Source organism: Pseudophryne corroboree, unplaced genomic scaffold, assembly GCF_028390025.1.
Source record: "Pseudophryne corroboree isolate aPseCor3 unplaced genomic scaffold, aPseCor3.hap2 scaffold_1189, whole genome shotgun sequence".
Lineage (NCBI taxonomy): Eukaryota > Metazoa > Chordata > Amphibia > Anura > Myobatrachidae > Pseudophryne > Pseudophryne corroboree.
In genome coordinates this window covers 37,509-175,807 of record NW_026967814.1, presented here as the reverse complement: position 1 = coordinate 175,807, position 138,299 = coordinate 37,509, and the positions used below count along the sequence as shown (strand labels likewise).

The 138,299-nt window shown below is 50.6% G+C and overlaps 1 protein-coding gene across 3 annotated transcripts; it reads right to left on the bottom strand.

Annotated features, from left to right (window-relative positions):
• Nucleotides 1-16,923: 16,923 nt before the first annotated feature.
• Nucleotides 16,924-91,533, bottom strand: LOC134990740 (transmembrane and ubiquitin-like domain-containing protein 1). 3 transcript variants are annotated; one of them, XR_010195416.1, is made up of 4 exons: nucleotides 91,423-91,533; nucleotides 70,279-70,776; nucleotides 40,005-40,495; nucleotides 16,924-17,294 (listed from the first exon to the last, which is right to left on the bottom strand). XR_010195416.1 is itself a non-coding variant. In XM_063950713.1 (3 exons), the coding sequence occupies exons 2-3, from the start codon at nucleotides 70,764-70,766 to the stop codon at nucleotides 40,153-40,155; spliced, it is 831 nt and encodes a 276-aa protein (XP_063806783.1). In that variant the 5' UTR covers nucleotides 70,767-70,776; nucleotides 91,423-91,533; the 3' UTR covers nucleotides 39,992-40,152. The 3 variants fall into 3 exon arrangements, 2 of the variants coding, with proteins under 2 accessions (XP_063806783.1, XP_063806784.1); XM_063950713.1 differs by lacking the exon at nucleotides 16,924-17,294 and having other exon boundaries at nucleotides 39,992-40,495; XM_063950714.1 differs by lacking the exons at nucleotides 16,924-17,294; nucleotides 91,423-91,533 and adding an exon at nucleotides 91,334-91,416 and having other exon boundaries at nucleotides 39,992-40,495.
• Nucleotides 91,534-138,299: the final 46,766 nt, after the last annotated feature.

The following is a 138,299-nucleotide window of genomic DNA, read 5'->3' as shown; positions in this document are numbered from 1 at the left end:
GCCATATACTACAGAAAGCATCAGTGACTGCCATATACTACAGGCAGCATCAGTGACCGCCATCTACTACAGGCATCAGTGACTGCCATATACTACAGAAAACATCAGTGACCGCCATATACTACAGACAGCATCAGTGCCCATGTACTACAGACAGCATTAGTGACTCTCAAATACTACAGACAGCATCAGTGACCGCCATGTACTAGATGCATCAGTGACCACTGTACAATACAGACTACATTAGCGACTGCCATGTACTACAGGCAGCATCAGTGACCGCCATGTACTACAGGCAGCATCAGTGACCGCCATATACTACAGGCAGCATCAGTGACCGCCGTGTACTACAGGCAGCATCAGTGACCGTCATGTACTACAGGCAGCATCAGTAACCGCCATGTACTACAGGCAGCATCAGTGACCGTCATGTACTACAGGCAGCATCAGTGACCGTCATGTACTACAGAAAGCATCAGTGACCGCCATATACTACAGGCAGCATCAGTGACCGCCATGTACTACAGGCAGCATCAGTGACCACCGTGTACTACAGGCAGCATCAGTGACCGTCATGTACTACAGAAAGCATCAGTGACCGCCATATACTACAGGCAGCACCAGTGACCACCATGTACTACAGGCAGCATCAGTGACCGTCGTGTACTACAGGCAGCATCAGTGACCGTCATGAACTACAGGCAGCATCAGTGACCGCCATATACTACAGGCAGCATCAGTGACCGTCATGTACTACAGAAAGCATCAGTGACCGGCATATACTACAGGCAGCATCAGTGACCGCCATGTACTACAGGCAGCATCAGTGACCATCATGTACTACAGGCAGCATCAGTGACCATCATGTACTACAGATGCATCCGTTACCCCCATATATTACACAGTATTAGTGAGTGCCATGAATCTGTGATCATCATGTACTACATACAGCATTAAACTTCCAATTTACACAATCTCATAAAAAAATCTTAATCCTAAGTAACTCCATTACATTAACACCTTGCCCCCTTATTTTACTAAACCCTATGTTACCTGTTGGAGATTGCTGAGTTTTCCTCTGCTGTTACACAGCAGTACCCACTAAGCAAATGAGGTAAGTCACGAGGGTCACATTGAGAATTATATGACACCACTGTATAATGAGATCCCTGCATTGAGTATCTGACACTGCTGTGTAATGAGAGCACTGCATTGAGTATCTGACACTGCTGTGTAATAAGAACACTGCATTGAGTATCTGACACTGCTGTATAATGAGACTGAGAGCACTCTACTGTATATGATACAACACTGCTGTATACTTAGAGCACTGTATTGAGTATGATATGACACTGCTGTATAATGAAAGCACTGCATTGAGTATCTGACACTGCTGTGTAATGAGAACTGCATTGAGTATCTGACACTGCTGTGTAATAAGAACACTGCATTGAGTATCTGACACTGCTGTATAATGAGACTGAGAGCACTCTACTGTATATGATACAACACTGCTGTATACTTAGAGCACTGTATTGAGTATGATATGACACTGCTGTATAATGAAAGCACTGCATTGAGTATCTGACACTGCTGTGTAATGAGAGAACTGCATTGAGTATCTGACACTGCTGTATAATGAAAGCACTGCATTGTATATGAAACAACACTGCTGCATACTTAGAGCACTGTATTGAGTATGATATGGCACTGCTGTATAATGAGAGCACTGCATTGAGTATCTGACACTGCTGTATAATGAGAGCACTGCATTGAGTATCTGACACTGCTGTATAGAGAACTGTATTGAGTATAAGACTGCTATATAATGAGAGCACTGCATTGAGTATCTGACACTGCTGTATAACGAGAGCACTGCATTGAGTATATGACACTGCTGTATAATGAGAGCACTGCATTGAGTATCTGACACTGCTGTATAATGAGAGCACTGCATTGAGTATATGACACTGCTGTATAATGAGAGCACTGCATTGAGTATCTGACACTGCTGTATAGAGAACTGTATTGAGTATAAGACTGCTATATAATGAGAGCACTGCATTGAGTATCTGACACTGCTGTATAACGAGAGCACTGCATTGAGTATATGACACTGCTGTATAATGAGAGCACTGCATTGAGTATCTGACACTGCTGTATAATGAGAGCACTGCATTGAGTATCTGACACTGCTGTATAATGAGAGCACTGCATTGAGTATATGACACTGCTGTATAATGAGAGCACTGTATTGTGTATATAACTGCTGTATAATGAGAGCACTGCATTGATTATAATATGACACTGCTGAGTGTATAATTAGAGCACTGCATTGAGTATTACATCTGACTGTTATCTGAGCACTGTTCTACCTTTTAAGTAAAGGGCACAGTATAATAAGTATTGTATCACAAGTGACTGTATGAGATGTTCCTCCTACTAGCTATTACACTGCGCCGCCTCTTGATGATTTCCCAGCCACACTGCAAGCAATACAAAACATGCTTTTATTTTATTTAAATGGATTATTTAATAGTAGAATAAATGAAAATACAAGTTTGATAAACATGGCTACTGTGAGGTCTACGTGTGTTCTGCTGTAATGGGGTAAATGACATACTGTAGGTCTTCCGATGTGTAACTGTTACCAGTAAATCAGTGACATGGTCAAACGCTGGTGAATTGCGCTGGTCACCACAAACGCTACAAGTATCCCTTTCAGTAAATGCTGCAACCCTTGTGGCACACACAGTCAATTGTGCACATGGATGCAGGTTCACGCCTAAAGCGGATGACGGATGACCTTACACCGCACATTCCTGCAGTCCCTACCCCCCCATCCCTCCACCAGAAAATACCCCGTACACCGCACATTCCTGCAGTCCCTTCCCCCCCATCCCTCCACCAGAAAATACCCCGTACACCGCACATTCCTGCAGTCCCTTCCCCCCCATCCCTCCACCAGAAAATACCCCGTACACCGCACATTCCTGCAGTCCCTTCCCCCCATCCCTCCACCAGAAAATACCCCGTACACCGCACATTCCTGCAGTCCCTTCCCCCCCATCCCTCCACCAGAAAATACCCCGTACACCGCACATTCCTGCAGTCCCTTCCCCCCCATCCCTCCACCAGAAAATACCCCGTACACCGCACATTCCTGCAGTCCCTTCCCCCATCCCTCCACCAGAAAATACCCCGTACACTGCACATTCCTGCAGTCCCTTCCCCCCCATCCCTCCACCAGAAAATACCCCGTACACCGCACATTCCTGCAGTCCCTTCCCCCCCATCCCTCCACCAGAAAATACCCCGTACACCGCACATTCCTGCAGTCCCTTCCCCCCCATCCCTCCACCAGAAAATACCCCGTACACCGCACATTCCTGCAGTCCCTTCCCCCCATCCCTCCACCAGAAAATACCCCGTACACCGCACATTCCTGCAGTCCCTTCCCCCCCATCCCTCCACCAGAAAATACCCCGTACACCGCACATTCCTGCAGTCCCTTCCCCCCATCCCTCCACCAGAAAATACCCCGTACACCGCACATTCCTGCAGTCCCTTCCCCCCATCCCTCCACCAGAAAATACCCCGTACACCGCACATTCCTGCAGTCCCTTCCCCCCCATCCCTCCACCAGAAAATACCCCGTACACCGCACATTCCTGCAGTCCCTTCCCCCCATCCCTCCACCAGAAAATACCCCGTACACCGCACATTCCTGCAGTCCCTTCCCCCCATCCCTCCACCAGAAAATACCCCGTACACCGCACATTCCTGCAGTCCCTGCCCCCCATCCCTCCACCAGAAAACACCCCATACAACGCACATTCCTGCAGTCCCTTCCCCCCCATTCCTCCACCAGAAAATACCCTGTACACCGCACATTCCTGCAGTCCCTTCCGCCCATACCTCCACCAGAAACCACCCCGTACACCGCACATTCCTGCAGTCCCTTCCCCCCCATCCCTCCACCAGAAAATACCCTGTACACCGCACATTCCTGCAGTCCCATCCCTCCACCAGAAAACACCCCGTACACCGCACATTCCTGCAGTTCCTTCCCCCCATCCCTCCACCAGAAAACACCCCATACACCGCACATTCCTGCAGTCCCATCCCTCCACCAGAAAATACCCCATACACCGCACATTCCTGCAGTCCCTTCCCCCCCATCCCTCCACCAGAAAATACCCCGTACACCGCACATTCCTGCAGTCCCTTCCCCCCCATCCCTCCACCAGAAAATACCCCGTACACCGCACATTCCTGCAGTCCCTTCCCCCCCATCCCTCCACCAGAAAACACCCCGTACAACGCACATTCCTGCAGTCCCTTCCCCCCCATCCCTCCACCAGAAAATACCCCGTACAACGCACATTCCTGCAGTCCCTTCCCCCCCATCCCTCCACCAGAAAACACCCCGTACAACGCACATTCCTGCAGTCCCTTCCCCCCATTCCTCCACCAGAAAACACCCCGTACACCGCACATTCCTGCAGTCCCTCCCCCCCATTCCTCCACCAGAAAACACCCCGTACACCGCACATTCCTGCAGTCCCTTCCCCCCCATCCCTCCACCAGAAAATACCCTGTACACCGCACATTCCTGCAGTCCCTTCCCCCCATCCCTCCACCAGAAAACACCCCGTACAACGCACATTCCTGCAGTCCCTTCCCCCCATTCCTCCACCAGAAAACACCCCGTACACCGCACATTCCTGCAGTCCCTCCCCCCCATTCCTCCACCAGAAAACACCCCGTACAACGCACATTCCTGCAGTCCCTTCCCCCCATTCCTCCACCAGAAAACATCCCATACACCGCACATTCCTGCAGTCCCATCCCTCCACCAGAAAACACCCCATACACCGCACATTCCTACAGTCCCTCCCCCCCCATTCCTCCACCAGAAAACACCCCGTACACCGCACATTCCTGCAGTCCCTTCCCCCCATTCCTCCACCAGAAAACACCCCACATTCCGGCAGTCCCTTCCCCCCATCCCTCCACCAGAAAACACACCGTACCACGCACATTCCTGCAGTCCCCCCCATCCCTCCACCAGAAAACACCGCGTACACAGCACATTCCTGCAGTCCCTTCCCATCCCTCCACCAGAAAACACCCCGTACACCGCACATTCCTGCAGTCCCTTCCCCCCCATTCCTCCACCAGAAAACACCCCATACACCGCACATTCCTGCAGTCCCTTCCCCCCCATCCCTCCACCAGAAAACACCCCGTACACCGCACATTCCTGCAGTCCCTTCCCCCCATCCCTCCACCAGAAAACACCCCATACACCGCACATTCCTGCAGTCTCTTCCCCCCCATTCCTCCACCAGAAAACACCCCGTACAACGCACATTCCTGCAGTCCCTTCCCCCCCATTCCTCCACCAGAAAACACCCCGTACACCGCACATTCCTGCAGTCCCTTCCCCTTATCCCTTCACCAGAAAATACCCCATACACCGCACATTCCTGCAGTCCCTTTCCCCCATTCCTCCACCAGAAAACACCCCGTACACCGCACATTCCTGCAGTCCCTTCCCCCCATTCCTCCACCAGAAAACACCCCGTACAACGCACATTCCTGCAGTCCCTTCCCCCATCCCTCCACCAGAAAACACCCCGTACAACGCACATTCCTGCAGTCCCTCCCCCCATCCCTCCACCAGAAAACACCCCGTACAACGCACATTCCTGCTGTCCCTTCCCCCCCATCCCTCCACCAGAAAACACCCCGTACAACACACATTCCTGCTGTCCCTTCCCTCCACCAGAAAACACCCCGTACAATGCACATTCCTGCAGTCCCTTCCCCCCATCCCTCCACCAGAAAACACCCCGTACAACGCACATTCCTGCAGTCCCTTCCTTCCCATCCCTCCACCAGAAAACACCCCGTACAACGCACATTCCTGCAGTACCTTCCCCCCCATTCCTCCACCAGAAAACACCCCGTACAACGCACATTCCTGCTGTCCCTTCCCTCCACCAGAAAACACCCCGTACAATGCACATTCCTGCAGTCCCTCCCCCCCCCATCCCTCCACCAGAAAACACCCCGTACAACGCACATTCCTGCAGTCCCTTCCTTCCCATCCCTCCACCAGAAAACACCCCGTACAACGCACATTCCTGCAGTCCCTTCCCCCCATCCCTCCACCAGAAAACACCCCGTACAACGCACATTCCTGCTGTCCCTTCCCTCCACCAGAAAACACCCCGTACAATGCACATTCCTGCAGTCCCTTCCCCCCCATCCCTCCACCAGAAGACACCCCGTACAAACGCACATTCCTGCAGTCCCTTCCTTCCCATCCCTCCACCAGAAAACACCCCGTACAACGCACATTCCTGCAGTACCTTCCCCCCCATCCCTCCACCAGAAAACACCCCGTACAATGCACATTCCTGTAGTCGCTTCCCCCCCATCCCTCCACCAGAAAACACCCCGTACACCGCACATTCCTGCAGTACCTTCCCACCATCCCTCCACCAGAGAACACCCCGTACAACGCACATTCCTGCAGTCCCTTCCTTCCCATCCCTCCACCAGAAAACACCCCGTACACCGCACATTCCTGCAGTCCCTTCCCCCATCCCTCCACCAGAAAACACCCCGTACACCGCACATTCCTGCAGTCCCTTCCCCCCATCCCTCCACCAGAAAACACCCCGTACAACGCACATTCCTGCAGTCCCTTCCCCCCACCAGAAAACACCCCGTACAACGCACATACCTGCAGTCCCTTCCCCCCACCAGAAAACACCCCGTACAACGCACATACCTGCAGTCCCTCCCCCCCCATCCCTCCACCAGAAAACACCCCGTACAACGCACATTCCTGCAGTCCCTCCCCCCATCCCTCCACCAGAAAACACCCCGTACAACGCACATTCCTGCAGTCCCTCCACCAGAAAACACTGCGTACACAGCACATTCCTGCAGTCCCTCCCCCCATCCCTCCACCAGAAAACACCCCGTTCAACGCACATTCCTGCAGTCCCTCCCCCCCATCCCTCCACCAGAAAACACCCCGTACAACGCACATTCCTGCAGTCCCTTCCCCCCTCCAGAAAACACCCCGTACAACGCACATTCCTGCAGTCCCTCCCCCCATCCCTCCACCAGAAAACACCCCGTACACCGCACATTCCTGCAGTCCCTCCCCCCATCCCTCCACCAGAAAACACCGCGTACACAGCACATTCCTGCAGTCCCTCCCCCCCATCCCTCCACCAGAAATGACCCCGTACAACGCACATTCCTGCAGTCCCTTCCCCCCATCCCTCCACCAGAAAGCACCCCGTACAACGCATATTCCTGCTGTCCCTTCCCTCCACCAGAAAACACCCCGTACAATGCGCATTCCTGCAGTCCCTTCCCCCCCCCCCCCCCCTCCCCATCCCTCCACCAGAAAACACCCGATACTCCGCTCTGCACTGCAAGACTACTCACCTCAGGGCTGAAAGGGTGACACCACTGTAACACATAAAATGGGTTGGGGTTACATTGCCGGCGCAGCATAGTCAGCATACCGATGCCGGGATCCCGGCCGCCAGAATGTCGGCAGGGGGGCGAATGCAATAAAACCCCTTGTGGGCTTGCTGCGTTCACCACGCCGTGGGCTCGGTGGTTCACTGCGCTATCCACAGGTTCTATTCCCACTCTATGGGGGTCGTGGATACCCACTAGTGGGAATAGCCCCTGTTAGCCGGTATTGTGGCTGGCGGCATTGTGAGTCTTGGGGATCCCAGCGTTGGTATGCTGATCGCCGGCCACGTAACTTCATCCCGTTAAAACTGACACTGGTGCCACGTGTAACATCATGTCACATGAACTCCCCCAAAACAGCCAGTGACTGCCCTCGCACCGTACATCTAAATGCTTACAGTAGCCGGTAATAAGGACCATGGGTGAGGCCACACTACAATCCAGAGTTTCCCCGCAGCAGTGTTTATCATGTAATGTCATACCGCTCATACTGTAGCTTTCATATTACTTCACCACGTAAGGGGTTTTCTAGGGTGGACAGCATAAAACTGGGCCGTCCAACATAACTGCTGCCACCAGACACGTGCCTATATAACAGAACTGAATCACAGGGCATCGCTCCTGTAGAAACCACTCCAGGGGTGTCCGCTATGGTTGCTGCAGTAAATAAGGACGGTTCAGAATGTATCTGCATTTATCCTGCACATCGGAACAAAGCTTTGGTGATACTGATCACCCACCCAGGACAATAAAGTCACTCTGGCTGCCGACTGTGGATTCTGCCAGCTCTGGACAAGGACTCCTACATCTTCACCACGCTCATGACACCTGTGAGCTGGTACACCTTCACTGACTGGACTATGTCACATTGCATGGAATCTCTCATTGAGGGATCAATGTGGATGACATCCTCATCTGTGGTCGCACTACGGCAGAATATAACACGCACCTCCGTAAAGTCACAAGAGAGAGGAACGTGACCTACACGTGGCTTGGTGTACAGTACTGCACTGTGGGAGAGGAATATGTGAGCTACACGTGGCTTGGTGTACAGTACTGCACTCGGGGAGAGGAATATGTGAGCTATGCGTGGCTTGGTGTATAGTACTGCACTGTGGGAGAGGAATATGTGAGCTATGCGTGGCTTGGTGTATAGTACTGCACTGTGGGAGAGGAATATGTGAGCTACACGTGGCTTGGTGTACAGTACTGCACTCGGGGAGAGGAATATGTGAGCTACACGCAGCTTGGTGTACAGTACTGCACTCGGGGAGAGGAATATGTGAGCTATGCGTGGCTTGGTGTATAGTACTGCACTGTGGGAGAGGAATATGTGAGCTATGCGTGGCTTGGTGTATAGTACTGCACTGTGGGAGAGGAATATGTGAGCTACACGCGGCTTGGTGTATAGTACTGCACTCGGGGAGAGGAATATGTGAGCTACACGTGGCTTGGTGTATAGTACTGCACTCGGGGAGAGGAATATGTGAGCTACACGTGGCTTGGTGTATAGTACTGCACTCGGGGAGAGGAATATGTGAGCTACACGTGGCTTGGTGTACAGTACTGCACTCGGGGAGAGGAATATGTGAGCTACACGCGGCTTGGTGTACAGTACTGCACTCTGGGAGAGGAATATGTGAGCTACACGTGGCTTGGTGTATAGTACTGCACTGTGGGAGAGGAATATGTGAGCTACACGCGGCTTGGTGTATAGTACTGCACTCGGGGAGAGGAATTTGTGAGCTACACGTGGCTTGGTGTACAGTACTGCACTCTGGGAGAGGAATATGTGAGCTACACGTGGCTTGGTGTATAGTACTGCACTCTGGGAGAGGAATATGTGAGCTATGCGTGGCTTGGTGTACAGTACTGCACTCGGGGAGAGGAATATGTGAGCTACACGTGGCTTGGTGTATAGTACTGCACTCGGGGAGAGGAATATGTGAGTTACACGCGGCTTGGTGTATAGTACTGCACTCGGGGAGAGGAATATGTGAGCTACACGCGGCTTGGTGTATAGTACTGCACTGTGGGAGAGGAATATGTGAGCTACACGCGGCTTGGTGTACAGTACTGCACTGTGGGAGAGGAATATGTGAGCTACACGTGGCTTGGTGTACAGTACTGCACTGTGGGAGAGGAATATGTGAGCTACACGCGGCTTGGTGTATAGTACTGCACTGTGGGAGAGGAATATGTGAGCTACACGTGGCTTGGTGTACAGTACTGCACTCGGGGAGAGGAATATGTGAGCTACACGCGGCTTGGTGTATAGTACTGCACTGTGGGAGAGGAATATGTGAGCTACACGCGGCTTGGTGTATAGTACTGCACTCGGGGAGAGGAATATGTGAGCTACACGCGGCTTGGTGTACAGTACTGCACTCGGGGAGAGGAATATGTGAGCTACACGCGGCTTGGTGTATAGTACTGCACTGTGGGAGAGGAAAATGTGAGCTACACGTGGCTTGGTGTGTAGTACTGCACTCGGGGAGAGGAATATGTGAGCTACACGCGGCTTGGTGTATAGTACTGCACTGTGGGAGAGGAATATGTGAGCTACACGCGGCTTGGTGTACAGTACTGCACTCGGGGAGAGGAATATGTGAGCTACACGTGGCTTGGTGTACAGTACTGCACTCGGGGAGAGGAATATGTGAGCTACACGCGGCTTGGTGTATAGTACTACACTCGGGGAGAGGAATATGTGAGCTACACGCGGCTTGGTGTATAGTACTGCACTCTGGGAGAGGAATATGTGAGCTACACGTGGCTTGGTGTACAGTACTGCACTCGGGGAGAGGAATATGTGAGATACACGCGGCTTGGTGTATAGTACTGCACTCGGGGAGAGGAATATGTGAGCTACACGCAGCTTGGTGTATAGTACTGCACTCTGGGAGAGGAATATGTGAGCTACACGCGGCTTGGTGTATAGTACTGCACTCGGGGAGAGAAATATGTGAGCTACACGCGGCTTGGTGTATAGTACTGCACTCGGGGAGAGAAATATGTGAGCTACACGTGGCTTGGTGTACAGTACTGCACTCTGGGAGAGGAATATGTGAGCTATGCGTGGCTTGGTGTATAGTACTGCACTGTGGGGAAGGAATATGTGAGCTACACGCGGCTTGGTGTACAGTACTGCACTCGGGTAGAGGAATATGTGAGCTACACGTGGCTTGGTGTACAGTACTGCACTCGGGTAGAGGAATATGTGAGCTACACGTGGCTTGGTGTATAGTCCTGCACTCGGGTAGAGGAATATGTGAGCTACACGCGGCTTGGTGTATAGTACTGCACTCGGGGAGAGAAATATGTGAGCTACACGTGGCTTGGTGTACAGTACTGCACTCTGGGAGAGGAATATGTGAGCTACACGCGGCTTGGTGTACAGTACTGCACTCGGGTAGATGAATATGTGAGCTACACGTGGCTTGGTGTATAGTACTGCACTCGGGGAGAGAAATATGTGAGCTACACGTGGCTTGGTGTATAGTACTGCACTCGAGGAGAGGAATATGTGAGCTACACGCGGCTTGGTGTATAGTACTGCACTCGGGGAGAGGAATATGTGAGCTACACGTGGCTTGGTGTATAGTACTGCACTCGGGGAGAGGAATATGTGAGCTACACGCGGCTTGGTGTATAGTACTGCACTCGGGGAGAGAAATATGTGAGCTACACGCGGCTTGGTGTATAGTACTGCACTCGGGGAGAGAAATATGTGAGCTACACGCGGCTTGGTGTACAGTACTGCACTCTGGGAGAGGAATATGTGAGCTACACGCGGCTTGGTGTATAGTACTGCACTCGGGTAGAGGAATATGTGAGCTACACGCGGCTTGGTGTATAGTACTGCACTCGGGGAGAGGAATATGTGAGCTACATGCGGCTTGGTGTATAGTACTGCACTCGGGGAGAGAAATATGTGAGCTACACGCGGCTTGGTGTATAGTACTGCACTCGGGGAGAGGAATGTGTGAGCTACACGCGGCTTGGTGTATAGTACTGCACTCGGGGAGAGGAATATGTGAGCTACACGTGGCTTGGTGTACAGTACTGCACTCTGGGAGAGGAATATGTGAGCTACACGCGGCTTGGTGTACAGTACTGCACTCGGGTAGAGGAATATGTGAGCTACACGCGGCTTGGTGTACAGTACTGCACTCGGGTAGAGGAATATGTGAGCTACACGTGGCTTGGTGTATAGTACTGCACTCGGGGAGAGAAATATGTGAGCTACACGCGGCTTGGTGTATAGTACTGCACTCGGGGAGAGGAATGTGTGAGCTACACGTGGCTTGGTGTACAGTACTGCACTCTGGGAGAGGAATATGTGAGCTACACGCGGCTTGGTGTACAGTACTGCACTCGGGTAGAGGAATATGTGAGCTACACGTGGCTTGGTGTATAGTACTGCACTCGGGTAGAGGAATATGTGAGCTACACGCGGCTTGGTGTATAGTACTGCACTGTGGGAGAGGAATATGTGAGCTACACGCGGCTTGGTGTACAGTACTGCACTCGGGGAGAGGAATATGTGAGCTACACACAGCTTGGTGTATAGTACTGCACTGTGGGAGAGGAATATGTGAGCTACACGCGGCTTGGTGTACAGTACTGCACTCGGGGAGAGGAATATGTGAGCTACACGCGGCTTGGTGTACAGTACTGCACTCGGGGAGAGGAATATGTGAGCTACACACAGCTTGGTGTACAGTACTGCACTCGGGGAGAGAAATATGTGAGCTACACGTGGCTTGGTGTACAGTACTGCACTCGGGGAGAGGAATATGTGAGCTACACGCGGCTTGGTGTACGGTACTGCACTCGGGTAGAGGAATATGTGAGCTACACGCGGCTTGGTGTATAGTACTGCACTCGGGGAGAGGAATATGTGAGCTACACGCGGCTTGGTGTATAGTACTGCACTCGGGGAGAGGAATATGTGAGCTACACGCGGCTTGGTGTATAGTACTGCACTCGGGGAGAGGAATATGTGAGCTACACGTGGCTTGGTGTATAGTACTGCACTCGGGGAGAGGAATATGTGAGCTACACGTGGCTTGGTGTATAGTACTGCACTCGGGGAGAGGAATATGTGAGCTACACGCGGCTTGGTGTACAGTACTGCACTCGGGGAGAGGAATATGTGAGCTACACGCGGCTTGGTGTATAGTACTGCACTCGGGGAGAGGAATATGTGAGCTACACGTGGCTTGGTGTATAGTACTGCACTCGGGGAGAGGAATATGTGAGCTACACGCGGCTTGGTGTACAGTACTGCACTCGGGGAGAGGAATATGTGAGCTACACACAGCTTGGTGTATAGTACTGCACTGTGGGAGAGGAATATGTGAGCTACACGTGGCTTGGTGTACAGTACTGCACTCGGGGAGAGGAATATGTGAGCTACACGCGGCTTGGTGTACAGTACTGCACTCGGGGAGAGGAATATGGGAGCTACACGTGGCTTGGTGTACAGTACTGCACTTGGGGAGAGGAATATGTGAGCTACACGCGGCTTGGTGTATAGTACTGCACTCGGGGAGAGGAATATGTGAGCTACACGCGGCTTGGTGTATAGTACTGCACTCGGGGAGAGGAATGTGTGAGCTACACACGGCTTGGTGTATAGTACTGCACTCGGGGAGAGGAATATGTGAGCTACACGCGGCTTGGTGTATAGTACTGCACTCGGGGAGAGGAATATGTGAGCTACACGCGGCTTGGTGTATAGTACTGCACTCGGGGAGAGGAATATGTGAGCTACACGCGGCTTGGTGTACAGTACTGCACTCGGGGAGAGGAATATGTGAGCTACACGCAGCTTGGTGTATAGTACTGCACTCGGGGAGAGGAATATGTGAGCTACACGCGGCTTGGTGTATAGTACTGCACTCGGGGAGAGGAACATGTGACCTACACGTGGCTTGGTGTACAGTACTGCACTCGGGGAGAGGAATATGTGACCTACACGCGGCTTGGTGTATAGTACTGCACTCGGGGAGAGGAATATGTGAGCTACACGCGGCTTGGTGTATAGTACTGCACTCGGGGAGAGGAATATGTGAGCTACACGCGGCTTGGTGTATAGTACTGCACTCGGGGAGAGGAATATGTGAGCTACACGCGGCTTGGTGTACAGTACTGCACTCGGGGAGAGGAATATGTGAGCTACACGTGGCTTGGTGTACAGTACTGCACTCGGGGAGAGGAATATGTGAGCTACACGTGGCTTGGTGTACAGTACTGCACTCGGGGAGAGGAATATGTGACCTACACGCGGCTTGGTGTATAGTACTGCACTCGGGGAGAGGAATATGTGACCTACACGTGGCTTGGTGTACAGTACTGCACTCGGGGAGAGGAATATGTGACCTACACGTGGCTTGGTGTACAGTACTGCACTGTGGGAGAGGAATATGTGAGCTACACGCGGCTTGGTGTACAGTACTGCACTCGGGGAGAGGAATATGTGAGCTACACGTGGCTTGGTGTATAGTACTGCACTGTGGGAGAGGAATATGTGAGCTACACGTGGCTTGGTGTGTAGTACTGCACTCGGGGAGAGGAATATGAAAGCTACACGTGGCTTGGTGTATAGTACTGCACTCGGGGAGAGGAATATGTGAGCTACACGTGGCTTGGTGTATAGTACTGCACTCGGGGAGAGGAATATGTGAGCTACACGTGGCTTGGTGTATAGTACTGCACTGTGGGAGAGGAATATGTGAGCTACACGCGGCTTGGTGTACAGTAATTTATTTATTTATTAGCAGTGTCTTATATAGCAGCATATTCCGTTGCGCTTTACAATTAGAACAACAGTTATAGAACAAAACAGGGCAAAGACAGACAGAGGTAGGAAGGCCCTGCTCGCAAGCTTACAATCTATCGGGAAATAGGTATTGATACACAAGGATAGATGCTACCTGTTACATAATGGTTCCCCAGATTGCTAGGTTCTTAGTGGGTTGTATGATATGATCACCCAGCAATGTTGGAAGACAAAATGTGAGGTTATGGGGACTGTGCAGAGGGAATGTAACTGGATAGGGAAGCATTGAAGGTTATGTGTGTGGGTCAGGAATTTGGTAGGCTTGTCTGAAGAGATGAGTTTTCAGGGAACGTTTAAAGGTTTGGAGACTAGTGGAGAGTCTTATTGTGCGTGGGAGGGCATTCCACAGAGTGGGTGAAGCCCGGGTAAAGTCCTGTAATTTTGAGTGGGAACAGGTAATACATCTGGATGAGAGACGCAGATCTTGTGCAGAGCGGAGGGGTCTGGTAGGGAGATATTATGAGATGAGTGAGGAGATGTATGATGGTGCAGTTTGGGTAATAGCCTTGTATGTAAGTAAAAGTATTTTATATTTGACACAGTAGAATACCGGTAACCAATGGAGGGACTGACAGAGCGGATCAGCAGACGAAGAACGTCTGGCGAAGAAGATTAGCCTCGCAGCTGCATTTAAAATGGATTGAAGTGGTGAGAGCCTATGTTTGGGAAGACCAGTAAGGAGACTATTACAATAATCAATGCGGGAGATGATGAGTGCATGGATTAGAGTTTTTGCAGTGTCTTGTGTAAGATAAGGGTGTATTTTGGATATGTTTTTAAGGTGCATGTAACATGATTTAGAGACAGATTGAATGTGTGGAACAAACGACAGTTCAGAGTCAAGGATGACACCTAGGCAACGAGCTTGTGGGGTGGGGTGGATAGTTGCATTGTCAACAGTTATGGCAATATCAGGTTGGTAACTACCCTTAGCTGGTGGGAAAATAATTAATTCTGTTTTGGAAATGTTGAGTTTGAGGTGGCGAGATGACATCCAAGATGAAATGGCAGACAGGCATCCAGTGACACGAGCCAATACAGATGGTGATAAATCTGGGGAGGATAGGTAGATTTGAGTATCATCAGCGTACAAATGATACTGAAATCCGAAGGAGCTGATTAGTTTACCAAGAGAGGAGGTATAGATAGAGAAAAGCAGAGGACCCAAGACTGAGCCTTGCGGTACTCCAACTGATAGAGGTAGAGAAGAGGAGGTAGAATCAGAGAAGTGAACACTGAAAGATCGATTAGATAGGTAGGATGAGAACCAAGTAAGGGCTGTGTCCTGAAGACCTAGGGATTGTAGTGTTTGTATGAGAAGAGAGTGGTCAACAGTGTCAAAAGCAGCAGAGAGATCTAGAAGAATAAGTAGTGAGTAATGGCCTTTTGATCTAGCAGTGACCAGATCATTCACTACTTTGGTCAGTGCCATCTCCGTGGAGTGTTGGGCACGAAAGCCTGACTGAAGTGGGTCCAGTAAGTTGTGGGAGTTAAGAAAGTGTGTAAGGCGAGTGTAGGCAAGCCTCTCAAGTAGCTTGGAGGGACTGGGTAGCTGAGAAATGGGACGGTAGTTAGAGAGTGTGTTTGGGTCAGAGTTGTGTTTTTATAGAATGGGAGTAATGACTGCATGCTTAAACAGAGATGGAAAGATGCCAGTAGAGAGAGAGAGATTACAGATTTTAGTTAAGGTTGGGATAAGCACAGGAGACAAACTTTTGCTGACCTGTGAGGGTATAGGATCAAGAGGAGAGGTAGTGGAGGTAGTGGAGTAGGAGGATGAAAAGAGTGTTGATACTTCATCTTCACTTGTGGGATCAAATTAGGAGAAAGTGCCAGAGGGTTCAGATAGGGATTTGGGCAGGTCACTGGCTGAGTTAGAGCATACCATTTCATCTCGGATTTTATCAATCTTATCCTTGAAGTAGGAAGCAAGTTCTTGTGCACGGATAGTAGCTAGTGGGGGAGGTGAGGGAGGGTAAAGAAGTGATTTAAATGTATTAAAAAGTCGCTTGGGGTTGGTGGCATGATAAGAGATGAGAGATTGGAAATATGTTTGTTTGGCAGTGTCCAGTGTCACAACTGAGGGCCTGAGCTGACGGGAGGCAGCCTCAGTTGTAGGGGCTGAGATGTAACGGAACCTGGGAGGTTGTATCAGACCCCTAGACATGTAAGTAACATGTAGAATAACTGCCCGAAGGCGTGACCACGACAACCAGGATAAAAGTCAATGATGTTTATTATGACAAATTCCGTAACACAGCAGCAGTAAAGGAAACATAAAAGTCAACAGAGGATAAATACAATTCCTGGGTACTACAGGGTGGCAAGGGCCACAGGCACTGGTAGAGTGAGACAGTTCTTATAATCTTCTAGTTGGAAAGTCCTTACCAGGCCTGACTGTAGCAATGGAGAGAACCCAGGATCGTACCAGCTGGTGTTCCAGGAAAGGCTGGGTTGCTGAAGATAAAACGGCTGCTGTGGATACTGGCTGGAACCAGACTGTTGTTGGTACGGAGTGGATACTGGCTGGAACCAGTTAAATAATAAACGAACTTGAGAGCGATGAAATAATAATGAAGTTTGGAGTTTGAGAGCGGTGAAATAATAATACCGGTGGAGAGTGGTAAACTGCAGAAAGGACACCGGCCCTTTAAGAGAAGCTGTACACTGCTGGAAGCCTAGCTGGAAGCAGGTGATTGATGAAGTTTGGAGTTTGAGAGCGGTGAAATAATAATACCGGTGGAGAGTGGTAAACTGCAGAAAGGACACCGGCCCTTTAAGAGAAGCTGTACACTGCTGGAAGCTGAGCTGGAAGCAGGTGATTGATGTAACTGGAAACAGGTGAGTCCAGAATGGATCGGAGAGTCAGGCTACACCGCAGATGGAATGCTGGTGCGGGTCTCTATAGCAGAAGTCTGGAGACAGGAGCTGGAACCTGGAAGACAACCACAGGAGAGAGACAAACTGGAACTAGGTTAGACAACCAAAGCACTGACGCCTTCCTTGCTCAGGCACAGCATACTTATACCTGCAGCAAGGAAGGGGTTGGCTAGGCAATTATGCAAATCAACAATACAGACAGCAGATTGGTGGAAATAATCAGATGACAAAATCCAAGATGGCTGCGCCCATGCAGACACTTGGAGGGAAGTTTGGTTTGTAATCCATGTGAGAATTGAAACAGTAATGGCGACGCCGGCCACAGGGGACAGGAGACGCCAGACTGACAAGCGCACATTTCACCACGCGGGCACAGCGGAGGCCGCGGCTGATGAAATCACCACTCTGACATTCTGCATGTGGAAACTCAGGAACAGCGGGATCCGGTCCTGGAACGCTGAGCCAGCCTTAGGAGGCATCTGAAGGGTAAGTAATGGCGTCCAGATACCCGGATCGTGACAGTCCAGGGCCTGACGATAGGAGTGGTAGGTAGCCTTATATGTGAGAAAGTCACTTGGATTCTGAGATTTCCGCCACTGACGTTCTACTTTACGTGACAGTTTTTGTAGGTGTCTTGTTGATTTAGAGTGCCATGGTTGGCATCCAAGCCTACGTGGAGTGTGATGGGTAGCTGGAGCAACTTCATCAAGGGCACTCTCTAGGGTCTGGTGCAGGTGGGATACAGCGGTGTCAGGTGAGGTGAATGTAGAGATTGGTGAGAAACGGCAGTAATGCACTCGGGGAGAGGAATATGTGAGCTACACGCGGCTTGGTGTATAGTACTGCACTCGGGGATAGGACTATGTGAGCTACACGTGGCTTGGTGTATAGCACTGCACTCGGGGAGAGGACTATGTGAGCTACACGCAGATTGGTGTATAGTACTGCACTCGGGGAGAGGAATATGTGAGCTACACGCGGCGTGGGGTACAGTACTGCACTCGGGGAGAGGAATATGTGAGCTACACGCGGCTTGGGGTACAGTACTACACTAGGGGAGAGGAATATGTGAATTACACGTAGCTTGGTGTATAGTACTGCACTCGGGGAGAGGAATATGTGAGCTACACACGGCTTGGTGTATAGTAATGCACTCGGGGAGAGGAATATGTGAGCTACACACGGCTTGGTGTATAGTACTGCACTCCGGGAGAGGAATGTGTGAGCTACACGCGGCTTGGTGTATAGTACTGCACTCGGGGAGAGGAATATGTGAGCTACACGCGGCTTGGTGTACAGTACTGCACTCGGGGAGAGGAATATGTGAGCTACACGCGGCTTGGTGTATAGTACTGCACTGTGGGAGAGGAATATGTGAGCTACACGTGGCTTGGTGTATAGTACTGCACTCGGGGAGAGGAATATGTGAGCTACACGCGGCTTGGTGTATAGTACTGCACTCGGGGAGAGGAATATGTGAGCTACACGCGGCTTGGTGTACAGTACTGCACTCGGGGAGAGGAATATGTGAGCTACACGCGGCTTGGTGTACAGTACTGCACTCGGGGAGAGGAATATGTGAGTTACACGTGGCTTGGTGTATAGTACTGCACTCGGGGAGAGGAATATGTGAGCTACACGCGGCTTGGTGTACAGTACTGCACTCGGGGAGAGGAATATGTGAGCTACACGCGGCTTGGTGTACAGTACTGCACTCGGGGAGGGGAATATGTGAGCTACACGTGGCTTGGTGTATAGTACTGCACTCGGGGAGAGGAATATGTGAGCTACACGCGGCTTGGTGTATAGTACTGCACTCGGGGAGAGGAATATGTGAGCTACACGCGGCTTGGTGTATAGTACTGCACTCGGGGAGAGGAATATGTGACCTACACGCGGCTTGGTGTACAGTACTGCACTCGGGGAGAGGAATATGTGAGCTACATGCGGCTTGGTGTACAGTACTGCACTCGGGGAGAGGAATATGTGAGCTACACGCGGCTTGGTGTACAGTACTGCACTCGGGAAGAGGAATATGTGAGCTACATGCGGCTTGGTGTACAGTACTGCACTCAGGGAGAGGAATGTGTGTGTTACACGCGGCTTGGTGTATAGTACTGCACTCGGGGAGAGGAATATGTGAGCTACACGCGGCTTGGTGTATAGTACTGCACTCGGGGAGAGGAATATGTGAGCTACACGCGGCTTGGTGTATAGTACTGCACTCGGGGAGAGGAATATGTGAGCTACACGTGGCTTGGTGTACAGTACTGCACTCGGGGAGAGGAATGTGTGAGCTACACGTGGCTTGGTGTACAGTACTGCACTCGGGGAGAGGAATATGTGGGCTACACGCGGCTTGGTGTACAGTACTGCACTCGGGGAGAGGAATATGTGAGCTACACGTGGCTTGGTGTATAGTACTGCACTCGGGGAGAGGAATATGTGAGCTACATGTGGCTTGGTGCATAGTACTACACTCGGGGAGAGGAATATGTGAGCTACACGTGGCTTGGTGTATAGTACTGCACTCGGGGAGAGGAATATGTGAGCTACACACGGCTTGGTGTATAGTACTGCACTCTGGGAGAGGAATATGTGAGCTACGCGTGGCTTGGTGTACAGTACTGCACTCGGGGAGAGGAATATGTGAGCTACACGCGGCTTGGTGTATAGTACTGCACTCGGGGAGAGGAATATGTGAGCTACTCGCGGCTTGGTGTATAGTACTGCACTCGGGGAGAGGATTATGTGAGCTACACGTAGCTTGGTGTACAGTACTGCACTCGGAGAGAGGAATATGTGAATTACACGTGGCTTGGTGTACAGTACTGCACTCGGGGAGAGGAATATGTGACCTACACGCGGCTTGGTGTATGGTACTGCACTCGGGGAGAGGAATATGTGAGCTACACGTGGCTTGGTGTACAGTACTGCACTCGAGGAGAGGAATATGTGACCTACACGCGGCTTGGTGTATAGTACTGCACTCGGGGAGAGGAATATGTGAGCTACACGTGGCTTGGTGTACAGTACTGCACTCGGGGAGAGGAATATGTGAGCTACACGCGGCTTGGTGTATAGTACTGCACTCGGCGAGAGGAATATGTGAGCTACACGTGGCTTGGTGTACAGTACTGCACTCGGGGAGAGGAATATGTGAGCTACACGCGGCTTGGTGTACAGTACTGCACTCGGGGAGAGGAATATGTGAGCTACACGTGGCTTGGTGTATAGTACTGCACTCGGGGAGAGGAATATGTGAGCTACACGCGGCTTGGTGTACAGTACTGCACTCGGGGAGAGGAATGTGTGAGCTACACGCGGCTTAGTGTATAGTACTGCACTCGGGGAGAGGAATATGTGAGCTACACGCAGCTTGGTGTATAGTACTGCACTCGGGGAGAGGAATATGTGAGCTATGCGTGGCTTGGTGTATAGTACTGCACTCGGGGAGAGGAATATGTGAGCTACACGCGGCTTGGTGTATAGTACTGCACTCGGGGAGAGGAATATGTGAGCTACACGCAGCTTGGTGTATAGTACTGCACTCGGGGAGAGGAATATGTGAGCTACACGCAGCTTGGTGTATAGTACTGCACTCGGGGAGAGGAATATGTGAGCTACACGCAGCTTGGTGTATAGTACTGCACTCGGGGAGAGGAATATGTGAGCTACACGTGGCTTGGTGTATAGTACTGCACTCAGGGAGAGGAATATGTGAGCTACACGCGGCTTGGTGTATAGTACTGCACTCGGGGAGAGGAATATGTGAGCTACATGCGGCTTGGTGTGTAGTACTGCACTCGGGGAGAGGAATATGTGAGCTACACGCGGCTTGGTGTATAGTACTGCACTCGGGGAGAGGAATATGTGAGCTACACGCGGCTTGGTGTATAGTACTGCACTCGGGGAGAGGAATATGTGAGCTACATGTGGCTTGGTGTACAGTACTGCACTCGGGGAGAGGAATATGTGAGCTACACGCAGCTTGGTGTATAGTACTGCACTCTGGGAGAGGAATATGTGAGCTACACGCAGCTTGGTGTATAGTACTGCACTCTGGGAGAGGAATATGTGAGCTACACGCGGCTTAGTGTATAGTACTGCACTCTGGGAGAGGAATATGTGAGCTACACGCAGCTTGGTGTATAGTACTGCACTCTGGGAGAGGAATATGTGAGCTACACGCGGCTTAGTGTATAGTACTGCACTCGGGGAGAGGAATATGTGAGCTACACGTGGCTTGGTGTATAGTACTGCAGTCGGGGAGAGGAATATGTGAGTTACACGTGGCTTGGTGTACAGTACTGCACTCGGGGAGAGGAATATGTGAGCTACACGCGGCTTGGTGTACAGTACTGCACTCGGGGAGAGAAATATGTGAGCTACACGTGGCTTGGTGTACAGTACTGCACTCGGGGAGAGGAATATGTGAGTTACACGTGGCTTGGTGTACAGTACTGCACTCGGGGAGAGAAATATGTGAGCTACACGTGGCTTGGTGTACAGTACTGCACTCGGGGAGAGGAATATGTGAGCTACACGCGGCTTGGTGTATAGTACTGCACTCGGGGAGAGGAATATGTGAGCTACACGCGGCTTGGTGTATAGTACTGCACTCGGGGAGAGGAATATGTGAGCTACACGCGGCTTGGTGTATAGTAATGCACTCGGGGAGAGGAATAGGTGAGTTACACGCGGCTTGGTGTATAGTACTGCACTCGGGGAGAGGAATATGTGAGCTACACGCGGCTTGGTGTATAGTACTGCACTCGGGGAGAGGAATATGGGTGTTACACGCGGCTTGGTGTATAGTACTGCACTCCGGGAGAGGAATGTGTGAGCTACACGTGGCTTGGTGTATAGTACTGCACTCGGGGAGAGGAATATGTGAGCTACACGTGGCTTGGTGTATAGTACTGCACTCCGGGAGAGGAATGTGTGAGCTACACGTGGCTTGGTGTATAGTACTGCACTCTGGGAGAGGAATATGTGAGCTACACGCGGCTTGGTGTACAGTACTGCACTCGGGGAGAGGAATATGTGAGCTACACGTGGCTTGGTGTACAGTACTGCACTCGGGGAGAGGAATATGTGAGCTACACGTGGCTTGGTGTATAGTACTGCACTCGGGGAGAGGAATATGTGAGCTACACGCGGCTTGGTGTACAGTACTGCACTCGGGGAGAGGAATATGTGTGTTACACGCGGCTTGGTGTATAGTACTGCACTGTGGGAGAGGAATATGTGAGCTACATGCGGCTTGGTGTATAGTACTGCACTCGGGGAGAGGAATATGTGAGCTACACGCGGCTTGGTGTACAGTACTGCACTCGGGGAGAGGAATATGTGAGCTACACGCGGCTTGGTGTATAGTACTGCACTCGGGGAGAGGAATATGTGAGCTACACGTGGCTTGGTGTATAGTACTGCACTCGAGGAGAGTAATATGTGAGCTACACGCGGCTTGGTGTATAGTACTGCACTCGGGGAGAGGAATATGTGAGCTACACGTGGCTTGGTGTATAGTACTGCACTCGGGGAGAGGAATATGTGGGCTACACGCGGCTTGGTGTACAGTACTGCACTCGGGGAGAGGAATATGTGAGCTACACGTGGCTTGGTGTATAGTACTGCACTCGGGGAGAGGAATATGTGAGCTACATGCGGCTTGGTGTATAGTACTGCACTCTGGGAGAGGAATATGTGAGCTACACGCGGCTTGGTGTATAGTACTGCACTCGGGGAGAGGAATATGTGAATTACACGTGGCTTGGTGTATAGTACTGCACTGTGGGAGAGGAATATGGGAGCTACACGTGGCTTGGTGTATAGTACTGCACTCGGGGAGAGGAATATGTGAATTACACGTGGCTTGGTGTATAGTACTGCACTGTGGGAGAGGAATATGGGAGCTACACGTGGCTTGGTGTATAGTACTGCACTCGGGGAGAGGAATATGTGAGCTACACGCGGCTTGGTGTATAGTACTGCACTCGGGGAGAGGAATATGTGAGCTACACGCAGCTTGGTGTATAGTACTGCACTCTGGGAGAGGAATATGTGAGCTACACGTGGCTTGGTGTATAGTACTGCACTCGGGGAGAGGAATATGTGAATTACACGTGGCTTGGTGTATAGTACTGCACTGTGGGAGAGGAATATGGGAGCTACACGTGGCTTGGTGTATAGTACTGCACTCGGGGAGAGGAATATGTGAATTACACGTGGCTTGGTGTATAGTACTGCACTGTGGGAGAGGAATATGGGAGCTACACGTGGCTTGGTGTATAGTACTGCACTCGGGGAGAGGAATATGTGAGCTACACGCGGCTTGGTGTATAGTACTGCACTCGGGGAGAGGAATATGTGAGCTACACGCAGCTTGGTGTATAGTACTGCACTCTGGGAGAGGAATATGTGAGCTACACGCGGCTTGGTGTACAGTACTGCACTCGGGGAGAGGAATATGTGAGTTACACGTGGCTTGGTGTATAGTACTGCACTCGGGGAGAGGAATATGTGAGCTACATGCGGCTTGGTGTATAGTACTGCACTCGGGGAGAGGAATATGTGAGCTACATGCGGCTTGGTGTGTAGTACTGCACTCGGGGAGAGGAATATGTGAGCTACACGCGGCTTGGTGTATAGTACTGCACTCGGGGAGAGGAATATGTGAGCTACATGCGGCTTGGTGTGTAGTACTGCACTCGGGGAGAGGAATATGTGAGCTACACGCAGCTTGGTGTATAGTACTGCACTCTGGGAGAGGAATATGTGAGCTACACGCGGCTTGGTGTATAGTACTGCACTCGGGGAGAGGAATATGTGAGCTACACGTGGCTTGGTGTATAGTACTGCACTCGGGGAGAGGAATATGTGAGCTACACGCGGCTTGGTGTATAGTACTGCACTCGGGGAGAGGAATACGTGAGCTACACGCGGCTTGGTGTACAGTACTGCACTCGGGGAGAGGAATATGTGACCTACACGCGGCTTGGTGTATAGTACTGCACTGTGGGAGAGGAATATGTGAGCTACACGCGGCTTGGTGTATAGTACTGCACTCGGGGAGAGGAATATGTGGGCTACACGCGGCTTGGTGTGTAGTACTGCACTCGGGGAGAGGAATATGTGAACTACACGCAGCTTGGTGTACAGTACTGCACTCGGGGAGAGGAATATGTGGGCTACACGCTGCTTGGTGTGTAGTACTGCACTCGGGGAGAGGAATATGTGAGCTACACGCGGCTTGGTGTATAGTACTGCACTCGGGGAGAGGAATATGTGAGCTACACGCAGCTTGGTGTATAGTACTGCACTCGGGGAGAGGAATATGTGAGCTCAACGCGGCTTGGTGTACAGTACTGCACTCGGGGAGAGGAATATGTGAGCTACACACAGCTTGGTGTACAGTACTGCACTGTGGGAGAGGAATATGTGAGCTACACGTGGCTTGGTGTATAGTACTGCACTCGGGGAGAGGAATATGTGAGCTACACGCGGCTTGGTGTATAGTACTGCACTCGGGGAGAGGAATATGTGAGCTACACGTAGCTTGGTGTACAGTACTGCACTCGGGGAGAGGAATATGTGAGCTCAACGCGGCTTGGTGTACAGTACTGCACTCGGGGAGAGGAATATGTGAGCTACACGTGGCTTGGTGTATAGTACTGCACTCGGGGAGAGGAATGTGTGAGTTACACGCGGCTTGGTGTACAGTACTGCACTGTGGGAGAGGAATATGTGAGCTACACGTGGCTTGGTGTATAGTACTGCACTCGGGGAGAGGAATATGTGAGCTACACGCGGCTTGGTGTATAGTACTGCACTCAGGGAGAGGAATATGTGAGCTACACGTGGCTTGGTGTACAGTACTGCACTCGGGGAGAGGAATATGTGAGCTACACGCGGCTTGGTGTACAGTACTGCACTCGGGGAGAGGAATATGTGAGCTACACGCAGCTTGGTGTATAGTACTGCACTAGGGGAGAGGAATATGTGAGCTCAACGCGGCTTGGTGTACAGTACTGCACTCGGGGAGAGGAATATGTGAGCTACACGTGGCTTGGTGTACAGTACTGCACTCGGGGAGAGGAATATGTGAGCTACACGCAGCTTGGTGTACAGTACTGCACTGTGGGAGAGGAATATGTGAGCTACACGTGGCTTGGTGTATAGTACTGCACTCGGGGAGAGGAATATGTGAGCTACACGCGGCTTGGTGTATAGTACTGCACTCGGGGAGAGGAATATGTGACCTACTCGCGGCTTGGTGTATAGTACTGCACTCGGGGAGAGGAATATGTGAGCTACACGTGGCTTGGTGTATAGTACTGCACTGTGGGAGAGGAATACGTGAGCTACACGCGGCTTGGTGTATAGTACTGCACTCGGGGAGAGGAATATGTGGGCTACACGCGGCTTGGTGTGTAGTACTGCACTCGGGGAGAGGAATATGTGAACTACACGCAGCTTGGTGTATAGTACTGCACACAGGGAGAGGAATATGTGAGCTACACGCGGCTTGGTGTATAGTACTGCACTCGGGGAGAGGAATATGTGAGCTACACGCAGCTTGGTGTATAGTACTGCACTAGGGGAGAGGAATATGTGAGCTACACGCGGCTTGGTGTACAGTACTGCACTCGGGGAGAGGAATATGTGAGCTCAACGCGGCTTGGTGTATAGTACTGCACTCGGGGAGAGGAATATGTGAGCTACACGTGGCTTGGTGTATAGTACTGCACTCGGGGAGAGGAATATGTGAGCTACACGCGGCTTGGTGTATAGTACTGCACTCGGGGAGAGGAATATGTGAGCTCAACGCGGCTTGGTGTACAGTACTGCACTCGGGGAGAGGAATATGTGAGCTACACACAGCTTGGTGTACAGTACTGCACTGTGGGAGAGGAATATGTGAGCTACACGTGGCTTGGTGTATAGTACTGCACTCTGGGAGAGGAATATGTGAGCTACACACAGCTTGGTGTATAGTACTGCACTGTGGGAGAGGAATATGTGAGCTACACACAGCTTGGTGTATACTACTGCACTCGGGGAGAGGAATATGTGAGCTACACGCGGCTTGGTGTATAGTACTGCACTCGGGGAGAGGAATATGTGTGTTACACGCGGCTTGGTGTATAGTACTGCACTCGGGGAGAGGAATATGTGAGCTACACACGGCTTGGTGTATAGTACTGCACTCGGGGAGAGGAATATGTGAGCTACACACGGCTTGGTGTACAGTACTGCACTCGGGGAGAGGAATATGTGAGCTACACGCGGCTTGGTGTATAGTACTGCACTCGGGGAGAGGAATATGTGAGCTACACGTGGCTTGGTGTACAGTACTGCACTCGGGGAGAGGAATATGTGAGCTACACGCGGCTTGGTGTATAGTACTGCACTCGGGGAGAGGAATATGTGAGCTACACGCAGCTTGGTGTATAGTACTGCACTCGGGGAGAGGAATATGTGAGCTACACGCAGCTTGGTGTATAGTACTGCACTAGGGGAGAGGAATATGTGAGCTCAACGTGGCTTGGTGTACAGTACTGCACTCGGGGAGAGGAATATGTGAGCTACACACAGCTTGGTGTACAGTACTGCACTGTGGGAGAGGAATATGTGAGCTACACGTGGCTTGGTGTATAGTACTGCACTCGGGGAGAGGAATATGTGAGCTACACGCGGCTTGGTGTATAGTACTGCACTCGGGGAGAGGAATATGTGAGCTCAACGCGGCTTGGTGTACAGTACTGCACTCGGGGAGAGGAATATGTGAGCTACACGTGGCTTGGTGTATAGTACTGCACTCGGGGAGAGGAATATGTGAGCTACACGTGGCTTGGTGTATAGTACTGCACTCGGGGAGAGGAATATGTGAGCTACACGCGGCTTGGTGTATAGTACTGCACTCTGGGAGAGGAATATGTGAGCTACACACAGCTTGGTGTATAGTACTGCACTCTGGGAGAGGAATATGTGAGCTACACACAGCTTGGTGTATACTACTGCACTCGGGGAGAGGAATATGTGAGCTACACGCGGCTTGGTGTATAGTACTGCACTCGGGGAGAGGAATATGTGTGTTACACGCGGCTTGGTGTATAGTACTGCACTCGGGGAGAGGAATATGTGAGCTACACATGGCTTGGTGTATAGTACTGCACTCGGGGAGAGGAATATGTGAGCTACACACGGCTTGGTGTACAGTACTGCACTCGGGGAGAGGAATGTGTGAGCTACACGCGGCTTGGTGTATAGTACTGCACTCGGGGAGAGGAATGTGTGAGCTACACGTGGCTTGGTGTACAGTACTGCACTCGGGGAGAGGAATATGTGAGCTACACGCGGCTTGGTGTACAGTACTGCACTCGGGGAGAGGAATATGTGAGCTACACGCGGCTTGGTGTGTAGTACTGCACTCGGGGAGAGGAATATGTGAGCTACACGCGGCTTGGTGTATAGTACTACACTCGGGGAGAGGAATATGTGAGCTACACGTGGCTTGGTGTATAGTACTGCACTGTGGGAGAGGAATATGTGAGCTACACGTGGCTTGGTGTATAGTACTGCACTGTGGGAGAGGAATATGTGAGCTACACGTGGCTTGGTGTACAGTACTGCACTCGGGGAGAGGAATATGTGACCTACATGCTGCTTGGTGTATAGTACTGCACTCGGGGAGAGGAATATGTGAGCTACACGTGGCTTGGTGTATAGTACTGCACTCGGGGAGAGGAATATGTGAGCTACACGCGGCTTGGTGTACAGTACTGCACTCTGGGAGAGGAATATGTGAGCTACACGCGGCTTGGTGTATAGTACTGCACTCGGGGAGAGGAATATGTGAGCTACACGCGGCTTGGTGTATAGTACTGCACTCGGGGAGAGGAATATGTGAGCTACACGCGGCTTGGTGTATAGTACTGCACTCGGGGAGAGGAATATGTGAGCTACACGCGGCTTGGTGTATAGTACTGCACTCGGGGAGAGGAATATGTGAGCTACACGCGGCTTGGTGTATAGTACTGCACTCGGGGAGAGGAATATGTTACCTACACGCGGCTTGGTGTACAGTACTGCACTCGGGGAGAGGAATATGTGAGCTACACGCGGCTTGGTGTATAGTACTGCACTCGGGGAGAGGAATATGTGAGCTACACGCGGCTTGGTGTACAGTACTGCACTCGGGGAGAGGAATATGTGAGCTACACGCGGCTTGGTGTATAGTACTGCACTCGGGGAGAGGAATATGTGAGCTACACGCGGCTTGGTGTACAGTACTGCACTCGGGGAGAGGAATATGTGAGCTACACGTGGCTTGGTGTATAGTACTGCACTCGGGGAGAGGAATGTGTGAGCTACACGCGGCTTGGTGTATAGTACTGCACTCGGGGAGAGGAATATGTGAGCTACACGTGGCTTGGTGTATAGTACTGCACTCGGGGAGAGGAATATGTGAGCTACACGTGGCTTGGTGTATAGTACTGCACTCGGGGAGAGGAATATGTGAGCTACACGCGGCTTGGTGTATAGTACTGCACTGTGGGAGAGGAATATGTGAGCTACACGTGGCTTGGTGTATAGTACTGCACTCGGGGAGAGGAATATGTGAGCTACACGCGGCTTGGTGTATAGTACTGCACTGTGGGAGAGGAATATGTGAGCTACACGTGGCTTGGTGTATAGTACTGCACTCGGGGAGAGGAATGTGTGAGCTACACGCGGCTTGGTGTATAGTACTGCACTCGGGGAGAGGAATATGTGAGCTACACGCGGCTTGGTGTATAGTACTGCACTGTGGGAGAGGAATATGTGAGCTACACGTGGCTTGGTGTATAGTACTGCACTCGGGGAGAGGAATGTGTGAGCTACACGCGGCTTGGTGTATAGTACTGCACTCGGGGAGAGGAATATGTGAGCTACACGTGGCTTGGTGTATAGTACTGCACTCGGGGAGAGGAATATGTGAGCTACACGTGGCTTGGTGTATAGTACTGCACTCGGGTAGAGGAATATGTGAGCTACACGCGGCTTGGTGTATAGTACTGCACTCGGGTAGAGGAATATGTGAGCTACACGCGGCTTGGTGTTTAGTACTGCACTCGGGGAGAGGATTATGTGAGCTACACGCGGCTTGGTGTACAGTACTGCACTCGGGGAGAGGAATATGTGAGCTACACGTGGCTTGGTGTACAGTACTGCACTCGGGGAGAGGAATATGTGAGCTACACACGGCTTGGTGTACAGTACTGCACTCGGGGAGAGGAATGTGTGAGCTACACGTGGCTTGGTGTACAGTACTGCACTCGGGGAGAGGAATGTGTGAGCTACACGCGGCTTGGTGTATAGTACTGCACTCGGGGAGAGGAATATGTGAGCTACACGCGGCTTGGTGTATAGTACTGCACTCGGGGAGAGGAATATGTGAGCTACATGTGGCTTGGTGTATAGTACTGCACTCGGGGAGAGGAATATGTGACCTACACGTGGCTTGGTGTATAGTACTGCACTGTGGGAGAGGAATGTGTGAGCTACACGCGGCTTGGTGTATAGTACTGCACTCGGGGAGAGGAATATGTGAGCTACACGCGGCTTGGTGTATAGTACTGCACTCGGGGAGAGGAATATGTGAGCTATGCGTGGCTTGGTGTATAGTACTGCACTCGGGGAGAGGAATAATAAGAATTTACTCACCGGTAATTCTATTTCTCGTAGTCCGTAGTGGATGCTGGGAACTCCGTAAGGACCATGGGGAATAGACGGCTCCGCAGGAGACTGGGCACATCTAAAGAAAGAATTAGGACTATCTGGTGTGCACTGGCTCCTCCCCCTATGACCCTCCTCCAAGCCTCAGTTAGGACACTGTGCCCGGAAGAGCTGACACAATAAGGAAGGATTTTGAATCCCGGGTAAGACTCATACCAGCCACACCAATCACACCGTATAACTCGTGATAGGAACCCCGGTTAACAGTATGATAACAAAAGGAGCCTCTGAACAGATGGCTCGCAATAATAACCCAATTAGTTAACAATAACTATGTACAAGTATTGCAGACAATCCGCACTTGGGATGGGCGCCCAGCATCCACTACGGACTACGAGAAATAGAATTACCGGTGAGTAAATTCTTATTTTCTCTGACGTCCTAGTGGATGCTGGGAACTCTGTAAGGACCATGGGGTCATACCAAAGCTCCCAAACGGGCGGGAGAGTGCGGATGACTCTGCAGCACCGAATGAGAGAACTCAAGGTACTCCTCAGCCAGGATATCAAATTTGTAGAATTTTGCAAACGTGTTTGCCGCTGACCAAGTAGCAGCTCGGCAAAGTTGTAAAGCCGAGACCCCTCGGGCAGCCGCCCAAGAAGAGCCCACCTTCCTTGTGGAATGGGCTTTTACAGATTTAGGCTGCGGTAGTCCTACCGCAAAATGCGCCAGCTGAATAGTGCTACAAATCCAGCGCGCAATAGTCTGCTTAGAAGCAGGGGCACCCAGTTTGTTGGGTGCATACAGGATAAACAGCGAGTCAGTTTTCCCGACTCCAGCCGTCCTGGAAACATAAATTTTCAGGGCCCTGACTACGTCCAGTAACTTGGAATCCTCCAAGTTCCCAGTAGCCGCAGGCACCACAATAGGTTGGTTCAAGTGAAAAGCTGATACCACCTTCGGGAGAAATTGAGGACGAGTCCTCAATTCTGCCCTATCCATATGGAAAATCAGATAAGGGCTTTTATAGGACAAAGCCGCCAATTCTGACACACGCCTGGCCGAAGCCAGGGCCAACAGCATGACCACTTTCCACGTGAGATATTTCAAATCCACAGTCTTAAGTGGTTCAAACCAATGTGATTTCAGGAACTCCAAAACCACATTGAGATCCCAAGGTGCCACTGGGGGCACAAAAGGAGGCTGAATATGCAGAACTCCCTTGACAAAAGTCTGAACTTCAGGCAGGGAAGCCAGTTCTTTCTGGAACAAAATCGACAGGGCCGAAATCTGGACCTTAATGGACCCCAATTTGAGGCCCAACGTCACCCCTGTTTGCAGGAAATGCAGGAATCGACCCAGTTGAAATTCCTCCGTTGGGGCCTTCCTGGCCTCACACCACGCAACATATTTTCGCCAAATGCGGTGATAATGGTTCGCGGTGACATCCTTCCTGGCTTTGATCAGGGTAGGAATGACTTCCTCCGGAATACCCTTTTCCTTCAGGATCCGGTGTTCAACCGCCATGCCGTCAAACGCAGCCGCGGTAAGTCTTGGAACAGACAGGGCCCCTACTGCAGCAGGTCCTGTCTGAGCGGCAGAGGCCAAGGGTCCTCTGAAAGCATCTCTTGAAGTTCCGGGTACCAAGCTCTTCTTGGCCAATCCGGAACCACGAGTATAGTTTTCACTCCTCGCCTTCGTATTATTCTCAGTACCTTGGGAATGAGAGGCAGAGGAGGAAACACATAAACCGACTGGTACACCCACGGCGTTACTAGAGCGTCCACAGCGATCGCCTGAGGGTCCCTTGACCTGGCGCAATATCTTTTTAGCTTTTTGTTGAGGCGGGACGCCATCATGTCCACCTGTGGTCTTTCCCACCGGTGTACAATCATTTGGAAGACTTCTGGATGAAGTCCCCATTCTCCCGGGTGGAGGTCGTGCCTGCTGAGGAAGTCTGCTTCCCAGTTGTCCACTCCCGGAATGAACACTGCTGTCAGTGCTAACACATGATTTTCCGCCCATCGGAGAATCCTTGTGGCTTCTGCCATTGCCCTCCTGCTTCTTGTGCCGCCCTGTCTGTTTACATGGGCGACCGCCGTGATGTTGTCTGATTGAATCAGTACCGACTGGTTCTGAAGCAGGGGCCTTGCTTGGCTTAGGGCATTGTAGATGGCCCTTAGCTCCAGAATATTTATGTGAAGCGAAATCTCCTGATCTGACCACAGTCCTTGGAAATTTCTTCCCTGTGTGACTGCCCCCCAGCCCCGAAGGCTGGCATCCGTGGTCACCAGGACCCAGTCCTGTATTCCGAATCTGCGGCCCTCTAGTAGATGAGCCCTCTGCAGCCACCACAGCAGCGACATCCTGGTCCTTGCCGACAGGGTTATCCGCTGTTGCATCTGGAGATGGGACCCGGACCATTTGTCCAACAGGTCCCACTGGAAAGTCCTTGCGTGGAACCTTCCGAATGGAATTGCTTCGTACGAAGCGACCATTTTTCCCAGGACTCGTGTGCATTGATGTACCGACACCTGTCCTGGTTTTAGGAGGTGTCTGACTAGAGATGACAACTCCTCGGCTTTTTCCACTGGAAGAAACACTTTTTTCTGGTCTGTGTCCAGAATCATTCCCAGGAACAGAAGACGTGTCGTCGGGACCAGCTGTGACTTTGGAATATTGAGAATCCAGCCGTGCTGTTGTAGCACTTCCCGAGAAAGTGCTAAGCCCACTACCAACTGTTCTTTGGACCTCGCCTTTATCAGGAGATCGTCCAAGTACGGGATAATTAAAACTCCCTTCTTGCGAAGGAGTATCATCATTTCGGCCATTACCTTGGTAAAGACCCTCGGTGCCTTGGATAACCCAAACGGCAGCGTCTGGAACTGATAGTGACAGTCCTGTACCACAAATCTGAGGTACTCCTGGTGAGGAGGGTAAATGGGGACATGTAAGTACGCATCCTTGATGTCCAGGGAGACCATGTAATCCCCCTCTTCCAGGCTCGCAATAACCGCCCTGAGCGATTCCATCTTGAACTTGAACTTTTTGATATGTGTTCAAGGCTTTTAAATTTAAGATGGGTCTCACCGAACCGTCCGGTTTCGGTACCACAAACATTGTGGAATAGTAACCCTTTCCTTGCTGAAGGAGGGGTACCTTGACAATCACTTGCTGTGAATACAGTTTTTGGATAGCCACCAACACTGCCTCCCTGGCAGAGGGAGTTGCGGGTAAGGCAGATTTTAGAAAACGGCGGGGGGGGGGGGGGATGTCTCGAATTCCAGCCTGTACCCCTGAGATACTACTTGAAGGGTCCAGGGATCCACCTGTGAGAGAGCCCACTGTGTGCTGATATTTCTGAGACGAGCCCCCACCGTACCCGGGTCCGCCTGTGAAGCCCCAGCGTCATGCTGTGGACTTACCGGACGCGGGGGAGGACTTTTGCTCTTGGGAACTGGCTGTATGCTGCAGCTTTTTCCCTCTACCTTTGCCTCTCGGTAGAAAGGACGCGCCTCGAGCCCTCTTGTGTTTTTGGGGCCGAAAGGACTGTACTTGATAATACGGTGCTTACTTTTGCTGTGGGGTAGCTTGTGGCAAAAATGTCGATTTCCCAGCCGTAGCTGTGGAAACGAGGTCTGAGAGACCATCCCCAAACAGTTCTACCCCCTTATAAGGCAAAACTTCCATGTGCCTTTTGAATCGGCATCACCGGACCACTGCCGAGTCCATAACCCCCTTCTGGCGGCAATGGACATTGAACTTATTTTTGATGCCAGCCGGCAAATATCCCTCTGTGCATCACGCATGTATAAGACAGCGTCTTTTATATGCTCTACTGTCAGCAAAATATTGTCCCTATCTAGGGTATCAATATTATCCAACAGGGAATCTGACCACGCAGCAGCAGCACTGCACATCCATGCTGATGCAATCGCTGGTCGCAATATAATGCCCGTGTGTGTATATATAGCTTTTAGGGTAGCTTCCTGCTTTCTATCGGCAGGATCCTTTAGGGCGGCCGTATCCGGAGACGGTAGTGCCACCTGTTTTGATAAACGTGTAAGCGCTTTAAATTATACTTTCTTTCTAGGAGCTCAGGAGAGCCCCTAGTGTGCATCCAGCTCAGCCGGGCACAGAAATCTAACTGAGGCTTGGAGGAGGGTCATAGGGGGAGGAGCCAGTGCACACCAGATAGTCCTAATTCTTTCTTTAGATGTGCCCAGTCTCCTGCGGAGCCGTCTATTCCCCATGGTCCTTACGGAGTTCCCAGCATCCACTAGGACGTCAGAGAAATGTGAGCTACACGCGGCTTGGTGTACAGTACTGCACTCGGGGAGAGGAATATGTGAGCTACACGTGGCTTGGTGTATAGTACTGCACTCGGGGAGAGGAATATGTGAGCTACACGTGGCTTGGTGTATAGTACTGCACTGTGGGAGAGGAATATGTGAGCTACACGTGGCTTGGTGTATAGTACTGCACTGTGGGAGAGGAATATGTGAGCTACACGCGGCTTGGTGTACAGTACTGCACTCGGGGAGAGGAATATGTGAGCTACACGTGGCTTGGTGTATAGTACTGCACTGTGGGAGAGGAATATGTGAGCTACACGCGGCTTGGTGTATAGTACTGCACTGTGGGAGAGGAATATGTGAGCTACACGCGGCTTGGTGTATAGTACTGCACTGTGGGAGAGGAATATGTGAGCTACACGTGGCTTGGTCTACAGTACTGCACTCGGGGAGAGGAATATGTGAGCTACACGCGGCTTGGTGTACAGTACTGCACTGTGGGAGAGGAATATGTGAGCTACACGTGGCTTGGTGTATAGTACTGCACTGTGGGAGAGGAATATGTGAGCTACACGCGGCTTGGTGTATAGTACTGCACTGTGGGAGAGGAATATGTGAGCTACACGCGGCTTGGTGTATAGTACTGCACTGTGGGAGAGGAATATGTGAGCTACACGTGGCTTGGTGTACAGTACTGCACTCGGGGAGAGGAATATGTGAGCTACATGCGGCTTGGTGTATAGTACTGCACTCGGGGAGAGGAATATGGGAGCTACACGTGGCTTGGTGTATAGTACTGCACTGTGGGAGAGGAATGTGTGAGCTACACGCGGCTTGGTGTACAGTACTGCACTCGGGGAGAGGAATATGTGAGCTACACGTGGCTTGGTGTACAGTACTGCACTCGGGGAGAGGAATATGTGAGCTACACGCGGCTTGGTGTATAGTACTGCACTCGAGGAGAGGAACATGTGAGCTACACGCGGCTTGGTGTATAGTACTGCACTCGGGGAGAGGAATATGTGAGCTACACACAGCTTGGTGTATAGTACTGCACTCTGGGAGAGGAATATGTGAGCTACACGCGGCTTGGTGTATAGTACTGCACTGTGGGAGAGGAATATGTGAGCTACACGCGGCTTGGTGTATAGTACTGCACTCGGGGAGAGGAATATGTGAGCTACACGTGGCTTGGTGTATAGTACTGCACTGTGGGAGAGGAATATGTGAGCTACACGCGGCTTGGTGTGTAGTACTGCACTCGGGGAGAGGAATATGTGAGCTACATGCGGCTTGGTGTATAGTACTGCACTCGGGGAGAGGAATATGTGAGCTACACGTGGCTTGGTGTACAGTACTGCACTCGAGGAGAGGAATATGTGAGCTACACGCGGCTTGGTGTATAGTACTGCACTCGGGGAGAGGAATATGTGAGCTACACGCGGCTTGGTGTGTAGTACTGCACTCGAGGAGAGGAATATGTGAGCTACACGTGGCTTGGTGTATAGTACTGCACTCGGGGAGAGGAATATGTGAGCTACACGCGGCTTGGTGTACAGTACTGCACTGTGGGAGAGGAATATGTGAGCTACACACAGCTTGGTGTACAGTACTGCACTCGAGGAGAGGAATATGTGAGCTACACGTGGCTTGGTGTATAGTACTGCACTCGGGGAGAGGAATATGTGAGCTACACGTGGCTTGGTGTATAGTACTGCACTCGGGGAGAGGAATGTGTGAGCTACACGCGGCTTGGTGTATAGTACTGCACTGTGGGAGAGGAATATGTGAGCTACACGCGGCTTGGTGTGTAGTACTGCACTCGGGGAGAGGAATATGTGAGCTACACGTGGCTTGGTGTACAGTACTGCACTCGGGGAGAGGAATATGTGAGTTATGCGTGGCTTGGTGTATAGTACTGCACTCGGGGAGAGGAATATGTGAGCTACACGCGGCTTGGTGTACAGTACTGCACTCGGGGAGAGGAATATGTGAGCTACACGTGGCTTGGTGTACAGTACTGCACTGTGGGAGAGGAATATGTGACCTACACGCGGCTTGGTGTACAGTACTGCACTCGGGGAGAGGAATATGTGAGCTACACGCGGCTTGGTGTACAGTACTGCACTGTGGGAGAGGAATATGTGACCTACACGCGGCTTGGTGTACAGTACTGCACTCGGGGAGAGGAATATGTGAGCTACACGTGGCTTGGTGTATAGTACTGCACTCGGGGAGAGGAATATGTGAGCTACACGTGGCTTGGTGTATAGTACTGCACTCGGGGAGAGGAATATGTGAGCTACACGCGGCTTGGTGTATAGTACTGCACTCGGGGAGAGGAATATGTGAGCTACACGCGGCTTGGTGTATAGTACTGCACTCGGGGAGAGGAATGCGTGAGCTACACGCGGCTTTGTGTATAGTACTGCACTCAGGGAGAGGAATATGTGAGCTACACGTGGCTTGGTGTATAGTACTGCACTCAAGGAGAGGAATGTGTGAGCTACACGTGGCTTGGTGTATAGTACTGCACTCGGAGAGGAATATGTGAGCTACACGTGGCTTGGTGTATAGTACTGCACTCGGGGAGAGGAATATGTGAGCTACACGCGGCTTGGTGTATAGTACTGCACTCGGGGAGAGGAATGCGTGAGCTACACGCGGCTTGGTGTATAGTACTGCACTCAAGGAGAGGAATGTGTGAGCTACACACGGCTTGGTGTATAGTACTGCACTCAGGGAGAGGAATATGTGAGCTACACGTGGCTTGGTGTATAGTACTGTACTCGGGGAGAGGAATATGAAAGCTACACGTGGCTTGGTGTATAGTACTGCACTCGGGGAGAGGAATATGTGAGCTACACGCGGCTTGGTGTACAGTACTGCACTCGGGGAGAGGAATATGAAAGCTACACGTGGCTTGGTGTATAGTACTGCACTCGGGGAGAGGAATATGTGAGCTACACGTGGCTTGGTGTATAGTACTGCACTCGGGGAGAGGAATATGTGAGCTACACGCGGCTTGGTGTATAGTACTGCACTCGGGGAGAGGAATACGTGAGCTACACGCGGCTTGGTGTATAGTACTGCACTCGGGGAGAGGAATATGTGAGCTACATGCGGCTTGGTGTATAGTACTGCACTCGGGGAGAGGAATGTGTGAGCTACATGCGGCTTGGTGTATAGTACTGCACTCGGGGAGAGGAATGTGTGAGCTACATGCGGCTTGGTGTACAGTACTGCACTCGGGGAGAGGAATATGTGAGCTACACGCGGCTTGGTGTACAGTACTGCACTCGGGGAGAGGAATATGTGAGCTACATGCGGCTTGGTGTATAGTACTGCACTCGGGGAGAGGAATGTGTGAGCTACATGCGGCTTGGTGTACAGTACTGCACTCGGGGAGAGGAATATGTGAGCTACACGCGGCTTGGTGTACAGTACTGCACTCGGGGAGAGGAATATGGGAGCTACACGTGGCTTGGTGTACAGTACTGCACTCTGGGAGAGGAATATGTGAGCTACATGCGGCTTGGTGTACAGTACTGCACTCGGGGAGAGGAATATGGGAGCTACATGCGGCTTGGTGTACAGTACTGCACTCGGGGAGAGGAATATGGGAGCTACACACGGCTTGGTGTACAGTACTGCACTCGGGGAGAGGAATATGTGAGCTACACGCGGCTTGGTGTACAGTACTGCACTCGGTGAGAGGAATGTGTGAGCTACACGCGGCTTGGTGTACAGTACTGCACTCGGTGAGAGGAATGTGTGAGCTACACGCGGCTTGGTGTACAGTACTGCACTCGGGGAGAGGAATATGTGAGCTACACGCGGCTTGGTGTACAGTACTGCACTCGGGGAGAGGAATATGTGAGTTACACGCGGCTTGGTGTACAGTACTGCACTCGGGGAGAGGAATATGTGAGCTACACGCGGCTTGGTGTACAGTACTGCACTCGGGGAGAGGAATATGTGAGTTACACGCGGCTTGGTGTACAGTACTGCACTCGGGGAGAGGAATATGTGAGCTACACGCGGCTTGGTGTATAGTACTGCACTCGGGGAGAGGAATATGTGAGCTACACGCGGCTTGGTGTATAGTACTGCACTCGGGGAGAGGAATGTGTGAATTACACGCGGCTTGGTGTACAGTACTGCACTCGGGGAGAGGAATGTGTGAGTTACACGCGGCTTGGTGTATAGTACTGCACTCGGGGAGAGGAATGTGTGAGCTACACGCGGCTTGGTGTATAGTACTGCACTGTGGGAGAGGAATATGTGAGCTACACGCGGCTTGGTGTATAGTACTGCACTCGGGGAGAGGAATATGTGAGCTACATGCGGCTTGGTGTATAGTACTGCACTCTGGGAGAGGAATATGTGAGCTACACGCGGCTTAGTGTATAGTACTGCACTCGGGGAGAGGAATATGTGAGCTACACGCGGCTTGGTGTATAGTACTGCACTCGGGGAGAGGAATGTGTGAGCTACACGCGGCTTGGTGTATAGTACTGCACTGTGGGAGAGGAATATGTGAGCTACACGCGGCTTGGTGTATAGTACTGCACTCGGGGAGAGGAATATGTGAGCTACACGCGGCTTGGTGTATAGTACTGCACTCTGGGAGAGGAATATGTGAGCTACACGCGGCTAGGTGTAAAGTACTGCACTCGGGGAGAGGAATATGTTACCTACACGCGGCTTGGTGTACAGTACTGCACTCGGGGAGAGGAACATGTGAGCTACACGCGGCTTGGTGTACAGTACTGCACTCGGGGAGAGGAATATGTGAGCTACACGCGGCTTGGTGTACAGTACTGCACTCGGGGAGAGGAACATGTGAGCTACACGCGGCTTGGTGTATAGTACTGCACTCGGGGAGAGGAATACGTGAGCTACACGCGGCTTGGTGTATAGTACTGCACTCGGGGAGAGGAATATGTGAGCTACACGCGGCTTGGTGTATAGTACTGCACTCGGGGAGAGGAATATGTGAGCTACACGCGGCTTGGTGTATAGTACTGCACTCTGGGAGAGGAATATGTGAGCTACACGCGGCTTGGTGTATAGTACTGCACTCGGGGAGAGGAATATGTGAGCTACACGTGGCTTGGTGTATAGTACTGCACTCGGGGAGAGGAATATGTGAGCTACACGCGGCTTGGTGTATAGTACTGCACTCGGGGAGAGGAATATGTGAGCTACACGTGGCTTGGTGTATAGTACTGCACTCGGGGAGAGGAATATGTGAGCTACACGCGGCTTGGTGTACAGTACTGCACTCGGGGAGAGGAATATGTGAGCTACACGCGGCTTGGTGTATAGTACTGCACTCGGGGAGAGGAATATGTGAGCTACACGTGGCTTGGTGTATAGTACTGCACTCGGGGAGAGGAATATGTGAGCTACACGCGGCTTGGTGTATAGTACTGCACTCGGGGAGAGGAATATGTGATTACATTGCCAGCCCTTGGACAGTTGATTTATGAAAGTTACACCGAGAGCTCTTGGGCAGGTTGTGTGTCACAGTGTGTGTAATGCACAAGCCTATTTACCTAAAGCCTGGGTCCATTCCTACAAAATGCAATGACAAAGCACCCTGTAGTGATAAAAAATATGTAGGAGCGGAGAAGCAGTGTGTACCTGGTGGGTGTACTTGGTGGGTGTACCTGGTGGGTGTACCTGGTGGGTGTGGAGGCAGCAGAATAATAGACAGGTGAAGCACAGCACAGGTATCTTACATAGTTTATTCTTCTGGAGAATCCAGGGTTGGGCGAGTTACAGGAGCTTGTCCTTGGTCTATGACCTTCCCCTGCTCCCCAGGACTGTCTCTCATTCTTCTGATGAATAGGGAATAATGGAGGCCTCATTCCTAGTGTGTCTGATGCACTACCTACGGTACGAGGAAAGAGCCATAACCGTCACCAGCAGGGTGATGAGACCCAGGCACGCTGTGGCTGTAGCAGTAAACAAATTGGGGTACTGTAGCTGGCAGTACCACAGGATGAATAGAACCAGTCCGAGTAGTGGCACCAGCAGACTACCAATGTTTAGAGGGACCTGGTCCAGCTCGGCACCACTACGTCCTGAAGGTGATGCATGGGGAGAGATGTGGCAATGAAGCACACAGCCGTCTGTAAGCTGGAGAGACGCCACACTTTGAGAGTCATCTCGCAGGAGCTGGCCTTGGTAGATGAGGCGGACGCGCGACTCCTGTTCCGGAAACTGGCTCCTGTATCAGGGAAAAGCAAGAAATTGTGATCAGGACAGACTAATACAACATGGCATCATTTATCCATTAAGGATCCCCTTCCGGAAAGCCGTGACACTAAATGAGGCATTATAGTAGTGTATGGCACAATTCCCAGGTGGTAACCAGTGGCCAGAATCTGGAACACAGAAATACAGCTCTTCTTTCCCCCCGCAGAACTCAAAATCACTTTACAGACATCAGGTACATCGTACAAGGACTGAACTGTTGAGCAAGACTACTCAGATTGATGACCTAGGCCAGTGGTGGCCAACTCATTTTATACCAGGAGCATGACCGAGCTGCAACAAGTCCATGACACATTTCTGCACACGCATCAGGCCGACTCTCTGATGTATCTGAAAATATATTTTCCTTCCTTGAGTCTGACTGGTCGGCCACCTCTGGTCAAGGTAGAGTAGAGGAATGGGCAAGAGAGCGTGGTAATTACAGTCTAATTCCACACAATGCAAAATCATGCACTCGGGTCTCAGAAATCCAACGGCTAAATATAGTATTAATGACATTATACTGGAGGAGGGGGAAAGGGTTCTAGGAGTCACTATTTCAGGTGACATAAAGGATAAATATAGTATTAATGGCACTATACTGGAAACTACTGAGGAGGAAAGGGATCTAGGAGTCACTATCTCAGGTGACATAAAGGATAAATATAGTATTAATGGCACTATACTGGGAACTACTGAGGAGGAAAGGGATCTAGGAGTCACTATTTCAGGTGACATAAAGGATAAATATAGTATTAATGGCACTATACTGGAAACTACTGAGGAGGAAAGGGATCTAGGTGTCACTATTTCAGGTAACATAAAGGATAAATATAGTATTAATGGCACTATACTGGAAACTACTGAGGAGGAAAGGGATCTAGGAGTCACTATTTCAGGTGACATAAAGGGTAAATATAGTATTAATGGCACTATACTGGAAACTACTGAGGAGGAAAGGGATCTAGCAGTCACTATTTCAGGTGACATAAAGGATAAATATAGTATTAAAAATGACACTATACTGGGAACTACTGAGGAGGAAAGGGATCTAGGAGTCACTATTTCAGGTGACATAAAGGATAAATATAGTATTAGTGGCACTATTCTGGAAACTACTGAGGAGGAAAGGGATCTAGGAGTCACTATTTCAGGTGACATAAAGGATAAATATATGATTAATGGCACTATACTGGAAACTACTGAGGAGGAAAGGGATCTAGGAGTCACTATTTCAGGTGACATAAAGGATTAATATAGTATTAATGGCACTATACTGGAAACTACTGAGGAGGAAAGGTATCTAGGAGTCACTATTTCAGGTGACCTAAAGGATAAATATATGATTAATGGCACTATACTGGAAACTACTGAGGAGGAAAGGGATCTAGGAGTCACTATTTCAGGTGACATAAAGGATAAATATAGTATTAATGGTACTATACTGGAAACTACTGAGGAGGAAAGGGATCTAGTAATCACTATATCGGGTGACATAAAGGATAAATATAGTATAATGACACTATACTGGGAACTACTGAGGAGGAAAGGGATCTAGGAGTCACTATTTCAGGTGACATAAAGGATAAATATAGTATTAATGGCGCTATACTGGAAACTACTGTGGAGGAAAGGGATCTAGGAGTCACTATTTCAGGTGACATAGGATAAATATAGTATTACTGGCACTATACTGGAAACTACTGAGGAGGAAAGGTATCTAGGAGTCACTATTTCAGGTGACATAAAGGATAAATATAGTATTAATGGCACTATACTGGAAACTACTGAGGAGGAAAGGGATCTATGAGTCACTATCTCAGGTGACATAAAGGATAAATATAGTCTTAATGGCACTATACTGGGAACTACTGAGGAGGAAAGGGATCTAGGAGTCACTATTTCAGGTGACATAAAGGATAAATATAGTAATAATGGCACTATACTGGAAACTACTGAGGAGGAAAGGGATCTAGGAGTCACTATCTCAGGTGACATAAAGGATAAATATAGTATTAATGGCACTATACTGGGAACTACTGAGGAGGAAAGGGATCTAGCAGTCACTATTTCAGGTGACATAAAGGATAAATATATGATTAATGGCACTATACTGGAAACTACTGAGGAGGAAAGGGATCTAGGAGTCACTATTTCAGGTGACATAAAGGATAAATATAGTATTACTGGCACTATACTGGAAACTACTGAGGAGGAAAGGTATCTAGGAGTCACTATTTCAGGTGACATAAAGGATAAATATAGTATTAATGGCACTATACTGGAAACTACTGAGGAGGAAAGGGATCTATGAGTCACTATCTCAGGTGACATAAAGGATAAATATAGTCTTAATGGCACTATACTGGGAACTACTGAGGAGGAAAGGGATCTAGGAGTCACTATTTCAGGTGACATAAAGGATAAATATAGTAATAATGGCACTATACTGGAAACTACTGAGGAGGAAAGGGATCTATGAGTCACTATCTCAGGTGACATAAAGGATAAATATAGTCTTAATGGCACTATACTGGGAACTACTGAGGAGGAAAGGGATCTAGGAGTCACTATTTCAGGTGACAAAGGATAAATATAGTAATAATGGCACTATACTGGAAACTACTGAGGAGGAAAGGGATCTATGAGTCACTATCTCAGGTGACAAAGGATAAATATAGTCTTAATGGCACTATACTGGGAACTACTGAGGAGGAAAGGGATCTAGGAGTCACTATTTCAGGTGACATAAAGGATAAATATAGTAATAATGGCACTATACTGGAAACTACTGAGGAGGAAAGGGATCTATGAGTCACTATCTCAGGTGACATAAAGGATAAATATAGTCTTAATGGCACTATACTGGGAACTACTGAGGAGGAAAGGGATCTAGGAGTCACTATTTCAGGTGACATAAAGGATAAATATAGTAATAATGGCACTATACTGGAAACTACTGAGGAGGAAAGGGATCTATGAGTCACTATCTCAGGTGACATAAAGGATAAATATAGTATTAATGGCACTATACTGGGAACTACTGAGGAGGAAAGGGATCTAGGAGTCACTATTTCAGGTGACAAAGGATAAATATAGTATTAATGGCACTATACTGGAAACTACTGAGGAGGAAAGGGATCTAGGAGTCACTATTTCAGGTGACATAAAGGATAAATATAGTATTAATGGCACTATACTGGAAACTACTGAGGAGGAAATGGATCTAGGAGTCACTATTTCAGGTGACATAAAGGATAAATATAGTCTTAATGGCACTATACTGGGAACTACTGAGGAGGAAAGGGATCTAGGAGTCACTATTTCAGGTGACATAAAGGATAAATATAGTAATAATGGCACTATACTGGAAACTACTGAGGAGGAAAGGGATCTAGGAGTCACTATTTCAGGTAACATAAAGGATAAATATAGTATTAATGGCACTATACTGGGAACTACTGAGGATAGGGATCTAGGAGTCACTATCTCAGGTGACACAAAGGATAAATATAGTATTAATGACGCTATACTGGAAACTACTGAGGAGGAAAGGGATCTAGGAGTCACTATTTCAGGTGACATAAAGGATAAATATAGTATTAATGGCACTATACTGGAAACTACTGAGGAGGAAAGGGATCTAGGAGTCACTATTTCAGGTGACATAAAGGATAAATATAGTATTAATGGCTCTATACTGGAAACTACTGAGGAGGAAAGGGATCTAGGAGTCACTATTTCAGGTGACATAAAGGATAAATATAATATTAATGGCGCTATACTGGGAACTACTGAGGAGGAAAGGGATCTAGGATTCACTATCTCAGGTGACATAAAGGATAAATATAGTATTAATGGAGCTATACTGGAAACTACTGAGGAGGAAAGGGATCTAGGAGTCACTATTTCAGGTGACAAAGGATAAATATAGTATTAATGGCACTATACTGGGAACTACTGAGGAGGAAAGGGATCTAGGAGTCACTATCTCAGGTGACATAAAGGATAAATATAGTATTAATGGATTAGTATTAATGGCACTATACTGGAACTACTGAGGAGGAAAGGGATCTAGGAGTCACTATTTCAGGTGACATAAAGGATAAATATAGTATTAATGGAGCTATACTGGAAACTACTGAGGAGGAAAGGGATCTAGGAGTCACTATCTCAGGTGACATAAAGGATAAATATAGTATTAATGGCACTATACTGGAAACTACTGAGGAGGAAAGGGATCTAGGAGTCACTATTTCAGGTGACATAAAGGATAAATATAGTATTAATGGAGCTATACTGGAAACTACTGAGGAGGAAAGGGATCTAGGAGTCACTATCTCAGGTGACATAAAGGATAAATATAGTATTAATGGCACTATACTGGAAACTACTGAGGAGGAAAGGGATCTAGGAGTCACTATTTCAGGTGACAAAGGATAAATATAGTATTACTGGCACTATACTGGAAACTACTGAGGAGGAAAGGGATCTAGGAGTCACTATCTCAGGTGACATAAAGGATAAATATAGTATTAATGGCGCTATACTGGAAACTACTGAAGAGGAAAGGGATCTAGGAGTCACTATCTCAGGTGACATAAAGGATAAATATAGTATTAATGGCACTATACTGGAAACTACTGAGGAGGAAAGGGATCTAGGAGTCACTATCTCAGGTGACATAAAGGATAAATATAGTATTAATGGCACTATACTGGAAACTACTGAGGAGGAAAGGGATCTAGGAGTCACTATTTCAGGTGACATAAAGGATAAATATAGTCTTAATGGCACTATACTGGAAACTACTGAGGAGGAAAGGGATCTAGGAGTCACTATTTCAGGTGACAAAGGATAAATATAGTATTAATGGCACTATACTGGAAACTACTGAGGAGGAAAGGGATCTAGGAGTCACTATTTCAGGTGACATAAAGGATAAATATAGTCTTAATGGCACTATACTGGAAACTACTGAGGAGGAAAGGGATCTTGGAGTCACTATTTCAGGTGACATAAAGGATAAATATAGTCTTAATGGCACTATACTGGAAACTACTGAGGAGGAAAGGGATCTAGGAGTCACTATTTCAGGTGACATAAAGGATAAATATAGTCTTAATGGCACTATACTGGAAACTACTGAGGAGGAAAGGGATCTAGGAGTCACTATCTCAGGTGACATAAAGGATAAATATAGTATTAATGGCACTATACTGGGAACTACTGAGGAGGAAAGGGATCTAGGAGTCACTATTTCAGGTGACATAAAGGATAAATATAGTGTTAATGTCACTATACTGGGAACTACTGAGGAGGAAAGGGATCTAGGAGTCACTATCTCAGGTGACACAAAGGATAAATATAGTATTAATGACGCTATACTGGAAACTACTGAGGAGGAAAGGGATCTAGGAGTCACTATTTCAGGTGACAAAGGATAAATATAGTATTAATGGCACTATACTGGAAACTACTGAGGAGGAAAGGGATCTAGGAGTCACTATCTCAGGTGACATAAAGGATAAATATAGTATTAATGGCTCTATACTGGAAACTACTGAGGAGGAAAGGGATCTAGGAGTCACTATCTCAGGTGACATAAAGGATAAATATAGTATTAATGGCACAATACTGGAACTACTGAGGAGGAAAGGGATCTAGGAGTCACTATTTCAGGTGACATAAAGGATAAATATAGTATTAATGGCACTATACTGGGGACTACTGATGAGGAAAGGGATCTAGGAGTCACTATCTCAGGTGACATAAAGGATAAATATAGTATTAATGGAGCTATACTGGAAACTACTGAGGAGGAAAGGGATCTAGGAGTCACTATTTCAGGTGACATAAAGGATAAATATAGTATTAATGGCACTATACTGGAAACTACTGAGGAGGAAAGGGATCTAGGAGTCTCTATTTCAGGTGACATAAAGGATAAATATAGTATTAATGTCACTATACTGGGAACTACTGAGGAGGAAAGGGATCTAGGAGTCACTATTTCAGGTGACAAAGGATAAATATAGTATTAATGGAGCTATACTGGAAACTACTGAGGAGGAAAGGGATCTAGGAGTCACTATCTCAGGTGACATAAAGGATAAATATAGTATTAATGGCACTATACTGGAAACTACTGAGGAGGAAAGGGATCTAGGAGTCACTATTTCAGGTGACATAAAGGATAAATATAGTATTACTGTCACTATACTGGAAACTACTGAGGAGGAAAGGGATCTAGGAGTCACTATCTCAGGTGACATAAAGGATAAATATAGTATTAATGGCGCTATACTGGAAACTACTGAGGAGGAAAGGGATCTAGGAGTCACTATCTCAGGTGACAAAGGATAAATATAGTATTAATGGCACTATACTGGACACTACTGAGGAGGAAAGGGATCTAGGAGTCACTATTTCAGGTGACATAAAGGATAAATATAGTATTAATGGCACTATACTGGAATTACTGAGGAGGAAAGGGATCTAGGAGTCACTATCTCAGGTGACAAAGGATAAATATAGTATTAATGGCACTATACTGGAACTACTGAGGAGGAAAGGGATCTAGGAGTCACTATTTCAGGTGACATAAAGGATAAATATAGTATTAATGGCACTATACTGGAAACTACTGAGGAGGAAAGGGATCTAGGAGTCACGATCTCAGGTGACATAAAGGATAAATATAGTATTAATGGCGCTATACTGGGGACTACTGAGGAGGAAAGGGATCTAGGAGTCACTATCTCAGGTGACATAAAGGATAAATATAGTATTAATGGCGCTATACTGGGAACTACTGAGGAGGAAAGGGATCTAGGAGTCACTATTACAGGTGACATAAAGGATAAAATAAGAATTTACTTACCGATAATTCTATTTCTCGTAGTCCGTAGTGGATGCTGGGAACTCCGTAAGGACCATGGGGAATAGCGGCCCCGCAGGAGACTGGGCACAAAAGTAAAGCTTTAGGACTACCTGGTGTGCACTGGCTCCTCCCCCTATGACCCTCCTCCAAGCCTCAGTTAGGATACTGTGCCCGGACGAGCGTACACAATAAGGAAGGATTTTGAATCCCGGGTAAGACTCATACCAGCCACACCAATCACACCGTACAACCTGTGATCTGAACCCAGTTAACAGCATGATAACAGAGGAGCCTCTGAAAAGATGGCTCACAACAATAATAACCCGATTTTTGTAACAATAACTATGTACAAGTATTGCAGACAATCCGCACTTGGGATGGGCGCCCAGCATCCACTACGGACTACGAGAAATAGAATTATCGGTAAGTAAATTCTTATTTTCTCTGACGTCCTAGTGGATGCTGGGAACTCCGTAAGGACCATGGGGATTATACCAAAGCTCCCAAACGGGCGGGAGAGTGTGGATGACTCTGCAGCACCGATGAGAGAGAACTCCAGGTCCTCCTCAGCCAGGGTATCAAATTTGTAGAATTTAGCAAACGTGTTTGCCCCTGACCAAGTAGCTGCTCGGCAAAGTTGTAAAGCCGAGACCCCTCGGGCAGCCGCCCAAGATGAGCCCACCTTCCTTGTGGAATGGGCTATTACAGATTTTGGCTGTGGCAGGCCTGCCACAGAATGTGCAAGCTGAATTGTACTACAAATCCAACGAGCAATAGTCTGCTTAGAAGCAGGAGCACCCAGCTTGTTGGGTGCATACAGGATAAACAGCGAGTCAGATTTTCTGACTCCAGCCGTCCTGGAAACATATATTTTCAGGGCCCTGACTACGTCCAGCAACTTGGAGTCCTCCAAGTCCCTAGTAGCTGCAGGTACCACAATAGGCTGGTTCAAGTGAAACGCTGAAACCACCTTAGGGAGAAATTGAGGACGAGTCCTCAATTCTGCCCTGTCCGTATGAAAAATTAGGTAAGGGCTTTTATAGGATAAAGCCGCCAATTCTGAGACACGCCTGGCTGAAGCCAGTTCTTTCTGGAAGAAAATCGACAGGGCCGAAATTTGAACCTTAATGGACCCTAATTTTAGGCCCATAGACAGTCCTGTTTGCAGGAAATGCAGGAAACGACCCAGTTGAAATTCCTCTGTAGGGGCCTTCCTGGCCTCGCACCACGCAACATATTTACGCCAAATGCGGTGATAATGCTGTACGGTTACATCCTTCCTGGCTTTGATCAGGGTAGGGATGACTTCATCCGGAATGCCTTTTTCCTTCAGGATCCGGCGTTCAACCGCCATGCCGTCAAACGCAGCCGCGGTAAGTCTTGGAACAGACAGGGTCCCTGCTGGAGCAGGTCCTTTCTTAGAGGTAGAGGCCACGGGTCCTCTGTGAGCATCTCTTGAAGTTCCGGGTACCAAGTCCTTCTTGGCCAATCCGGAGCCACGAGTATAGTCCTTACTCCTCTCCTTCTTATGATTCTCAGTACCTTGGGTATGAGAGGCAGAGGAGGGAACACATACACTGACTGGTACACCCACGGTGTTACCAGAGCGTCCACAGCTATTGCCTGAGGGTCCCTTGACCTGGCGCAATACCTGTCTAGTTTTTTGTTGAGACGGGACGCCATCATGTCTACCTTTGGTTTTTCCCAACGGTTCACAATCATGTGGAAGACTTCTGGGTGAAGTCCCCACTCTCCCGGGTGGAGGTCGTGTCTGCTGAGGAAGTCTGCTTCCCAGTTGTCCACTCCCGGAATGAATACTGTTGACAGTGCTATCACATGATTTTCCGCCCAGTGAAGAATCCTTGCAACTTCTGCCATTGCCCTCCTGCTTCTTGTGCCACCCTGTCTGTTTACGTGGGCGACCGCCGTGATGTTGTCTGATTGGATCAGCACCGGCTGACCTTGAAGCAGAGGTCTTGCTAGGCTTAGAGCATTGTAGATGGCCCTTAGCTCCAGGATATTTATGTGAAGTGATGTCTCCAGGCTTGACCACAAGCCCTGGAAATTTCTTCCCTGTGTGACTGCTCCCCAGCCTCTCAGGCTGGCATCCGTGGTCACCAGGACCCAGTCCTGAATGCCGAATCTGTGGCCCTCTAGAAGATGAGCACTCTGCAACCACCACAGGAGAGACACCCTTGTCCTTGGTGACAAGATTATCCGCTGATGCATCTGAAGATGCGACCCGGACCATTTGTCTAGCAGATCCCACTGGAAGGTTCTTGCGTGGAATCTGCCGAATGCGATTGCTTCGTAAGAAGCCACCATCTTTCCCAGGACCCTTGTGCATTGATGCACTGAGACTTGGCCTGGTTTTAGGAGATTTCTGACTAGTTCGGATAACTCCCTGGCTTTCTCCTCCGGGAGAAACACCTTTTTCTGGACTGTGTCCAGGATCATCCCTAGGAATAGAAGTCGTGTCGTCGGGATCAGCTGCGATTTTGGAATATTGAGAATCCAACCGTGCTGGCGCAGCACTATCTGAGATAGTGCTACCCCGACTTCCAACTGTTCCCTGGATCTTGCCCTTATCAGGAGATCGTCCAAGTAAGGGATAACTAAAACTCCCTTCCTTCGAAGGAGTATCATCATTTCGGCCATTACCTTGGTAAAGACCCGGGGTGCCGTGGACAATCCAAACGGCAGCGTCTGAAACTGATAGTGACAGTTCTGTACCACAAACCTGAGGTACCCTTGGTGAGAAGGGTAAATTGGGACATGTAGGTAAGCATCTTTGATGTCCAGAGACACCATATAGTCCCCTTCTTCCAGGTTTGCAATCACTGCTCTGAGTGACTCCATCTTGAATTTGAACCTTTGTATGTAAGTGTTCAAGGATTTTAGGTTTAAAATTGGTCTCACCGAGCCGTCCGGCTTCGGTACCACAAATAGTGTGGAATAGTACCCCTTTCCCTGTTGTAGGAGGGGTACCTTGATTATCACCTGCTGGGAATATAGCTTGTGAATGGCTTCCAATACTGCCTCCCTGTCTGAGGGAGACGTCGGTAAAGCAGACTTTAGAAAACGGCGAGGGGGAGACGTCTCGAATCTTAATTTGTACCCCTGAGATACCACCTGAAGGATCCAGGGGTCCACTTGCGAGTGGGCCCACTGCGCACTGAACTTCTTGAGACGGGCCCCCACCATGCCTGAGTCCGCTTGTAAAGCCCCAGCGTCATGCTGAGGCGGGAGAGGGCTTTTGTTCCTGGGAACTGGCTGTTTGTTGCAGCCTTTTTCCTCTCCCTCTGCCACGGGGCAGAAATGAGGCGCCTTTTGCCCGCTTGCCCTTATGGGGCCGAAAGGACTGCGCCTGATAATACGGCGTCTTCTTAGGTTGAGAAGCTACCTGGGGTAAAAATGTGGATTTTCCAGCAGTTGCCGTGGCTACCAGGTCTGATAGACCTACCTCAAATAACTCCTCCCCCTTATAAGGCAATACTTCCATGTGCCTTTTAGAATCCGCATCACCTGACCACTGCCGCGTCCATAAACCTCTTCTAACAGAAATGGACAGCGCACTAACTCTTGATGCCAGTCGGCAAATATCCCTCTGTGCATCACGCATATATAGAAATGCATCCCTCAAATGCTCTATAGTCAGTAATATAGTGTCCCTATCTAGGGTATCAATATTTTCAGTCAGGGAATCCGACCACGCCAGGCCCGCACTGCACATCCAGGCCGAGGCGATTGCTGGTCGCAGTATAACACCCGTGTGAGTGTATATACATTTTAGGATATTCTCCAGCTTTCTATCGGCAGGTTCCTTTAGGGCGGCCGTATCAGGAGAGGGTAGTGCTACCTGTTTAGACAAGCGTGTGAGCGCTTTATCCACCCTAGGGGGTGTTTCCCAACGTGCCCTATCCTCTGGCGGGAAAGGGTACGATGCCAATAACCTTTTAGGAATTATCAGTTTTTTATCGGGGGAAACCCACGCCTCATCACACACTTCATTTAATTCCTCGGATACAGAAAAAACTACCGGCAGTTTTTTCTCACCAAACATAATACCCTTTTTAGTGGTACTTGTATTATCAGAGATATGCAAAACATTTTTCATTGCTTCAATCATGTAACGTGTGGCCCTAGTGGAAGTCACGTTTGTCTCCTCATCATCGACACTGGAGTCAGTATCCGTGTCTGTGTCTGCCATTTGAGGTAACGGGCGTTTTAAAGCCCCTGATGGCGTTTGAGACCCCTGGACAGGCACAAGCTGAGTAGCCGGCTGTCTCATGTCGTCAACTGTCTGTCGTAAAGAGCTGACACTGTCACGCAATTCCTTCCATAAGCTCATCCACTCAGGTGTCGACTCCCTAGGGGGTGACAACTCTATAATAGGCAACTGCTCCGCCTCCATCTCATTTTCCTCCTCAAACATGTCGACACAATCGTACCGACACACCGCACACACACAGGGAATGCTCTGATAGAGGACAGGACCCCACTAGCCCTTTGGGGAGACAGAGGGAGAGTATGCCAGCACACACCAGAGCGCTATATATAGACAGGAATACCACTATAAAATGTGCTTTTCCCTTTATAGCTGCTGTTAGTATCAAAACTGCGCCAAATTAGTCCCCCCCTCTCTTTTTTACCCTTTTCTGTAGTGCAGGACTGCAGGGGAGAGTCAGGGAGACGTCCTTCCAGCGGAGCTGTGATGGAAAATGGCGCCCGTGTGCTGAGGAGATAGGCTCCGCCCCCTTCTCGGCGGCCTTTTCTCCCGCTTTTTGGTGAGTTCTGGCAGGGGTTAAAATACATCCATATAGCCCAGGGGGTTATATGTGGTGTATTTATGCCAGCCAAGGTGTTTACATTGCTGCTCAGGGCGCCCCCCCCTAGCGCCCTGCACCCTCAGTGACCGAAGTGTGAAGTGTGCCTGAGTAACAATGGCGCACAGCTGCAGTGCTGTGCGCTACCTTGTTGAAGACTGATGTCTTCTGCCGCCGATTTTTCCGGACCTCTTCTTGCTTCTGGCTCTGTAAGGGGGCCGGCGGCGCGGCTCTGGGACCGAGCTCAGAGGCTGGGCCTGTGTTCGGTCCCTCTGGAGCTAATGGTGTCCAGTAGCCTAAGAAGCCCAAGCTACCACCACTTAGATAGGTTCGCTTCTTCTCCCCTTAGTCCCTCGATGCAGTGAGCCTGTTGCCAGCAGGTCTCACTGAAAATAAAAAACCTAAAACTAAACTTTCACTAAGAAGCTCAGGAGAGCCCCTAGTGTGCACCCTTCTCGGCCGGGCACAAAAATCTAACTGAGGCTTGGAGGAGGGTCATAGGGGGAGGAGCCAGTGCACACCAGGTAGTCCTAAAGCTTTACTTTTGTGCCCAGTCTCCTGCGGAGCCGCTATTCCCCATGGTCCTTACGGAGTTCCCAGCATCCACTAGGACGTCAGAGAAATATAGTATTAATGGCACTATACTGGAAACTACTGAGGAGGAGAGGGATCTAGGAGTCACTATTACAGGTGACATAAAGGATAAATATAGTATTAATGGCGCTATACTGGGAACTACTGAGGAGGAAAGGGATCTAGGAGTCACTATCTCAGGTGATATAAAGGATAAATATAGTATTAATGGCACTATACTGGAGACTACTGAGGAGGAAAGGGATCTAGGAGTCACTATTACAGGTGACATAAAGGATAAATATAGTATTAATGGCGCTATACTGGGAACTACTGAGGAGGAAAGGGATCTAGGAGTCACTATCTCAGGTGACATAAAGGATAAATATAGTATTAATGGCACCATACTGGGAACTACTGAGGAGGAAAGGGATCTAGGAGTCACTATCTCAGGTGACATAAAGGATAAATATAGTATTAATGGCGCTATACTGGAAACTACTGAGGAGGAAAGGGATCTAGGAGTCACTATCTCAGGTGACATAAAGGATAAATATAGTATTAATGGCACTATACTGGAAACTACTGAGGAAAGGGATCTAGGAGTCACTATCTCAGGTGATATAAAGGATAAATATAGTATTAATGGCGCCATACTGGGAACTACTGAGGAGGAAAGGGATCTAGGAGTCACTATTTCAGGTGACAAAGGATAAATATAGTATAAATGGCACTATACTGGAAACTACTGAGGAGGAAAGGGATCTAGGAGTCACTATCTCAGGTGATATAAAGGATAAATATAGTATTAATGGCGCTATACTGGAAACTACTGAGGAGGAAAGGGATCTAGGAGTCACTATTTCAGGTGACAAAGGATAAATATAGTATTAATGGCACTATACTGGAAACTACTGAGGAGGAAAGGGATCTAGGAGTCACTATTTCAGGTGACATAAAGGATAAATATAGCATTAATGGTGTTATACTGGGAACTACTGAGGAGGAGAGGGATCTAGGAGTCACTATCTCAGGTGATATAAAGGATAAATATAGTATAATGGCACTATACTGGGGACTACTGAGGAGGAAAGGGATCTAGGAGTCACTATCTCAGGTGATATAAAGGATAAATATAGTATTAATGGCGCTATACTGGAAACTACTGAGGAGGAAAGGGATCTAGGAGTCACTATTTCAGGTGACAAAGGATAAATATAGTATTAATGGCACTATACTGGAAACTACTGAGGAGGAAAGGGATCTAGGAGTCACTATTTCAGGTGACATAAAGGATAAATATAGCATTAATGGTGTTATACTGGGAACTACTGAGGAGGAGAGGGATCTAGGAGTCACTATCTCAGGTGATATAAAGGATAAATATAGTATAATGGCACTATACTGGGGACTACTGAGGAGGAAAGGGATCTAGGAGTCACTATTTCAGGTGACATAAAGGATAAATATAGTATTAATGGCACTATACTGGAGACTACTGAGGAGGAAAGGGATCTAGGAGTCACTATTTCAGGTGACATAAAGGATAAATATAGTATTAATGGCACTATACTGGGATCTACTGAGGAGGAAAGGGATCTAGGAGTCACTATTTCAGGTGACATAAAGGATAAATATAGTATTAATGGCACTATACTGGGAACTACTGAGGAGGAAAGGGATCTAGGAGTCACTATCTCAGGTGACATAAAGGGTAAATATAGTATTAATGGCGCTATACTGGAAACTACTGAGGAGGAAAGGGATCTAGGAGTCACTATCTCAGGTGACATAAAGGATAAATATAGTATTAATGGCACTATACTGGAAACTACTGAGGAGGAAAGGGATCTAGGAGTCACTGTTTCAGGTGACATAAAGGATAAATATAGTATTAATGGCACTATACTGGGAACTACTGAGGAGGAAAGGGATCTAGGAGTCACTATCTCAGGTGACATAAAGGGTAAATATAGTATAATGGCACTATACTGGAAACTACTGAGGAGGAAAGGGATCTAGGAGTCACTATCTCAGGTGACATAAAGGATAAATATAGTATTAATGGCACTATACTGGAAACTACTGAGGAGGAAAGGGATCTAGGAGTCACTGTTTCAGGTGACATAAAGGATAAATATAGTATTAATGGCACTATACTGGGAACTACTGAGGAGGAAAGGGATCTAGGAGTCACTATTTCAGGTGACATAAAAGCAGGTAAGCAATGTAACAAGGCAATGAGTAAGGTTAGTCAGATGCTTGGCTGCATTAGGAGAGGAATCAGCAGCAGAGAAAGAAGTGATAATGCCACTGTATAGGTCATTGGTACGGCCTCATCTAGAATACTGCTTCCAGTTCTGGAGGCCATATCTTCAAAAGGATATTAATACATTAGAGACTGTACAAAGAAGGGCAACTAAAATGGTGCATGGCCTTTGTGACTGGATGGTTCCGTACGAAAGCACTCACCGCCTCGCGTCCGCCCCCAGTCACAGAATGGAGATTTCGGTCACACGGGACCTGGCCAATTAGGGGATTCCCGCTTACCGTCAGTGGCTCCACCCACTGCACAGTGGGCGTGTATTATGCTGCCACCACCACTCCTTGTAACTGTGACTTCTGGAATCACAGTTCTGCTCTGTATGTGCCGACATGCTGTCTTACCACACCTGTGTGATGTTGACGAATCCTCACTAGTCACTTGACTAGGCCTCTGCACGGTAGCTGCAGGGAGGCGGAGCTTGGAGACGCTGGGTACACCCTGGACAACTGGAAAACGGAGCTAGGTTTCGCCTAGCCCCGCAGGTCAGAAGATGAAGCGGTCGTCTTGAGGCAGAAAATGTTTATTTGGCCAGTCTTAAAAAAAGACTCTTCCCTATTTCTAGGGGCAACAGCAATACAGCAAGATGTTTACAGCAGAAAGTAGTTGGAATACCACCTCTGGAGGGTAACAGGCCTCCTCTTTTTATCTTACTCCAATACACATACCACAAGAGGTAAGCCAACCCTGTTGTTCTCAACCAATTGTTTACTCAGGTGCTGTGAATGCCTTGGCCACATGCACAGCTACCATTGTCCTCTATAGACAGTGGGGAGTGGTCACTCTCCTTTGACCGTCCTATCCTGGAGTGTTGGTAGCCTCCCGGGAGTCGTTCTGTCTATGGCTGGGGGAAGTATTCCCACCTAAACTACTTCCAGGAACCTGCCCGAGGGCCCAGCTCACTATCTGCAGCCTGAATTCGGGCTCGGGCAGCCTAGATCCCAGGTCAGGGTTTCCTGCCCACCAAGGGTGATCCCTATGGAGCTCCAGAAAACCACTCACCTTGTTTTAAAGCTGAGCTGCTCGTCTCTCTCCTAATGGTACTTCCATGTGGGAGGCTAGAGGGGAAGGCATTCCGTTTTTGGGGAAAAGGACTGGGGCAATCCGACAGCCTGCACAGCCACGGATCCCCCCCCCCTCTCCTCCTGGGACACAACCAATTAAGTGCATTACACTTTAAATACAGTTCAAATACACTATACACATTGTTGCTTAAATATACACTGTGCAGGGCACAGGCTCCACATACCCAGGCACTGCAGTGCCTCACCATACAATATTTATGACATTTAAGAACCATTGCTATTTTGCATTTACTGTGCCCAAGCGCTTAGCGCTGGGCTCCCTTAGTCCTGCAGCCTCACTGCTAGGCCTCTCCCCAGGGTCAGCAGGGTGCACCGGGGGGTTAGGGAAGATGGTTGCAGCAGGGGCTAATTGTTGCCTGCACCACTGCTGCCCCCGCGTCACCCAGTGTGGCTAAAATTTCTGCATCGCCGCAGCCTCCCAATCCACTGCCCCTTGCTGAAGCCCGGCAGCCGGGGACGTTTGTCCCGGCCACTGTGGCTCTGTCTCCCTGGAGCGCTGAGACGCCGGGAGCATAGCTCCCGGTCCCCAGCGTCCGATGCACTACACACTCCCCGCTGCATAGGGAGTCCCATGTGAGCAGCACACCCCTGCAGCCAAGCACACTCGTCCCGGCTGCCGCGGCTTGCCACCTCCGTAGTGCTGAGGCACCAGGAGTACACACAGCCCTGCAGCATCGGGACAACTCTCCCGGCTACGGCGACTCCCTCTCTGCCGCAGGCGCCGGGAGTGGAGCTCCCGGTCCCCGGCAGTCAGCACTGAGCGATGCCTTCTCCCCCGGCGCACACACACATGCCAGCGCGCCGGGGGTTAACACTCACTGCCGCTGCCCCCGGAGAGGTCCAGGGCCACGGCACATCAAAAAGGCACTTTTTCAATATTTTAGAAAACTTGGCGCCTAGCGCCTATACATTTTAAAGATGGCGCCTAGAGCCAAGTACACATTTACAAGTGGCACCAAGCGCATATTGTACACTAACATGGCGCCGGGCACTGAGGGTTAACCCTTTCAGTGCCACCACGGCCATTAGCCATGTAGCCGACAGGGTCTCCAGCCACACTCTACATCACACAACTTACCCAGAAAGGTCCATACACACTGAGCGATTTTCACTGTGCCCAGCGACGTTCCCGGGGGTGAACCACATTCCACACTAGGAGTCTGTTGAAAGTGGTTCACTCAGCTGGTAAAACAGCCTGATGGACGGCGGTGGTAAGCGATGATGCGGGAGCGCGCATCAGTGCTCATCGCCCGCCCATTCACACTGGCCGAGTTTGAGCTCAAAATCGGCTCGTGTGTATGGGCCTTAAGACTGTGTATAGTGTGGGGCAGAGTAGGGAAAGGGGGGACATGATAGAGATAGAGACTAGTAAATCTACATATAGATATTAATGTATACAGATATAACAATGCACAGTAAAGACTGGATGTATATCACAGGGTACTTGTAGTAAATATCCCTGTAGTTATGCACTTGTTCTTAACTAACACTGTCTAAACGACATGTAGAATACTTAAGTGTCCTGTAAATGCACAGCGCTGATGATGCAGGCGGCTTTACAGAGGAGACAGAGCCCAGCAGTCCCAGAATCAGCGCAGCTTTGTGTAATTGCGCCCAAACGCCGACAGGGCGTGAGGGAGACAGAGAGATGCAGCTCCAGGGCGGGAACATTTACTCTAAATGGCGCCCAGGGGCTGGGGGAGGGGCTACAGGCCAGAGCTTATCCCCTTGCTGGACTTCACCACCGGGTACTGCGGGCCTTAATAAAATAGATTATAGCCTAATCTGACCTGTGCCCCTTGCCCTGGTGGTCTAGTGGGGTCCCTGTTCGGCCACAGTGTCCACATCAGTGCACGCGGCCCGCCTCCTAATGGCTGCTGCGGATCGCGATTTCCAGCGGGCCCCACCTGGGGGACCCTCTTACCTCCTCCCTGAGTGCGGCCATGCGATCCCGGAGAACTTCGGTTAGTGTGTGTGCCCTGGGTGAAGAACCGGAGCCTCCGCTGTAAGTACCCGGCAACCAGGGACGCGGGAGTATACAGCGCCGCTGGGGGAGGTGATGGAGCTGCAGCCCTTGAAGTCTTCTATCTGCTGTGAGGTACACTGTGATTCCACAGGGAATAACATCGGGGATGTCCTAAAGCAGTTCCTCATGGGAGGGGATGCACTGTAGCGGACACAAGAACCCGGCGTCCAAAGGAAGCATCCTGGGAGGCAGAAGTATCAAAGTCATAGAACCTGATGAACGTGTTCACTGAGGACCACGTAGCCGCCTTGCACAATTGTTCCAGGGATGCGCCACAGCGGGCCGCCCAAGAAGGTCCAACAGACCGAGTAGAATAGGCCTTGATAGCAGCAGGAGCTGGTAGACAAGCCTGCGCATAAGCATGTGCAATCACCATTCTAATCCATATGTCCAAGGTTTGCTTGTTTGCAGGCCAGCCACGTTTGTGAAAACTAAACAGTACGAAGAGGGAATCAGACCTCCTAATGGAGGCAGTCCTCTCCACATATATACGGAGAGCCCATACCACATCCAAATACCTTTCTGGAAGACAAACAAGGAGAGATAAAGGCCGAAACCACAATCTCTTGGTTAAGGTGGAAAGATGACACCACCTTAGGCAGATAACCAGGGCGAGTACGGAGAACTACCCGGTCGCAATGAAATATCAGGAAGGGCGGACAACTGGACAAAGCGCCTAAGTCCAACACTCTTCTAGCAGAGGCAATAGCCAACAGGAACAGGACCTTAATAGTAAGCCATTTCAGGTCCACCGAATCAAGAGGCTTAAAGGGAGACCCTTGCAGGGCATTAAGAACAACAGACAGTTCCCATGGAGCCACAGGAGGGACATAGGGGGGGTTGTATCTGCAAGACACCCTGAGTGAAGGTATGAACGTCAGGAATAGATGCAAGTTTCCTCTGAAACCACACCGACAAGGCAGAAATATGAACCTTGAGGGAGGCCAGAGGAAGACCTAAGTCCAGGCCTTGTTGCAGAAAAGCCAGAAGCCATGGGGTTCTGAACTTGTAAACATCGTAGTTCTTAGCAGCACACCAGCTGAAGTAAGAGTTCCAGACCTTGTAGTAAATCCGAGCCGAAGCCGGTTTACGGGCCTTCAACATAGTTTGGATGACCGCCTCAAAGAAACCTTTTGCCCTCAGGAGTGACGCTTCAAGAGCCACGCCGTCAAAGCCAGTCTGGCCAGGTCTGGGTAGACACAAGGGCCCTGAACTAGGAGGTCTGGGCGTTGAGGAAGTAGTAGAGGACGCTCCATCGAGAGACCCTGCAGGTCTGAGAACCAATGCTGTCTGGGCCACGCCAGAGCGACTAGAAGTAGTATTTCTCCTTCTTGCTTGAACTTCCGCAGAACCCTGGGCAAGAGTGACACTGAAGGGAACACGTATGGCAGTCGAAATTTCCATGGAATTGCCAGTGTGTCCAAGAACGCTGCTTGAGGACCCCTTGTCCGTGATCCGAAGACCGTAACTTTGTGATTGTGTCGAGACGCCATCAGATCTACGTCTCGTAAGCCCTGCTTGTCCACTAGGAGTTGAAACACCTCCGGATGAAGGCTCCACTGTCCGGCGTGTACGTCCTGACGACTGAGGAAATCCGCTTCCCAGTTGATGACACCCGGAATGAACACTGCCGATAAAGCTGGCAGATGGTGTTCCGCCCAATGAAGAACTCTGGAGACTTCCATCATTGCTTTTCGGCTTTGAGTGCCGCCTGGATGCTTTATGTATGCCACCGTGGTGGTGTTGTCCGACTGTACTTGAACAGGCCTGTTTCTTAACAGAGGCAGGACTAGTGTCAAGGCACTGAACACTGCCCGCAGTTCCAGAATGTTGATGGGGAGGAGAGACTCCTCCTTGGTCCAGCGACCCTGAAGAGAGTGTTGCTCGAACACCGCGCCCCATCCCCGCAGACTGGCTTCCTTCGTCAGGAGGACCCAGTGGGGAATCCAGAAGGGAAGGCCCCTGCTCAACTGTTGATCCTGGAGCCACCAGGACAAATGCGGACCTCCGGAGTCAGGATCATCATTTGAGACCTGAGCCGCTGAGGCAGACCTTCCCACTTGGCTAGGATTAACCATTGGTGAGGGCGAGAATGGAATTGAGCATACTCCACCATGTCGAAAGTCGACACTATGAGGCCTAGTACTTCCATCAGAGTGAATAGACACTTTGGGGTGAGAGAGGAAGTATCTGATCCTGTCCTTAAGCCTCAGGACCTTCTCTGGATACAGAAAAAGCCTCTGGCTGTGTGTATCCAGCAGGGCCCCAAGGTGCACCATGCGACGATCTGGGACCAGGGAGGACTTTTTCCAATTGATTAGCCATCCATGGGCTGTGAGTTATTGCACCGTCAGCTGAAGATGACTCAGGAGGACATCTTGGGAGCTTGCAAGGATCAGCAGGTCGTCCAGATACAGCAGGATCCTAATTCCCCGTTGACGGAGATGAGGTGTCATCACAGCCATGACCTTGGTGAAAATCCAAGGGGCCATGGTCAGTCCAAACGGCAGAGCCTGGAACGGATAGTGGAGGTTGCCAATAGCAAACCGCAGATACTGCTGATGCGAAATGGCAATAGGTATATGCAGGTAAGCATTCTGTATATCCAGGGATACCATATAATCTCCGGGTTCTATGGCCAATACAATGGAGTGCAATCTTTCCATACGGAACCTGGAAACTCTCACAAACTTGTGCAGTGACTTGAGGTTGAGAATAGGCCGGGAAGACCCATTGGGTTTCGGTACTAGAAACGGGGTCGAGTAGGATCCCCTCCCTGTTTGGGAGATAGGCACCGGCACCACCACTCCTTTCTCCAGGAGGGATTGGACAACCAAGTATAGAGCTTGCGCCCTCAGCGGGTCCGATGGGATGACCGTTGTGCAGAATTGGTGAGGGGGACGGCTCTTGAAAGAGACCGCGTACCCGTGAGAGACAACTTCCTGCACCCAGCGTCTGAAGTGGTCCTTAACCAGACCTGGGTGAACTGCAGGAGTCGGCTTCCCACCCTAGGGTCCCCCAGGGGGAGGCCCGCCCCGTCATGCTGCAGGCCTGTCCTGTTTGGAAACAGGCTGAGGGGCAGCCCAGGATTGTTTAGATTTGGGTTTACCGATGTTGGAAGTACGCGGCTTGCTCGAGTGCCCCTGACCCTTTGATGTACCCGAGGTCCGAAAGGAACGCTAAGTAGTACTTTAAGCTTTCGGAGCAGAAGGAGCAGTATTAGGAAGGCACGCAGTCTTAGCTGAAGCTAAGTCAGTCATGATCTTATTAAGATATTCACCAAAAAGGATGTATCCCTTAAAAGGGAGCACCTCCAGAGTCTTCTTAGAATCTAGGTCCACCTTCCAGGAACGCAACCATAGAATCCGGCGAGACAAAATAGACGTAGTGGACGCTTTGGACGCCAGAATACCTGCCTCAGAGGACGCCTCTTCAATATAATGGGAGGCGGTGGTAATATGAGACAGACACTGTTTGGCAATGTCAAAAATATCCTGTGGTAACTCCTCCTCCAATACCTGGACCCACGCATCAATAGCATTTGCAGCCCAGGAGGCCGCAACAGTGGGCCTGTGAATTGCCCCAGTTAGGGAATAAATACACTTCAGGCATCCCTCCACACACTTATCTGTCGGTATCTTCAGGGAGGTGACAGTGGTGACAGGCAGAGAAGAGGAAACCACAATCCGGGCGACATGAGAGTCGACCGGTGGTGGAGTTTCCCACTTGTTAGTCAACTAAGCAGGGAGAGGAAAACGAGCCAACATCTTCCTGGATAGGGCAAACTTCTTTCCTGGGGAGAACCAAGACTCTTGACGTATGTCAATGAAAAGGTCAGAGTGAGGAAAAAATAAGATTTTACTTACCGGTAAATCTATTTCTCGTAGTCCGTAGAGGATGCTGGGACTCCGTAAGGACCATGGGGAATAGACGGGCTCCGCAGGAGATAGGGCACTTTAAGAAAGATTTGGATTCTGGGTGTGCACTGGCTCCTCCCTCTATGCCCCTTCCTCCAGACCTCAGTTAGGGAAACTGTGCCCAGAGAAGATGGACAGTACGAGGAAGGATTTTTGTAAATCTAAGGGCGAGATCCATACCAGCCACACCAATCACACCGTATAACTTGTGATAAACTACCCAGTTAACAGTATGAACAACAACATAGCCTCAGTTCAACCGATAAACCATAACATAACCCTTATGTAAGCAATAACTATATACAAGTCTTGCAGAAGAAGTCCGCACTTGGGACGGGTGCCCAGCATCCTCTACGGACTACGAGAAATAGATTTACCGGTAAGTAAAATCTCATTTTCTCTAACGTCCTTGAGGATGCTGGGACTCCGTAAGGACCACGGGGATTATACCAAAGCTCCCAAACGGGCGGGAGAGTGCGAATGACTCTGCAGCACCGAATTGAGCAAACAGGAGGTCCTCCTCAGCCAGGGTATAAAACTTACAGAACTTTGCAAAGGTATTTGACCCCGACCAAGTAGCAGCTCGGCACAGCTGTAGTGCCGAGACCCCTCAGGCAGCCGCCCAAGAAGAGCCCACCTTCCTAGTGGAATGGGACTAAACCGATTTAGGTAACGGCAATCCTGCCGTAGAATGCGCCGGCTGAATCGTGTTACAGATCCAGCGAGCAATAGTCTGCTTTGAAGCAGGGCCGCCAACCTTGTTGGCTGTATACAGGACAAACAGTTCTTCTGTTTTGCAGATCCTAGCCGTTCTGGCCACGTAAATTTTCAAAGCCCTGACCACATCAAGGGACTCGGAATCCTCCAAGTCACGCGTAGCCACAGGCACGACAATAGGTTGGTTCATATGAAAGGATGAGACCACCTTTGGCAGGAATTGAGGACGGGTCCGCAATTTCGCTCTATCCATATGGACAATCAGATAGGGCTTTTACTGATAAAAGCCTCCAATTCCGAAACTCGCCTAGCCGAAGCCAAGGCTAACAACATGACCACCTTCCAGGTGAAATATTTCAACACTACTGACTTAAGTGGTTCAAACCAATGTGACTTAAGGAAACGTAACACCACGTTAAGGTCCCAAGGCGCCACCGGCGGTACAAAAGGAGGCTGAATATGCAGCACTCCCTACACAAACGTTTGTACTTCAGGAAGAGAAGCCAATTCTTTTTGGAAGAAAATGGATAAGGCCGAAATTTGAACCTTTGTCGATCCTAATTTCAGGCCCAAGGTCACTCCAGTTTGAAGGAAGTGAAGCAGACGGCCCAAAAGGAATTCCTCCGTAGGAGCATTCCTGGCCTCACATCAGGAAACATATTTTCGCCATATTCGGTGATAATGTTTCAATGTCACTTCCTTCCTAGCCTTAATTAGGGTAGGAATGACCTCCTCCGGAATACCCATTACCGCTAGGATCCTGCGTTGAACCGCCATGCCGTCAAACGCAGCCGCGGTAAGTCTTTGAACAGACAGGGCCCCTGCTGCAGCAGGTCCTGTCTTAGAGGAAGAGGCCACGGATTCTCTGTGAGCATTTCCTGCAGATCTGGATACCAGGTCCTCCGTGGCCAATCTGGAACAATGAGAATTGGTCTCACGCCTCTTTTTCTTATTATCCTCAACACCATGGGTATGAGAGGAAGAGGAGTAAACACAGAAACTGACCGGAACACCCACGGTGTCACTAGGGCGTCCACAGCTTACTGCCTGAGGGTCTCCTGACCTGGTGCAATAACTCTGCGGCTTTGTGTTGAGGCGGGATGCCATCATGTCTATCAGTGGCAGTCTCCACCGAATTGCAATCTGTGCTAAGACTTCCTGATGAAGTCCCTACTCTCCAGGACGTAGGTCGTGTCCGCTGAGGAAGTCTGCTTCCCAGTCGTCCACTCCCGGAATGAACACTGCTGACAGTGCACTTACATGATTCTCCTCCCAACGAAGAATTCTGGTGGCTTCCGCCATCGCCACTCTGCTCCTTGTGCCGCCTTGGCGGTTTACATGAGCTACTGCGGTGACGTTGTCTGACTGGATCAAAACCGGTTGGTCGCGAAGTAGGGTCTCCGCCTGACGTAGGTCGTTGTATATGGCCCTTAGTTCCAAGAAGTGAAGACAAGTCTCTTGACTTGACCAAAGACCTTAGACATTTTATTTTTCCCTGTGTGACTGCTCCCCAACCTCGGAGGCTCGCGTCCGTGGTCACCAGGATCCAGTCCTGAATGCCGAACCTGCGGCCCTATAGAAGGTGAGCACCCTGCAGCCACCACAGGAGAGATACCCTGGCCCTTGGGGAGAGGGTGATCAACTGATGAATCTGTAGATGTGACCCGGACCACTTGTCCAGTAGGTCCCATTTGAAAGACCTCGCATGGAACCTGCCGAAGGGAATGATTTTCCCCGGACTCGGGTGCAGTGATGCCGACACCTGTCTTGGTTTCAATAAGTTCCTGACCAGAGTCATGAGTTCCTGGGCCCTCTCTATCTGAAGGTAGACCCCTTTCTGGTCCGTATCCAGAATCATACCCAAGAAGGGCAGACTAGTCATAGGAACCAACTGTGACTTCGGGATATTGAGAAACTAGCCGTGTTGCTGTGACACCTTCAGCGAAAGTGACACGCTGTTCAACAACTGCTCTTTTGATCTCGCCTTATAGGAGATCGTCCAAGCATGGGATAACTGACTCCTTGCTTGCGTAGGAGCACCATCATTTCCGCCAATTACCCTGAAATTGGTAATGACAATACTGTACCGCAATTCTCAGGTACGCCTGATGGGGTGGATAAATGGGAACATGAAGGTATGCAGCCTTTATGTCTAGATACACCATCAAATCCCCCCTTTCCAGGCTGGCCATGATCGCTCTGAGCGATTCCACTTTAAATTTGAACCTTTTCCAGTATAGGTTCAGAGATTTTAATTTTAAATAGGTCTGACCGAACCGTACGGATTCGGGACTACAGCCAAGGTTGAGTAATATCCCCTTCCTTGATGCCGGAGGGGAACCTTGAGCACCACCTGTTGGAGATACAATGTGTGAATTGTATTTAATAAAATCTCCCCTTCTGGGGGAGAAGCCGGTAGGTCCGATAAGGAAAACCGGCGAGGAGGCACCTTTCGAATTCCTTTGTAACCCTGAGAACAATTTTTATTGCCCCGGGATCCACCTGTGAGTGAACTCAGATGTGGCTGAAGAGTCGAAGACATGCTCCCCCTGGGACGGACTCCCTTAGCGGAGCTCCCGCATCCTGCGGTGGATGTAGTAGAGGCCGGGGAGGACTTCTGTTCCTGGGAACTAGCTGTGCCCCGTGCCCTTACCTCTGGTAAGAAAGGACGCTCCTCATACTTTCTTGTTATTCTGCGACCGAAAGGACTGCATTTGATAATGTCGTGCTTTCTTAGTCTGTGAGGGAATATAATGCAAAAGATCAGAATGACCAGCTATAGCTGTGGAGACCAGGTCCGAGAGCCCTTCTCCACACAATTCCTCAGCCTTGTAAGGTAAACCCTCCATATGCCTCTTTTAGTCGGCATCACCTGTCCATTGCATGTTCCACAGGACACGTCTAGCAGAAATCGACATAGCGTTGACTCTAGAACCCAGTACACTAACGTCTCTTTAGGCATGTCTTTTATATATATATATATATATATATATATATAAAAACTAGGGACAATAACATGGCATCCTTATCTAGGGTCTCAATCTCCGCTGATAAGGTACCTGTCCACGCTGCTACAGCGCTATAAACACATGCCGACACAATCGCCGGTCTGAGTAGTGTACCAGAATGTGCACGCTATCTGCAGGATCCCTGAGAATAGCTGTTACGTCAGGGCTACCTTTTGGGCAAACGTGACACCCTAGGGGAAGATTCCCATCACATCCTGGCCCTAGTAGGGGAAGGATACTGCCTGAGAATTCTTTGTGGGAAGCTGCAGTCTCTTGTCTGGAGATTCCCGCTCTTTTTCCTCATGAGAGGAGAGAAATTTACCTCAGCTTTCTTCCCCTTAAACATGTGTACCCTTGTGTCAGGGACAGATGAGTCATCAGTGATATGTAAATCATCTTTATTACAATAATCATATATTGAATACTTTCCTGCCATTTTGGCTGTAACTTTGCATTATCGTAGTCGACACTGGAGTCAAACTTTGTGTCGATATCAGTGTCTATTATTTTGGATAGTGAGCATTGAGAGACTCTGAAGGTCTCTGCGACATAGGGACAGACATGGGTAGATTCCCTGTCTGTTCCCTAACCTTTTGTGCAATAAATTTACCTTAGCACTTACACATATCCAAACAGGTGTCGGCGTTGTCGACGGAGACACCACGCACCCACACAGATTTGCTCCATCTCTTCCTTAGGAGAGCCTTTTACCGCAGACATGTCGACACACACGTACCGACACACTCCACACATACAGGGAATCTCTTATCTGAAGACAGGTCCCCCCTGAGGCCCTTTGGAGAGACAGAGAGAGAGAATGCCAGCACACACCCCAGCGCTATATAACCCAGGGATTACACAGAATGTTTACCCAGTAGCGCTGCTGTAATGTATAATCGCCAAATATGTGCCCCCCCCCTCTACTTTAAAACCCTCTTCACCGTGTGTCAAGCAGGGGAGAGTCTGGGGAGCTTCCTCTCAGCGGTGCTGTGGAGAGAAAATGGCGCTGGTGAGTGCTGAGGGAGAAGCCCCGCCCCCTCTGTCCCGCTCAAACTTACTAAAATATGGCGGGGGCTCTTTTATATACATGTACAGTGCCCACCTGTACATGTATATACACTTTTGCCATAGGAGAGGTATTTATTGCTGCCCAGGGCGCCCCCCCTGCGCCCTGCACCCTTACAGTGACCGGAGTGTGTGAGGTGTATGGGAGCAATGACGCACAGCTGCGGTGCTGTGCGTTACCTCAGTGAAGCTGAAGGCTTCTGCCGCCTGAGACGTCTTCTGGCTTCGTTTCTACTGGCTCTGTGAGGAGAACGGCGGCGCGGCTCTGGGGGTGGACGCCCAGTAAGAACCTGTGTTCACCCCCTCTGGAGCTAATGGTGTCCAGCAGCCGAGAAATTAGAGCCTATCATTTAAGAAGGTCTGCCCCTCTCTCCTCAGTCCCTCGATGCAGGGAGCCTGTTGCCAGCAGTGCTCTCTGTAAAAATGTAGAAAATATCCAAACAAAAATGCTTTCTAGGCAGAGAACTCAGGGGAGCTCCCTGCAGTGCACCCATCCTGCTCTGGGCACAGTGTAAAACTGAGGTCTGGAGGAGGGGCATAGAGGGAGGAGCCAGTACACCCAGAGTCCAAAGCTTTCTTAAAGTGCCCTATCTCCTGCGGAGCCCGTCTATTCCCCATGGTCCTTACGGAGTCCCAGCATCCTCAATGACGTTAGAGAAACTACCTTTGCCACCTTCTGACGCTTGAATTTATCAAACTTTTGTGATGCAGTAGTGGGATCAGCTTCATCATCAATCTGGAGAACCATTTTGATAGCTTCCACTAATTCAGGGACATCAACCTGAGCCAGAATCAGTCGGATCAGTATAGGCCCCATCTTCATCAGAAGAAGTAGTAGTAGTATCTGAAACATGAGTGGATTGAGAGGCGGAAACCACACGCTTAGACGACCCCTTAGTCCCAGAGGGCTGAGGTGTAGACTTCTGTTTAACCAAGAATTTATTCAAAATCTGTATCTGGTTAGATAATGTGTCCGCTCACGGCGGGTTAGCTACAGGGACAAGTTGTGGCTGCACTGGCACAGGCAGTCCCACAGGGGGCGTAAGACGTGTTATCAAAGTATTTCACATACAAGAAAAGGCAGCTCACAGTGGCTCTTGGTTGGACACAAGGGCCACAGGTGGAGTGGGAGATGTAAGGGACCCAGTATCCAGATCCCCAGCAGCAGGTCCCCCCCCTGGTAAATCTATGGTATCAGCACTGCATGATGCAGGAGCGTCCACGGAATTCCCACCCGGTGTTGCAGACATTATGAGGAATGTAGCCGTGGGGCACACAGTACTATATAGCCAGACAATAGAAATACCGCAATCCCCTGAATTATGTGCTAATAAAAGCAGGACACAAACAGAGAAATACATCGGTATGGGGTGACTGAAGTACACAGAAAAATACAGAGATGTATAGACTGTGTAGCACTATATATATATATATATATATATATATATATATATAGGTATATTTATATATATATATATATATATATATATATATATGTATATTTATATACAAATAAATGTGGTCACTGACGCACTTCTCCTCACAGGGCTCACAATATAGTGATAGTAAGGGAGTGATGATACACTTGGAAAGGAGAGAACACACAGCAGCTATAGGCACACTCAGTCACAAACACAATGCAGGAGTAATGTACACAGCAATAATACTGCACTGGACAGGCAGTGTACATACAATAGCAGATATGTATATGCAGAGATATAATAATGCACAGCAATACTAAATGTATATCACAGAATAATCGTACCACCTATTCTGTCAGTAACTCACCTATTTCTTAACGCTGTCTATATGACAGGTAGAATGATCAAGTGTCCTGTATTAGCACGGCGCTGGAACAGGCGGCTATACAGAGAAGACAGCCCCCAGCAATCCTATAGAGAGCGGCCCTTAGCTAAAATGGCGCCAAGTCTCAGCAGGAAGTGAGGGGAAGTAAAAGCAACTCCAGGGCGGGAACATCTACAGTAGATGGCGTACGGAGCTGGGGGGAGGGGCTACAGGCAGCGCTCTATCCCCACAGTGCTGGACTTCACCACCGGTACTATATGGAGCCTGTGAAATACATGCCTGTGCTCTGTTTACTGCCCTAGTGGATATAGTGGGGTCCCTGAGCAGCACAGTGTCCACGCCAGCCGCGCGGTTCGTCTCCCATCGGCCACACGCGAATCACGATTTATACCCGGCGGATCCCCCTGGGGGACCCTCTCACCTCCTCCCCATGTCCTGCAGCCACACGATCCTGGAGATGATGCAGCGGCGGTGCGTCTCCGCTGTAAGTACCCGGGAACCAGGCCGCGGGAGTATACAGCGCCGCATAGGGGAGGTGATGGATCCGCAGCACGGCATGTCTCCCAGACACAGAAGTGCTGCGGCTCAGTAGCATAGTAAAAGCTTTCTTCATTTTACAAAGTCTTAGGGCCTCAGGCAGCACCCTCTGTTATAGTGACCTGCGCTGCAGGCACCAACTTTAACACTGAGCTCCTGTGCACGGAGGCGGGGTTATATAGAGGAGGCGGTGCAGTGCATCCTGGGAACAGTCAACATTTTTAGCCTGTTGGTGCCTCGGATCAAGATCCAACTCTACACCCTGATGTTATTCCCTGTGGAATACCAGTGTACCCCGCTGCAGAAATAAATAACAGAAATAAAAGTGGTGAAAAGAAAAATAAATAATTGGAATAAAGAAAGAAAATTGTGTCCTGTCCTGAATTAAGAGTGACAGCGCTACATGGTTATCCTGCGTTATGTGAGCGGTGATAGATGCGTGCTCTGCGGGTCACACAGACACTGTAACTATCCCTGTACAGAGGGTTAGGCCCATACACACGAGAAGACCGAAAGATGAGCGACTGCCCTCCATCTGACCAACGATACTGAGTGTACACACAGAGCGATTTTATAAACGATCGGAACGACGAGCGGCACTGAGCAGCCGGCATGGACGACTGACCACCCGCTGCAGAGACCCACAGGCGAGCAGCGTTTATCACTCGCTGTGTACACACTGGACGACACATCGTTCAGAACTGTCGTAAACGCTCACGTCGCTGGAAACACCCCTCAGTGTGTATGGGCTTTCACTATAATATCCAGCCCAGAACGTCAGCGTAACCGTCTCTGTAATGGGCGAGGTCACGTCAGTACACTTCCAGATATATAGGTACATGGTCGCGTCTGCAGTCCTCTAATATAGGACCATGGTTATTGCTGGCCCTAGGATATATACAGACCAGTGTGATACAGCATGGGCACCTTATAATGATATTTTCTACTTAGAATAAAAAATCACATCATATCATTAAATGGTTCTCCTTACCGCTTGATGTTTAGCACAGTGTCAGACAGTCGGACAGTCACCGCCCGTTCTGTGTCATTCAAGAACTTCAAGCGAAGGGTTATTGTTTCCTGATCTTCGCTGGGAGGGCTCTCTGTTTGGGGTCCCCTGTGCCTCAGAGTGGGTGGCTCATTATCATGTGATGTAGAATTAGGGGTGCACAGAGCAGGTTCCCCTGTAACAGGAGGGTCTTCAGGTGGTGACAGGAGCGGTGTCTCACTTACAGGAGACACCCGGTTAGTACATAAGGTGGCATCACTGTTGGGACTGGGAGCGTGGCAGCTACTACCTGTAGCTTCTCTCTCCGCTCCCTGCTCACATACCACTCTGTCCGCTCTGTTCTGTACATCACCTGGGTGAGATCGTTCAGAAGTGTGAGTAGACACCCATGCCAGGACAATGACAGCCAAGAGTAGAATGACAGCGATGAGGAGCGTGACCTCATCATCCACACCTTCAATGAGAGCCATGGAGGTTACACTGCGGAGGACAGGAACATACAGCTGTGTTACTGGACAGTAAGTGACACATTCCCACTGCCTGTCCGCCGTTATCACCCATGTACTGTACCCCCACCTGTAGCGTCACCTCACATGTACTGTACCCCCACCTGCAGCGTCACCTCACATGTACTGTACCCCCACCTGCAGCGTCACCTCACATGTACTGTACCCCCACCTGTAGCGTCACCTCACATGTACTGTACCCCCACCTGCAGCGTCACCTCACATGTACTGTACCCCCACCTGTAGCATCACCTCACATGTACTGTACCCCCACCTGTAGCGTCACCTCACATGTACTGTACCTCTGCCTGTAGCGTCACCTCACATGTACTGTACCCCCACCTGTAGCGTCACCTCACATGTACTGTACCCCCACCTGTAGCGTCACCTCACATGTACTGTACCCCCACCTGTAGCGTCACCTCACATGTACTGTACCTTTGCCTGTAGCGTCACCTCACATGTACTGTACCCCCACCTGTAGCGTCACCTCACACGTACTGTACCTCTGCCTGTAGCGTCACCTCACATGTACTGTACCTTTGCCTGTAGCGTCATCACACGCGTGCTGTACCTCTGACTGTAGTGTAATGTCAAAGTCAGAAAAATGTCTCAATGCACGTTGCCATATTTGCACCGCACACTGGTCCGCGCTGCGCGTGCGTGCGCTCTCCCGTGGATGCGCATACCCGCAATAACGTGCACTCGCAGGCGCGGTATGCGTATTTACGGTAGAGTTTATGTAGTCGTAGCGTGCGACTCATTCGTTACAAATGTTCACAATTAATGTAGTTTATAGATCATGGTCCCTTTGATAGATTCTGAAAGTTTGGTTAAAATACAATGTCCCAGAGCTGAGGAATCCCTCTTTATATCGTACAAAGGGTCTAACAGGAATCATACAGCAGTGTTTGGTACCCATCGGAAGAGTATTTAATTAGCAATATTCCGGTGTTGGTTTGGAGCGTATTAATCGCTCGTGCGAATAGTTATGGACATAAGAAGTTTATGTCCATTTCTATTAATTACACATACTCAGGTATGCGGCGGGAAACCCAGTTTCCCACCCACCTGAGCTGTTGGAAATCGTCACAGCCCACCTGTATGAATCAACCTATGACCTTTTGTTATGATACAGGGCCGAATTCCTTCGGCCAATGGACAATGGGATTGTAGGACCAGGAGATTGCATTGTGTGTGGGGCATAAATAGGCAGGCCGACCACATCCAGCTCTCACTCTCTCATCAACGGTTATCTGCTGATAGCCGGGAGCTGGATATCGAGGCGCAGGCGATCATACCCTTTGTGCGTAAGTTTCTCTCCGTAATCATTGTCTTTCTGTGAGCCAATTTCTCTCATCTCATCTCTCTCTCTCTCTCTCTCTCTCTCTCTCTCTCTCTGTTCTCTCATATCTCCCCTAGACTAGGCTAGTATTGTATTGTATTAGATAGTATTGTATTGTATTTCTTTTAGGTCAGAGTAGTATTGTCCTTTTGTATTTATTGTTTAGTTCTGTGGTTAGGAAGTCTCTGTTATATTGTAGTGTATCATTTGTACTGTTATCCCCTTTTACAAGTATATTAGATATAATACAGTTAATAGGCCTTGGAACCTAAACCAGTATCTGTGTATTTTCTATAGTGTTAAGTGTTCACTTGAGCGTCGGTGACGCTCAAGCAGCTTTGTAGTTAGTCAGGTTACACAAGGTTGCACTTACACCCTGTACTCACATTAAGGTATTCAGTGTATTTCATTGGTATAAGGTTTTAACATAAAGGTATAGTGTTGTGAGCGTCTGCATCGCTGGTGACCTCCTCGTGGTCTCGAGCGTATGCTACGCCATAGCGAATCATTCCCCTAGACATAGCCAATAACGTGTCCTGTGATCACTGGGCCGTGAGCGAACGTGACGCTTGAGCGTCTCGCCTACGGCTGAGCGATCGCTACGCCAATAGCGTACCATTACGGTACTTCTTGAGCAAACAGCGTACAGTGTTCTTAGCTTCATAAAGGGTTGTTTATACGACAAAGGAATTTAGCATTGTCAATTGCGGGCTCGTCCTATACTTCTCATATCTGCACTAGGTAGATCAGCAGACATTATCCCTCCAGCAAAGGGTGGGAGGTTGTCTCACAGTGCTGACGGGATAAGCGTCTGCTTCGCTTAGATAAAGAGTGCTGAAGGAACCCGGTAACCGGAAGTAAGAACAAAACGCTTGTGTCTTTTTAAAACTGTTTATTTTTCTTTTGTCTTGCGTACGCATACATACCTGCATTTCTTTTCACTTGTGTATTTCATTTTTTCGTATATCACTATTCCTGTTTGCCAAATTTTATAGTTGATAGAAAGTGCTAAAAAGAGATTTGCTGTTATTTCATAGTAGAGGTGATAGTTAAAGTATAGAACAAACACACGGTTTGTCTGAGATACAAGGCAGTCAGTGTGGATTGCGGTAGATGATCAGGGATCATTTACATTGATAAAAATATATTGTGTTACGGTGGATCCTTTGCATTGCGTACACGTGTCGCTAACAAAGACTAGCGTACGCAATCCAAAGGCAGACGCACGCAGCGTTCATTACGCAACGTAGCGTCCGGTTACGCTCACGTAGCTCAAGTCACGAAAAAGTTGAATTAGCGCAAAGCGATAATTAGCGCAAGGCGATAATTAACGCACAGCGGTAGATAACGCGAAGCGGTAAATAACGCAAATCTATTTTTAGAAAATCTGAAATTTAGTTTAACAGATCCTGCTCCTAATTGGTAACACTCTTGGGCTAAAGACAAATTTCTGCGCAGAAATAGATATAGAAACAAAGTGTACATGTGTTGAGTGAGTGTGTTTTGTATACAAAAGTTTATATAACTTTAAGGTGGAACCAAAAGGAAAGCCGGGTACTCGTCAAGGGACATACGTGTAAGTGACATATACGGTGGCTAGGGAGGCATCCCTGGTTAAATAATATTTGAGCATTAGAGTATAGCGGACCATAAGGTAACAAGACCAGGAGGTCATAAGGTAAAAGGTCCGCTATAAAAGTCCAGTGGCACAACGCCTGGGGTGTTGGTGCAGAACCCATATAGGCCATAAGCTCTTGCTGAAGGAATCGCGGCCGGAAACATCGATTCCATTGGTCTTTCAGTACATGACAAGTAGTGCTCGTGTACTGAACGATTGGACCGCACGTAATTGTGTGCAGTAGTTAGTGATCTGACCTAATACCATTAGAGTAAAGTGGTCACAAACGCTATTTGTACATTCTGACGTGATTTGTGTAATTTTTTATTTTTGGAAGGGAAGTTCGCTGGTCACTCAGGAACTATCTAACAACCCCACCTTTACTGGAAAGAGTAAGTGTCCTGCGGGTAACCCTCATATGTTCCAGTAAACTGAAGGTTCCATAGGGGCCCTGTATCGAGTACGCCAGCACCACGTCGGTGTGATCAGGTCGTATTGGTCGAGGTGGGCGAGTGAGTGGGGTACTCGGTAAACCGCCACCGCCGGCCTACTGTGGAGTAATTTGGTTGTCTGAAAAGGCTTGCTGAAAACCTTGATACAGAGATCCAAGGAGGACTAAGCAACACCTGCAGACTTTGGGGGCCAGTTGCTCAGGTAGGGGGCGATCAACCCTGGTTCAGGTTGATTCTGTGAACCGACCAGTTGGGTCGGCACGATATGTAATGTGTGAAAAATATGGAATTCACACCGAATCTTTATGTGATGAATGGGAGAGAATGACTGTACAAGACAGGGACAAATTCCCAAGAATAGGTAGCTTCAGTCCAGAAGTGTTACAAAATTTAAGGAGGAGGATATGTCTCGTAAAATCAACAAAGAGACGAATTCAACATCATGATTATTTACAGTTATGGCACCAGGAAGGTGAGATACAGAGAGGTTTGGCTCTGGCGGCAGGATCTGGGGCAGTCAGGAAGTTGATTGCCACAGCTCCTCCCCCACCATACATTGCAGGAGAGAAGTTGATTGCGGAGAGAAACGCACTGGGTTGTAAAACACAAACTCTTAGTAACCCTGTAAATGTTAATGATGTTAACCAAATAACTCATGCAAGTATTAACCCGTGCAAGATGTACCCTGTTTTGAACCTTCCTCAGGAGTGTGATCAAGAAGACGATTCAGCAACAATTTCAGCTCTCTCTCTTGCAGCCACCATAGCAGAGACCACAGTAGGCACAGCGACACCCACGAGATTAGTGAAAGCCCCTAGCGGAGGGATAGGTGAGGTCGTGTCAACGGGTAAGTACGGCACCATGCACTACACTGAAACAATTGTACCACAACAAGCTGTAGAATCTACACAGGAAGAGGCTGTTAGAATTGCTCCTGTAAGGGTAATAGCAGTTCCCAATGGAAAAACAGATGTGTCTGGAGCCACTCCCATAAGGAACATTGCCATGTACACTCCATTTTCCAGAATGGAGTTAAGAACAATAGTGTCCGAATTTCCTGACCCCAGGAAGGATTTAGTTGCTAGCCAAAAATACATCAGGGATCTAGGTAACACTGTAGAACCCAACAACAAGGATTGGCAGATACTGCTAAGAGCTTGTTTACCTTCCAATGTTGATGCAACTCAGTTTTTAGCTGATTGTGCATTGGATAAAGATGTACCGCTTACAGACGTGTACAACAAGGATAATGTAAAGAGGATAAATTTACAGCTAAAGGAGTATTTCCCAGCCGTTGTTAAATGGAATAAAATATTTTCCATTAAGCAAAAGGAGTCCGAAACGGCAACAGAATATTTTCACCGGGCACTATTAGAAATGGCAAAGTACACTGGTATAGAAGACATTAAGACCAACCCAAACCATCGGGAAGTAGCAGTATCTGTACTGATGGATGGTTTAAAGGAAACATTAAAGACTAGGGTTCAGACCACGCAACCATGCTGGCGAGGTCTGTCAGTGTCCGGCTTGAGAGAGGCTGCTATTGATCACGACAGAAACATCACTAGGCACAGAGAGTCGCAAAGTGATAAGTTGATGTCCGTAAGTATACAGGCGCTGACCACAAGGCAGACTGCGTATGTACCACCGAATCCTGTGGGTAAGGCAAGTGTAATAACATGTTTTTCTTGTAACAGACCGGGACACTTTGCACGAGAATGTAGAACAAAGAATGTACAAAGATCTTTTCAACCCCCTAGACAACAACACAACACACGACATTGGGAGCAGGGTCCACAGAGGCGGAGTTTTGAGCCACATACAGGGGAAACAAAAAGATATCCCCCGAACAGAGATTGGCATGCCTCTGGTAGTTCCCAGCTAACTCCCCCACAAGTAGTTGCTGCCAATGGGATTCAGGGAGGTCAGCATACCCAATAGGGGTGTGGCCATACCTGTAATCTGCAGCCAGTTAAGTTGATTGCCAGTCTTGGAAGCGAACCAGAGATTGCAATCAATGTAGCTGGTAAAACTTTAAACTTTCTTGTAGACACAGGGGCGGCCAAGTCAGTGATAAATTCGACAGTGGGCATGAGAACCACTGGTAGGACAATTCCAGCCATGGGAGTAACAGGAGTAGTCCAGCACTACCCGGTTAGCAAACCAGCCGAGATTACAATAGGGCCTTTGCATACCAAGCATTCCTTTTTGCTGGCTGCATCTGCACCAACTAATCTCCTGGGAAGAGACTTACTATGTAAAATGGGTTGCGTCATTTATTGTACTCCTGAAGGTGTATTCTTGGACATCCCTGAGAATCACGCTCAGGAAGTACGAGACATGTTAGACTCCCCATCAAAATTAATGTCACATTCCATTATGACAAATAGGAATCCATCCCAAGTAGAAGAGATGATATCTCAGATACCAGAGTCACTTTGGACAAAAGATGGACAGGACACTGGATTAATGGCAAACGTAGCTCCAGTAGTTGTGCAAGTAAAAGATGGTAGGATAGCTCCAAAAATCCCACAGTATCCTCTGAAGCCAGAGGTGGAGCTAGGAGTTTTTCCCGTAATAGAGCGCTTGCTACAACAGGGCATTCTAGTAAGAACGTCCAGCACCGCAAATAGTCCCATCTTCCCTGTTAAAAAGAGTGGGGGGAGGGGTTACAGGCTAGTGCAGGATCTAAGGGGGATTAACAAAATAGTTGAGAGTCAGTTCCCCGTAGTGCCTAATCCAGCTGTCATCCTAATGCAAATTCCTCCCACTGCCAAATTTTTCACTGTTATTGACCTCTGCTCCGCTTTCTTTTCGGTACCTCTGCACCCTGACAGCCAATATTTGTTTGCATTTACATACAGAGGAGTCCAATACACGTGGACTCGGTTACCCCAAGGTTTCATAGATAGTCCAAGTATATTTTCTCAGGCTTTGCATGATTGTTTACAGTCTTTCCAACCGGAAAGTGGATCAGTGTTGATACAGTACGTGGATGATCTACTACTGTGTTCTGATTCATTGGAGGCATCCCTGAAGGATACGAAACAGCTCCTGTTTCATCTTTCAGACACAGGTCACAAGGTCTCCAAAGACAAGTTGCAATTATGCCAAGCTAAGGTAAAATACTTGGGACACTGTCTAACACAAGGACTGAGACACCTGACCGCTGATAGAATCCAAGCCATTAGAGACATGACACTGCCACAAACCCAGCAACAGATCAGGACGTTTTTAGGAATGTGTGGGTATTGCCGTAATTGGATCCCAGGGTTTTCCATATTGGCGCTACCTTTGCAGGAAATGGTCTCCTCAAACAAACCTGATCGGATTTCGCATACAGACGAATCCGAAACAGCATTTGAGAGACTCAAACAGTGCCTAACGCAGGCACCAGCACTAGGTATGCCAGACTATGGGAAACCCTTTGAACTATACGGAACAGAAAGTGCTGGGTGCGCAGCAGGTGTACTAACACAAAAACACGGTGATGCCAGCAGGCCAATTGCATACTACAGCGCTCAGCTAGACACGGTAGCGCGATCCCTCCCCACATGCTTGCGTAGCGTTGCGGCGATAGCATTGCTAGTGACAAAAAGCGAAGATGTCGTGCTAGGCCACAACCTCACAATCCATACACCGCATGCGGTATCTGCCTTATTGAATTCTGCCCAAACCAGACACGTCTCATCAGCAAGGTTTACAAGATGGGAATTGGCATTAATGGCCCCCGTAAACATCACCATAAGGAGATGCAGTGCATTAAACCCTGCAACATTTCTCCCAGGTGTGCCTGGTCAGACACAAAGGGTGGGAGGTGAGAGTGATGGGGAAGGAGGATTTAATGCAAAGGAAGATGCACATGATTGTATGGAATATTTGACCCAAAATTTTACCGCAAGGCCTGACATCAGTGACAATCCACTAGAAGATGCAGAACTCACGTTCTACACGGACGGTAGTTGTCACAGACAGTCAGACTCGGGAGACTTGTGTACTGGATACGCAGTCGTAGATGACCAAGACACCATAGAAGCGGAACCGCTAGGCCCACCTCACTCAGCCCAGGTTGCTGAACTGGTCGCCCTAACCAGAGCATGTGAATTGGCTAAGGGTAAGTCAGCCAATATCTACACCGATTCCAGATACGCGTTCGGGGTAGTCCATGATTTCGGAGCCCTATGGCGGCTCAGAAATTTCATGACGGCAGCTGGTACACCGATAGCGCATGCAGCTCACATAAAAAGGCTTCTAACAGCGATACAGGAACCCGACAGAGTGGCTGTTATCAAATGTAAAGCACATACATATAGCCAAGACCCAGTATCCCTTGGTAACAGCCGAGCAGACGAAGCCGCAAAGCTTGCAGCTGCTACCCCCACACGGACAGACACCACACAGTTGATGGTATTTAATACCATCAACACACAGAAGTTGTGTGAGATGCAGAATTTGTGTTCCACACAGGAAAGAGCAGTCTGGAGGGCAAAGGGATATGGCCAGGAGTCCTCAGGGCTCTGGACGGATGGACATGGTAAACCAGTGGCCCCCAGGGCATACCTTCCATGTCTGGCTGAAGCAGCTCACGGGCTGACTCATCTAGGCAAGGAGGGGATGTGCAAATTGGTAAGAGCATACTGGTGCGCCCCAGGATTCTCCTCTCATGCGAGTAAAAGAGCAATGTCATGCCTTACCTGTCTGAGAAAGAATATTGGAAAAGCAATACCTACAGAACCATCCCATATCCCACCTGCCGGCGGCCCTTTCCAGGTAATACAAATTGACTTCATTCAATTACCCCCATGTCGAAATTTGAAATATGTACTTGTCTGTATAGATGTTTTCTCGAATTGGGTCGAGGCTTTTCCAGCAGCTACAAATACCGCTATGTTTACAGCTAAGAAAATTGTGCAGGAATTTGTATGTAGATATGGTATCCCTAGAATCATTGAAAGTGATAGGGGTACCCATTTTACAGGTGATGTCTTTCAAGGAATGTGTAAATTGATGGGTATTGATAGCAAGCTGCACACTCCGTACCGTCCACAGGCGAGTGCGAAGGTCGAAAGAGTGAACAGCACTATTAAAAATAAATTGAGTAAAGTAATGGCAGAGACAGGATTGACGTGGCCAGAAGCTTTACCCATTGTTTTGTATAGCATCAGAACCACTCCCAGGTCCCCTCTTAATCTGTCTCCTTTTGAAATCTTGTTTGGTCGACAACCGCATGTCATGATTAACCCTCAGGATGATTTGAAATGTAACAATGAAGTAACTGTAAAGTACTTGATTAACATGAGTAAACAGTTGAGGAATCAAAATGATAATCTGAAGTTGGTGATTCCTGATTTACCAGATAGTAATTGTCATGACATTGAACCTGGGGATTATGTAATGATACGAAATTTTCTACGCTCAGGTTGTCTTATTGATAGATGGGAAGGACCATACCAGGTCTTATTGACTAGCACCACAGCATTGAAGGTTGCTGAGAGAGAGACTTGGGTCCATTCATCCCACTGCAAGAAGGTTGCTGATCCAGAGAAGTCCCGTGATAAGGAACAGACGGTAGAGGTTGTATCACTAGAGTGTCTGTTCCAGGAGGACTGAGGCGGCACCTGAGCCTTGAAGACCGAAAGCAGCTGTCGACTCCCCTCTCCCTTTTATTGTTTTCTCCACTTCCCATCCCCTCTCCCTTAAAATTTCTTTTTCCCCCTTCTCATTCTTCTCTATTTCCTCCTCAAAGATGGACTTGCCCCAAGAGACTGTGATCCGGATTTTTATGTTAACCATGATGTTGACCAGAGCAGTCTGTTCCGGCGAGAGTACCATAGAGGTCGAAAGAGGTTCTGGAATGGGTTCCGATTATGATGATGGAGGCGTAGTTTTCCAAGATCAACCAAACCAACAAGCAAAGGCGAGTATCAGAAAACGATCCGATAGAAGAAATTGTGATGGATTGTTAGCTGAAGAAAATTGTATCTGTAGGCTCTGTGATAATCTGGTTGAAGATGGATGCATAAAGAAATGCCAATCTAGTTTTAATATCCATATAGACCGGCATCCATTGAGTGACTATCACTCCTTAGTGGGTAACGTGTTAAACCAAACAGATTGTTGGGTATGCTCTCAAGTACCTCAGGGTCACAGTAAATCAGGGCTAGTACCATTTCCTTTAACGTTAGGGGAGGTACTTGAGCTAAGTGGTGGGAGACCGGTGGACCGGAGGTTTAACATCTCCAGCCCTCCTAGTTTGAAGCTCCACCAATACCATGTGGATAGGTCCCTCATATGTTTTAACATCTCCAATCCCAGAAAACCGGGAAATTGGGAAGTGTCATGGAGCAACCTTACCATGACCTTTTCACACAGAGCAGATAGAATGCCTACAGATACAGAGCTCGTACGCCACATAGCCAGTAGAGGAAAATCTTTCCGGTATCGATATACCTTAGGAAATAGGATTACTAGAGTTGGAGAGGTATCACCAGGATACTGTGCACATATCGTACAAACCGATACGTGCATTAGGCAGATGGAAGAATTAGGGTCAGGAGATTTCACCTGGAAGGTTTGTAACATGGTCATGTCCTTCTCCGTCCCATATGTTCTCCCCGATGATGCATATTTCATATGCGGGAGAAAGGCGTACAAGTGGCTTGCCCCAAACTCTGAAGGATTGTGTTATATTGGAAAAGTATTGCCCGAAGTGATGACTGTTACACATGACAAAATGAAGGACATACACCGTGGTGCCCAAGCTCCTTATACTCACACTCACTACGAGCACCGGGTTAAAAGACAACTGTCAGAAAGGTTAGAGCATCCGGCCTCTGATCTTATCCATGAATCCACCGGGATTCAGGTTCTGGTAGCGTTAGATTTCACTCGCACCGCTCGAGGTGTGATGAATTATAGATACATTTCCGCACTCGCCAATTTGTTAGATAATATCACTGAAATGTATGATGACACGTTTAGATACACTGGAAGAGAACTTCAAGCTTACAAAACAGAACTAGTTCAGCATAGGATGGTTCTTAATTATCTTACAGCAGTAACAGGCGGATATTGTGTTACATTGGCAACACAGTACGGCATAAAGTGTTGCACGTATATCACAAATAGCACCGAGGATCCGGTAGAGGTCATAGACCAAAAGATGGACGATATTCTCCAATTGAAGTGGGAATTTCGTCGAAAACACAATCTCACCCTTGCTGCTGTAGGTAATGAGCTGACTGGTTGGGTGTCATGGTTGAACCCGCGAAATTGGTTCTCCGGTTTAGGAGACTGGGCTCAAGGAGTCATAATGGATGTTGGAAAGTTTCTACTATGTATCTTGGGTGTCGTTATATCGATTGGATTGATATTTAGATGCGGGCAGGCTTTAATGAGGTGCAAACAAAGTACAAAAGTGATGAGCTTGAGGAGTGAGGAAACTGTAATTAACCTGGATTTGATTTATGACCCAATGATAGAAACCAGAATGTGATGAAAATGCGATTATACGGTCCGTTTCTTTCACCTGTTTTTCTGCTTTTCTCCCAGATACAAAGACCCCCTTGGACGAGGAAGCTGACGAGACGAGATGTATACAGACAACGGATTGACCAAAGAAGAAGATTTGACAACTTTAAATATGGACACTTGATGAACTTTGCCATGGATCCCCAGTTTCCCTAGTATCTTTAAACTCACGCTAGCCCAACATTTTTGTAAATCTGATGGCTCAGACAAAGCTATTTGCTCATGCCTAAGGAGCAATACAGCGCAAAGAAGACGACTCTCAACAGATACCGAAAACAACTTCGACGACAGATGTACATTTCCCTGACATAGAATATCATTGCATTTTTCGTAAGTGTTCTTTATCTTCATCTCTGCAACCCCCAGGTAACGACACACATAGACGATAGGGAATACAGGCACAGATAGCAGCAACCACATACCTCCCCCATTCATGTATCATCAACTAAAATGTGCATCCCCATTTTGTTACAACTGAAAGCCGAAATGAGCTCGGTAGAGTTTGACAGCCCATCCACAGACCTGTACCACAGGATAAGAAGGAATTCAAATGTATACTTCGCAATACCTCGAAGCTTGATTTACAACACGTACGGCACGATGATACATGACCCCCCAAACATGGATTCATACACACATGCTTCTGCTATCTCACTAGGTCATACCCTCTTCACACCTTCTCCCCTCTCCTCCCCTACCCAACCATGGAAATCAATTAACCCCTGACTTACATTTTTCTCCTTAAATGTTTTGTGGCAGTTATTATTGACTGCCAAAGGGTGGACTGTCAAAGTCAGAAAAATGTCTCAATGCACGTTGCCATATTTGCACCGCACACTGGTCCGCGCTGCGCGTGCGTGCGCTCTCCCGTGGATGCGCATACCCGCAATAACGTGCACTCGCAGGCGCGGTATGCGTATTTACGGTAGAGTTTATGTAGTCGTAGCGTGCGACTCATTCGTTACAAATGTTCACAATTAATGTAGTTTATAGATCATGGTCCCTTTGATAGATTCTGAAAGTTTGGTTAAAATACAATGTCCCAGAGCTGAGGAATCCCTCTTTATATCGTACGAAGGGTCTAACAGGAATCATACAGCAGTGTTTGGTACCCATCGGAAGAGTATTTAATTAGCAATATTCCGGTGTTGGTTTGGAGCGTATTAATCGCTCGTGCGAATAGTTATGGACATAAGAAGTTTATGTCCATTTCTATTAATTACACATACTCAGGTATGCGGCGGGAAACCCAGTTTCCCACCCACCTGAGCTGTTGGAAATCGTCACAGCCCACCTGTATGAATCACCCTATGACCTTTTGTTATGATACAGGGCCGAATTCCTTCGGCCAATGGACAATGGGATTGTAGGACCAGGAGATTGCATTGTGTGTGGGGCATAAATAGGCAGGCCGACCACATCCAGCTCTCACTCTCTCATCAACGGTTATCTGCTGATAGCCGGGAGCTGGATATCGAGGCGCAGGCGATCATACCCTTTGTGCGTAAGTTTCTCTCCGTTATCATTGTCTTTCTGTGAGCCAATTTCTCTCATCTCATCTCTCTCTCTCTCTCTCTCTCTGTTCTGTTCTCTCATATCTCCCCTAGACTAGGCTAGTATTGTATTGTATTAGATAGTATTGTGTTGTATTGCATTTAGGTCAGTGTAGTATTGTCTTTTGTATTTATTGTTTAGTTCTGTGGTTAGGAAGTCCTTGTTATATTGTAGTGTATCATTTGTACTGTTATCCCCTTTTACAAGTATATTAGATATAATACAGTTAATAGGCCTTGGAACCTAAACCAGTATCTGTGCATTTTCTATAGTGTTAAGTGTTCACTTGAGCGTCGGTGACGCTCAAGCAGCTTTGTAGTTAGTCAGGTTACACAAGGTTGCACTTACACCCTGTACTCACATTAAGGTATTCAGTGTATTTCATTGGTATAAGGTTTTAACATAAAGGTATAGTGTTGTGAGCGTCTGCATCGCTGGTGACCTCCTCGTGGTCTCGAGCGTAAGCTACGCCATAGCGAATCATTACCCTAGACATAACCAATAACGTGTCCTGTGATCACTGGGCCGTGAGCGAACGTGACGCTTGAGCGTCTCGCCTACGGCTGAGCGATCGCTACGCCAATAGCGTACCATTACGGTACTTCTTAAGCAAACAGCGTACAGTGTTCTTAGCTTCATAAAGGGTTGTTATACGACAAGGGAATTTAGCATTGTCAGTAATAACACACGTACTGTACCTCTGCCTGTAGTGTAATAACACACGTACTGTACCTCTGCCTGTAGTGTAATAACACACGTACTGTACCTCTGCCTGTAGTGTAATAACACACGTACTGTACCTCTGCCTGTAGTGTAATAACACACGTACTGTACCTCTGCCTGTAGTGTAATAACACACGTACTGTACCTCTGCCTGTAGTGTAATAACACACGTACTGTACCTCTGCCTGTAGTGTAATAACACACGTACTGTACCTCTGCCTGTAGCGTCACCTCACACGTACTGTACCTCTGCCTGTAGTGTAATAACACACGTACTGTACCTCTGCCTGTAGTGTCACCTCACACGTACTGTACCTCTGCCTGTAGCGTCACCTCACATGTACTGTACCTCTGCCTGTAGCGTCACCTCACACGTACTGTACCTCTGACTGTAGTGTCACCTCACATGTACTGTACCTCTGCCTGTAGCGTCACCTCACACGTACTGTACCTCTGCCTGTAGTGTCACCTCACATGTACTGTACCTCTGCCTGTAGCGTCACCTCACACGTACTGTACCTCTGCCTGTAGTGTCACCTCACATGTACTGTACCTCTGCCTGTAGCGTCACCTCACACGTACTGTACCTCTGCCTGTAGTGTCACCTCACATGTACTGTACCTCTGCCTGTAGCGTCACCTCACACGTACTGTACCTCTGCCTGTAGTGTCACCTCACATGTACTGTACCTCTGCCTGTAGCGTCACCTCACATGTACTGTACCTCTGCCTGTAGCGTCACCTCACACGTACTGTACCCCCGCCTGTAGTGTCACCTCACACGTACTGTACCTCTGCCTGTAGTGTCACCTCACATGTACTGTACCTCTGCCTGTAGTGTAATAACACACGTACTGTACCTCTGCCTGTAGTGTAATAACACACGTACTGTACCTCTGCCTGTAGTGTAATAACACACGTACTGTACCTCTGCCTGTAGTGTAATAACACACGTACTGTACCTCTGCCTGTAGTGTAATAACACACGTACTGTACCTCTGCCTGTAGTGTAATAACACACGTACTGTACCTCTGACTGTAGTGTCACCTCACATGTACTGTACCTCTGCCTGTAGCGTCACCTCACACGTACTGTACCTCTGCCTGTAGTGTCACCTCACATGTACTGTACCTCTGCCTGTAGCGTCACCTCACACGTACTGTACCTCTGCCTGTAGCGTCACCTCACACGTACTGTACCTCTGCCTGTAGTGTCACCTCACACGTACTTTACCTCTGCCTGTAGCGTCACCTCACACGTACTGTACCTCTGCCTGTAGCGTCACCTCACACGTACTGTACCTCTGCCTGTAGCGTCACCTCACACGTACTGTACCTCTGCCTGTAGTGTCACCTCACACGTACTGTACCTCTGACTGTAGTGTCACCTCACACGTACTGTAGCCCCGCCTGTAGCGTCACCTCACACGTACTGTACCTCTGCCTGTAGTGTCACCTCACACGTACTGTACCTCTGCCTGTAGCGTCACCTCACACGTACTGTACCTCTGCCTGTAGCGTCACCTCACACGTACTGTACCTCTGCCTGTAGCGTCATCCCACACGTACTGTACCTCTGCCTGTAGCGTCATCCCACACGTACTGTAGCCCCGCCTGTAGTGTCACCTCACACGTACTGTACCTCTGCCTGTAGTGTCACCTCACACGTACTGTACCTCTGCCTGTAGCGTCACCTCACACGTACTGTACCTCTGCCTGTAGTGTCACCTCACACGTACTGTACCTCTGCCTGTAGCGTCACCTCACACGTACTGTACCTCTGCCTGTAGTGTCACCTCACACGTACTGTACCTCTGCCTGTAGCGTCACCTCACACGTACTGTACCTCTGCCTGTAGCGTCACCTCACACGTACTGTACCTCTGCCTGTAGTGTCACCTCACACGTACTGTACCTCTGCCTGTAGCGTCACCTCACATGTACTGTAGCCCCGCCTGTAGCGTCACCTCACACGTACTGTACCTCTGCCTGTAGTGTCACCTCACACGTACTGTACCTCTGCCTGTAGCGTCACCTCACACGTACTGTACCTCTGCCTGTAGCGTCACCTCACACGTACTGTACCTCTGCCTGTAGTGTCACCTCACACGTACTGTACCTCTGCCTGTAGCGTCACCTCACATGTACTGTAGCCCCGCCTGTAGCGTCACCTCACACGTACTGTACCTCTGCCTGTAGTGTCACCTCACACGTACTGTACCTCTGCCTGTAGCGTCACCTCACACGTACTGTACCTCTGCCTGTAGCGTCACCTCACACGTACTGTACCTCTGCCTGTAGTGTCACCTCACACGTACTGTACCTCTGCCTGTAGCGTCACCTCACATGTACTGTAGCCCCGCCTGTAGCGTCACCTCACACGTACTGTACCTCTGCCTGTAGTGTCACCTCACACGTACTGTACCTCTGCCTGTAGCGTCACCTCACACGTACTGTACCTCTGCCTGTAGCGTCACCTCACACGTACTGTACCTCTGCCTGTAGTGTCACCTCACACGTACTGTACCTCTGCCTGTAGCGTCACCTCACATGTACTGTAGCCCCGCCTGTAGCGTCACCTCACACGTACTGTACCTCTGCCTGTAGTGTCACCTCACACGTACTGTACCTCTGCCTGTAGCGTCACCTCACACGTACTGTACCTCTGCCTGTAGCGTCACCTCACACGTACTGTACCTCTGCCTGTAGCGTCACCTCACACGTACTGTACCCCCGCCTGTAGCGTCACCTCACACGTACTGTACCCCCGCCTGTAGCGTCACCTCACACGTACTGTACCCCCGCCTGTAGCGTCACCTCACACGTACTGTACCCCCGCCTGTAGCGTCACCTCACACGTACTGTACCCCCGCCTGTAGCGTCACCTCACACGTACTGTACCTCTGCCTGTAGTGTCACCTCACACGTACTGTACCTCTGACTGTAGCGTCATCACACACGTACTGTACCTCTGACTGTAGTGTCACCTCACACGTACTGTAGCCCCGCCTGTAGCGTCACCTCACACGTACTGTACCTCTGCCTGTAGTGTCATCCCACACGTACTGTACCTCTGCCTGTAGCGTCATCACACACGTACTGTACCTCTGCCTGTAGCGTCATCACACACGTACTGTACCTCTGCCTGTAGCATCACCTCACACGTACTGTACCTCTGCCTGTAGCATCACCTCACACGTACTGTACCCCCGCCTGTAGTGTCACCTCACATGTACTGAACCCCTGCCTGTAGTGTCACCTCACACGTACTGTACCTCTGCCTGTAGCATCACCTCACACGTACTGTACCTCTGCCTGTAGCATCACCTCACATGTACTGTACCCCCGCCTGTAGTGTCACCTCACACGTACTGTACCCCCGCCTGTAGTGTCACCTCACACGTACTGTACCCCCGCCTGTAGTGTCACCTCACACGTACTGTACCTCTGCCTGTAGCGTCACCTCACACGTACTGTACCTCCGCCTGTAGCGTCACCTCACACGTACTGTACCCCCGCCTGTAGTGTCACCTCACACGTACTGTACCCCCGCCTGTAGCGTCACCTCACATGTACTGTACCTCTGCCTGTAGCGTCACCTCACACGTACTGTACCTCTGCCTGTAGCGTCACCTCACACGTACTGTACCCCCGCCTGTAGCGTCACCTCACACGTACTGTACCCCCGCCTGTAGCGTCACCTCACACGTACTGTACCCCCGCCTGTAGCGTCACCTCACACGTACTGTACCCCCACCTGTAGCGTCACCTCACACGTACTGTACCCCCGCCTGTAGTGTCACCTCACACGTACTGTACCCCCGCCTGTAGTGTCACCTCACACGTACTGTACCTCTGCCTGTAGTGTCACCTCACATGTACTGTACCCCCGCCTGTAGTGTCACCTCACACGTACTGTACCTCTGCCTGTAGTGTCACCTCACATGTACTGTACCTCTGCCTGTAGCGTCACCTCACACGTACTGTACCTCTGCCTGTAGTGTCACCTCACATGTACTGTACCTCTGCCTGTAGCGTCACCTCACACGTACTGTACCTCTGCCTGTAGTGTCACCTCACATGTACTGTACCTCTGCCTGTAGTGTAATAACACACGTACTGTACCTCTGCCTGTAGTGTAATAACACACGTACTGTACCTCTGCCTGTAGTGTAATAACACACGTACTGTACCTCTGACTGTAGTGTCACCTCACATGTACTGTACCTCTGCCTGTAGCGTCACCTCACACGTACTGTACCTCTGCCTGTAGTGTCACCTCACATGTACTGTACCTCTGCCTGTAGCGTCACCTCACACGTACTGTAGCCCCGCCTGTAGTGTCACCTCACACGTACTGTAGCCCCGCCTGTAGCGTCACCTCACACGTACTGTACCTCTGCCTGTAGTGTCACCTCACACGTACTGTACCTCTGCCTGTAGTGTCACCTCACACGTACTGTACCTCTGCCTGTAGCGTCACCTCACACGTACTGTACCTCTGCCTGTAGCGTCACCTCACACGTACTGTACCTCTGCCTGTAGCGTCACCTCACACGTACTGTACCTCTGCCTGTAGTGTCACCTCACACGTACTGTACCTCTGCCTGTAGCGTCACCTCACACGTACTGTACCTCTGCCTGTAGTGTCACCTCACACGTACTGTACCTCTGCCTGTAGTGTCACCTCACACGTACTGTAGCCCCGCCTGTAGCGTCACCTCACACGTACTGTACCTCTGCCTGTAGTGTCACCTCACACGTACTGTACCCCCGCCTGTAGCGTCACCTCACATGTACTGTACCTCTGCCTGTAGTGTCACCTCACATGTACTGTACCTCTGACTGTAGTGTCACCTCACACGTACTGTAGCCCCGCCTGTAGCGTCACCTCACACGTACTGTACCTCTGCCTGTAGCGTCACCTCACACGTACTGTACCTCTGCCTGTAGTGTCACCTCACACGTACTGTACCTCTGCCTGTAGCGTCACCTCACACGTACTGTACCTCTGCCTGTAGCGTCACCTCACACGTACTGTACCTCTGCCTGTAGCGTCACCTCACACGTACTGTACCTCTGCCTGTAGTGTCACCTCACACGTACTGTACCTCTGACTGTAGTGTCACCTCACACGTACTGTAGCCCCGCCTGTAGCGTCACCTCACACGTACTGTACCTCTGCCTGTAGCGTCACCTCACACGTACTGTACCTCTGCCTGTAGCGTCACCTCACACGTACTGTACCTCTGCCTGTAGCGTCACCTCACACGTACTGTACCTCTGCCTGTAGCGTCATCCCACACGTACTGTACCTCTGCCTGTAGCGTCATCCCACACGTACTGTAGCCCCGCCTGTAGTGTCACCTCACACGTACTGTACCTCTGCCTGTAGTGTCACCTCACACGTACTGTACCTCTGCCTGTAGCGTCACCTCACACGTACTGTACCTCTGCCTGTAGTGTCACCTCACACGTACTGTACCTCTGCCTGTAGCGTCATCCCACACGTACTGTAGCCCCGCCTGTAGTGTCACCTCACACGTACTGTACCTCTGCCTGTAGTGTCACCTCACACGTACTGTACCTCTGCCTGTAGCGTCACCTCACACGTACTGTACCTCTGCCTGTAGTGTCACCTCACACGTACTGTACCTCTGCCTGTAGCATCACCTCACACGTACTGTACCTCTGCCTGTAGCATCACCTCACATGTACTGTACCCCCGCCTGTAGTGTCACCTCACACGTACTGTACCCCCGCCTGTAGTGTCACCTCACACGTACTGTACCCCCGCCTGTAGTGTCACCTCACACGTACTGTACCTCTGCCTGTAGCGTCACCTCACACGTACTGTACCTCCGCCTGTAGCGTCACCTCACACGTACTGTACCCCCGCCTGTAGTGTCACCTCACACGTACTGTACCCCCGCCTGTAGCGTCACCTCACATGTACTGTACCTCTGCCTGTAGCGTCACCTCACACGTACTGTACCTCTGCCTGTAGCGTCACCTCACACGTACTGTACCCCCGCCTGTAGCGTCACCTCACACGTACTGTACCCCCGCCTGTAGCGTCACCTCACACGTACTGTACCCCCGCCTGTAGCGTCACCTCACACGTACTGTACCCCCGCCTGTAGCGTCACCTCACACGTACTGTACCCCCACCTGTACTGTCACCTCACATGTACTGTACCCCCGCCTGTAGTGTCACCTCACATGTACTGTACCCCCACCTGTAGTGTCACCTCACATGTACTGTACCCCCACCTGTAGTGTCACCTCACATGTACTGTACCCCCACCTGTAGTGTCACCTCACATGTACTGTACCCCCACCTGTAGTGTCACCTCACATGTACTGTACCCCCACCTGTAGTGTCACCTCACATGTACTGTACCCCCACCTGTAGTGTCACCTCACATGTACTGTACCCCCACCTGTAGTGTCACCTCACATGTACTGTACCCCCACCTGTACTGTCACCTCACATGTACTGTACCCCCGCCTGTAGTGTCACCTCACATGTACTGTACCCCCGCCTGTAGTGTCACCTCACATGTACTGTACCCCCACCTGTAGTGTCACCTCACATGTACTGTACCCCCACCTGTAGTGTCACCTCACATGTACTGTACCCCCACCTGTAGTGTCACCTCACATGTACTGTACCCCCACCTGTAGTGTCACCTCACATGTACTGTACCCCCACCTGTAGTGTCACCTCACATGTACTGTACCCCCACCTGTAGTGTCACCTCACATGTACTGTACCCCCACCTGTAGTGTCACCTCACATGTACTGTACCCCCACCTGTAGTGTCACCTCACACGTACTGTATACATACCCTCCAACATGACCCGCCCCACTAGGTACAAAATGCTCTGGTTCTGGACTTCCCTCTTAATTTATTATTGCTATCACCTGTGAAGAAACAGCTTTCTTATCATTTACCTAGTTCAACACAGGTGATGGAAATCATAAATTAAGAGGGAAGTCCAGGAACAGAGCATTTTGTACCTAGTGGGGCGGGTCATGTTGGAGGGTCTGTGTATACCATACTTGCCTACCTGCCCCTCTCCATGAGGGAGAAAATGCTCTGTTCCTGGACTTTCCTGGTCATGTATGATTGCCATCACCTGTGGTGAGCTGGGTAATTGATAAGAAAGGTGTCACCACAGGTGATGGCAATCATACATGACCAGGAAAGTGCAGGAACAGAGCATTGTCATGGAGAGGGGCAGGTAGGTAAGTATGCTGCACAGTAATACCCCCGGTAATGACGTCACAGTGAAGAAAGCGGTTACCGCTACTCAGAGTAATGACGTCACCCAATCCCCGGAGCAATGACGTCACTCAGCGGTAATTACAGCGGAGCAGGAAGAGTATTACTCACTGTTATTCCTCCTCATGCAGCTGCAGTACTTCCGCTGTGTGACGTGGTAGAGCGGTGCATGCTGGGAGATGACGATAACCGTCACGTGTCCATCCCCGGCGGCCATGTCCTCTGTGGGCAGGAGGCCCGCCAGTGTGTACGCGACAAGCCCCGCCTATTCCCCGCCCCTGTCAGTGTAGTCAGAGCAACCTGAGGCAGGAGGCGCATCCGCTATGCTCCACCCCTCAGTGAGGAGACACGCCCCCTGCCAGCCCCTGAGTAGTTGCCGCCCCCTTCAGAACGGCCTGCGTGGGGAACCTCCTGCATTGTGCGGTGACCCCGCCTACAGCAGTGCGTCCTGCGGCAGATGTGACAGGGTGTGTGATCAGTGTAATGTACAGGGAGCCACGCCGGGCCTGGTAATGAGCGAGGGAGCGTGGGGTAACAGGGCACCATTCTAATCCGGGGGCTGCCACGCCAGGCCTGGTAATGAGCAAGGGAGCGTGGGGTGACAGGGCGCCATTCTAATCCGGGGGCGGCCACGCCAGGCAATGAGCAAGGGAGCGTGGGGTAACAGGGCGCCATTCTAATCCGGGGGCGGCCACGCCAGGCCTGGTAATGAGCGAGGGAGCGTGGGGTAACAGGGCGCCATTCTAATCCGGGGGCGGCCACGCCAGGCCTGATAATGAGCGAGGGAGCGTGGGGTAACAGGGCGCCATTCTAATCCGGGAGCGGCCACGCCAGGCCTGGTAATGAGCAAGGGAGCGTGGGGTAACAAGGCGCCATTCTAATCCGGGGCGGCCACGCCAGGCCTGGTAATGAGCAAGGGAGCGTGGGGTAACAGGGCGCCATTCTGATCCGGGGGCGGCCACGCCAGGCCTGGTAATGAGCAAGGGAGCGTGGGGTAACAGGGCGCCATTCTAATCCGGGGGCGGCCACGCCAGGCCTGGTAATGAGCAAGGGAGCGTGGGGTAACAGGGCGCCATTCTAATCCGGGGGCGGCCACGCCAGGCCTGGTAATGAGCAAGGGAGCGTGGGGTAACAGGGCGCCATTCTAATCCGGGGGCGGCCACGCCAGGCCTGGTAATGAGCAAGGGAGCGTGGGGTAACAGGGCGCCATTCTAATCCGGGGGCAGCCACGCCGGGCCTGGTAATGAGCGAGGGAGTGTGGGGTAACAGGGCGCCATTCTAATCCGGGGGCGGCCACGCCAGGCCTGGTAATGAGCGAGGGAGTGTGGGGTAACAGGGCGCCATTCTAATCCGGGGGCGGCCACGCCAGGCCTGATAATGAGCGAGGGAGCGTGGGGTAACGGGGCGCCATTCTAATCCGGGGGCGGCCACGCCAGGCCTGATAATGAGCGAGGGAGCGTGGGGTAACAGGGCGCCATTCTAATCCGGGGGCGGCCACGCCAGGCCTGGTAATGAGCGAGGGAGCGTGGGGTAACAGGGCGCCATTCTAATCCGGGGGCGGCCACGCCAGGCCTGGTAATGAGCAAGGGAGCGTGGGGTAACAAGGCGCCATTCTAATCCGGGGCGGCCACGCCAGGCCTGGTAATGAGCAAGGGAGCGTGGGGTAACAGGGCGCCATTCTGATCCGGGGGCGGCCACGCCAGGCCTGGTAATGAGCAAGGGAGCGTGGGGTAACAGGGCGCCATTCTAATCCGGGGGCGGCCACGCCAGGCCAGGTAATGAGCAAGGGAGCGTGGGGTAACAGGGCGCCATTCTAATCCGGGGGCGGCCACGCCAGGCCTGGTAATGAGCGAGGGAGCGTGGGGTAACAGGGCGCCATTCTAATCCGGGGGCGGCCACGCCAGGCCTGGTAATGAGCAAGGGAGCGTGGGGTAACAGGGCGCCATTCTAATCCGGGGGCAGCCACGCCGGGCCTGGTAATGAGCGAGGGAGTGTGGGGTAACAGGGCGCCATTCTAATCCGGGGGCGGCCACGCCAGGCCTGGTAATGAGCGAGGGAGCGTGGGGTAACAGGGCGCCATTCTAATCCGTGGGCGGCCACGCCAGGCCTGATAATGAGCGAGGGAGCGTGGGGTAACGGGGCGCCATTCTAATCCGGGGGCGGCCACGCCAGGCCTGATAATGAGCGAGGGAGCGTTGGGTAACAGGGCGCCATTCTAATCCGGGGGCGGCCACGCCAGGCCTGGTAATGAGCGAGGGAGCGTGGGGTAACAGGGCGCCATTCTAATCCGGGGGCAGCCACGCCAGGCCTGGTAATGAGCAAGGGAGCGTGGGGTAACAGGGCGCCATTCTAATCCGGGGCGGCCACGCCAGGCCTGGTAATGAGCAAGGGAGCGTGGGGTAACAGGGCGCCATTCTGATCCGGGGGCGGCCACGCCAGGCCTGGTAATGAGCAAGGGAGCGTGGGGTAACAGGGCGCCATTCTAATCCGGGGGCGGCCACGCCAGGCCTGGTAATGAGCAAGGGAGCGTGGGGTAACAGGGCGCCATTCTAATCCGGGGGCGGCCACGCTGGGCCTGGTAATGAGCGAGGGAGTGTGGGGTAACACGGCGCCATTCTAATCCGGGGGCGGCCACGCCAGGCCTGATAATGAGCGAGGAAGCGTGGGGTAACAGGGCGCCATTCTAATCCGGGGGCGGCCACGCCAGGCCTGATAATGAGCGAGGGAGCGTGGGGTAACAGGGCGCCATTCTAATCCGGGGGCGGCCACGCCAGGCCTGGTAATGAGCGAGGGAGTGTGGGGTAACAGGGCGCCATTCTAATCCGGGGGCGGCCACGCCAGGCCTGATAATGAGCGAGGGAGCGTGGGGTAACAGGGTGCCATTCTAATCCGGGGACGGCCACGCTGGGCCTGGTAATGAGCGAGGGAGCGTGGGGTAACAGAGCGCCATTCTAATCCGGGGGCGGGGGCAGCCACGCTGGGCCTGGTAATGAGTGAGGGAGTGTGCGGTAACAGGGCGCCATTCTAATCCAAGGGGGGGTGGGGGCAGCCACGTCAGGCCTGGTAATGAGCGAGGGAGCGTGGGGTAACAGGGCGCCATTCTAATCCGGGGGCGGCCACGCCAGGCCTGGTAATGAGCGAGGGAGTGTGGGGTAACAGGGCGCCATTCTATTCCGGGGGCGGCCACGCTGGGCCTGGTAATGAGCGAGGGAGCGTGGGGTAACAGGTCGCCATTCTAATCCGGGGACGGCCACGCTGGGCCTGGTAATGAGCGAGGGAGCGTGGGGTAACAGGGCGCCATTCTAATCCAAGGGGGGGGTGGGGGCAGCCACGTCAGGCCTGGTAATGAGCAAGGGAGCGTGGGGTAACAGGGCGCCATTCTAATCCGGGGACGGCCACGTCAGGCCTGATAATGAGCAAGGGAGCGTGGGGTAACAGGGCGCCATTCTAATCCGGGGACGGCCACGCTGGGCCTGGTAATGAGCGAGGGAGCGTGGGGTAACAGGGCGCCATTCTAATCCGAGGGGGTGTGGGGGCAGCCACGTCAGGCCTGGTAATGAGCAAGGGAGCGTGGGGTAACAGGGCGCCATTCTAATCCGAGGGGGTGTGGGGGCAGCCACGTCAGGCCTGGTATTGAGCGAGGCAGCGTGGGGTAACAGGGCGCCATTCTAATCCAAGGGGGAGTGGGGGCAGCCTTGCCGGGCCTGGTAATGAGCGAGGCAGCGTGGGGTAACAGGGCGCCATTTTAATCCGGGGGCGGCCACGCCAGGCCTGGTAATGAGCGAGGGAGTGTGGGTTAACAGGGCGCCATTCTAATCTGGGGGCGGCCACGCCAGGCCTGGTAAGGAGCGAGGGAGCGTGGGGTAACAGGGCGCCATTCTAATCCGGGGGCGGCCACGTCAGGCCTGATAATGAGCGAGGGAGCGTGGGGTAACAGAGCGCCATTCTAATCCGGGGGCGGGGGCAGCCACGCTGGGCCTGGTAATGAGTGAGGGAGTGTGCGGTAACAGGGCGCCATTCTAATCCAAGGGGGGGTGGGGGCAGCCACGTCAGGCCTGGTAATGAGCGAGGGAGCGTGGGGTAACAGGGCGCCATTCTAATCCGGGGGCGGCCACGCCAGGCCTGGTAATGAGCGAGGGAGTGTGGGGTAACAGGGCGCCATTCTATTCCGGGGGCGGCCACGCTGGGCCTGGTAATGAGCGAGGGAGCGTGGGGTAACAGGGCGCCATTCTAATCCGGGGACGGCCACGCTGGGCCTGGTAATGAGCGAGGGAGCGTGGGGTAACAGGGCGCCATTCTAATCCAAGGGGGGGTGGGGGCAGCCACGTCAGGCCTGGTAATGAGCAAGGGAGCGTGGGGTAACAGGGCGCCATTCTAATCCGGGGACGGCCACGTCAGGCCTGATAATGAGCAAGGGAGCGTGGGGTAACAGGGCGCCATTCTAATCCGGGGACGGCCACGCTGGGCCTGGTAATGAGCGAGGGAGCGTGGGGTAACAGGGCGCCATTCTAATCCGAGGGGGTGTGGGGGCAGCCACGTCAGGCCTGGTAATGAGCAAGGGAGCGTGGGGTAACAGGGCGCCATTCTAATCCGAGGGGGTGTGGGGGCAGCCACGTCAGGCCTGGTATTGAGCGAGGCAGCGTGGGGTAACAGGGCGCCATTCTAATCCAAGGGGGAGTGGGGGCAGCCTTGCCGGGCCTGGTAATGAGCGAGGCAGTGTGGGGTAACAGGGCGCCATTTTAATCCGGGGGCGGCCACGCCAGGCCTGGTAATGAGCAAGGGAGCGTGGGGTAACAGGGCGCCATTCTAATCCGGGGGCAGCCACGCCGGGCCTGGTAATGAGCGAGGGAGTGTGGGGTAACAGGGCGCCATTCTAATCCGGGGGCGGCCACGCCAGGCCTGGTAATGAGCGAGGGAGTGTGGGGTAACAGGGCGCCATTCTAATCCGGGGGCGGCCACGCCAGGCCTGATAATGAGCGAGGGAGCGTGGGGTAACGGGGCGCCATTCTAATCCGGGGGCGGCCACGCCAGGCCTGATAATGAGCGAGGGAGCGTGGGGTAACAGGGCGCCATTCTAATCCGGGGGCGGCCACGCCAGGCCTGGTAATGAGCGAGGGAGCGTGGGGTAACAGGGCGCCATTCTAATCCGGGGGCAGCCACGCCAGGCCTGGTAATGAGCAAGGGAGCGTGGGGTAACAGGGCGCCATTCTAATCCGGGGCGGCCACGCCAGGCCTGGTAATGAGCAAGGGAGCGTGGGGTAACAGGGCGCCATTCTGATCCGGGGGCGGCCACGCCAGGCCTGGTAATGAGCAAGGGAGCGTGGGGTAACAGGGCGCCCTTCTAATCCGGGGGCGGCCACGCCAGGCCTGGTAATGAGCAATGGAGCGTGGGGTAACAGGGCGCCATTCTAATCCGGGGGCGGCCACGCTGGGCCTGGTAATGAGCGAGGGAGTGTGGGGTAACACGGCGCCATTCTAATCCGGGGGCGGCCACGCCAGGCCTGGTAATGAGCGAGGGAGTGTGGGGTATCAGGGCGCCATTCTAATCCGGGGGCGGCCACGCCAGGCCTGATTATGAGCGAGGAAGCGTGGGGTAACAGGGCGCCATTCTAATCCGGGGGCGGCCACGCCAGGCCTGATAATGAGCGAGGGAGCGTGGGGTAACAGGGCGCCATTCTAATCCGGGGGCGGCCACGCCAGGCCTGGTAATGAGCGTGGGAGTGTGGGGTAACAGGGCGCCATTCTAATCCGGGGGCGGCCACGCCAGGCCTGGTAATGAGCGAGGGAGTGTGGGGTAACAGGGCGCCATTCTATTCCGGGGGCGGCCACGCTGGGCCTGGTAATGAGCGAGGGAGCGTGGGGTAACAGGGCGCCATTCTAATCCAAGGGGGGGTGGGGGCAGCCACGTCAGGCCTGGTAATGAGCGAGGGAGCGTGGGGTAACAGGGCGCCATTCTAATCCGGGGGCGGCCACGCCAGGCCTGGTAATGAGCGAGGGAGTGTGGGGTAACAGGGCGCCATTCTATTCCGGGGGCGGCCACGCTGGGCCTGGTAATGAGCGAGGGAGCGTGGGGTAACAGGGCGCCATTCTAATCCGGGGACGGCCACGCTGGGCCTGGTAATGAGCGAGGGAGCGTGGGGTAACAGGGCGCCATTCTAATCCAAGGGGGGGTGGGGGCAGCCACGTCAGGCCTGGTAATGAGCAAGGGAGCGTGGGGTAACAGGGCGCCATTCTAATCCGGGGACGGCCACGTCAGGCCTGATAATGAGCAAGGGAGCGTGGGGTAACAGGGCGCCATTCTAATCCGGGGACGGCCACGCTGGGCCTGGTAATGAGCGAGGGAGCGTGGGGTAACAGGGCGCCATTCTAATCCGAGGGGGTGTGGGGGCAGCCACGTCAGGCCTGGTAATGAGCAAGGGAGCGTGGGGTAACAGGGCGCCATTCTAATCCGAGGGGGTGTGGGGGCAGCCACGTCAGGCCTGGTATTGAGCGAGGCAGCGTGGGGTAACAGGGCGCCATTCTAATCCAAGGGGGAGTGGGGGCAGCCTTGCCGGGCCTGGTAATGAGCGAGGCAGCGTGGGGTAACAGGGCGCCATTTTAATCCGGGGGCGGCCACGCCAGGCCTGGTAATGAGCGAGGGAGTGTGGGTTAACAGGGCGCCATTCTAATCTGGGGGCGGCCACGCCAGGCCTGGTAAGGAGCGAGGGAGCGTGGGGTAACAGGGCGCCATTCTAATCCGGGGGCGGCCACGTCAGGCCTGATAATGAGCGAGGGAGCGTGGGGTAACAGAGCGCCATTCTAATCCGGGGGCGGCCACGTCAGGCCTGGTAATGAGCGAGGCAGCGTGGGGTAACAGGGCGCCATTCTAATCCAAGGGGGAGTGGGGGCAGCCTTGCCGGGCCTGGTAATGAGCGAGGCAGCGTGGGGTAACAGGGCGCCATTCTAATCCGGGGGCGGCCACGCCAGGCCTGGTAATGAGCGTGGGGTAACAGGGCACCATTCTAATCCGGGGGCGGCCACGTCAGGCCTGGTAATGAGCGAGGCAGCGTGGGGTAACAGGGCGCCATTCTAATCCAAGGGGGAGTGGGGGCAGCCTTGCCGGGCCTGGTAATGAGCGAGGCAGCGTGGAGTAACAGGGCGCCATTCTAATCCGGGGGCGGCCACGCCAGGCCTGGTAATGAGCGAGGGAGTGTGGGGTAACAGGGCGCCATTCTAATCCGGGGGCGGCCACGTCAGGCCTGATAATGAGCAAGGCAGCGTGGGGTAACAGGGCGCCATTCTAATCCGGGGGGGGCGAGGTGCGCGGGGGCGGCCACGCCGGTCCTGGTAATGAGCGTGGGGTTACGGTGCCATTCTAATCCCGGGGGGTGCACGGGGGCGGCTTTACATCTATATATGTATAACTGTGAATGCACTCACTGTCACTCACTGTTACTCACTCTCACTCACTATCACTCACTGTCACTTGCACTCACTCACTGTCACTTGCACTCACTGACTCATCACTGATTCTCTCACTTCCCGATATGTCAGGAAGATGAAATGTAACATAGGTATTCTTCAGGTGGGAAATAGGAAAACTATGTAATTAGAATTATAATAAACCTCCCCTAAGGGGATGACAGGGGCGACATAATGACGTCATTACCGATGCGTGGCTTGTGTTGCGGGAATGAGAACGCCCAAACAGACAATTGGATGATCATTTGGATCCCCTTCCAGTGTGTAGAATGTTCTAAACTACAATAATGCTCCTGTCACTTCTTACCGTGTCTGCTGCGGGCGCTCCTCGGGGAACGCCAAGAACCAGGGATTCATATTTACTTACATTAAGACGTCTCACATTTACATCTCTATAGATTTACCTGATTATTACTCATTTATATGTACAGCCGCGACAATCAGACACTCCGTGCGGGGAACAGGTAGAACAGATAGTATATGTATACTTGGGAGTGTTATGCACACCAGTGCCAGCAGGAATGTACTGGTGTCTGAACGGTGAGGGATGCAAAACAAATGAACTCACAAACAGACTGGGGAATATGACATTACATACACAGAAGGTGATAGGGTAACAAAATAAACACAAAGTGAACAGAGAAGCCCAAAGGCTAAGAAACTGGGTGTCTCCCTAGTATTAGGAATGCTCAGATGGAAAGAAGCGAGATGTTGTGATTTAATACGTAGAGAACCCGAAATGCTGTTGCTAAGGGCAACAGCAAAACCCTAAAGGGTTACCAACGGGTGTGGCAGGAAACTCCTTGGTCAGAGATGGAATAATAGACACAAGGAGAGTCTCCACAATCCTAGTCCTCACTTGCAGTGCACTGGTTCATCTTACTGCCACTAAACTGACACCTGAACACCTTGCACAGTGAGAAAGGATTTTGGCAGGCAAGTCTGAGAATACAGCCGCAAACTTGCTAGGTTCACAGAGTAGCAAAAGAACCCCAGCAGGTTAAACGACTGACTCCAGTCTTACTGCTAGGTCTGGATTGGCAGAGTGTAATACCAAATCCCAAGGCCTATTTGCAGTAAGCAACAAACAAATACAAAGTTTACACAGTACTAGCTAGCTTTCAGGAACTGACTAACCAACAAAGATTCAGCAGCATCTGCCTAACCTGAGAAGAGGGTTTATATAGCAGGTGCTGTCCACGCCCCACTCAGACCTCACAGACTGTGAGCACAAAAACCAGCACCGGATCCCCTGCCGTGCACAGAGCCTGTAACCACTGCACAGCAAAAGACCCGAACCGGAGTATCAGCTACGCTCAGGTTACTCCGCTAGCACTTGTCTCCCGGTTGCCATGACGACGTGGCAGCACAGAGCAGGAGACCCTAACAGTACCCCCCCTCTGACGAGGGGTCAAAGAACCCCTACCACCGGGTTTATCGGGGAACTGCAAGAAGAAAGAGCGTAACAGTCTGGGGGCATGAAGATCACAACTGCGCACCCACGACCGTTCCTCCGGGCCATACCCCTTCCAGTGCACCAAAAATGACAGTCGACCCCGAATCATCTTGGAGTCAAGAATCCTTTCAACAACAAACTCCCTCTGGCCACGTATCAGAAGAGGGGAAGGTCTTCCACTGGAAGAAGGATTACTCATCGCCCGTTTTAAAAGGGAACAATGAAATGTTTTATTGATACCCAAAGAACGGGGTAGATCTAACTGAAATGCCACCGGATTGATAACCCTAGTGATCTTATAAGGACCGATGAACCGGGGGCCTAACTTATGAGATGGCTGTCTCAACTTCAAATTCTTGGTAGACAACCAGACGAAGTCTCCTAATTTGAAGCTGCAGGGTCTTTTCCGCTTATCAAAAACCCTTTTGGTCACTAATGACACAGACACAAGGGCTTTCTTCACTTTCCTCCAAATACCTCTAAGGACCGAAACCACAGAGGAACCACCAGGCGTGGAGTCCTGGGGGTCAAAAGAATTGGCCTTAGGATGATGCCCATACACACAAAGGAAGGGAGAGATACCTGTAGCAGAGTGAGCCGCGTTGTTATAGGCAAACTCCGCCATGGACAGATGAGCAACCCAGTCAGTCTGACACTTGGAGACATAACACCTGAGGAACTGCTCCAAGGACTGGTTCACCCTTTCAGTCTGCCCATTAGACTGCGGATGGTAGCCTGACGACAAGCTGACAGAAATCTGGAGATTGGAACAAAATGCCCTCCAGAATTTGGCCACAAACTGGGATCCGCGGTCAGAGACCACATCAAGTGGCAACCCGTGGAGGCGCACAACATGCAGCATAAATAATTCAGACAGGCGTCTGGCCGATGGCAGCCCAACCAATGGAACGAAGTGCGCCATCTTCGAAAACCTGTCAACGACAACCCAGATGGCTGTCATCCCCGAGGATTTGGGCAAGTCCACCACAAAATCCATTGAAATGTGGGTCCATGGCTTAGATGGAATAGAGAGTGGATGTAATGGGCCAACAGGAACCCCTCTAGGAGTCTTATTTCGGGCACAGATGTCACATGCCCGAACCCACTGATCCACATCCCTAGCCACCGAGGGCCACCACACCGCCCTAGATAGCAACTCCCGAGTTCTGGCAATACCCGGGTGACCTGCCGACTTCTTGGCATGGAATACCAGGAACACTCGCTGTCTTAACCTAGGAGGCACAAACAAAAGACCTACCGGAAGGTCTGGAGGAGCCTGCTCCTGTGCTCTAAGGACTAATGACAAGAGGTCCTGGGTAATGCCCACTTTAATACATGATGGGGACACAATGGGCAATGGCTCCTCGGTGGTCTCCTGGATTGGAGCAAAACTCTGCGAGAGCGCATCAGCCTTGATGTTTTTTGACCCAGGGCGATATGTTATCAAAAAATTAAAGCGAGCAAAAAACAAAGCCCATCGTACCTGCCTGGCATTGAGGCGCTTCGCTGACTCTAAATATGCCAAATTCTTATGGTCGGTGAGAATTGAGACCACAAACTTAGCCCCCTCAAGCCAGTGTCTCCACTCCTCGAGTGCATCCTTAATAGACAACAATTCCCGGTTACCCACGTCATAATTCATCTCGGCAGGCGAAAATTTACGGGAAAAGTAAGCACAGGGATGAAGGCGATTATCAGACACCCCCATCTGAGAGAGCACTGCCCCAATACCCATCTCAGAGGCATCCACCTCCACCACAAAAGGACGCTCTGGATCTGGGTGTCGCAGCACCTTGGCCGAGACAAATGCCCTTTTGAGACGGGCAAAAGCCGCTTTGGCCTCACAAGACCAGTGAGCAACATCCGCCCCTTTCTTAGTGAGTGCCACCAAGGGCGCCACTATAGACGAAAATCCAGCGATAAATCGTCTATAAAAATTCGCAAAGCCCAGAAAACGCTGAAGTGCCTTCAAACTAGTGGGCTGCACCCAATCCAGGACTGCCTGTACCTTGGAACCCTCCATTTGGAAACCTTCTGGGGAGATAATATATCCTAGAAATGCGATTTGCTGAACTTCAAATTCGCACTTCTCCAGCTTCGCCCCAAGCCCGTGGTCTCTGAGTTTCTGGAGGACTAAGCGTACATGCTTCCGATGTTCCTCCAGGGAATGGGAGAAGATTAGGATGTCATCTAAGTATACAACTAAGAATCTATCCAAATATTCCCTGAGCACATCGTTCATGAAGTCCTGGAAGACTGCCGGGGCATTACAGAGCCCAAAAGGCATCACCAAATATTCATAATGCCCTGAGTGGGTATTAAAGGCAGTCTTCCATTCATCCCCCTCTCTTATTCGGATTAGATTGTACGCACCGCGTAGGTCAATATTAGAAAAAATGGTGGCAGTACGAAGCTGGTCAAACAAGACCGAAATGAGAGGCAGTGGGTATGAGTTTTTAATCGTGATACGGTTCAATTCCCTGAAGTCGATGCAGGGTCGCAACGAACCGTCCTTTTTACCCACGAAGAAGAACCCCGACCCAACTGGAGACTGTGAAGGTCTGATAAATCCCTTAGCCAAGTTCTCCTGAATGTACTCAGCCATAGCCTGAGTCTCAGGACGTGACAGGGAGTACAACCTGCTCTTGGGAAGCTTAGCATTCGGCAACAAATCAATGGCACAGTCATAGGGGCGATGGGGAGGTAGTACCTCTGCAACTCTTTTGGAGAACACGTCCGCAAAATCTGCATAACATCCTGGCAATCCTGGCAAACTTAGCTGCGAAAGCCTGACTGGAAGGCTCAAGCAACTCCTGAAACAATCAGTACCCCAACTAAGAATCTCCCCAGAGACCCAGTCAAATTGAGGATTGTGGGCCCTTAACCAGGGTAACCCCAACACCAATGGGGCAAAAGTACAGACAGTCACATAAAAGGACAATGTTTCAGAGTGTGTGGCTCCAATAAACAAAGAAATCTGGCTAGTGCAAGAGGTAATTTTACCCTGGGATAATGGTTCCCCGTTTAACCCACAAATCTCAATTTCCGATGCCAAGGGTACTAAGGGAACAGAGTGTTTCAGGGCGAATTGGCGGTCCATAAAAACCCCGTCGGCCCCACTGTCCACAAAGGCCTCAGTCTTGACAGTTTGACCGAGGATCTTCAAGGTCACCGGAATGATAAAAGTCTTCTTGGGAAATTCTGACTTCTGGCCTGACAGGATATTTCCCATCACCCTCAGGCCCTGAAGTTTTCCGGCTTTTCTGGGCATGATACTACCACATGACCTTTATTCCCACAGTACAAACATAACCCCTGCTGTCTCCTCCGCGTCTTCTCACGCGAGGAGAGGCGGGTAGCCCCAATCTGCATAGGCTCCTCAGAAAATTCCTCAGAGTCTGAGGTTCCCTTGGGAAAGAAGGAAACCTCGGTCTCCCTTTCAAGCCTGCGCTCTCTCAGCCGTCTATCCACCCGAATGGATAACTGCATGAGCTGTTCTAAGCTATCAGGCAAGGGATATTGTACCAGTTGGTCTTTTAACTGGTTAGAAAGACCTCTTCGGAACTGGTGTCTCAGGGCTGGGTCATTCCACTGGGTATCATGGGCCAACCTCCGAAACTCCGTACAATAAACCTCAACTGGCCTTCGCCCTTGCTTAAGGATTGAAATCTGAGCCTCGGCTGAGGCCGTCTTGTCAGGGTCATCATACAACATGCCCAGTGCCGTAAAAAAAGCATCAACACTTTTAAGCGACGGACAGTCAGGCTGCAACCCATATGCCCAGACCTGTGGGTCTCCTTGTAGCAAGGAAATCACTATGCCCACCCGCTGAATCTCCGACCCAGAAGACTGAGGCCTAAGCTGGAAATATAGCTTGCAGCTCTCCTTGAAACAAAAGAACTGCGAGCGATCTCCAGAAAAACGATCCGGGAGATTTACTTTCGGCTCCTTAACCCCTGAAGGCACTGCTGCTGCGGGAGCTCCACCAGCGGCCTGCGAGGTGTACATTTTAATGGACAAATCATTAAATTGTCGAGTCAGGACCTGCTCCTGATCGACCACCTTTTGCAAAGTATTTTGAGGGGTATGCTCCATATTCCCACAAAATTTCAACAGGAGTATTTGGCTGCTGAATATGTTATGCACACCAGTGCCAGCAGGAATGTATTGGTGTCTGAACGGAGAGGGATGCAAAACAAATGAACTCACAGACAGACTGGGGAATATGACATTACATACATAGAAGGTGATAGGGTAACAAAATAAACACAAAGTGAACAGAGAAGCCCAAAGGCTAAGAAACTGGGTGTCTCCCTAGTATTAGGAATGCTCAGATGGAAAGAAGCGAGATGTTGTGATTTAATACGTAGAGAACCCGAAATGCTGTTGCTAAGGGCAACAGCAAAACCCTAAAGGGTTACCAACGGGTGTGGCAGTAAACTCCTTGGTCAGAGATGGAATAATAGACACAAGGAGAGTCTCCACAATCCTAGTCCTCACTTGCAGTGCACTGGTTCAGTTTACTGCCACTAAACTGACACCTGAACACCTTGCACAGTGAGAAAGGATTTTGGCAGGCAAGTCTGAGAATACAGCCGCAAACTTGCTAGGTTCACAAATGTTATGATTCCAGCACTCTGGTCTGAGGAGATCTTTTTGCGAGGACCGAAGCACTGGAACGAAATGCTGGGGAAGGGAGCGGGAATGGAAAATAGCCCCTGGCTCCCTAACTCCGTTGTCTCACCCGTGCTGTCGGAAATCCCCTGCGAGACTATGGTTGCTTGAGCCCATGGCAGCCGCGTTTGAAGGGCGGATTATGTCTGCCCAACTCCGATGCCCCCCCAGGTCTTAATGAGAGACAAAGGGAAAACCGAGACAGGGTGATAACAAGGGGCCCTCTGACTAAACAACCAGGCCAGGGGCTACAAGCTAACTTGAAACTAGAATATGTGCGGAAACACCGCCAGGGAAAAGGACAACCAAAATATCCACTTCTCCTACCCAGCACCGCCGAGTTCCAGAGAGGACTTGTGGAAGCGGAACCCTCCGCAAATGCTCCAAAAACAGAATATATAAAGATAAAGCGGCTGAGCCGCAACACACGGCAGAGCCGCAACTCACGGAACACCACTCGATATACAAAGGTGATCAGTCAGGACAACTGGGGACCAAACGACTTCCTGGGATGAGATGACAACTCCCGAATACAGGACTTCTGAGGACAGGAATGACCGGATACAGCAGGACTGGAACAGACTCTCAGCAAACCAAAGCAGCATGCAGGAAGCTATTACCGGCGTCTGTGAGAAGTACTGGGAAGGTATTTAACAGGGAGTCCTCCAATCAGCTGCTTAGAGCCTGATTGGGAATAAATGCCGTGCAGCTGCCTTGCTGCACGGCCAGAGGACAAGTAAGTGTGCTTGTTAATTAGGCCCTGCAACGGGGAACGCGGTCCGCCCGTGGCGTCCCCGTTGCTAGGGTCTGTGCGGCTCAGCGCGCCCGGCGTCTAGCGTTGCTAGGGAGCCGGCGGCTGAACGCGCACGGCGTCCCTAGTTGCTAGGCGCCGGGCCGCGCGGACATGCGGACCCCGGCGCCTAACAACAGAGTAGCAAAAGAACCCCAGCAGGTTAAACGACTGACTCCAGTCTTACTGCTAGGTCTGGATTGGCAGAGTGTAATACCAAATCCCAAGGCCTATTTGCAGTAAGCAACAAACAAATACAAAGTTTACACAGTACTAGCTAGCTTTCAGGAACTGACTAACCAACAAAGATTCAGCAGCATCTGCCTAACCTGAGAAGAGGGTTTATATAGCAGGTGCTGTCCACGCCCCACTCAGACCTCACAGACTGTGAGCACAAAAACCAGCACCGGATCCCCTGCCGTGCACAGAGCCTGTAACCACTGCACAGCAAAAGACCCGAACCGGAGTATCAGCTACGCTCAGGTTACTCCGCTAGCACTTGTCTCCCGGTTGCCATGACGACGTGGCAGCACAGAGCAGGAGACCCTAACAGGGAGGGGGAGAGCAACAGCAATCTGGACCCCTCCAGCAGCCCCGGACCCCTCCAGCAGCCCCGGACCCCTCCAGCAGCCCGGACCCCTCCAACAGCCCGGACCCCTCCAGCAGCCAGACCCCTCCAGCAGCCGGACCCCTCCAGCAGCCGGACCCCTCCAGCAGCCGGACCCCTCCAGCAGCCCGGACCCCTCCAACAGCCTGGACCCCTCCAGCAGCTGGGCCCCTCCAGCAGCCGGGCCCTTCCAGCAGCCCGGGCCCAGGTAATCAATACCTGCCCTCCACCCTCCCGGCACCACGGAATCTATACAGTGACCGGACACCAGTGCTGCCAGTCGTGGTATTAGCAGTGTTAGGGACAGAGGTGGATTTAGACCTCTTGGGGCCCTAAGCAAGACCCTGATTTGGGGCCCCCTTGGAACAATCCATAGCTCTGTATGCTAGCATCACCACCCCCTGACTGTGCCTGCTGTCTTTGTGCCTTCTTCCCTCCATGAGGCGGCAGCAGCGCAGGTAATAGGCTCCAGCAGGGCTCAGATCCAGAGTCTCTTCTCCAGCAACGTGAGGACCGATTCTGCTCATCTCCATCCTCCGCCACCAACAGCAGCCCTCCCAATATCTGTGTTCCTGGCGATGGAGGCTGGAGAGGAGCGGAATCGTCCCCGGAGAGTAGCGCCAGCAGGGGCGGAGCTATAATTTTATTTTAGGGAGCTGGCAGTGGACATCCCCCTATGTGAGAGGTTTGTGCTGCAGGTTCAGAGAGAGAGGGAAGCCAAAGGGGAGAGAGACACAGTGTTCAGGTGCAAGAAACAAGATGGGAGCTGGCGGTAGAGATTTATGAAGAGAGGCAGGGAGAGGAGAGAGCGAGCGGCAGAGAGAGGAGGGGGCAGAGATGAGAGAGAGCAGGGGGAGAGAGAGGCAGAAAGAGGAGCGGCCAGAGGTGAGAGAGGGTCATAGAGAGGAGAGCAGGAGGAGAGAGAGAGGCAGAAAGAGGAGCGGGCAGAGATGAGAGAGGGGCATAGACAGGAGAGAGCAGGAGGAGAGAGGCAGAAAGAGGAGGGGGCAGAGAGGAGAGAGAGCAGGGGGAGAGAGAGGCAGAGAGAGGAGCGGGCAGAGATGAGAGAGGGTCATAGAGAGGAGAGCAGGAGGAGAGAGAGGCAGAAAGAGGAGCGGGCAGAGATGAGAGAGGGTCATAGGAGAGCAGGAGGAGAGAGAGAGGCAGAAAGAGGAGCAGGCAGAGATGAGAGAGGGGCATAGAGAGGAGAGAGCAGGAGGAGAGAGGCAGAAAGAGGAGGGGGCAGAGATGAGAGAGGGGCATAGAGAGGAGAGCAGGAGGAGAGAGAGGCAGAAAGAGGAGGGGGCAGAGAGGAGAGAGCAGGGGGAGAGAGGAGGGGGCAGAGATGAGAGAGGGGCATAGAGAGGAGAGAGAGCAGGGGAAGAGAGGCAGAGATAGGAGGGGGCAGAGATGAGAGAGGGCATAGAGAGGAGGGGGCAGAGATGAGAGAGGGGAATAGAGAGGAGAGAGCAGGAGGAGAGAGGCAGAAGAGGAGGGGGCAGAGATGAGAGTGTTACATTCCTGATGCTCAGAACTAGAAAGATGTTGCGAAGTGAGTCCAGAGCACCAGGACGTGACTCGGAAATAGGGAGGGAACGGGAATAGCCCCTAGCATCCTACCTCCGTTGTTTCACCCGTGTGGTCAGTTCACGCCTGAGTGACTATGGTTTCTTGGGCCCACGGCAGCCGCGTTTGAAGGGCGGATAAGGTCTGCCCAACTCCGATGCCCCCAGGTCTTAGAGTGAGACAAAGCGTAAACCGAGACAGGATAATAACAAGGGGACCTCTAACTAAAGCAAACAGAAGCTAGGGGCTACTAACTACCCTAAAACTAAATATATGTGCGGCACGCCGCCAAAGGAAAAGAACAACAAAAGATACCACTGTCCACTCCCCCACACGGCACCGCCGAGTTCCGGGGAGGACAGTGAAAAGCGGAAACCTCCGCAAAAACCACCAATACAAAAAGTACCAAAAGGACTAAGCGGCCTAGGCTGCAACACGCGGCAGAAGCCGCTAATCACGAAACCGGGAGAGAACCCCAACAAACGAGAACTCCCAGATGACTGCAACAGGTTCACTTGAACAGGAAGGATTCCCAGGACCGTCTTCAGAACTCCAGGACTCAGGAGCACAGGGAGCAGGATCGACCAGATACAGCTGACCAGGAACAGACGTTACAAGGCAGGAACAGCATACAGGAAGCTATCACCGGCATCTGTGCCAGGTAGTGAGGGAGAATATAACAGGGAGCCCTCCAATAGCTGCAGTGAAGCTTAATTAGTAATGTCGTGCAGCTGCCCTGCTGCACGACCAGAGCTAACAGGTGTATTGATTGATAGGAAGCAACGGGGAACGCGGTTCGTCTGTGGCGTCCTCGTTGCTAAGGGTCCGGCGGCTACGCGCGCACGGCATCCTGGCGTTGCTAGGCGCTGGGCGGGCAGGAAGGGAGGTGAGGCGGCCGTGAGCGTCGCTCGGAAGCAGACCGAGCGGCGCCGCGGACCGCGGCACCTAACAGTATTCCCCCTTGAGGAGGGGTTAAAGAACACCTAAAGCCGGGTTTCTGAGGAAATTCCTGAAAGAATAATCTCTTAAGTTTAGGGACATGTAGATCCTTATCCAGGACCCAAGACCTTTATTCCGGGCCATAGCCTTTCCAGTGAACCAAAAAATAAAGCCGGCCCCGAGAAACTTTGGAATCTAAAACCTTCTCCACCAAGAACTCTTGTTGCCCCTGAACATCCACCGGAGGTCTACCCTGGGAAGTCTTCCGAGGGAATGTCCTGGAAGAAAAATACTGCTTCAGAAGGGAACAGTGAAAAGTATTGCCAATTTTGAGTGATTTAGGCAAGCGTAGCCGAAAAGCAACTGGGTTGACCTTCTTAATGATAAGGAACGGTCCAATAAATTTGGGTCCCAATCTAGCCGAGGGTTGTCGGAGCTTGATGTTGCGGGTTGACAACCACACCTTATCTCCCACCTTAAAAGTGCATGGGCGTCGGAACCTATCAGAAATTTTTTTTTCTCGGAAGGCAGCCTTCTTAAGGGCAAGGTGCACCTTTTTCCAAATCATTCTGAGACGGGAAGTTAAGGTCAACAAGGAGACTGGAAAATGAGGGTCAAAAGAATTGGCTCTAGGATGAAAGCCCAAGACCGAAAAGAATGGGGACTCCTTGGTGGAAGAATGACAAGAGTTATTATAGGCAAACTCGGCCAAAGGAAGAAATTCAGACCAATCATTCTGAAGTTTGGCCGAATATAGCCGTAAATACTGTTTTAACGACTGATTAACACGTTCAGTTTGTCCGTTAGACTGTGGATGGTACCCAGATGTTAAAGAGAGTTTCATATTTAATGAGGCACAAAAACGTTTCCAGAAACGGGCGATGAATTGCGGTCCCCGATCAGAGACAATATCCCTGGGTAAACCATGGAGCCTGAACACATGGCAGAGAAATAAAACTGCCAACCCTTGAGCAGAGGGTAATCGGGGGAGAGCAATGAAGTGGGCCATCTTACTAAAACGGTCTACTACCACCCAAATGACTCGAAATCCAGCTGAAAGAGGAAGGTCCACCACGAAATCCATGGATATATGTGACCATGGCCTGAGAGGAATGGCTAAAGGTATGAGTTGCCCGACCGGCAACGATCGAGATACCTTGTACTGAGCACAAACCTGACAGGAACGGACAAATTCCCTTACATCTTTAGAAAGATTTGTTAGGTTCCTGGTGCTAAGAACAAGGGAGATGTTGCGTAGTGAGTCCAGAGCACCAGAACGTGATGCTGAAATAAGGTGTGGTGTGGAAATAGCCCCTAGCACCCTACCTCCGTTGCTTCACCCATGTGGTCCGTTCACGCCTGAGTGACTATGGTTTCTTGGGCCCACGGCAGCCGCGTTTGAAGGGCGGATTAGGTCTGCCCAACTCCGATGCCCCCAGGTCTTAGATTGAGTCAAGGCGTTAACCGAGACAGGATAATAACAAGGGGACCTCTAGCTAAAACAAACAGAAGGCTAGGGGCTACTAACAACCCTAAACCTAAATATATGTGCGGCACGCCGCCAAAGGAAAAGAACAACAAAGGAAATGCTGTCCACTCGCCGACACAATACCGTTGTGTACCGGCGGTGACAGCACAAGCAGAACCCTCTGCAAAACACCAGAAACAAATTATAACCAAAGAATACTGCGGCCTGAGCCGACGGACGCTGCAAAGCCGCTACTCACGGAACCGGTACAAATACTGGCAAACGGACAGGAACCCCCAATGTAGCCGACACAGACTCTCAGAACTGGAGGACAGGCAGAATCCCAAACGACAGACCGGTGGACACCAAGAAGCCAGATATTCGACCAGGCACAGACAAAGCCACAGGACTCCTGGACAGGAACGCTTCACGGCAGGACACAGGATCAGACACTGGAATCGACACAGGAACTGACACTCAAAGCAGCTAGACAGACACTGCTAGACAGGAACTCAGGAACTGTCAGGGACTAGCTCAGAACTCAAGAACTCTGGAACCCAGGAAACCTGGAAATCTGGAAATATCACCAGCGTCTGTGAATTGCACTGAGCCAGCATATAACAGAGAGTCTTAATTAATTATGTCGTGCAGCTGCCCTGCTGCACAACTGAGAGGTGCAATCAACAGACAGGTGAGGCTAAACACATGGGAACAAGCTGCAATCACACAGACTCACCACTGGCAGCAAACAAGAATCTTCTTAAACCAGAGCAACGGGAAATCCTGGCCTGCAAGACTACTTATAAACATAAAATAGGAATGAACCACTACCTTTGGTTCATAACAGGATTAGGCCACCACACTGAGCGAGAGATTAACTCCAAGGTCTTAGTGATACCCGGATGACCAGAAACCTTATTATCATGAAACTCAGCTAGAACAGTGCCTCTCAGAAATTCAGGGACGAAGAGACGATCTGCAGAAGTGACTTTGGGAGCCTGCTGCTGAAGATGGACTAGCTGTGTAAATAAATCCTGTGTGAGGCCAGCCCGGATGACAGACGATGGAACTATGGGGGTTGTAGCCGGGTGGTTGTTGTGAACCGGAAGAAAACAACGTGACAGGGCATCGGCTTTTGTATTCTTGGAACCGGGCCTGAAGGTGATAATAAACCTGAAACGAGTAAAAAACAACGCCCAACGTGCCTGTCGAGCATTAAGCCGTTTAGCTGACTCAATATACTGCAGGTTCTTGTGGTCAGTAAACACCGTAATGGTATGCCTAGCTACTTCCAGCCAATGCCTCCACTCCTCGAAAGCCCATTTAACTGCCAACAATTCTCGATTACCAACATCATAGTTGGATTCTGCGGAGGAGAATTTCCTGGACATGAAGGCACATGGGTGTAATTCCTGAGACTCCGGGTCTTCCTGAGAAAGGATAGCCCCCACTCCAACCTCTGAGGCATCTACCTCGACAATAAAGGGGAGCTTCGGGTTAGGGTGTCTGAGCACTGGAGCTGAGACAAAGGCCTGCTTTAAGGCCAGAAAGGCATACTTGGCTTCAGGCGACCAATTGGAAGGGTCCGCTCCTTTTTTAGCCAATGCTACTATAGGAGCAACCAAATCAGAGAAGGTATGAATAAAACGCCTATAGTAATTTGCAAACCCTAAAAAGCGCTGAATTGCTTTTAAGTTCGTGGGTTGTGCCCAATTTAGGATGGCCTGGAGTTTTTTTGGTTCCATGAAAAACCCCTTAGGAGAAATAATATACCCCAGGAAGGACACTTCTGTGATGTGGAAATCACATTTCTCCAGTTTGGCGTATAAATTATTTTCCCGTAACTTCTGAAGAACCAGTCGCACATGGGTAATATGTTGTTCTAAAGACTTGGAGTAAATCAAAATGTCGTCTAAATAAACGACCACGAACTTTCCTAGAAAGTCGCGAAGGACGTCGTTAATGAGATCTTGAAATACAGCAGGAGCATTTGACAGCCCAAACGGCATCACCAGGTATTCATAATGTCCCGACTGTGTGCTGAAAGCCGTCTTCCACTCATCCCCAGATTTAATTCGGATGAGATTGTAAGCCCCTCTAAGATCGATCTTGGAAAAGATAACGGCAGTCCGGAGCTGATCAAATAGTACTGAAATCAGTGGCAAGGGGTAGGTGTTTTTAACAGAGATTTTATTCAAAGCCCGAAAATCAATACATGGTCTGAGCGACCCATCTTTTTTCTCAACAAAAAAGAACCCTGCACTCAATGGAGATTTCGAGGGCCTAATGAAGCCTTTTTTTAGGCTCTCCTGTACATAATCATTCATTGCCGTAGTTTCCGGCCCAGACAGGGCATATAGTATCTTCTTAGGTAAAGAGGCACCGGGAACTAAGTCAATAGCGCAGTCATAGGACCGATGAGGAGGCAGAATATCCGCATTACCCTTGGAGAAAACGTCGGCAAAGTCCTGATATTCCAAAGGAATAAGTTCTGGGGTGACTGCCGCAACCCGGACTGGATGGGAAATATATTCCTTAACACAAATGGGACCCCATCGGGAAATCTCCCCAGACTGCCAATCTATGGTGGGATTATGAAAGGCAAGCCAGGGGTGACCCAGAACTACGGTGACAGCCGGACAATGGGTAAGGTAAAATTTGATTTCCTCTGAATGTAGGGCCCCCACTGTCAGTTGTACTGGAGGTGTGCGGTGAGTGATTACCCCGTTAGAAAGCGGACCACCATCCAAGCCGTGCATGGTGATACGTTTATCCATAGGTATCTGTGGAACGCCCAAAGCCTGAGCCCAACCAAGATCCATGAAATTTCCCGCAGCTCCACTGTCGACGATGGCCGACACCAACGAACTGAGGCTACCAAAGGAAATTTTTACAGGAACTAATAAGGAATCATTAGAGGAGATTAACTGCAGACCCAAGTGAACCCCCTCACTATTCACTTGGTCAGAGCGTTTCCCTGCTTATTCGGGCAATTACGTGCGATATGTCCCTTGCCACCACAATACAAGCAAAGACCAGAATTTAGCCTTCTGGTTCTTTCCTCTGGGGACAGCCGGGAGAGACCCATTTGCATGGGCTCCTCGACGTCCTCAGGGAAAGTATACACACATGGACTAGGCCTGAAACTAGCTCCTCTTTCAGCCCTCCGCTCCCGGAGACAACGATCAATTTTAATAGCAAGCTCCATGAGTTTGTCTAGAGTCTCTGGAGCCGGGTACTGAAGGAGACTGTCTTTAATAACTTCAGACAAACCGAGGCAAAACTGACTGCACAGGGCCGGGTGATTCCAGCCACAGTCGTTCGACCAACGGCGAAACTCGGTAAAATACGCCTCTGCTGGATTTTTCCCTTGCTTAAGTGCACGCAGGTGGCTCTCAGCCGACGCTTCTCTATCAGGGTCATCATACAAAAGGCCTAAGGACTTAAAAAAGGCATCTACAGATAGCAAGGCAACATCATCGGCTTTTAGCCCAAAAGCCCAGGTTTGTGGATCGCCTTGTAGTAATGACATCACAATCCCGACCCGTTGAGACTCGGTACCAGAGGATCGGGGCCTTAAATGAAAATAAAGCTTACAAGCTTCCTTGAAATTAAAAAAATCCTTTCGGTTACCCGAAAAACAGTTAGGTAGATGCATCTTTGGTTCTGGAATCATACTCGGGGAGGCTCGCAAAAGATCTTCCTGCGATCTCACCCGAAGAGTAAGATCCTGAACCATCTGAGTTAGTTCCTGAATCTGGTTGGCCAAAAGCTGGCTGGGATTCGGTCCTAATACTGCCGGACTCATGAGGCCGAATTTCAAAGCCCACCAAATACAAATAACTTTTTTTTTTGTGTGTGTTTTTGGGGGCCGGTGATAATGTTACGTTCCTGATGATCATAACTAGAAAGATGTTGCGAAGTGAGTCCAGAGCACCAGGACGTGACGCTGAAATAGGGAGGGAACGGGAATAGCCCCTAGCACCCTACCTCCGTTGTTTTACCCGTGTGGTAAGTTCACGCCTGAGTGACTATGGTTTCTTGGGCCCACGGCAGCCGCGTTTGAAGGGCGGATTAGGTCTGCCCAACTCCGATGCCCCCAGGTGTTAGAGTGAGACAAAGCGTGAACTGAGACACGATAATAACAAGGGGACCTCTAACTAAAGCAAACAGAAGGTAGGGGCTACTAACTACCCTAAAACTAAATATATGTGCGGCACGCCGCCAAAGGAAAAGAACAACAAAAGATATCACTGTCCACTCCCCCACACGGCACCGCCGAGTTCCGGGGAGGACAGTGAAAAGCGGAAACCTCCGCAAAAACCACCAATACAAAAAGTACCAAAAGGACTAAGCGGCCTAGGCTGCAACACGCGGCAGAAGCCGCTACTCACGAAACCGGGAGAGAACCCCAACAAACGAGAACTCCCAGATGACTGCAACAGGTTCACTTGAACAGGAAGGACTCCCGGGACCGGCTTCAGAACTCCAGGACTCAGGAGCACAGGGAGCAGGATCGACCAGATACAACTGACAAGGAACAGACGTTACAAGGCAGGAACAGCATACAGGAAGCTATCACCGGCGTCTGTGCCAGGTAGTGAGGGAGAATATAACAGGGAGCCCTCCAATAGCTGCAGTGAAGCTTAATTAGTAATGTCGTGCAGCTGCCCTGCTGCACGACCAGAGCTAACAGGTGTATTGATTGATAGGAAGCAACGGGGAACGCGGTTCGTCTGTGGCGTCCTCGTTGCTAAGGGTCCGGCGCTACGCGCGCACGGCATCCCAGCGTTGCCAGGGACTTGGCGGCTCAGCGCGCACGGCGTCCTGGCGTTGCCAGGGACCCGGCGGCTCAGCGCGCACGGCGTCCTGGCGTTGCTAGGCGCCGGGCGGGCAGGAAGGGAGGTGCGGCGGCCGTGAGCGACGCTCGGAAGCAGACCGAGCGGCGCCGCGGACCGCGGCACCTAACAGTATTCCCCCTTGAGGAGGGGTTAAAGAACACCTAAAGCCGGGTTTCTGAGGAAATTCCTGAAAGAATAATCTCTTAAGTTTAGGGACATGTAGATCCTTATCCAGGACCCAAGACCTTTCTTCCGGGCCATAGCCTTTCCAGTGAACCAAAAAATAAAGCCGGCCCCGAGAAACTTTGGAATCTAAAACCTTCTCCACCAAGAACTCTTGTTGCCCCTGAACATCCACCGGAGGTCTACCCTGGGAAGTCTTCCGAGGGAATCTCCTGGAAGAAAAATACTGCTTCAGAAGGGAACAGTGAAAAGTATTGCCAATTTTGAGTGATTTAGGCAAGCGTAGCCGAAAAGCAACTGGGTTGACCTTCTTAATGATAAGGAATGGTCCAATAAATTTGGGTCCCAATCTAGCCGAGGGTTGTCGGAGCTTGATGTTGCGGGTTGACAACCACACCTTATCTCCCACCTTAAAAGTGCATGGGCGTCGGAACCTATCAGAAATGTTTTTTTCTCGGAAGGCAGCCTTCTTAAGGGCAAGGTGCACCTTTTTCCAAATCATTCTGAGACGGGAAGTTAAGGTCAACAAGGAGACTGGAAAATGAGGGTCAAAAGAATTGGCTCTAGGATGAAAGCCCAAGACCGAAAAGAATGGGGACTCCTTGGTGGAAGAATGACAAGAGTTATTATAGGCAAACTCGGCCAAAGGAAGAAATTCAGACCAATCATTCTGAAGTTTGGCCGAATATAGCCGTAAATACTGTTTTAACGACTGATTAACACGTTCAGTTTGTCCGTTAGACTGTGGATGGTACCCAGATGTTAAAGAGAGTTTCATATTTAATGAGGCACAAAAACGTTTCCAGAAACGGGCGATGAATTGCGGTCCCCGATCAGAGACAATATCCCTGGGTAAACCATGGAGCCTGAACACATGGCAGAGAAATAAAACTGCCAACCCTTGAGCAGAGGGTAATCGGGGGAGAGCAATGAAGTGGGCCATCTTACTAAAACGGTCTACTACCACCCAAATGACTCGAAATCCAGCTGAAAGAGGAAGGTCCACCACGAAATCCATGGATATATGTGACCATGGCCTGAGAGGAATGGCTAAAGGTATGAGTTGCCCGACCGGCAACGATCGAGATACCTTGTACTGAGCACAAACCTGACAGGAATGGACAAATTCCCTTACATCTTTAGAAAGATTTGTTAGGTTCCTGGTGCTAAGAACAAGGGAGATGTTGCGTAGTGAGTCCAGAGCACCAGAACGTGATGCTGAAATAAGGTGTGGTGTGGAAATAGCCTCTAGCACCCTACCTCCGTTGCTTCACCCATGTGGTCCGTTCACGCCTGAGTGACTATGGTTTCTCACGAAACCGGGAGAGAACCCCAACAAACGAGAACCCCCAGATGACTGCAACAGGTTCACTTGAACAGGAAGGATTCCCAGGACCGGCTTCAGGACTCAGGAGCACAGGGAGCAGGATCGACCAGATACAGCTGACCAGGAACAGACGTTACAAGTCAGGAACAGCATACAGGAAGCTATCACCGGCGTCTGTGCCAGGTAGTGAGGGAGAATATAACAGGGAGCCCTCCAATAGCTGCAGCGAAGCTTAATTAGTAATGTCGTGCAGCTGCCCTGCTGCACGACCAGAGCTAACAGGTGTATAGATTGATAGGAAGCAACGGGGAACGCGGTTCGTCTGTGGCGTCCCCGTTGCTAAGGGTCCGGCGGCTACGTGCGCACGGCATTCCAGCGTTGCCAGGGACTTGGCGGCTCAGCGCGCACGGCGTCCTGGCATTGCCAGGGACCCGGCGGCTCAGCGCGCATGGCATCCTGGCGTTGCTAGGCGCCGGGCGGGCAGGAAGGGAGGTGCGGCGGCCGTGAGCGTCGCTCGGAAGCAGACCGAGCGGCGCCGCGGACCGCGGCACCTAACAAATGGCAGATGCAGGAAGGAAGACTGTTTGTTGTGTTGTAGCCTTTCCTGTTGTAACCCCAAACACTGGGTTTGCCTGAAGATGTGAATGACCAGAAACATTTGTATTTTGAAGCTATGTGATAAATTTATCAATAGTGAATGTTAATCTGATACCAAACGTTGTCTGGGTGACAGGAAGGAGGATATTGTTTAATTGCACTTATCTCCTTTTGAAATGTAATTTATTTATTGGTATTTTGTAAAATATCCTGATTGGATAGAAAGGGCTCAGGGAGGACATGACCCCCTGTTGTACTGTGTGGAAAACTGACATAAAAAGGAGACCTGCGTGCCTCCAGAGTTGTATTGTATTGTTCCATCTTTATTCTGCTGGAACATCTTGCTGTATGCTATTGCCCCTAGCAATAGGGAAGAGTCTTTTTTAAGGCTATTATTGAGCAAATAAACATCTCATCTGCCTCAAGAAGATTGCTTCATCTTGTGACCTACAGGGTTATGCCAAACATAGCCCTGTCCTCCGGCTGTCCAGGGAAGCACCTAATGTCTCCAAGTTCCGCCTTCCGCCAGCTACCGGTAGAGGCCTAGCAAGTGGCTAGTGGGGATTCGTCAACACCACACAGGTGTGGTAAGGCAGTGCGTCGGCACATACAGAGCAGAACCGTGGTTCAAAACACCATGGCAGGTTAGGAGTTTGGTGGTGGCAGCATAAACCCGCCCACAGCGCAGTGGGTGGAGTCAGTAACAGGCGGTTACTGACGGTAAGCGGGAATCCCCTATGTGGTCAGGTCCCGTGTGACCTAACCCTCCATTTTGTGCACAGGAGACGGGACGCGAAAGCGGTGAGTGCTTTCGTACGGGACCGTCCTGTCACACCGGGTATTTAAAATATGTTTAATAATTTGTCATATGTTATATCGCTGCACAGTGCGCAGTTGGAGAATGATGGACAGTTATAGAACTGATGGACAGGGCACTTATGAGGAAAGTACAAGGTTTTTTGTTTCTAAAAAGGCCTTGAAAATAGTTTGTGAGACACTTCTTGCATAGGAAGTCGTATGGTAATTGTCCTAGCTCCAGACTTGCTATGTACAAGTAAGTGTCAATTAGCCGGCCTCTTGGTGGCCAAACATCTTTGAAATGCAAATAAAGGTGGAAGTAAGACTGTTTGTTGTGTTGCAGCCTTTCCTGTTGTAATCCCAAACACTGGGTTTGCATGGAGATGTGAATGAGACAGAAACATTTGTATTTTGAAGCTATGTGATAAATTTATCAATGGCGAAGTGTAAACTCCCAGGTGGTAGGAATTGGAGTTTAAATTATACAAAACTTTGTGTGTGCCAGGAAAGAGGAAATTGTTTTATTTATTTATTTGTATTTTGTAAGATTTCCTGATTGGATGGAAATTACTCAGGGGGGACATGACCCCCTGTGGTACTGTGTGGAAAATTGACATAAAAAGGAGGCCTGCGTGCCTCCAGAGTGTATTATACCAACTACTTTCTGCTGTGAACATCTTGCTGTATGCTGTTTCCCCTAGCAATAGGGAAGAGTTCTCTTTAGAATTATATGTTGGCATTAAAACATCATCTGCCTCAAGAAGATTGCGTCATCTTGTGACCTGCAGGCCTATGCAAAACATAGCCCCGTTCACCAGCTGTCTAGGGTGAATCAGCATCTCCAAGTTCCGCCTTCCGTAAGATACCGGTAGAGGACTAGTGGGGGTTCGTCAATATCACACAGTTGTGGTAGCGCAGTGTGTCGGCAAATACAGAGCAGAACCGTGGTTCCAAACGCCACGGCAGGTTAGGAGTTTGGTGGTGGCAGCATAAACCCGCCCACAGCGCAGTGGGTGGAGTCAGTAACAGGCAGTTGCTGACGGTAAGCGGGAATCCCCTATGTGGCCAGGTCCCGTGTGACTTAACCTTCCATTCTGTGCACTGGGGACGGGACGCGAAAGCGGTGAGTGCTTTCATACGACATCGTCCGGTCACAGAAATTGGTGGCATAGCAGTGGAATAATCCCAGGCGGCTTTTCGGTCACCCGATTGGAGAAGCCGAGTTACTCAGGAGAGGAGTAACTGCAGCGCAGGAGAACGCACAAGATGACGGACTTTAGTGGAACGTCTAAGGGCGATCTGGAGATCGTGTGCCAGGAGAAGGGTGTGGATATCCCTTTCAACGCGTCCAGAAATGTCATAAAGGCGGCGCTCATGAGCTTGGAGGAGTCCCATCGGGCGGAGGTGGAAAGCACTGACAGCGTCAGCATCACAGAGGACGGCCCACCAGTGGACCTTCATATGGAACCGGTGAGACCCACAAGCCCCGCCCCTTCTAGCAGCAGCCATGTTTCCCAGCAATCTCTAGCAGGGCCAGGATTCCAACGTCCCAAGGGGGGCGGCCCGGATACCCCAGCAGATCGGCTAGCGGAATTGGGGGAAAGGGCAACGGAGCAAGAACGCATGCTTGTCATTCGGATGTGGCATGCGGAGCGGGCACCACAAGCCGTGGTACCCCGGGATCCGTTGTCAGCTGTTGTACACAGATCGGGACGCATTCAGTTTGCCAAGTTTGCAGACAGTGATGGGGACATTGATGGACATTTACAAGTTTTTGAAAGGACTTGTAAACTACACGATTTACCCAAGTCGGAGTGGGTGAGACACCTTGTGCCCACTCTGCATGGAGAGGCATTGGAGGCCTATCGAGGAGTGGCCACAGAGGACTGTGGGGATTACGACAAAGTCGCGAAGGCCCTCCTCCAGCGATTCTTCATCACTCCAGAGTCTTACAGGAAAAAGTTCCGGGACTTGCCCAAGAACCCTAACAGCACCCATGAGCAGTTCGCCACCCAGCTGCGGCAGTACGTGGTGAAGTGGGTGAAGGATTCTGAAGCCACTACATGGGACGCACTGATCGACCTGATCTGCAGGGAGCAGTTCTACCGCAGGTGCGCCCCAGAAGTGAAGGAGTATGTGCTAGACCGGGAGCCACCCAGCTTAAAGATTAGTTTAAATCTTTAGTTAAAGCCCAGTTAGCTGACAAGTATGTGGCAATTCGGCCACAGGGGCAGAAGCGCCCAGCCAGCAGCCAGCTCCAAAAGACTGTACCATCAGGGGGACACCCCTCTTCAGCTCATCACCCCCCAAAGTAAACATCTTTCAGCCCGGGTGCTCTTGGCCAGCAACCGCACCGCAGCGTCCCTGCAACTGATCAGAGATCATCGGTGCCACGACTGGAGAAGAAGTGCTACGGCTGTGGGAAAATCTGACATCTGAGGATGAACTGTCCTGCATCCCAAGCACCCCAGACTCGTGCCCCAAATCCGAGTGCTGGATCCCGGCTCGCTTGTTTAACCCGTGGAGGTGAGCCTTCAGAGACTGTACCCCCTCCAGTCAGTCTGATGGAGTGTGGCGAGGAACAGGTGGACTCTGCGGAGAGAGTCTCCTGCATGGCTAAGAAGCCCCCACCAAATATGTGGCGGCACCTGCAGCCGGTCCAAGTGGGGTCCCTGCAGGGCAAAGGCTTAAGAGACTCTGGGGCCTCCATAACTGTTGTGAGCCCCCACCTTGTCGATCCTGCTGCAGTACTGCAGGGTTGCACTGCAAAAGTTACAGTGGCCGATGGGCTAGAGCGAGAAGTGCCCATGGCCAGAGTCTACCTCGTCTGGGGAGCTGGACAAGAGCTAAGAGATGTTGCCGTAATGGATAGCCTCCCAACTGATGTTGTCTTGGGGAATGATCTCGGTGGAGGAATCGTTACTGCCTTTGCGAACGCCATCACCCGGAGTCAAGCGGCCAGACTACAGTCTTCATCGTCTCAGCGCAGCCCAGCCCAGAGGAAAAGACCACAGCGGCCAGATCAGCACATCCGCCCCTTGCCTCTGGTGGGCCTACGTCCCCTAGCAACACAGAGGATGTCGGTTCCATTTTGTTGAATCCTGTGGGGGTGCCCAGTGATGCTCCTGTCCCTAGTGGTTTGCCAACTCCGGCGGTGAGTATGAGCGACCACCCCGACCATACCATGACTGACCCCAACTTGACTGACCCCAATATTCCCCCTGTAGAGTGTCCAGGCTTAGGAGAAAGTGAGGGCCGCAGGCAGGAGTTTAGGGAAGCTCAGCTCTCTGACCCATCCCTGGAAGGTATGAGGCGCCAAGCTGGCCGCGGCCTTGCTGGGATGGGGGCAGGGAGTGTACTGGTTCCCAAGAAGGATCGGACAACCAGGTTCTGCGTAGACTACCGCCGGTTGAACAGAGTGACCAAATCCGGCGCCTATCCCCTACCCCGCATAGACGCACTGTTAGACGAGTTGGCTGGAGCGAAATACATGTCTACGTTCGACCTGAGCAAGGGGTATTGGCAGATACCAATGACTCCCGAGGCTCAGGAACGGTCCGCCTTCATCACCTCCTTTGGCTTGTTTGAGTTCAAAACCATGCCATTTGGGATGAAGAATGCGCCAGCCACCTTCCAGAGTGTGGTCGAGGACCTGCTGAAGGGGTTCAGAGATTTTGCCCAGGCCTACTTGGATGACATTGCTGTCTTCAGCCGAACCTGGGAAGATCACCTGAGGCACGTGGGGTTGGTGTTGGAGAAGATTAGGTGGGCAGGTCTGACCATCAGGGCAGACAAGTGCCAAATGGGGATGTCAGAGGTACAGTACCTGGGACACCGTGTGGGGGGGGGGGTAAGGTGAAGCCTGAACCAGCGAAGGTGGAGGCAATCCGAGACTGGCCCCGGCCCACAACCCAGAGACAGGTCCTGGCTTTCTTAGGGATCGCAGGGTACTACAGACGTTTTGCCCCTGACTTTAGTTCCGTGGCCAAACCCCTGACTGATCTGACTAAGAAGAAACTCCCCAAGATAGTTGACTGGACGACCGCATGTGAGTTGGCATTCCAGTCATTGAAAACAGCTCTAGTACAAGCCCCAGTACTGATGGCGCCGGACTATAGTAAAAACTTTGTTGTACAGACTGATGCGTCACAGTACGGACTCGGGGCAGTACTGAGCCAGGAGGGGCCGGATGGACAGGAGCACCCTGTGGCCTATTTGAGCAGAAAGTTGCTACCGCGGGAGGTGGGGTATGCCACAATTGAGAAGGAGTGTTTGGCTATTGTTTGGGCTGTGAAGAAGCTTCAGCCCTATTTGTATGGCCGCCATTTTATGGTGGTAACGGACCACAATCCATTACAGTGGCTCCAGCACACCATGGGGGAAAACAGCAGACTGTTGCGGTGGAGCCTTGCTCTTCAGGTTTATGGCTTTCATATTATTCACAAGCAAGGCAAGGATCATAGCAATGCGGATGGACTGTCACGTCAGGAGGAGCCTGAACCCCCAAAGAACTCCCGGTAACCCCATTAAGGACTGCGGGACCAGGGACCAAATTGTTGGGACATGGGTCCCTGGTTGACCCGCTTGAATGGGGGGGAGGAGTGTGGCCGGAGAGACTAACCAGCCACACGTGTAATGGCAGCCGCAGCACTGAAGGGGTTAACCCCTAGTGCCCGGCGCCATTAGGAGGACAATGGGCGCTTGGCACCACTTTTAAACTGTGCACTGGTTCTAGTCACCATCTTTAAATGTATTGTGAGTGCTAGGCACCGGGTATTTAAAATATGTTTAATAATGTGTCATATGTTATATCGCTGCACAGTGCGCAGTTGGAGAATGATGGACAGTTATAGAACTGATGGACAGGGCACTTATGAGGAAAGTACAAGGTATTTTGTTTCTAAAAAGGCCTTGAAAATAGTTTGTGAGACACTTCTTGCATAGGAAGTCGTATGGTAATTGTCCTAGCTCCAGACTTGCTATGTACAAGTAAGTGTCAATTAGCCGGCCTCTTGGTGGCCAAACATCTTTGAAATGCAAACGAAGGTGGAAGTAAGACTGTTTGTTGTGTTGCAGCCTTTCCTGTTGTAATCCCAAACACTGGGTTTGCATGGAGATGTGAATGAGACAGAAACATTTGTATTTTGAAGCTATGTGATAAATTTATCAATGGCGAAGTGTAAACTCCCAGGTGGTAGGAATTGGAGTTTAAATTATACAAAACTTTGTGTGTGACAGGAAAGAGGAACTTGTTTTATTTATTTATTTGTATTTTGTAAGATTTCCTGATTGGATGGAAATTACTCAGGGGTGACATGAGCCCCTGTGGTACTGTGTGGAAAATTGACATAAAAAGGAGGCCTGCGTGCCTCCAGAGTGTATTATACCAACTACTTTCTGCTGTGAACATCTTGCTGTATGCTGTTTCCCCTAGCAATAGGGAAGAGTTCTCTTTAGAACTATATGTTGGCATTAAAACATCATCTGCCTCAAGAAGATTGCGTCATCTTGTGACCTGCAGGCCTATGCAAAACATAGCCCCGTTCACCAGCTGTCTAGGGTGAATCAGCATCTCCAAGTTCCGCCTTCTGCCAGCTACCGGTAGAGGACTAGTGTGGATTCGGCAATACCACACAGGAGTGGTAAGGCAGTGTGTCGGCACATACAGAGCAGAACCGTGGTTCCAAACGCCGCGGCAGGTTAGGAGTTTGGTGGTGGCAGCATAAACCCGCCCACAGTGCAGTGGGTGGAGTCAGTAACAGGCGGTTACTGACGGTAAGCGGGAATCCCCTATGTGGCCAGGTCCCATGTGACCTAACCTTCCATTCTGTGCACTGGGGATGGGACGCGAAAGCGGTGAGTGCTTTCGTACGAGATCGTCCGGTCACACATGCCCTCTCTCCCACTGTCTGCACTGAATAGACGCTGTGCGCATGCGCACAGCATCTATTCACCACTGCTCTGCTAAGCAGGGCAGCGATGACAGGAGCCTCCCAACCCCCCCCCCCCCACCACCACCGCAGGACACTGCAGCCTGCGGGTGGGACAGCCGGACAGTCCCCAAAAAACGGGACTGTCCCGCGAAAATCGGGATAGTTGGGAGGTATGCTTACGGCGCCGGGCGCGACTGTTTAACAATATGTTTAATGTCATATTTCAACATGTCATATGTAGTGCTCTGTGCACAATTGTAGGATTGCATGTTTAAATGTATTTAAGATATTTTAGATCTGCATTTTAACTGGAAGGATGCACTTCCTATGTTTGTCTGGATGACCATCCTCTGTTTCTGTGAATAGGAAGTGACATGCTAATGGCCCTGTCCTATAAGAGGTGTGAATGACAATACCTTTTGATGTGTAAGTTCCTTAGAGAGATGTTACTCACGGGGGATCTCCTTATCCCATATGTAAAGTAGTATGGGCTTGGAACCTGTTTCATGTAGCTGAATTAATTGATATACGAATCCTGAATGGTAGATGCAGGAAGGAAGAACATTTGTTTGGTGAATCAAATACAAACCGTATTTGAAGCTATGTGATAAATTTATCAATAGTGAATGTTAAACTGATAACAAACGTCTGTGTGACAGGAAGTAGGAAATGGTTTCATGCACGTATATCCTTTTGAAATGTAATTTATTTATTTGTATTTTGTAAGATATTCTGATTGGATGGAAAGGACTCGACCCCCTGTTGTACTGTGTGATTTTATTGTAAAAAAAGAGGTAGCCTGTGAGCTCCAAGTGTATTATACCAGTTTCATTCTGCTGTAACATCTTGCTGTATTGCTGAGCCTTTTTGAAGGCTGTATTTGGCCTTAAATATCATCTGCTTCAAGAAGATTGCTTCATCTTGTGACCTGCAGGCCTATGCCAAACATAGCCTCGTTCTCTGGCTGTCCAGGGAGCATCCAACGTCTCCAAGTTCCGCCTTCCGCCAGCTACCGGTAGAGGCCTAGTCAAGCGACTAGTGGGGATTCGTCAACACCACACAGGTATGGTAAGGCAGCGTGTGAGCACATACAGAGCAGAACCATGGTTCCAAACGCCATGGAAGGTTAGGAATTTGGTGGTGGCAGCATAAACCCGCCCAAGTCGCAGTGGGTGGAGTCAGTAACAGGCGGTTACTGATGGTAAGCGGGAATCCCCTATGTGGCCAGGTCCCGTGTGACCTAAACATCCATTCTGTGTACTGGGGACGGGACGCGAAAGCGATGAGGGCTTTCGTACGGGACCGTCCAGTCACAACTTCCCACATGAAAGTATCATGGGAAGAGAGAGGAAAAACTCAGCTTCCCAACAAGCCGAGTGGTTTTCTGGAACTCTATAGGGATCACCCTTGGTGAGCAGGAAACCCTGACCGATAATCTATCTGCGCATCTTTGGAGCCTGAGTTCAGGCTGAAGATGCTGAGCTTGGTCCCCGGGCAGATTCCTGGAAGTAAGTAGGTGGGAAAACTTCCCCCAGCCTAGACTGAGTGTCACCAGGGCGGATACTGATCCTCCAGGATGGGACGGTCAAAGGAGAGTGACCACTCCCCACTGTCCATAGAGAACAATGGTAGCTGTGCATGTGACCAAGACATGGACAGCCCATGGGTAAACATTGATTGGTTGTAAACCACAGGGTGGACTTACCCACTGTGGTATTGTGTATTGGAGCAGGGTAAAAGGAGGAGGCCTGTGACCCTCCAGTGGTGTATTATACCATTTTTACTCTGCTGTAAACATCTGCTGTATTGCTGAAGTTCTTTTCAGAACATTTTTTAGTGAATAAACATCACTCACCTCAAGACGACCACTTCATCTTGTGACCTGCAGGGCTAGGCAAAACCTAGCTCCATTTTCCGGCTGTCCAGGGTGCACCCAGCGTCTCCAAGCTCCGCCTACCACCTGAACCCGTGCTGTGCTTAGGCAAGCGATGATTGGGGATTCGTCAACACCACACAGGGGTGGTAAGGCGGCGTGTCAACGCATACAGAGCAGAACCGTGGTTCCAGACACCACGGCTGCAAGGAGTCTGGTGGTGGCAGTGTAGTACCTGCCCACTGCGCAGTGGGTGGAGTCAGTAACAGGCAGTTACTGATGGTAAGCGGGAATCCCCTTATTGTCCCGTGTGACCTTAAACTCCATTCTGTAACGGGACAGGATGCGAACCGGCGAGAGCTTTCATACAGAACCGTCCGGTCACACCATGCTTTGCTACGGGATGAGGATGGTAAATTATAATGCTAGTTGTTCGTTAATTGACGTTGGTTGGAGATCTAGGGGTAAATTTACTAAGATGGGAGTTCTATTTAAGATGGAATATTGCCCATAGCAACCAATCAGATTCCAGGTATTATCTTCTAGAACAGGGGTGGGCAATTATTTCAGCTAGGGGGCCGCTTAACACTTCCAATGAATATTCAAGGGCCACACACAAAATACTAAAAAAGAGTCCCCTTTTCTCTGACGTCCTAGTGGATGCTGGGGACTCCGTAAGGACCATGGGGAATAGCGGGCTCCGCAGGAGACTGGGCACTCTAAAGAAAGATTTAGTACTATCTGGTGTGCACTGGCTCCTCCCTTTATGTCCCTCCTCCAGACCTCAGTTAGAATCTGTGTCCGGACGAGCTGGGTGCTACTTAGTGGGCTCTCCTGAGCTTACTATAAGAAAGTATTTTAGTTAGGTTTTTTATTTTCAGAGAGCTTCTGCTGGCAACAGACTCACTGCTACGTGGGACTGAGGGGAGAGAAGCAAACCTACTAACTGCGGCTAGGTTGCGCTTCTTAGGCTACTGGACACCATTAGCTCCAGAGGGATCGAACACAGGACCTGACCTTGTCGTCCGTTTCCGGAGCCGCGCCGTCGTCCCCCTCGCAGAGCCAGAAGACAAAAGCCGGCAGAAGCGGAGAAGACATCGAAATCGGCGGCAGAAGACTCCTGTCTTCACATGAGGTAGCGCACAGCACTGCAGCTGTGTGCCATTGCCAGGGCCGGTTCAAGGGCGCTCTGCGCCCCGGGCAGGAAAAAGGGTGTGGCCTAATACAAGGGGCGTGGTCAGATACGCCCCCTGTACATTGCTAGCGCCGCTTGAATGCTGAGCGGTGCGCGATGACGTCATCGCGCACCGCACAGCAAAAGGTCCTCTCCACGAAGGGAAACTAGACGCTATGCGTCTAGTTCCCTTCGTGGAGAGGACCTTTGCTGTTCGGTACGCGATGACGTCATCGCGCACCGCTCAGCAAACTTACTCTCCACGAAGGGAAACTAGACGCATAGCGTCTAGTTCCCTTCACAGGAGGCGGACGGGGACGGCAGCGGGCAGCGGACGCGGACGGGGGACACAGAGGGCAACAGTGGCGGATCTTGCCACGGTGCGGCGCCCTCCGGATGGCGCCAGCGCCCTCCGGAAGGCGGCGCCCCGGGCAAAAGTCCTGCTTGCCCGTGGCAAGATCCGCTACTGGCCATTGCGCCCACACTAACCCACACACTCCGGTCACTGTAGGGTGCAGGGCGCAGGGGGGGGCGCTTTGGGCAGCAATTGTTACCTCCTGGCGAATGCTGCATATAGACAGTGGGACACTGTTATATGTATGAGCCCCCGCCATTTATTTTACAAGAAATCGCGGGACAGAAGCCCACCGCTGAGGGGGCGGGGCCTTCTTCCTCAGCACTCACCAGCGCCATTTTCCTTCCACAGCTCCGCTGAGAGGAAGCTCCCCAGGCTCTCCCCTGCAGAATCACGGTAGAAGGGTAAAAAAGAGAGGGGGGGCACATAAATTTAGGCACATTAATCATAATACAGCAGCTACTGGGTAAACACTAAGTTACTATGTGATTCCTGGGTTATATAGCGCTGGGGTGTGTGCTGGCATACTCTCTCTCTGTCTCTCCAAAAGGCCTTGTGGGGGTCCTGTCCTCATTTAGAGCTTCCCCTGTGTGTGTGGTGTGTCGGTACGCGTGTGCCGACATGTTTGACGAAGAGGGCTATGTGGAGGCAGAGCAAGTGCAGTTGACTGATGTGTCGCCACCGACGGTGCCGACACCTGATTGGATGGATATGTGGAAGGTGTTAAATGATAATGTAAACTCCTTACATAAAAGGTTGGATAAAGCTGATACCTCGGGCCAGTCAGGGTCTCAACCCATGCCTGATCCTACAGCGCAGAGGCCCTCAGGGTCTCAAAAGCGCCCACTATCCAAAATGGTTGACACAGATGTCGACACGGATTCTGACTCCAGTGTCGACGACGATGATGCAAAATTGCAACCAAAAATGACAAAAGCTATACGTTACATGATTATAGCGATGAAGGATATTTTACACATATCAGAGGTAAACCCTGTCCCTGACAAGAGGGTTTATATGTATGGGGAGAAAAAGCAAGAGGTGACTTTTCCCCCTTCACATGAGTTAAATGAGTTATGTGAAAGAGCGTGGGATTCCCCAGATAGGAAAGTGCTGATTTCCAAAAGGTTACTTATGGCGTACCCTTTCCTGCCAGAGGACAGGGTGCGCTGGGAATACTCCCCTAGGGTAGATAAAGCTCTGACACGCTTATCTAAGAAGGTGGCCCTGCCGTTGCAGGATACGGCCACCCTAAAGGATCCTGCAGATAGAAAGCAGGAAAGTATCCTGAAATCTGTTTATACACATTCAAAGACTCTACTGAGGCCGGCAATTGCGTCGGCGTGGATGTGTAGTGCTGTAGCAGCGTGGACAGATAATCTGGCTGAGGAAATGGATACCTTAGACAGGGATACCATTATGCTGACCCTGGGGCATATAAAAGACACTGTCCTATATAGGAGGGATGCCCAGAGGGACATTTGCCTACTGGGCTCTAGAATTAATGCAATGTCAACTTCTGCCAGGAGGCTCCTGTGGACTCGGCAGTGGACAGGTGATGCCGACTCCAAAAAACACATGGAGGTGTTACCTTACAAGGGTGAGGAATTGTTTGGGGACGGTCTCTCGGACCTGGTTTCCACAGCTACTGCTGGGAAGTCAAACTTTTTGCCATATATTCTCTCACAACCGAAGAAAGCACCGTATTACCAAATGCAGTCCTTTCGCGCACAAAGAAGCAAGAAGGTCAGAGGTGCTTCCTTTCTTGCTAGAGGCAGGGGCAGAGGAAAAAAGCTGCACCTTACAGCTAGTTCCCAGGAACAGAAGTCCTCCCCGGCTGCCACTAAATCCACCGCATGACGCTGGGGCTCCACGGGTGGAGCCAGGAGCGGTGGGGGCGAGTCTCCGACATTTCAGCCACCAGTGGGTTCGCTCACAGGTGGATCCCTGGGCTATACAGATTGTGTCTCAGGGATACAAGCTGGAATTCGAGGTGATGCCCCCTCAACGTTACCTAAAATCGGCCCTGCCAGCTTCCCCCATAGAAAGGGAATTTCTATGCTATTAGAAAGCAGCAATTCACAAGCTATTTCTCCAGCAAGTGGTGGTAAAGGTTCCCCTTCTTCAACAGGGGAAGGGATACTATTCCACAATGTTTGTGGTACCGAAACCGGACGGTTCGGTCAGACCTATATTAAATTTAAAGTCCCTGAACATTTATCTGAAAAGATTCAAGTTCAAAATGGAATCGCTCAGAGCGGTCATTGCAAGCCTGGAAGAGGGGGATTTTATGGTGTCTCTGGACATCAAGGATGCTTACTTGCATGTCCCCATTTATCCGCCTCATCAGGAGTACCTCAGATTTGTGGTACAGGACTGTCATTACCAATTCCAGACGTTGCCGTTTGGCCTGTCCACGGCACCGAGAATATTTACCAAGGTAATGGCAGAAATGATGGTGATCCTGAGAAAGCAAGGAGTCACAGTTATCCCATACTTGGACGATCTCCTCATAAAGGCGAGGTCGAGGGAGCAGTTGCAGATCAGCGTAGCGCACTCTCAGGAAGTGTTGCAACAGCATGGCTGGATTCTGAATATCCCAAAGTCGCGGCTGATTCCTACGACGCGTCTGCCCTTTCTGGGCATGATTCTGGACACAGACCAGAAGAAGGTGTTTCTCCCGACGGAGAAGGCTCAAGAGCTTGTGACTCTAGTCAGAGACCTCTTAAAACCGAAACAGGTGTCGGTGCATCACTGCACGCGAGTCCTGGGAAAGATGGTGGCATCGTACGAAGCCATTCCCTTCGGCAGGTTCCATGCGAGGATCTTTCAATGGGATCTGTTGGACAAATGGTCCGGATCGCATCTTCAGATGCATCGGCTGATCACCCTATCCCCCAGGGCCAGGGTGTCTCTTCTGTGGTGGCTACAGAGTGCTCACCTTTTCGAGGGCCGCAGATTCGGCATAAAGGACTGGGTCCTGGTGACCACGGATGCGAGCCTCCGAGGGTGGGGGGCAGTCACTCAGGGAAGAAACTTCCAAGGGTTGTGGTCAAGTCAGGAAACTTGTCTGCACATAAATATCCTGGAACTAAGGGCCATATTCAATGCCCTGAGTCAAGCGGAGCCCCTGCTTCGCAACCAACCGGTGCTGATTCAGTCAGACAACATCACCGCGGTGGCTCATGTAAACCGCCAGGGCGGCACAAGAAGCAGAGTCGCGATGGCGGAGGCCACCAGGATTCTTCGGTGGGCGGAGAATCACGTACAAGCACTGTCAGCAGTGTTCATTCCGGGGGTGGACAACTGGGAAGCAGACTTCCTCAGCAGGCACGACCTTCACCCGGGAGAGTGGGGACTTCATCACGAAGTCTTTATTCAGATTACAAATCGATGGGAACTGCCACAGGTAGACATGATGGCGTCCCATCTCAACAAAAAGCTGCAACGGTATTGCGCCAGGTCAAGAGACCCTCAGGCGATAGCTGTGGACGCCCTGGTAACACTGTGGGTGTTCCAGTCGGTCTATGTGTTCCCTCCTCTTCCTCTCATACCCAAGGTACTGAGAATCGTAAGAAGAAGAGAAGTGAGAACAATACTCATTGTTCCGGATTGGCCAAGAAGACCTTGGTACCCGGAATTGCAAGAAATGCACACAGAGGACCCATGGCCTCTGCCTCTCAGACAGGACCTGTTGCAACAGGGGCCCTGCCTGTTCCAAGACTTACCGCGGCTGCGTTTGACGGCATGGCGGTTGAACGCCGGATCCTAGCGGAAAAAGGCATTCCGGAGGAAGTTATTCCTACGCTGATAAAGGCTAGGAAGGACGTGACAGCAAAGCATTATCACCGCATATGGCGAAAATATGTTGCTTGGTGTGAGGCCAGGAAGGCCCCTACAGAGGAATTCCAACTTGGCAGATTTCTGCACTTTCTACAGTCTGGAGTGACTGAAGTTGGGATCCATAATGGTCCAGATTTCGGCCCTATCCATTTTCTTTCAAAAGGAACTGGCGTCTCTTCCTGAAGTTCAGACGTTTGTTAAGGGAGTGCTGCATATTCAGCCCCCTTTTGTGCCACCAGTGGCACCTTGGGATCTCAACGTGGTGTTGGGTTTCCTAAAATCCCACTGGTTTGAACCACTTAAGACCGTGGAGCTAAAGTATCTCACGTGGAAGGTGGTCATGCTATTGGCATTAGCTTCGGCTAGGCGTGTGTCAGAATTGGCGGCTTTGTCATGTAAAGGCCCCTATCTGGTTTTTCATATGAGCAGGGCAGAATTGCGGACTCGTCCCCAATTTCTGCCAAAGGTGGTGTCATCTTTTCATTTGAACCAACCTATAGTAGTGCCTGCGGCTACTCGTGACTTGGAGGATTCCAGGTTACTAGATGTAGTCAGGGCTTTGAAGATTTATGTAGCACGAACGGCTGGAGTCAGGAAAACTGACTCGCTGTTTATCCTATATGCCCCCATCAAGTTGGGAGCTCCTGCTTCAAAGCAAACCGTTGCCCGCTGGATCTGTAACACGATTCAGCAGGCTCATTCTGCGGCTGGATTGCCGCATCCAAAATCAGTGAAAGCCCATTCCACAAGGAAGGTGGGCTCTTCTTGGGCGGCTGCCCGAGGTGTCTCAGCATTACAACTTTGCCGAGCTGCTACTTGGTCGGGTTCAAACACATTTGCAAAATTCGACAAGTTTGATACCCTGGCTGAGGAGGACCTTGAGTTTGCCCATTCGGTGCTGCAGAGTCATCCGCACTCTCCCGCCCGTTTGGGAGCTTTGGTATAATCCCCATGGTCCTTACGGAGTCCCCAGCATCCACTAGGACGTCAGAGAAAATAAGATTTTACTCACCGGTAAATCTATTTCTCGTAGTCCGTAGTGGATGCTGGGCGCCCGTCCCAAGTGCGGACTTTCTGCAATACGTGTACATAGTTATTGCTTAATAATGGGTTATGTTATGTTGGCATCCATTGTTGATGCCCTGTTGTTGTTCATACTGTTGACTGGATAAGTGTATCACAAGTTATACGGTGTGATTGGTGTGGCTGGTATGAGTCTTACCCGAGATTCCAAAATCCTTTCCTTATAATGTCTGCTCTTCCGGGCACAGTTTAACTTAGGTCTGGAGGAGGGGCATAGAAGGAGGAGCCAGTGCACACCAGATAGTACTAAATCTTTCTTTAGAGTGCCCAGTCTCCTGCGGAGCCCGCTATTCCCCATGGTCCTTACGGAGTCCCCAGCATCCACTACGGACTACGAGAAATATATTTACCGGTGAGTAAAATCTTATTTTTACACATTATGGCAGACAGCGTCCCCTTTTTACACATTAAGGCAGACAGCGTCCCCTTTTTACACATTAAGGCAGACATCGTACCCCTTTTTACACATTATGGCAGACAGCGTCCCCTTTTTACACATTACGGCAGACAGCTTCCCCCTTTTTGCACATTACGGCAGACAGTGTCCTCTTTTTGCACATTACGGCAGACAGCGTCCCCCTTTTTACACATTACGGCAGACAGTGTCCCCTTTTTACACATTATGGCAGACAGTGTCCCCTTTTTACACATTATGGCAGACTGTGTCCCCTTTTTACACATTATGGCAGACAGTGTACCCTTTTTACACATTACGGCAGACAGCGTCCCCCTTTTTACACATTACGGCAGACAGTGTCCCCTTTTTACACATTACGGCAGACAGCGTCCCCCTTTTTTACACATTACGACAGACAGTGTCCCCTTTTTACACATTAAGGCAGACAGCGTCCCCTTTTTACACATGACGACAGACAGTCCCGATTTTTACACATTAAGGCAGACAGCGTCCCCTTTTTTACACATTACAGCAGACAGCGCCCCCGTTTTTACACATCCGCTTAAGCACTGATCCAGGGGCTGTTTTTCACACTGGCAGACGATCCCCGCTGTCCGATGATCCACGCTGCTGCTGCTGGCCGGAGTCACTGCTGCTGTGGCCTCTGGCCGCTCCTGCTCACTTGCCCCCCCCCCCCCCCAGCCACCCAGCGCATAACAACAGAGGAAATCCCAGTCAGCTGACCCTGTGATGTGACCGGGATTTCCTCAGCGGTGCCGCGTCTGTGAGCAGTGTAGCGCATTGACAAGCGTCTCAGCCTGTCGGGCCGCTTGTCATTGCACTCTGATGGGGCACAGCAGGCCAGGCAGGATCGGTCCACGGGCCGCATGTTGCCCACCCCTATTCTGGAAGGTGCTAGATAAATGAGAAGTAGGATCTGATTGGTTGCTATGGGCAACATCCCATCTTAAATAGACTCCCATCTTAGTAAATTTACCCCCTAGTATATAGGCATATCTTGCTTCCCTGGCCCACTTTGTGTAGTGGTTGGACCACTTTTTGATCCCCCAAGGAACCCTGCTCCTCCCACTATATGACTCTCAGTCTGTGGCTTCCTGCTGCCTCCATTCCCCTCCTCACATCATGTCACTGCCCCTGTCACATGCAGCCCTGTCCTCACTGACACATCACTCATCTCCTGATATACTCTGTGCTGCTGGGGACCCTGCTCCTCCCACTATATAACTCTCAGTCTGTGACTTCCTGCTGCCTCCATTCCCCTCCTCACATCATGTCACTGCCCCTGTCACATGCAGCCCTGTCCTCACTGACACATCACTCATCTCCTGATATACTCTGTGCTGCTGGGTACCCTGCTCCTCCCACTATATAACTCTCAGTCTGTGGCTTCCTGCTGCCTCCATTCCCCTCCTCACATCATGTCACTGCCCCTGTCACATGCAGCCCTGTCCTCACTGACACATCCCTCATCTCCTGATATACTCTGTGCTGCTGGGGACCCTGCTCCTCCCACTATATAACTCTCAGTCTGAGGCTTCCTGCTGCCTCCATTCCCCTCCTCACATCATGTCACTGCCCCTGTCACATGCAGCCCTGTCCTCACTGACACATCACTCATCTCCTGATATACTCTGTGCTGCTGGGGACCCTGCTCCTCCCACTATATAACTCTCAGTCTGTGGCTTCCTGCTGCCTCCATTCCCCTCCTCACATCATGTCACTGCCCCTGTCACATGCAGCCCTGTCCTCACTGACACATCCCTCATCTCCTGATATACTCTGTGCTGCTGGGGACCCTGCTCCTCCCACTATATAACTCTCAGTCTGAGGCTTCCTGCTGCCTCCATTCCCCTCCTCAAATCATGTCACTGCCCCTGTCACATGCAGCCCTGTCCTCACTGACACATCACTCATCTCCTGATACACTCTGTGCTGCTGGGGACCCTGCTCCTCCCACTATATAACTCTCAGTCTGTGGCTTCCTGCTGCCTCCATTCCCCTCCTCACATCATGTCACTGCCCCTGTCACATGCAGCCCTGTCCTCACTGACACATCACTCATCTCCTGATACACTCTGTGCTGCTGGGGACCCTGCTCCTCCCACTATATAACTCTCAGTCTGTGGCTTCCTGCTGCCTCCATTCCCCTCCTCACATGTCACTGCCCCTGTCACATGCAGCCCTGTCCTCACTGACACATCACTCATCTCCTGATATACTCTGTGCTGCTGGGGACCCTGCTCCTCCCACTATATAACTCTCAGTATGTGGCTTCCTGCTGCCTCCATTCCCCTCCTCACATCATGTCACTGCCACTGTCACATGCAGCCCTGTCCTCACTATCACTCATCTCCTGATATACTCTGTGCTGCTGGGGACCCTGCTCCTTCCACTATATAACTCTCAGTCTGTGGCTTCCTGCTGCCTCCATTCCCCTCCTCACATCATGTCACTGCCCCTGTCACATGCACCCCTGTCCTCATTGACACATCACTCATCTCCTGATATACTCTGTGCTGCTAGGGACCCTGCTCCTCCCACTATATAACTCTCTGTCTGTGGCTTCCTGCTGCCTCCATTCCCCTCCTCACATCATGTCACTGCCCCTGTCACATGCAGCCCTGTCCTCACTGACACATCACTCATCTCCTGATATACTCTGTGCTGCTGGGGACCCTGCTCCTCCCACTATATAACTCTCAGTCTGTGGCTTCCTGCTGCCTCCATTCCCCTCCTCACATCATGTCACTGCCCCTGTCACATGCAGCTCTGTCCTCACTGACACATCACTCATCTCCTGATATACTCTGTGCTGCTGGGGACCCTGCTCTTCCCATTATATAACTCTCAGTCTGTGGCTTCCTGCTGCCTTCATTCCCCTCCTCACATCATGTCACTGCCCCTGTCACATCACTCATCTCCTGATATACTCTGTGCTGCTGGAGACCCTGCTCTTCCCATTATATAACTCTCAGTCTGTGGTTTCCTGCTGCCTCCATTCCCCTCCTCACATCATGTCACTGCCCCTGTCACATGCAGCCCTGTCCTCACTGACACATCACTCATCTCCTGATATACTCTGTGCTGCTGGGAACCCTGCTCCTCCCACTATATAACTCTCAGTCTGTGGCTTCCTGCTGTCTCCATTCCCCTCCTCACATCATGTCACTGCCCCTGTCACATGCAGCCCTGTCCTCACTGATACATCACTCATCTCCTGATATACTCTGTGCTGCTGGGGACCCTGCTCCTCCCACTATATAACTCAGTCTGTGGCTTCCTGCTGCCTTCATTCCCCTCCTCACATCATGTCACTGCCCCTGTCACATGCAGCCCTGTCCTCACTGACATATCACTCATCTCCTGATATACTCTGTGCTGCTGGGGACCCTGCTCCTCCCACTATATAACTCTCAGTCTGTGGCTTCCTGCTGCCTTCATTCCCCTCCTCACATCATGTCACTGCCCCAATCACATGCAGCCCTGTCCTCACTGACACATCATGCATGTCCTATTATAGGCTGTGCTGTTGGCCCACCCCTAGGGGTGCTAGGAGTGTGTTACCCCCATAGTGTTTGTTCCCAGATTGGAAGTCATATGTGTACCAAGTTTGGTGTAAATTGCTGCAGGCATTCCAGAGTTATGTTGGAAAATACATATACACATACATACATACATACATACATACATACATACATACATACATACATACACACATATATATACACATACATATATACATACATACACATACATACTGTACATACATACATACATTTTTGGCGATTACCGTGGATGGACAGTGACATTTGTAAAAAGCACCTGGGACCTAAGGAGAAGCTACCTGCCAAGTTTCAAGATTGGAAGCCTTGTGGTTTAGGAGATTTTGTGATGAGTCAATCAGTGAGTCAGTCTCCTTTTTTACCTTTTATATATATAGATAACGGGATGCATACTACTGTAGTTTCAAAGTTCCTGGAACTCTCCTGTCAAGTGAGCTGACGGGGTGGAACTGCGTTCCGTCAGTTCCACTTGGAGACGGAACGCAGTTCCGCCTACTCCGGCTCACCTATCCCGATGTGTGGCCGGCGCTGCAGGGAGATGCCAGGTGCCCGCTGAGATTGCGTTAACAGCGGGCGCCCGGCAGCAGCCAGAGGCAGGAGCTCAGTACTGAGCTCCGGCTTCCGCCGCTGTCACTGTGCGCTATGGGAGAGACGTCATGACGCCTCTTCCATAGTGGTGAGGAGCGGACGCCCCGAGGACTGCAGCGGCCGGACACAGAGCGGGGCTTGGTGAGTATGGTGTTTTGTTTTGTTTTCCTGTTGTATAGCGGCATCTACTGGGGGCAAACTACTGGGGGCCATTACTACAGAGGGGCACCTACTGGGGGCAAACTACTGGGGGGCTTTACTACTGAGGGGCATCTACTGGGGGCAAACTACTGGGGGCCATTACTACAGAGGGGCACCTACTGAGGGCAAACTACTGGGGGGCTTTACTACTGAGGGACATCTACTGGGGGCAAACTACTGGGAGGCATCTACTGGGGGGCATTACTACAGAGGGGCACCTACTGGGGGCAAACTACTGGGGGCAATTACTACAGAGGGGCACCTACTGGGGGCAAACTACTGGGGGGCTTTACTACTGAGGGACATCTACTGGGGGCAAACTACTGGGAGGCATCTACTGGGGGCATTACTACAGAGGGGCACCTACTGGGGGCAAACTACTGGGAGGCATCTACTGGGGGACATTACTACGGTGGGCATCTACTGGGGGCAAACTACTGGAAGACATTACTACTGGGGGCATTACCACTGGGAGGCTAAACTAAAGGGTGGGGCAAACTACTGGGGTCATAACTGCAGGGGCATTACCACTGTGGGCATAACTACTGGGACTAAACGACAGGGGGCATTACTACAGGCAACATTACTACTGGGGGCAATACTACACAGGGGCATTACTACTGGGGGCCCTTCTAATGAGGGCATTGTAAAGGGGGCACTTCATAAGGGGCATCACTCCTGGGGACATAAGGGGCACTACTATTGTGGGCATTGCATAAGGGGCACCACTAATATGGGGTCTATATAAGGGGCACTACCACTGTGGCATTATTACTATTCTGTGACCACGCTCCTTTCTTTTTGAGACCATGCCCTATTTTTGCAGCGTGCGCCTACGGCGTGCACAATACCTTTATTACATGGGCGCCGTAGGGAGGGGGGTGAGTTCCACCACTTCTCTAGGACCACTTTAAGCACCGGCGCACGCTGATGTAAATGGCAGCAGTAGGAAAGGAGGGAGCTGCAGACTCATTCTGCCCAACCTCACGCACCAGAAGAGAAACGGAATGTTCTGATATGTAAGATGTAAGGATGAGTTGCAGCGATTTATATTAGAAGTAACATATAAAGGAGCCGCCTCCTGTCTGCACATAGCAAGTAAGGGGCTGATTGACACGTGATTGCTGCTCTGCGTTTTCTCACAGCCGGCGAACAGATCTGAACTGTGCATATGTATGGACCGCAATGCGCAGGCGCAACATGGCAGCAACGGGGATCGCCAGTCAGTGACGGAATGGTGTGAAATTTCC

Bases quoted from the DNA above. Each gene is read 5' to 3' on its own strand.
- LOC134990740 (XM_063950713.1), bottom strand. From the start codon at position 70,766: ATGGCTCTCATTGAAGGTGTGGATGATGAGGTCACGCTCCTCATCGCT. The intron at 40,496-70,278 runs GTAAGGAGAACC...TCCCTGATACAG, and splicing joins ACTGTGCTAAACATCAAGCG to GAGCCAGTTTCCGGAACAGG.